The sequence below is a fragment of the Coregonus clupeaformis genome, chromosome 12 (genome assembly GCF_020615455.1).
Source record: "Coregonus clupeaformis isolate EN_2021a chromosome 12, ASM2061545v1, whole genome shotgun sequence".
Taxonomy (NCBI): domain Eukaryota; kingdom Metazoa; phylum Chordata; class Actinopteri; order Salmoniformes; family Salmonidae; genus Coregonus; species Coregonus clupeaformis.
In genome coordinates, this window is record NC_059203.1 from 32,877,499 (window position 1) to 33,021,677 (window position 144,179).

At 42.9% G+C, this 144,179-nt stretch overlaps 3 protein-coding genes, 1 non-coding gene and 2 pseudogenes across 5 annotated transcripts in view; 3 read left to right on the top strand and 3 right to left on the bottom strand.

Moving 5' to 3' along the window:
- The first annotated feature begins 11,649 nt into the window (after positions 1-11,649).
- On the top strand, positions 11,650-23,832 carry LOC123492115 (annotated as a pseudogene).
- A 734-nt stretch (positions 23,833-24,566) lies between these two features.
- On the bottom strand, positions 24,567-32,307 carry LOC121578443 (annotated as a pseudogene).
- Positions 32,308-46,117: 13,810 nt separating this feature from the next.
- LOC121578029 (limbin) lies at positions 46,118-111,467 on the top strand. Of its 2 annotated transcripts, none has more exons than XM_041892080.2 (23): positions 46,118-46,613; positions 46,739-46,808; positions 47,019-47,212; positions 47,359-47,415; positions 47,652-47,838; positions 55,475-55,575; positions 55,895-55,960; positions 56,114-56,248; positions 56,667-56,806; positions 57,444-57,768; positions 58,373-58,612; positions 82,226-82,401; positions 82,619-82,778; positions 84,897-85,085; positions 85,731-86,023; positions 86,225-86,420; positions 88,437-88,580; positions 94,542-94,778; positions 99,777-100,021; positions 106,025-106,112; positions 106,259-106,434; positions 107,794-107,892; positions 110,555-111,467. In XM_041892080.2, the coding sequence occupies exons 1-23, from the start codon at positions 46,353-46,355 to the stop codon at positions 111,009-111,011; spliced, it is 4,236 nt and encodes a 1,411-aa protein (XP_041748014.2). In that variant the 5' UTR covers positions 46,118-46,352; the 3' UTR covers positions 111,012-111,467. The 2 variants fall into 2 exon arrangements, with proteins under 2 accessions (XP_041748014.2, XP_045079741.1); XM_045223806.1 differs by having other exon boundaries at positions 94,542-94,769.
- Positions 111,468-113,319: 1,852 nt separating this feature from the next.
- LOC121578627 (cytokine-like protein 1) lies at positions 113,320-115,161 on the top strand. The gene is made up of 4 exons (XM_041892997.2): positions 113,320-113,986; positions 114,080-114,124; positions 114,499-114,645; positions 114,944-115,161. The coding sequence occupies exons 1-4, from the start codon at positions 113,846-113,848 to the stop codon at positions 115,046-115,048; spliced, it is 438 nt and encodes a 145-aa protein (XP_041748931.1). The 5' UTR covers positions 113,320-113,845; the 3' UTR covers positions 115,049-115,161.
- Positions 115,162-139,016: 23,855 nt separating this feature from the next.
- Positions 139,017-139,090, bottom strand: trnaa-ugc. The gene has a single exon. It is a non-coding gene; the product is annotated as a tRNA-Ala (tRNA).
- Positions 139,091-142,799: 3,709 nt separating this feature from the next.
- Positions 142,800-144,179, bottom strand: part of LOC121578628 (homeobox protein XHOX-7.1-like) — a 1,871-nt gene continuing 491 nt past the window's right edge. The window contains exons 1-2 of the mRNA XM_041892998.2: positions 144,127-144,179; positions 142,800-143,818 (exon numbers count right to left, since the gene is read on the bottom strand). The exon at positions 144,127-144,179 is cut by the window's right edge and continues 491 nt beyond it. Coding sequence (XP_041748932.2) covers positions 143,400-143,818; positions 144,127-144,179 — 472 coding nt within the window. The 3' untranslated portion in view covers positions 142,800-143,399. The remainder of the gene's footprint in view (positions 143,819-144,126) is intronic.

Sequence of the window (144,179 nt, forward strand, 5' to 3'; positions counted from 1 at the left end):
ATAGTTAATAATCCTCTCTTCATCATACTGTGTAATTAACTTAATAGTTAATAATCCTCTCTCATCATACTGGATAATTACCTTAATAGTTAATAATCCTCTCTTCATCATACTGTGTAATTACCTTAATAGTACAATAATCCTCTCTTCATCATACTGTGTAATTACCTTAATAGTTAATAATCCTCTCTTCATCATATTGGGTAATTACCTTAATAGTTAATAATCCTCTCTTCATCATACTGGGCAATTACCTTAATAGTTAATAATCCTCTCTTCATCATACTGTGTAATTACCTTAATAGTTAATATTCCTCTCTTCATCATACTGTGTAATTACCTTAATAGTTAATAATCCTCTCTTCATCATACTGTGTAATGACCTTAATAGTACAATAATCCTCTCTTCATCATACTGTGTAATTACCTTAATAGTTAATAATCCTCTCTTCATCATACTGTGTAATTACCTTAATAGTTAATAATCCTCTCTTCATCATACTGTGTAATTACCTTAATAGTTAATAATCTTCGTCATCATACTGTGTAATTACCTTAATAGTTAATAATCCTCTCTTCATCATACTGTGTAATTACCTTAATAGTTAATAATCTTCTCGTCATCATCCTGTGTAATTACCTTAATATTACAATAATTCCTCTTCATCATACTGTGTAATTACCTTAATAGTTAATAATCCTCTCTTCATCATCCTGTGTAATTACCTTAATAGTTAATAATCCTCTCTTCATCATACTGTGTAATTACCTTAATAGTTAATAATCCTCTCTTCATCATACTGGGTAATTACCTTAATAGTTAATATCCTCTCTTCATCATACTGTGTAATTAACTTCATTGTTAATAATCCTCTCTTCATCGTCCTGTGTAATTACCTTAATAGCTAATAATCCTCTCTTCATCATACTGTGTAATTACCTTAATAGTTAATAATCCTCTCATCATACTGTGTAATTACCTTAATAGTTAATAATCCTCTCTTCATCATACTTGTAATTACCTTAATAGTTAATAATCCTCTCTTCATCATACTGTGTAATTACCTTAATAGTTAATAATCCTCTCTTCATCATACTGTGTAATTAACTTAATTGTTAATAATCCTCTCTTCATCGTCCTGTGTAATTACCTTAATAGTTAATAATCCTCTCTTCATCATACTGTGTAATTACCTTAATAGTTAATAATCCTCTCTTCATCATACTGTGTAATTACCTTAATAGTTAATAATCCTCTCTTCATCATACTGTGTAATTACCTTAATAGTTAATAATCCTCTCTTCATCATACTGTGTAATTAACTTCATTGTTAATAATCCTCTCTTCATCATACTGTGTAATTACCTTAATAGTTAATAATCCTCTCTTCATCATACTGTAATTACCTTAATAGTTAATAATCCTCTCTTCATCATACTGTGTAATTAACTTAATAGTTAATAATCCTCTCTTCATCATACTGGGTAATTACCTTAATAGTTAATAATCCTCTCTTCATCATACTGTGTAATTACCTTAATAGTTAATAATCCTCTCTCATCATACTGGGTAATTACCTTAATAGTTAATAATCCTCTCTTCATCATACTGTGTAATTACCTTAATAGTTAATAATCTTCTCTTCATCATATTGTGTAATTACCTTAATAGTTAATAATCCTCTCTTCATCATACTGTGTAATTACCTTAATAGTTAATAATCCTCTCTTCATCATACTGTGTAATTACCTTAATAGTTAATAATCTTCTTGTCATCATACTGTGTAATTAGGGAATGGCCGGCAGGGATGTAGCTCAGTTGATAGAGCATGGCGTTTGCAACGCCAGGGTTGTGGGTTCGATTCCCACGGGGGCCAGTATAAAAAAATATGTATTTACTAACTGTAATTCGCTCTGGATAAGAGCGTCTGCTAAATGACTAAAAATGTAAATGTAAATGTAATTACATTAATATTACAATAATCCTCTCTTCATCATACTGTGTAATTACCTTAATAGTTAATAATCCTCTCTTCATCATACTGTGTAATTACCTTAATAGTTAATAATCCTCTCTTCATCATACTGTGTAATTACCTTAATAGTTAATAATCCTCTCTTCATCATACTGTGTAATTACCTTAATAGTTAATAATCTCTCTTCATCATACTGTGTAATTACCTTAATAGTTAATAATCCTCTCTTCATCATACTGTGTAATTAACTTCATTGTTAATAATCCTCTCTTCATCATACTGTGTAATTACCGTAATAGTTAATAATCCTCTCTTCATCATACTGTGTAATTACCTTAATAGTTAATAATCCTCTCTTCATCATACTGTGTAATTAACTTAATAGTTAATAATCCTCTCTCATCATACTGGATAATTACCTTAATAGTTAATAATCCTCTCTTCATCATACTGTGTAATTACCTTAATAGTACAATAATCCTCTCTTCATCATACTGTGTAATTACCTTAATAGTTAATAATCCTCTCTTCATCATACTGGGTAATTACCTTAATAGTTAATAATCCTCTCTTCATCATACTGGGCAATTACCTTAATAGTTAATAATCCTCTCTTCATCATACTGTGTAATTACCTTAATAGTTAATAATCCTCTCTTCATCATACTGGGTAATTACCTTAATAGTTAATAATCCTCTCTTCATCATACTGTGTAATGACCTTAATAGTACAATAATCCTCTCTTCATCATACTGTGTAATCACCTTAATAGTTAATAATCCTCTCTTCATCATACTGTGTAATTACCTTAATAGTTAATAATCCTCTCTTCATCATACTGTGTAATTACCTTAATAGTTAATAATCTTCTCGTCATCATACTGTGTAATTACCTTAATAGTTAATAATCCTCTCTTCATCATACTGTGTAATTACCTTAATAGTTAATAATCTTCTCGTCATCATCCTGTGTAATTACCTTAATATTACAATAATTCCCTCTTCATCATACTGTGTAATTACCTTAATAGTTAATAATCCTCTCTTCATCATCCTGTGTAATTACCTTAATAGTTAATAATCCTCTCTTCATCATACTGTGTAATTACCTTAATAGTTAATAATCCTCTCTTCATCATACTGGGTAATTACCTTAATAGTTAATATCCTCTCTTCATCATACTGTGTAATTAACTTCATTGTTAATAATCCTCTCTTCATCGTCCTGTGTAATTACCTTAATAGCTAATAATCCTCTCTTCATCATACTGTGTAATTACCTTAATAGTTAATAATCCTCTCATCATACTGTGTAATTACCTTAATAGTTAATAATCCTCTCTTCATCATACTGTGTAATTACCTTAATAGTTAATAATCCTCTCTTCATCATACTGTGTAATTACCTTAATAGTTAATAATCCTCTCTTCATCATACTGTGTAATTAACTTCATTGTTAATAATCCTCTCTTCATCGTCCTGTGTAATTACCTTAATAGTTAATAATCCTCTCTTCATCATACTGTGTAATTACCTTAATAGTTAATAATCCTCTCTTCATCATACTGTGTAATTACCTTAATAGTTAATAATCCTCTCTTCATCATACTGTGTAATTACCTTAATAGTTAATAATCCTCTCTTCATCATACTGTGTAATTAACTTCATTGTTAATAATCATCTCTTCATCATACTGTGTAATTACCTTAATAGTTAATAATCCTCTCTTCATCATACTGTGTAATTACCTTAATAGTTAATAATCCTCTCTTCATCATACTGTGTAATTAACTTAATAGTTAATAATCCTCTCTTCATCATACTGGGTAATTACCTTAATAGTTAATAATCCTCTCTTCATCATACTGTGTAATTACCTTAATAGTTAATAATCCTCTCTCATCATACTGGGTAATTACCTTAATAGTTAATAATCCTCTCTTCATCATACTGTGTAATACCTTAATAGTACAATAATCCTCTCTTCATCATACTGTGTAATTACCTAAATAGTTAATAATCCTCTCTTCATCATACTGGGTAATTACCTTAATAGTTAATAATCCTCTCTTCATCATACTGGGCAATTACCTTAATAGTTAATAATCCTCTCTTCATCATACTGTGTAATTACCTTAAAAGTTAATAATCCTCTCTTCATCATACTGGGTAATTACCTTAATAGTTAATAATCCTCTCTTCATCATACTGTGTAATTACCTTAATAGTTAATAATCCTCTCTTCATCATACTGTGTAATTAACTTCATTGTTAATAATCCTCTCTTCATCGTCCTGTGTAATTACCTTAATAGTTAATAATCCTCTCTTCATCATACTGTGTAATTACCTTAATAGTTAATAATCCTCTCTTCATCATACTGTGTAATTACCTTAATAGTTAATAATCCTCTCTTCATCATACTGTGTAATTACCTTAATAGTTAATAATCCTCTCTTCATCATACTGTGTAATTAACTTCATTGTTAATAATCATCTCTTCATCATACTGTGTAATTACCTTAATAGTTAATAATCCTCTCTTCATCATACTGTGTAATTACCTTAATAGTTAATAATCCTCTCTTCATCATACTGTGTAATTAACTTAATAGTTAATAATCCTCTCTTCATCATACTGGGTAATTACCTTAATAGTTAATAATCCTCTCTTCATCATACTGTGTAATTACCTTAATAGTTAATAATCCTCTCTCATCATACTGGGTAATTACCTTAATAGTTAATAATCCTCTCTTCATCATACTGTGTAATACCTTAATAGTACAATAATCCTCTCTTCATCATACTGTGTAATTACCTAAATAGTTAATAATCCTCTCTTCATCATACTGGGTAATTACCTTAATAGTTAATAATCCTCTCTTCATCATACTGGGCAATTACCTTAATAGTTAATAATCCTCTCTTCATCATACTGTGTAATTACCTTAAAAGTTAATAATCCTCTCTTCATCATACTGGGTAATTACCTTAATAGTTAATAATCCTCTCTTCATCATACTGTGTAATTACCTTAATAGTACAATAATCCTCTCTTCATCATACTGTGTAATTACCTTAATAGTTAATAATCCTCTCTTCATCATACTGTGTAATTACCTTAATAGTTAATAATCCTCTCTTCATCATACTGTGTAATTACCTTAATAGTTAATAATCTTCTCGTCATCATACTGTGTAATTACCTTAATAGTTAATAATCCTCTCTTCATCATACTGTGTAATTACCTTAATAGTTAATAATCTTCTCGTCATCATCCTGTGTAATTACCTTAATATTACAATAATTCCCTCTTCATCATACTGTGTAATTACCTTAATAGTTAATAATCCTCTCTTCATCATCCTGTGTAATTACCTTAATAGTTAATAATCCTCTCTTCATCATACTGTGTAATTACCTTAATAGTTAATAATCCTCTCTTCATCATACTGGGTAATTACCTTAATAGTTAATATCCTCTCTTCATCATACTGTGTAATTAACTTCATTGTTAATAATCCTCTCTTCATCGTCCTGTGTAATTACCTTAATAGCTAATAATCCTCTCTTCATCATACTGTGTAATTACCTTAATAGTTAATAATCCTCTCATCATACTGTGTAATTACCTTAATAGTTAATAATCCTCTCTTCATCATACTGTGTAATTACCTTAATAGTTAATAATCCTCTCTTCATCATACTGTGTAATTACCTTAATAGTTAATAATCCTCTCTTCATCATACTGTGTAATTAACTTCATTGTTAATAATCCTCTCTTCATCGTCCTGTGTAATTACCTTAATAGTTAATAATCCTCTCTTCATCATACTGTGTAATTACCTTAATAGTTAATAATCCTCTCTTCATCATACTGTGTAATTACCTTAATAGGTAATAATCCTCTCTTCATCATACCGTGTAATTAACTTCATAGTTAATAATCCTCTCTTAATCTCTTTTGGGACACAAGGCCACAATGAGCTCCATCCACTTATTTCTGTCCTTGGCAACATGTGCATCTACTTTGTGCATGACACAAGTAATTTTTCCAACAATTGATTACAGAAAGATTATTTCACTTATAATTCACTGTATCACAATTCCAGTGGGTCAGAAGTTTACATACACTAAGTTGACTGTGCCTTTAAACAGCTTGGAAAATTGCAGAAAATGATGTCATGGCTTTAGAAGCTTCTGATAGGCTAATTGACATCATTTGAGTCAATTGGAAGTGGACCTGTGGATGTATTTCAAGGCCTACCTTCAAACTCAGTGCCTCTTTGCTTGACATCATGGGAAAATCAAAAGAAATCAGCCAAGACCTCAGAAAGACAATTGTAGACCTCCACAAGTCTGGTTCATCCTTGGGAGCAATTTACAAACACCTGAAGGTACCACGTTCATCTGTACAAACAATAGTACACAAGTATAAATACCATGGGACCACGCAGCCGTCATACCGCTCAGGAAGGAGACGCGTTCTGTCTCCTAGAGATGAACGTACTTTGGTGCGAAAAGTGCAAATCAATCACAGAACAACAGCAAAGGACCTTGTGAAGATGCTGGAGGAAACAGGTACAAAAGTATCTATATCCACAGTAAAACGAGTCCTATATCGACATAACCTGAAAGGCCGCTCAGCAAGAAAGAAGCCACTGCTTCAAAACCGCCATAAAAAAGCCAGACTACGGTTTGCAACTGCACATGGGGACAAAGATTGTACGTTTTGGAGAAATGTCCTCTGGTCTGATGAAACAAAAATAGAACTGTTTGTCCATAATGACCATTGTTATGTTTGGAGGAAAAAGGGGGTTACTTGCAAGCTGAAGAACACCATCCCAACCATGACGCACGGGGGTGGCAGCATCATGCTGTGGGGGTGCTTTGCTGCAGGAGGGACTGGTGCACTTCACAAAATAGATGGCATCATGAGGAAGGAAAATTATGTGGATAAATTGAAGCAACATCTCAAGACATCAGTCAGGAAGCTAAAGCTTGGTCGCAAATGGGTCTTCCAAATGGACAATGACCCCAAGCATACTTCCAAAGTTGTGGCAAAATGGCTTAAGGACAACAAAGTCAAGATATTGGAGTGGCCAACTGATCTAAGAGAGGGAATTTTTACTAGGATTAAATGTCAGGAATTGTGAAAAACTGAGTTTAAATGTATTTGACTAAGGTGTATGTAGACTTACTCCGGTCAGGTTAGCCACCAACTGCTTTATTAGACGTCAGTCCTAGTGAGTTGCACATTGTGAGCCGACATGGCCATTCATCTACCAGAATCAGCTAAATGCCTTTACAGTTTGCCCAGATTTCCTTGCAATGACGGTTTGGTGGTGGATGGCGGGCAATACAGAGTTAGAGTTAGAAACATGTGCCACTCCACTCTCTCTCTCTCTCTCTCTCTCTCTCGATCTCTCTCAGAACCAGGAAGTTCCCCTTGGGGTCTGATTTGAAGAGAGTGAAAAAAAAAAAAGTAGTTGAGAGGTGTGGTAAAGCTATTAATATCATGCGCTGCCTGACCGGGTGCTAATGGTGAGCAGACAGAAGCACCATGCAAATGATATACCAAGCAATGATCCGCTATTTGGTGGACTATGGGGAGCAGGGCATTTGGATCTACAGCAGCCACAACGCTGCGAATGTTGGATGCGTTACAGGCAAGGGTGCTGATGTTGTGTTGTGGGGCATTTCAAACTACCCTTATCCCTGCGTTGTTGGTTGAATTGGTTTTTAAAGGAGGTAGCTATGTTGAAGCAAATGCAGGAATGGGGGGCCTGGAAGTGGGGGATGTTGACTTGATGGCTGTTGAGATGACAACTTTGGATGAAATGCAGGCTGAGGACTTTGGAGACCCTTCTGTGGTGGTTGTGGCTCATTTACAGCGGGCATGGGGTCCCTACTTGTGGATTTTCACAGATGGGTCAAGGGACCCGGGTAGTGGGAGAGCAGGGTTTGGTATACATGTTCCCCAGTTTCAGATACACCAGGGTAAGCAGCTGTCTGATGGAGTTTCAGTATTTTCTGATTAAATGCTATCACTAATGTGGGCTCTGCGGTGGGTGGAAGAAGTGGGGCCTGACAGGGTAATTTTGTGTTCAGAGTCTGCCACTGCCCTGGTCGTGCTGTGTAAATGGAAGTCTAGGGCACGTCCAAAGATTTGTTAATCGAGCTACTGATGGCGTTTTATATACGGTGAGCCAGAAAGGGTGTGAAAGGTATGTTTTCTGTGAGTCCCAGCCCATGTAGGGGTTAGGTGGAAATAAGGCAGCAGATAAAGAAGCTAAGGCAGCTCTGAAGAGTTAGGAGGTAGATGCGGTGGTCCCGTTAGGGAGGATGGAATGTAGAAGCAGCATAGCAGAGGGTATGACTCAGAAGTGGCAATGTGAGTGGGAGAGAAAGGAGTGGGGAGGATAGTTTTTCTCTATCCAGAACTCTGTGAGGAAGTTCAGTAGGTACTTGGGGAGTGAAAGGAGATGGGGTTTCTGTTAACAAGGCTGAGGTTAGGTCATTGTGGATTGGGAAGTGGGTTAGCTTTAGTAGGGAAACATCCTGATGAGAAGTGTGAGAAATGTGGGGCGGTGGAGTCTGTACAGCATGTCCTGCTATATTGCAGGCGGTATTAAGAGAAAAGGAGGGAATTGTACTGTGAGCTGGCTTAGATGGGTGTAACCACCATTTCACTAGAAACTCTCTTGGGTTCTCAAGATGGCGCCTAAAGACATGGCAGCTCTGCTTCTAGCTCCTAAGCAACTTTGCAGTATTTTGTTTTTTTGTATTTCTTACATTATTAGCCCAGAATGATTTTTGTGTTATTACATACAGCCGGAAATAACTTTTGGATATTAGAGCGGCGGTAACTCACCAGCATTACGACCAGGAATACGACTTTCCGAATTGGATGCTTTGTTCGTACCCCCCAGGGCAATTGAACTTAACCCAGAGGCTGCTCCAAGACGCCGGCGGCGGAGAAGAGGTATTCAGAGTGGACTATTAGTCAGTGGGCTTTCGTTCTCTGTGGCCGACGTAAGACATTTAAGCGTAATTATCCCTCACAAGGCTGCCGGACCAGACGGCATCCCTAGCTGCGTCCTCAGAGCATACGCAGACCATCTGGCTGGATTGTTTACGGACATATTCAATCTCTCCATATCCCAGTCTGCTTTCCCCACTTGCTTCAAGATGTCCACCATTGTGCATGTACCCAAAAAAGCAAAGGTAACTGAACCGTAACACTCACTCTGTCATCATGAAGTGCTTTGAGAGGCTAGTTAAGGATCATATCACCTCTACCTTACCTGACAGCCTAGACCCACTTCAATAGATCCACAGACAATGCAATCGCCATCGCACTGCACACTGCCCTATACCATCTGGACAAGAGGAATACCTATGTAAGAATGCTGTTAATTGACTATAGCTCAGCCTACAACACCATAGTTCCCTCCAAGCTCATCATTAAGCTCGGGGCCCTGGGTCTGAACCCCGCCCTGTGCAACTGGGTCCTGGACTTCCTGACGGGCCACCCCCAGGTGGTGAAGGTAGGAAACAACACCTCCACTTCTCTGATCCTCAACACAGGGGCCCCACAAGGGTGCGTGTTCAGCCCCCTTCTGTACTCCCTGTTCACCCATGACTGCGTGGTCACGCACACCCCCAACTCAATCTTCAAGTTTGCAGACGACAAAACAATAGTAGGTCTGATTACCAACAATGACGAGACAGCCTACAGGGAGGAGGTGAGGGCCCTGGCAGAGTGGTGCCAGGAAATAACCTCTCCCTCAACAAATGAAGGAGCTGATCGTGGACTTCAGGAAATAGCAGAGGGAGCACATCCCCTATCCACATCGACGGGGCCGCAGTGAAGAAGGTGAAAAGCTTAAAGTTCCTCGGCGTACACATCACTGACAATCTGAAATGGTCAACCCACACAGACAGCCCGCTTGGAGTTTGCCAAAACTCACCTAAAGGACTCTCAGACCATGAGAAACAAGATTCTCTGGTCTGATGAAACCAATGTTGAACTCTTTGGTCTGAATGCCAAGCATCACGTCTGGAGGAAACCTGGCACCATCCCTATGGTGAAGCATGGTGGTGGCAACATCATGCTGTGGAGATGTTTTTCAGTGGCAGTGACTGGGAGACTAGTCAGGATCGAGGGAAAGATGAATGGAGCAAAGTACAGAGAGATCCTTGATGAAAACCTGCTCCAGAGTGCTCAGGACCTCAGACTGTGTCATGCCCTGACTTATGGGACTCTAGTATGTTGAGTCAGGGTGTGGAGTTCTATGTTGTATTTTCTATGTTTACGTTCTAGGTGTTGTAGTTCTATGTTTGGCCGGGTGTGATTCCCAATCAGAGACAGCTGTCGCTCGTTGTCTCTGATTGGGGATCATACTTAGGCAGCCTATTGGCAATCATTAGTTGTGGGATCTTGTTCCGTGTGAAGGCGTGTTTTGTGCTTAGCCTGACTTCAAGTTACATTGGTTTGTTGTTTTGTTCGTGTGTTTATCGTTGAAATAAACATGTATGCATTTCACGCTGTGCCTTGGTCTGACCCGTCTCTCAGCGATCGTGACAGACTGGGGTGAAGGTTCACCTTCCAGCAGGACAACGACCCTAAGCAGACAGCCAAGACAACGCAGGAGTGGCTTCGTGACATGTCTCTGAATGTCGTTGAGTGGCCCAGCCAGAGCCCAGAGTTGAACCCGATCGAACATCTCTGGAGAAACCTGAAAATAGCTGTGCAGCAACGCTCCCCATTGTATACATTTGTAAACATTTCTAAAAACATGTTTTTGCTTCGTCATTATGGGGTATTGTGTGTAGATTGATGAGGAAAAATAATGATTTAATCAATTTTAGAATAAGGCTGTAATGTAACAAAATGTGGAAAAAGTCAAGGAGTCTGAATACTTTCCGAATGCACTGTATATATACAGTGGGGAGAACAAGTATTTGATACACTGCCGATTTTGCAGGTTTTCCTACTTACAAAGCATGTAGAGGTCTGTAATTTTTATCATAGGTACACTTCAACTGTGAGAGACAGAATCTAAAACAAAAATCCAGAAAATCACATTGTATGATTTTTAAGTAATTAATTTGCATTTTATTGCATGACATAAGTATTTGATCACCTACCAACCAGTAAGATTTCCGGCTCTCACAGACCTGTTAGTTTTTCTTTAAGAAGCCCTCCTGTTCTCCACTCATTACCTATATTAACTGCACCTGTTTGAACTCGTTAACTGTATAAAAGACACCTGTCCACACACTCAATCAAACAGACTCCAACCTCTCCACAATGGCCAAGACCAGAGAGCTGTGTAAGGACATCAGGGATACAATTGTAGACCTGCACAAGGCTGGGATGGGCTACAGGACAATAGGCAAGCAGCTTGGTGAGAAGGCAACAAAAAAATATTTGTAAGTAGGAAAACCTGCAAAATCGGCAGTGTATCAAATACTTGTTCTCCCCACTGTATGTGTAATACCTACGCCAACCTGTGAAAGGCAGCAATACATCGGAAAGTTACAAGAAGAAGAGGACCAGAAAGTCCCTCCCACAAACTTTTTCAGTTTCTGAGAAAACAAAACTGATCTGAGTCTCTGTGTCATCTGTCTGTGTGAGAGTGAACAACAATAGTCCAAATGGCACAACAGGGAGTTCTGCTGGACCAGGACCAGTTCTGTTGTTCTGTCTGTCTGGATCTACTGAAGGAGCTGGCTACTATTTACCGTGGACACAGTTACTGTAGGATCTGTATTTAAGGCTGCTGGGATCAGGATGATGACAAAGGGATCTACAGCTGCCCCCAGTGCAGACAGACCTTCACCCCAAGGCCTGCTCTGAGGAAAAATAACTTGTTGGCTGAGGTGGTGGAAAAACTGAAGAAGACAGGACTCCAGGCTGCTCCCCCTCCTGCTCTGTGCTATGCTGGACTTGGAGATGTGGCGTGTGATTTCTGTACTGGGACCAGAAAGCAGAAAGCCTGCATGTCCTGTCTGGTGTGTCTGACCCGTGAGACTCATCTCCAGCCTCACTATGAAGTTCCTGCCTTTAAGAAGCACAATCTGGTCAAAGCCACCGCACAACTACAGGAGAAGATCTGCTCTCGTCATGACAAACTGCTGGATATTTACTGCCGTACCGATCAGCAGTGTGTTTGTTATATCTGTACAATGGATGAACACAAAGGCCATGATGCAGTGTCAGCTGCAGTAGAGAGGACTGAAAAACAGGTAAGGTCATGAGAAATGTGTTGGTGACTCTGATAAACATACTATTTAAAGATACAGTAGGATAGCTGTTTGAATGTGAGTGAAACATTCATAGTTATTCACATGAAATACAGTGGGGAAAAAAAGTATTTAGTCAGCCACCAATTGTGCAAGTTCTCCCACTTAAAAAGATGAGAGAGGCCTGTAATTTTCATCATAGGTACACGTCAACTATGACAGACAAATTGAATTTTTTTTCTCCAGAAAATCACATTGTAGGATTTTTAATGAATTTATTTGCAAATTATGGTGGAAAATAAGTATTTGGTCACCTACAAACAAGCAAGATTTCTGGCTCTCACAGACCTGTAACTTCTTCTTTAAGAGGCTCCTCTGTCCTCCACTCGTTACCTGTATTAATGGCACCTGTTTGAACTTGTTATCAGTATAAAAGACACCTGTCCACAACCTCAAACAGTCACACTCCAAACTCCACTATGGCCAAGACCAAAGAGCTGTCAAAGGACACCAGAAACAAAATTGTAGACCTGCACCAGGCTGGGAAGACTGAATCTGCAATAGGTAAGCAGCTTGGTTTGAAGAAATCAACAGGGGGAGCAATTATTAGGAAATGGAAGACATACAAGACCACTGATAATCTCCCTCGATCCTGTGGGGTCAAAATGATCACAAGAACGGTGAGTAAAAATCGCAGAACCACACGGGGGGACCTAGTGAATGACCTGCAGAGAGCTGGGACCAAAGTAACAAAGCCTACCATCAGTAACACACTACGCCGCCAGGGACTCAAATCCTGCAGTGCCAGACGTGTCCCCCTGCTTAAGCCAGTACATGTCCAGGCCCATCTGAAGTTTGCTAGAGTGCATTTGGATGATCCAGAAGAGGATTGGGAGAATGTCAGATGAAACCAAAATAGAACTTTTTGGTAAAAACTCAACTCGTCGTGTTTGGAGGACAAAGAATGCTGAGTTGCATCCAAAGAACACATTTACATTACATTTACATTTACGTCATTTAGCAGACACTCTTATCCAGAGCGACTTACAAATTGGTGCATTCACCTTATAGCCAGTGGGACAACCACTTTAAAATGTGTATTTTTTTTTTTTTTTTGGGGGGTTGGGAACACCATACCTACTGTGAAGCATGGGGGTGGAAATATCATGCTTTGGGGCTGTTTTTCTGCAAAGGGACCAGGACGACTGATCCGTGTAAAGAAAAGAATGAATGGGACCATGTATCGTGAGATTTTGAGTGAAAACCTCCTTCCATCAGCAAGGGCATTGAAGATGAAACGTGGCTGGGTCTTTCAGCATGACAATGATCCCAAACACACCGCCCGGGCAACGAAGGAGTGGCTTCGTAAGAAGCATTTCAAGGTCCTGGAGTGGCCTAGCCAGTCTCCAGATCTCAACCCCATAGAAAATCTTTGGAGGGAGTTGAAAGTCCGTGTTGCCCAGCGACAGCCCCAAAACATCACTGCTCTAGAGGAGATCTGCATGGAGGAATGGGCCAAAATACCAGCAACAGTGTGTGAAAACCTTGTGAAGACCTACAGAAAACGTTTGACCTGTGTCAATGCCAACAAAGGGTATATAACAAAGTATTGAGAAACTTTTGTTATTGACCAAATACTTATTTTCCACCATAATTTGCAAATAAAATAATTAAAAATCCTACAATGTGATTTTCTGGATTTTTTTCTTCTCATTTTGTCTGTCATTGTTGACGTGTACCTATGATGAAAATTACAGGCCTCTCTCAACTTTTTAAGTGGGAGAAGTTGCACAATTGGTGGCTGACTAAATACTTTTTTTCCCCACTGTACACGTCAAATCCTGAAATCCTGCAGCGCCCGCAAGATCCCCCTGCTCAAGAAAGCACATATACAGGCCTGTCTGAAGTTTGCCAATGAACATCTGAATGATTCAGAGGAGAACTGGGTGAAAGTGTTGTGGTCACATGAGACCAAAATCGAGCTCTTTGCCATCAACTCAACTCGCCGTGTTTGGAGGAGGAGGAATGCTGCCTATGACCCCAAGAACACCATCCCCACCGTCAAACATGGCGGTGGAAACATTATGCTTTGGGGTGTTTTTCTGCTAAGGGGACAGGACAACTTCACCGCATCAAAGGGACGATGGACGGGGCCATGTACCGTCAAATCTTGGGTGAGAACCTCCTTCCCTCAGCCAGGGCATTGAAAATTGTTTGTGGATGGGTATTCCAGCATGACAATGACCCAAAACACACGGCCAAGGCAACAAAGGAGTGGCTCAAGAAGAAGCACATTAAGGTCCTGGAGTGGCCTAGCCAGTCTCCAGACCTTAATCCCATAGAAAATCTGTGGAGGGATCTGAAGGTTCGAGTTGCCAAACGTCAGCCTCAAAACCTTAATGACTTGGAGAAGATCTGCAAAGAGGAGTGGGACAAAATCCCTCCTGAGATGTGTGCAAACCTGGTGGCCAACTACAAGAAACGTCTGACCTCTGTGATTGCCAACAAGGGTTTTTCCACCAAGTACTAACTCATGTTTTGCAGAGGGGTCAAATACTTATTTCTCTCATTAAAATGCAAATCAATTTATAACATTTTTGACATGCGTTTTTCTGGATATTTTTGTTGTTATTCTGTCTCTCACTGTTCAAATAAACCTACCATTAAAATTATAGACTGATCATGTCTTTGTCAGTGGGCAAACGTACAAAATCAGCAGGGGATCAAATACTTTTTTCCCCTCACTGTATATATCATTCTTCAAATAAAATGTTTGCCAACTCTCATGAACGTTCTCTTATTTCACATCTAAATGATCACAATGATGAACCACAATGTCATTCTGGTTGTATAGAGTGGTTCTTACCTGTAACTGTCCTTTTCATCTCTCCATGCTATGTTGCTGGGGTAACTTCCTTCTTCTCAGAGTTTCACACGCAACTTCCTGCTCCAAGTCGTACTGTTCCAACATTCTCTTCTTCTGCAGTTCAACTCTATATAAGTATGGTTTGTAGTGTACAATGAAAAATAATGAGCCTTTCTCTGTATAATACACTGCTCAAAAAAATTAAGGGAACACTTAAACAACAAAATGTAACTCCAAGTCAATCACACTTCTGTGAAATCAAACTGTCCACTTAGGAAGCAACACTGATTGACAATAAACGTCACATGCTGTTGTGAAAATGGAATAGACAACAGGTGGAAATGATAGGCAATTAGCAAGACACCCCCAATAAAGGACTGGTTTTGCAGGTGGTGACCACAGACCACTTCTCAGCTCCTATGCTTCCTGGCTGATGTTTTGGTCACTTTTGAATGCTGGCGGTGCTTTCACTCTAGTGGTAGCATGAGACGGAGTCTACAACCCACACAAGTGGCTCAGGTAGTGCAGCTCATCCAGGATGGCACATCAATGCGAGCTGTGGCAAGAAGGTTTGCTGTGTCTGTCAGCGTAGTGTCCAGGTCATGGAGGCGCTACAAGGAGACAGGTCAGTACATCAGGAGACGTGGAGGAGGCCGTAGAAGGGCAACAACCCAGCAGCAGGACTGCTACCTCCACCTTTGTGCAAGGAGGAGCAGGAGGAGCACTGCCAGAGCCCTGCAAAATGACCTCCAGCAGGCCACAAATGTGCATGTGTCTGCTCAAACGGTCAGAAACAGACTCCATGAGGGTGGTATGAGGGCCCGACGTCCACAGGTGGGGGTTGTGCTTACAGCCCAACACCGTGCAGGACGTTTGGCATTTGCCAGAGAACACCAAGATTGGCAAATTCGCCACTGGCGCCCTGTGCTCTTCACAGATGAAAGCAGGTTCACACTGAGCACGTGACAGACGTGACAGAGTCTGGAGACGCCGTGGAGAATGTTCTGCTGCCTGCAACATCCTCCAGCATGACCGGTTTGGCGGTGGGTCAGTCATGGTGTGGGGTGGCATTTCTTTGGGGGGCCGCACAGCCCTCCATGTGCTCGCCAGAGGTAGCCTGACTGCAATTAGGTACCGAGATGAGATCCTCAGACCCCTTGTGAGACCATATGCTGGTGCGGTTGGCCCTGGGTTCCTCCTAATGCAAGACAATGCTAGACCTCATGTGGCTGAAGTGTGTCAGCAGTTCCTGCAAGAGGAAGGCATTGATGCTATGGACTGGCCCACCCGTTCCCCAGACCTGAATCCAATTGAGCACATCTGGGACATCATGTCTCGCTCCATCCACCAACGCCACGTTGCACCACAGACTGTCCAGGAGTTGGCGGATGCTTTAGTCCAGGTCTGGGAGGAGATCCCTCAGGAGACCATCCGCCACCTCATCAGGAGCATGCCCAGGCGTTGTAGGGAGGTCATACAGGCACGTGGAGGCCACACACACTACTGAGCCTCATTTTGACTTGTTTTAAGGACATTACATCAAAGTTGGATCAGCCTGTAGTGTGGTTTTCCACTTTAATTTTGAGGGTGACTCCAAATCCAGACCTCCATGGGTTGATACATTTGATTTCCATTGATCATTTTTGTGTGATTTTGTTGTCAGCACATTCAACTATGTAAAGAAAAAAGTATTTAATAAGATTATTTCATTCATTCAGATCTAGGATGTGTTATTTTAGTGTTCCCTTTATTTTTTTGAGCAGTGTATATTCAGAGCATCAGACCTGGATTAAAGTAATATTTGTTTTCATTAGGTTTTTTGTGTGAACTTTAGCTGCACTTGATTGAGGTTGCCTGGCCGCAATGGAACCAATGGAATAGTCCCAAAAGTGCAAACCATGCCCACCCCAGGCAGGCTCAATCAAACAAACACTCAAGAGTATTTAACAAATACTATTTGAATCCAGATCTGTACATACAGTATTTATCGGCACATGCTTAAAATGTAGCCAGTTCGTGTTTGTTTGTTGGCATGTGTTACGAACCCCGTGGCTCTAAACATCTAGGGTGGATGGACATGAGACCCGTAACATAAATTCATGTAAATTATAAGTGTGACATGGAATAGTGAGAACAAATAAGACACAACTACCATGAACTACCGTCAAACACAAAGTGTTTATTTATGAACACACGGTAAGGGTTTGGGAAAAAGGGCTGAGCAGGACCCAAGAAATGAAACAATAGTGTAAAACCCCTAAACTGATCTAGCCTGCCTAAAGAACCGCTAGGCTACTGCTACCATACAAAAATACAGTGGGTGGTCCGCTCAGGTCTAACTGGTGTTTATAGACAGATTTCGTCCCTACGGGTAATGTACGCCCAAGGGCATCTAGCTTAAACCCCCCTTTCCCAAAAAACACACAAAGCTACTAAACAGGGTAATCATCAACTAGCGAGTACACAACACACAGGACACCACCGTGTCCATACTCACATATGGCAAAAAGTCTCTCTCTCTCAACAAACACAAGTCTAGTTTTTATAAAATGGGATGTGTGATTGAACAAACGAATAACAGGTGGTGCAATTAACAGGAATGTTCACTGATTGGTCCAATCAGCAGACACCTCAACGACCACCAATCAGGAACATACAGGACACCTGTGATTAGGGCAGAAAGAGTAGAAACACACAAAAACACAGGATACCTGTATCCGTAACACTCCCACCCTTAAAAGAGCAAACCAAAATGGTTTGCGACACACGTATTATCACAACACCCAAATTCACAAATCATCCTATCGGGATAACAAAAAAACCTAGATCATTACACACGAGACAAAGCATCTGCCAACACATTATCTAACCCCTTTTTGTGGCGGATCTCCAAATTATAATTTTGCACGACAAGTGCCCAACGCATAAGGCGTTGGTTCTGGTTGTACATCCGGTGGAGAAAAACTAAGGGGTTATGGTCAGTATACACTACCACTGGTAATGCACTGGAACCAACATAAACTTCAAAGTACTGCAGAGCTAACAACAAAGCTAGAGCTTCTTGTTCAATGGTGGAATAGTTTGTCTGACATTTGTTAAATTTCCGTGAAAAATAACAGACAGGATGGTCCACTCCACTCTGGTCTTGCTGCAGTAGAACAGCACCAGCACCTCTGGCACTTGCATCTACCTCCAGTTTAAACGGCCGCTCAAAATCTGGCGCAGCAAGAACAGGAGTACTACACAAGAGTGCTTTAGCAGTGTTGAAAGCAGTACAACAATCTTCAGACCATACAAATTTTCTCGCCGGACTGAGCAAATCCGTTAATGGAGCAACTACCGCAGAGAAATTTTTACAGAAACTACGGTAGTAGCCAACCATCCCTAAAAAACGGCGTAGCTCTCTTCTGGTGGTAGGTGCGGGAAATGCGTTTATAGCTGAGACCTTGGCATCTACAGGGCGCACCTGACCATGGCCGACCTGTTTACCAAGATAAGTAACAGTAGCCTTCCCAAACTCGCACTTTGCTAAGTTCAGGGTTAGAGAAGCAGTTGCTAGACGTTCACACACTACCCTTAGAGTGTTAACATGATCAGACCACTCAGTTGAATAAATGACCAGATCATCAAGGTAAGCACTACAATTAGGAACTCCAGCCAATACTGTGTTAACCAGGCGTTGGAAAGTGGCTGGTGCGTTCCGCATCCCAAATGCCATGACAGCATATTGTAGGAAGTGATCTGGGGTCACAAAAGCAGAGATGTCGGAGGCACGTGGGGTTAACGGCACCTGCCAGTAACCTTTTAGAAGATCTAATTTGGTTACATAGGTAGCAGCACCAACAGTATCAATACAGTCATCCAGTCTGGGTAACGGGAACGAGTCGGGCACTGTGACAGCATTGACTTTCCGATAGTCCGTACATAATCTGGATGTCCCATCAGGTTTAGGAACCAGAATGCACGGAGAACTCCAAGGACTTGAACTTGGCATAGCCAGGTTATTCTCCAGCAAATAACCGACCTCACCCCTCATTATCTTTCTCTTAGCGACGTTGACACGATAAGGATGTTGCTTGATAGGTGCAGCGTTTCCAACATTAATGTCATGTTCTAACACATTTGTACATGTAGGAACATCATTAAAAAGACATGGAAAGCTGTGTAATAGTCTCACAATATCATCTGACTGTCTGTCCGTTAAATGAATCAGGCTTGACGGGAGAGACAGCAGCATCTCTGAATTGGGCAATCTAGCACACTGCTGCTGAGTATTGCGCAACTCCAAACCATCTCCGTCCCCATCATTAACATGACCTCCCACTACAGCCGTAGCAGCAACAGAGACAGCCGACTCGGCCAGTTTCTCTGGACTGTCTACCTGAGTAACGGGTCTGTTGTGGTATGTCTTCAACATGTTAACGTGGCACACACGAGATTGGCGTTTTCTATCAGGAGTCTGTATCACATAGTCAGTTTCAGTTAGTTTCTTTTCAATGACATAAGGACCAGCGAAACGTGCTGACAATGACGCTCCTGGCACAGGCAACAACACAAGAACTCGGTCACCTGGCTGCAGTGAACGAGAAACAGCCTGTGTGTCATAGTGTCGTTTCATCCGTTTCTGTGAGGAAGACAGCGCTTCCTTTGCTAGAGCACAGGCAGCATGTAGGCGCTCACGAAAGCGACTAACGTAGTCCAACACATTTTCTTTCACACACAACTCTTGTGACAAAAACTGATCCTTAAGGACTTTCATAGGTCCTCTCATGGTGTGTCCAAACACCAGTTCAGCTGGGCTGAACCCTAGGGATTCCTGTACTGTCTCACGGACAGCAAACAACACTAGAGGAACTCCCTCATCCCAATCTTTCTCAGATTCCAAACAATATTTACGGAGCATAGACTTCAGGGTCTGATGCCAACGTTCAAGCGCACCCTGAGACTCTGGGTGATATGCGCTGACACACGGTGTGTAACTGACAAGGATTTTAGCACTTGTTTGAAAAGTTTAGAAAGGAAATTCGTACCCTGATCAGTTTGTATCACCTTAGGTAATCCAAAAGTTGAGAAGAATTTGATCAACGCTTTACTCACCACCGGAGCAGTAATCCTTCGCAGAGGAATGGCCTCTGGGTACCTGGTGGCCACACACATAATTGTCAACATAAACTGGTTACCAGATTTTGTTTTTGGTAATGGTCCAACACAATCAACCATCACATGTTCGAATGGTTCACCTATGGCCGGTATGGGACAAAGAGGCGCGGGGGAAATAACCTGGTTCGGTTTCCCAACTACTTGACAGGTGTGGCAAGTCCGACAGAACTGAGCCACATCTTGTTTTAAACCAGGCCAAAAGAAATGTCGCAAAACACGATCATAAGTCTTGGTGACTCTCAGATGTCCGGACCACTGGTGATCATGAGCGAGGGATAAAACATTTTGTCGAAAGGCTGTAGGAATCACTATTTGGTAAACAGCATTCCAATCTCCGCCAGCGTCAACATGGGATGTCCATTTACGCATGAGGAGATTACCATCAATGAAGTATGCCATGTTTTTCTTCTTTAGCTCCGTCTTTTGAGACAACACTAGAAAAACATTTAGCCAGGCTAATGTCAACCTGTTGGTTAGCGATCAGCTGCTCACGAGTAACTGGTAACTGTATTGCTTCAGCAACAAGTTCCACATCCTTCTTCCTTTCTCTGGGCTGTTGGTCAGACTGCACCAGCTTACCAGAGGTAGCACCCGAACTATCCTCTGGGTCACACTCTCTGAATAGAATCGTATCTGACAAATCTACCACTTCACCCACTTGTCGTGCTTGAGCACGTGTGACAGCACAAGCGGGGAACACATCTGGATAACCCTGTGCCAGCTCCTCGGAGAGAGACTGGTCACTTTTATCCAATACCTCCAATATGGGTATTACCTTTCCTCCGGCAATATCGTTGCCCATTATAAATGTCACACCTTTTACTGGCAACATAGGACGTACGCCCACTCTGAACAATCCACTGACTAACTCAGAGTGTACGTTCACAAAGTGCAATGGCACTGGGACGAAACCCATTTCAATTCCTTGTACTAACACACTGGAACCACAATATGTATTATTAGACAAGGGCAACACATCAGCTAGTATGAACGACTGCGCCGCACCAGTATCTCTGAGGATTCTAACTGGACGCTGAGACGCTTCATTATCTGATATAGAAACAAACCCCTCAAAAATGAACGGTTCATAACTGTGATCTGGGACAGGGACTTTCAAACCACATTCACTATGAGGCTTCTGTCTTGATTCCGGCCCTACAACCGCACGAATCAGCCCAACACCCGTTGGCGGCCTGGCGTGCTGAGGCATCCCCGGTTTGCGTTTTAGCAGAAAGCAATCATTAACTATATGTCCCACCTTATGACAATAGAAACAGTGCCGCACATCTTTTGGGCGTGCTGGATGTACTGCTGGTCGACTAGGATTAAAAGTTAGCAACTCCGCAGCCCTGCTCTCCGTACGAGCCGAAAACACGCTCTTATGCGTCAACACAAACTTCGTCTGCCAATACAGACGCTTCCGACAGTGAGGATACTTTCTGTTCGTTCAGATAAACTACAATGCGTCCGGTAAGCAATTTTTAAACTCTTCTAACAAGATTAACTCCCGTAGAGAGTTAAAATCAGTTACCTTACTAGCACTGTGCCATTTGTCAAACAGATTTCCTTTGTCTCTAGCAAACTCCACATAAGTCTGAGTAGGAGACTTTTTATGAGACCTAAATCTCTGTCGATATGCCTCAGGAACAAGCTCATAGGCACGAAGAACAGTAGCTTTGACCACTTCATAATTCAAACTGTCTTCAAGAGGTAGCGCTGCCAGAACCTCTTGGGCTTTACCTGTTAGCTTACACTGAAGTAATAGGCACCATACCTCGTCGGGCCATTTCAATGCTACCGCTATACGCTCAAACACACCGAAATAGGAATCAACCTCTGACTCCCTAAACACAGGTACCAAGGTGATCTGTCTACTAATATCAAATGTAGCAGACGACACCGCTGGTGAGGCTGGCTCACTAGCAGGCATAGTATGAGCAGAGACTAACCTCGCTGTTTCTGCCTCTAGTTCCATTTTACGCATCTCCAGTTCCATCTTACGCGTCTCCAGTTCTTGATCAAGCCTACGCGTCTCCAGTTCCATCTTACGCGTCTCCTGTTCTGCCTCTAGCTTACGCGTCTCCTGTTCTGCCTCTAGCTTACGCGTCTCCTGTTCTGCCTCTAGCTTACGCGTCTCCTGTTCTATCTTACGCGTCTCCTGTTCTGCCTCTAGTTCCATTTTACGCATCTCCAGCTTGTCTTGCCTGATTTGTGCCCGCTCTTCCGCCTCTATTTGGAGCCGTGTCGAGCGGACATCCATCCTGGCATCACTGTCAGTCAGTGGGGAGAGTGGGTCATAACGGGGCAATGTGGCTGGAGCCTTAGCCTCGTCCTCAGACACTGATGGGCTTACAGGAACAGCAACCACATCCCCTACAGGAGCAGCAGACTCAGGCGGCGGTAACTCAAGCACTCGCTCGTTTAACAATATCGCTAACACTACTTCCCTAACTTCTGCTTTCACTAAACCCCTCGGTATGGGTACAGAAAAGTGGTCAGCCAAAGCCTGTAGATCCACTCTACGGCAATTATCAAAAATCTCCCACGTAGGGTTTTCCAAAAATGCTTCCAAATCAAAAGTAGCCATCCTACTAGCAACACGAGCCGTCGACTACTGAACACACAAAAAAAACAGGTAGTTACAGCTGCCAAGCTCAACACTGAACCAGACACTTACTAATTTGCACGAGTAGCATGGGATAGATAGGATCCCGGACGAGCCCCCACTTTATGTTACGAACCCCGTGGCTCTAAACATCTAGGGTGGATGGACATGAGACCCGTAACATAAATTCATGTAAATTATAAGTGTGACATGGAATAGTGAGAACAAATAAGACACAACTACCATGAACTACCGTCAAACACAAAGTGTTTATTTATGAACACACGGTAAGGGTTTGGGAAAAGGGCTGAGCAGGACCCAAGAAATGAAACAATAGTGTAAAACCCCCTAAACTGATCTAGCCTGCCTAAAGAACCGCTAGGCTACTGCTACCATACAAAAATACAGTGGGTGGTCCGCTCAGGTCTAACTGGTGTTTATAGACAGATTTCGTCCTACGGGTAATGTACGCCCAAGGGCATCTAGCTTAAACCCCCTTTCCCAAAAAAACACACAAAGCTACTAAACAGGGTAATCATCAACTAGCGAGTACACAACACACAGGACACCACCGTGTCCATACTCACATATGGCAAAAAGTCTCTCTCTCTCAACAAACACAAGTCTAGTTTTTATAAAATGGGATGTGTGATTGAACAAACGAATAACAGGTGGTGCAATTAACAGGAATGTTCACTGATTGGTCCAATCAGCAGACACCTCAACGACCACCAATCAGGAACATACAGGACACCTGTGATTAGGGCAGAAAGAGTAGAAACACACAAAAACACAGGATACCTGTATCCGTAACAGCATGCCAAGACATAAGAGAGAATATGAAGGAATAAAATATGTTAACAGCAATTGGTTGGTATAGAAACAGTACCTCTGGTGAAACTCAGTGGACATGGGCTTTCTCCCCCAGTTGACCAGCTCCTTCAGCAGGGCCTTGTTCATCTGAGAGCTGCTCTCTCGTCGTTCACATTCCTCTGTGACAGTGACAGCCGTATTAACTTAGGCCCCAATTCAATCAATTGAAGACGCGTGCATTACATGAAAGTTTGAGTTACGCATACAGTGGCCTTTTCTCAATTGCATACTCCTTGTGTCCTCTCTCCTCGTCTCCTTCTCAAAACCCATTGGAGGAGGTCAGAGGGGAGGGACCTCTGGCTTTCTCATCCATTGAGTTTTGAGCAATTGAGAAAAGGCCATAGTATCTCTAGTTTGAATTTAGCCCTAACAGACAAGGTGTACCTGTTCTGTCTGCATGAAATGCCCCCATTCAACTCAAATAGAGTAGAGTAGAATTAAGCAATAAGGCCTGAGGGGGTGTTGTATATGGCCAATATACCACGGCTAAGGGCTGTTCTTACACACGACGCAACGCTGAGTGCCTGGATACAGCCCTTAGCCGTGGTATATTTGCCATATAGCACAAACCCCCGAGATGCCTTATTGCTATTATAAACTGATTACCAACATAATTAGAGCAGTAAAAATAAATGTTTTGTCATACCCGTGGTATACTCTGATATACCATGGCTGTCAGCCAATCAACATTCAGGGCTCGAACCACCCAGTTTATAATAGAATCCTTTTATTTCAGCTCATGAAACATGGGACCAACACTTTACATGTTGAGTTCATATTTTTGTTCAGTATAGTTTATTATTGTTGCAATTGTAAGTGAAAGTGTTACTGGACCTGATGCTGGGCTTTGGTCATTGTTGGGCTGACTGTGGGCTGGGTCTGATTCACTAGAGCCAGCAGGGCGCTGAAGTCACTCTGAGACAGCACCTTGAGCTTGGACAGTCTCATCTCCTTCAGGACCCTCAGACAGAAGTGTCTGGCCACAAAGTGCCTCTGCACCGCTGCCAGCAGTAGGTGCTGTTTTTTCATGATCAACATCCCCACGTGGCTGGGATAGAATAGAACAGAATAGAATCAAATAAAACAGAATAGTGATAGGTCAATATGTCCGAATGCATATCTTGTCATTGATTTCAAACACACTGAATCATATTGTGAACATTAAACCCATTGAAACATACTGTATTAAATCCATTGTTGTCAATGATGAATATTCTATTATACACTTTGGCACATCTGCCAGGCAAAAGCATGGATTGATGTGTCTCCCTTGTTCACCTGTTCAGCACGTAGCTCTGTCTGACCACCATGCCTCTGAGGATCTTTAACTGCTGTTCACCTAGGTGTCTGAGGCAGGCCAGGACCAGGACCGCCTCTTCACACCATACCTAGAGTGGGTCAAACAAACAGAAATACAGTATTAAAAACAGGGGTGTATTCATTAAGGCACACCGTAGCACAACTTTTTATAACGGAAAGCAAAAAACAAGTGGTTCTTATTGGACAAGTCCAGGTAGTCCCGCCCTGTTTCAGTCCATTTTCTTCCATTTGGTAGCTAATGAATATGACCCATGATGAGTGAAACCTGGGGCCTGTTCAGAAGACTGCAACATTACATAATGTCCAGATAGAAATGTATTGATTAGAGATTATGTCTGTCAGGTTAACTAAGAAATCGAGTCAGCTCTATTTCTAAGTATGTATGCCTACCTGTCCATCTTGTTCCAGCTGAGCCCGTAGGCCCTCCAGTTGCCTTTTGGTATTGGCCTCTGCCTGCTGCAGCAGTGCAACCAGTTCACCATCTTGATCCAGCCATAGCCTCTGACTCTGGTCTGTGGACAACTGGGACTGAGCAGGGAGAGCAGTTAGGAAGAGATCTTTGGCTAGCTCTCCCAACCTCTTGGACCAGCTGGCATGATGCCTCTGGAGATACAAAAGCATGGGTGATATACCATGATAAATTAGAAAGACCAGTGCTACAAGGTGAATGCTGATTGCTTAGGGCTATTGGCTAGGATATATCAATAGACAAAAACCAGGGGACTCCTCAGTCTCTTTGACCAGGTAGAATGAAGGAAAGAATACAAAACACATACAATAGGCTCAACTGGTAGAGCACGGCGCTTGTAACGCCAAGGTAGTGGGTTCGATCCCCGGGACCACCCATACACAAAAATGTATGCACGCATGACTGTAAGTCGCTTTGGATAAAAGCGTCTGCTAAATGGCATTTATTTATTTATTTTTTATTTAAATAGGTGGGTGGTACACGAAATACACTATATATACAAAAGTATGTGGACACCCCTTCAAATTAGTAGATTTTGCTATTTCAGCCACACCCGTTGCTGACAGGTGTATAAAATCGAGCACACAGCCATGCAATCTAAATAGACAAACATTGGCAGTAGAATGGCCTTACTGAAGAGCTCAGTGACGTTCAACGAAGCACCGTCATAGGATGCCACCTTTCCAACAAGTCAGTTCCTCAAATTTCTGCCCTGCTAGAGCTGCCCAGGTCAACTGTAATAGCTGTTATTGTGAAGTGGAAACGTCTAGGAGCAACAACGGCTCAGCCGAGAAGTGGTAGGCCACACAAGCTCACAGAACGGGACTGCCGAGTGCTGAAGCGCATAGCGCGTAAAAATCGTCTGTCCTCTGTTGCAACACTCACTACCGAGTTCCAAACTGCCTCTGGAAGCAACGTCAGCACAAGAACTGTTCGTCGGGAGCTTCATGAAATGGGTTTCCATGGCCGAGCAGCCGCACACAAGCCTAAGATCACAATGCGCAATGCCAAGCGTCGGCTGGAGTGGTGTAAAGCTCACCGCCATTGGACTCTGGAGCAGTGGAAATGTATTCTCTGGCGCTTCACCATCTGGCAGTCCGACGGACGAATCTGGGTTTGGCGGATGCCAGGAGAACGCTATCTGCCCCAATGCATAGTGCCAACTGTAAAGTTTGGTGGACGAGGAATAATGGTCTGGGGCTGTTTTTCATGGTTCGGGTTAGGCCCCTTAGTTCCAGTGAAGGGAAATCTTAACGCTACAGCATACAATGACATTCTAGATTATTCTGTGCTTCCAACTTTGTGGCAACAGTTTGGGGAATGTCCTTTCCTGTTTCAGCATGACAATGCCCCCGTGCACAAAGCGAGGTCCATACAGAAATGGTTTGTCGAGATTGGTGTGGAAGAACTTGACCGGCCTGCACAGAGCCCTGACATCAACGCCATCAAACACCTTTGGGATGAATTCGAATGCCAACTGCGAGCCAGGCCTAATCACTAACATCAGTGCCTGACCTCACTAATGCTCTTGTGGCTGAATGGAAGCAAGTCCCAGCAGCAATGTTCCAACATCTAGTGGAAAGCCTTCTCAGAAGAGTGGAGGCTGTTATAGCAGCAAAGGGAGACCAACTCCATATTAATACCCATGATTTTGGAATTAGATGTTCGACGAGCAGGTGTCCACATACCTTTGGTCATGTAGTGTACCATTAATTACAACCTACCCTCCAAAGATCACACACTGCCTCTGCCACTCTACCATCCTGCTGCAGCTCCAAGTCACTGCTCTGCTTCTTCTGTCTAAGAAGAAGCTCTTGATAGAACTGGAGAAGAGAATTGAACTGTTAAACAGGAGCATGCAGTTATCAGGAGCAATTAACAACGCAATGTAATGAGACTGGATAACTATAATAGACTAAAACAGAGTTTGCACTTATCCAAAGTAGACTTTATGTTGAAGTGAGTAAATAGACCAATGTGAGAAGTAGTTTAGCAGTACCGTTACTACTACTATTGTTGTGGCACTGGACACATGACAGGGAACGAATGAGCCTACTAAAAGAGAGATATTGACCTTCACAAATTCCTGTGGGTCATTGTGAGTCTGTGCAGAATCCAGGACACGGCTTCTCTCCTTCGCTTGAGTCCTCAAGAGCTTCTTCTTCTTGGAGTCGATCTTCTTGCACTTTTCATACACAAGCTCCTTGGTCTTTATCCTGCATTCTGTATCCAAAATGAAGTTACATGTAGTTTTGATTACAATGGTACTTCCCTAAGTTCCTGATTTGGCACAGAATATGACCAGTTTAACACAATTCACTTAATTATTCTGTGTATCATTATGCGCTTACCATTTATAGTTAGTAGTAAATTACATTACTACAAATGGAATTATATTAAAACTGGATAACCATACAATTATATTTGATTGTGGTTTGCATTGGTCAATAATAGTGCACTCAAAGACTAATCACTTGAGACTTTTATACATTTATTTGATTCAATCTTTTTAGCAATGGTGAAGGGGTATTTTAAGAAACCAGTTCATTTAAGATGAGAAACTAGGCCACATAATACTGAAAGATTGCCACCATATTCCTCAGGAGGGACGTCCAGCAGGGTATTACAGAATTACACAACTTCCCAGTGGGCATAACTGGTTGCAAAGACGTCATTATGACGCCATATTCCAAATTCTACCCTCTCAGTACTGATTTCACATGAACTAGAATGCTAATCTACTGGCCAATATTTGACCTGATAGTGAATTCAAGGAGGTCACTCTTTTGTTAAAAACACACACCAGTTGGCTATTTGGAGCTGGTGGCCCACGGGAACAATAATATGTGTCAGGAATCCCCCGCTTAGCAGTGCCCTTATAGATTAACTAAGAACATGTGTGTGTGTGTGTGTGTGTGTGTGTGTGTACCTGGGTGCGTGTGTGTGTGTGTATGTGCATTTGCATCTGTGTATGTGCATGCTCCTGCGTGCATGCATCTGTGTCTGTGTCATGAGTCACCTTCACTGCAGTGCTGGAGCCCCTCGGTCAGGGAAGCTTGCAGCTCGACCAGTGTCTTCTCCATGGTGGTGAAGGTCAGGTGTCCGTCACTGGTCAGCTGCTCCAGGACCCGGGCCAATAGGCCCTGTCTGAGGGAAGCCTCCTGCCGGAGCAGGGCCAGCTTGGCCCGCAGCACACCCCTCAGCTCCTCCCACCACAGCAGCTTCTCCTGGGTCCTCTGAGAGAGCCGGTGGGAGATATGGATCTAGAAACAACCCTTACCCCCTTGGCATTGCTTTTGTTTAGCCAAGTCTTTGGGGTCTAGTTCGGGTTACTGTATAAGCACTTTCTGACAACTGCTGATGTAAAAAGGACTTTATGAATACATTTGATTGAATTTGATTTGACTTGTGTAGCTAGATCTGAGAAGCCTAAAATACTGGATAAGTGTATGCCATACCTAGAGCAGGTCAAACAAACAGAAATACAGTATTAAAAACTGTCCAGGGTAGTACCTCCCTGTTTCAGTCCATTTCCTTCCGTTTGGTACCTAATGAATACGACCCATGATGCGTGAAAGCTGGGGCATGTTCAGAAGACTGCAATGTTACAGAACGTCCAGATAGAAATGTATTGAGTAGAGATTATGTTTCTCCCTTATTTTGCCTCATTCTTACAGTATCTCACCTTCATGTCTGTGGCCTGAGTCTCATTCAACTGGTTTTCCACCAATAGGAGACAGTGGATGAGGGTGTGGATAACATCATGGGGAGAATACTGGACCTGCCCAGGAGGCTCTGGCAGAAGGCCTCCACCTGTTTGCTAAAGCCCTTTGTCTATAGAGAGACACATACATTACTTAAAGTTTCCCCACAAACGTCAATATATCTTTATGTTTCCCCATAAACTTAATCCCCCCCCACCCCCCACCTCCCTCAAAATGGCAATTGCATTGTCATTGAAATTATATCTTACTTTGCCTGAGCAGATAATATGGTTCAGATTTGGCGATTCAATTTCTATAATGTGAATGACATACTATGCGGGGTTGAAAGGTTTGATTGTGCTAGTCTACTTGGGTACCATTTGAAGGCCATGCTCCAATAGGTCTTTCTGGGTTCTTTCAGTCTCCTCCAGGGTACAAGCGTCTGAACTTAGATCTGTGTTTCTCTCAAAGGCAAATAGGCTGGCTGACAGTTCTTTCTTCAATGCATCCAGTTCCTACAATGACAAGAGATAGAGAAATATCACTAAAGAGCCAATCCTAACTTCAGAATGTATGCATATATCAGGATTTTGAGAGATTTCTTCCTACCTTTTCCTGCAGGAGAAGAACATTGATGTAAAACTCGGAATCCTTTTTATCCTTGGGAAACCGACCGCTGAGTATAATTCTGAGAATTTGGAAAAGAGCTACAGCAAGGAAACAGGAGAAGTAAGGGAGATATCTTCTTGAGATTTTGACCCACCAACATTTGACACAACATTACATAGCAAACTAGTACTGTCGTCGTATTATCGATAGAAATGCACTTATTTCAAGTCTTATAATGCTATATGGGGAGATAATAGGCACTATAAGTGCATTCATAGTGCATTATGAACATTTGGCTTAGTTTGGTAAAAACAGTAGGATAAATACACATGTAGGTAGTCCATTCACGTTTTTTTTCTCCTTTTCTTTTAAGAGCTTTATCACAACAGACCAGTGGTATTATGAACAGTTGGCATTATGAATGGTTTGCTAGTGTGTGATGAAAGAAAGAGGTCACCCACCACACATTTCTCCTCCAGGACCTGTGAACAGTGTTGCTGCACGTCCTGCAGAGCCAGACAGTACAGGCTGATCCTGCCCTCAAAACTACAATGAGAACAGCTACACTAGAAACACAGCTTGTATTTACAGTAGAATGCATTAAAGGCACTCAGAAATATGACATCATCATACACAGCTACAACTTTGATGATCCAGTCCAAGGGATAGTTTATCTAAATTAAAGTGAGGATTGTCTATACACTCGTATACACCCCAAGGGAGAAACCTTTGTAGAACCCTTTTGGGTTCCAGGTAGAACCCTTTTGGGTTCAATGTAGAACCCTTTCAACAGAGGGATCTACATGGAACCCAAAAGAGTTATCCCATGTGGATAGCCGAATAACCTTTTTGGATCCCTTTTTTCTAAGAGTGTAGACTGATTTCAAGGCAAGGAAACACACATCTTAATATGTAATTTCTCTGAACTATCCCTTTAACTGAATATCTATCCCACATCAGCTCACCCTGTCTGAGAGAGCATGTGCGGGTACTGGGCCACCCGGATGAAACTCTCGTTCTAGAGGCTCTTGGGGACCAGCGAGGAGATGAACTGGCTGCTGTCAGCATTGTCCTGGTCCTGGCTCAGTGACTCTCCGATAGAGTCCGTCGAGGACTCTCCATTGGGGAGGACAGGAAGCTTGTAGTGCTTGTGCAGCGATGGGTTGGAGGCTCCATCCGCTAAGGGCTGTCGTTGGGAATTGACATTAAAGGGACAGTTCACATCAAAGTCAAAGTTTGCCAGATGTTTTCAGTCCTAAAATGTGGTCTTTAAATGGAAAGTTCCGCCATAGACTGCTTTCAAGGGAAGGGAAGAAATATTGAAATATGTATTTGTGCTGAACTATCCCTTTAACCCCATCCCATGCTCTTGGAATGAAGGCAAAATTACATTCCAATTAGGGTTCCAATCTGGATAGATTTGGTTAGAACATTTTAAAGCTTCTGTGGTATGAAGTCTGTAATATAAACAGAAAAAGGATCTTACTCTGTATTTCTGGTTGATGGGCCCGTGATGCAAAAGCAGCCACATTGCTGTTCATGGGTGGCTGCTTCTTTTCCTGGTAAATGAATAAACACAGTGAATTGTTATGGAAAATTGGGTGAATGTTAATGAAAGCCAAATCAGCTTTTATTTACACATACTGTATGTTATGTTTGTTTTTTTAAACAACAACCACTTGTTCTCAGTTGAAGCTGGCGTTTATCTCAACATGCAGCATCACAAAATAGACTGTCCAATCAATGATACGAATCATGGATACTGTACTAGACAATCAGTGATGAACACAACACAACACTGTACCTACCTTGCAATATATCTATCACACTAGAGCACATTTATAGTGCTAAAATATTCTATATCTATAACTAAAATACATAATATTTACTTTTTCATTGGTAGTGGCACTTTGGACGCCCTTCTTTCTGTTGCTGACACAGTCACTTTGGTTATTCTCCCTATCCTGGTCGTCTCCCTCAAACAGTCTTCTGGCATCATAGCCCTTGTGGAAACAAAAGGAAGATAGTTAGGGCTGTTCAACTATCAGTGCATCGGTTATATGAATATGGGGTGTATTCAAAAGGACTACTACAGACTTTAAGTTGTTAAACAGTTACAACGCATTGGTTGAAATAGTGTTAATATTATGTGGATGCTTGCCAAATAGTGCGCTTATATGACTGCACTGTTATTGAATATTGCTGTTATTATTCTCAGTGCAGTCATGCAGTATTTGGCCATTTCAACCACCGTGTTATAACACAAACTAATAATAATCACCTTTACTAACTTACTTGTCGAGTTGGAAGCATAGGCTTCAGGCAAAACACATACAGAAGGGCTGCCGCTATGATTCCAGAAAACCCACCGCATACAGTGGCCACTGTCAATAATCCTGTAAATATGTGCAGATTCGGCAAACTGAACCAAGACATCATTGGAGCATTCAGTAATCGTATCCATTTTTGGATAATTCCCTGGTGCAATGGAAGTGTCGTATATGATGAATGGTGGCAATTATTGCTGTCAACAAAAAGGAGTCTGCTCATACTGAACATTGATCATAAGGTTTATTCAGATCACAAGCTTCAGCAGGGGTGACAGACTCGCGAGGTCTGGAGAGCAGTGTCCCCCAATTATAATGGCTGCTCTGGGGTTTATTGTCTAAAACCCTTCTTATATAGACAATACCAAAATAAGGGTTACCCCCTCTTCTGGCCAATCACCAGTCTCCCCTCGGGCGTCACCCTCCAAGCGGCACATTTCAAATAACATCATAAAACATCCCCCCTCTGGCCTGAACAACCAACATTCTTTCAGTTCCATCTAAAAACCTTTAACACCATCATATTGTCAATACACTACATTCCCCCCTTTCGAGACAACCTAAACGTCTCGAAACCAAACAGAATAAGATTATAACAAGTAACAATTTATCTCATTGAGTATCTTTAACATTAAACCAAAACATTCTTCTCTAGAGCGTAAATTCCTTCTTATGCAATAACTGTTTATGAAGTGGGAATACATTACTATCTTTATGAAGTAATCTCTATGGAGTGTAAATACATTACTATGAAATATAAACAACTGTTTATGAAGTATGAATACATTACTATGACATATGAAGAAATCTCTATGGAGTGTAAGAGCGAAAAACTGTCCAGCAGCCATCCATCCATATCAATCAAGACAGTAAAATTCTCTCACGGTCCCTCTGCCCCAGGCAACCACCGTCGGTACTCCAGATAACCTCATAAACCATGTAAATGCATTTTGAAACTATGATGCAACTAAATACACATGTAAGGCCCTGCAAACAAAATCCTATCCATAAACATCCATTGTACGGCTGGTCAACCCATAGGACCGGACAATGAAACTCTCCCTTCCTAGCCTCTCTGTCCCTAAACATTCACCGAAATAAACAAAAACATCTAAGATCCTTACATGTAGTCAATAACATCAAACATCATTCTACCAAAATCAATACCTAAGAATATGACACAATTATGTATTACACATCAAATATGTCTATATTTCATTGCAGACACTGGAATGTAGTCCACTACACTTCCTCTCCTCCGTAGTCTCGACCTCCGTAGTCTCCTCCGTAGTCTCGACTTCCACTGCATCGTTGATGATGGAATCGGAACCTTTCCACACCCTCCTTGTTTCATCTCCTCCAGTCATATTGTCCCTTCATATTGTCCCTTCATATTTCAATCTCCACATGTTCTCCCAAATGCTTCTGGAAGAAAATAAAAGACCAAACAGTATCTTTTGCAAAACAACATTTTCAAATTAAACCTCAACATCAATTTAAGAATATAAAAATGACATATAAATGATGTATGAATCACATTAACCTATCCCCCCCTTGATTCATAAAATCATTCTAAAATCATACAAAAAAAAAAAAATGTTTTCCTTGAAACAATAAAAATAAAATGATCAAATAATCAAAAAGGATATTTATCCATTCAGTAGTCCATCTAGACCCCCTCGTCCGTCTTCGTCCAGATCCGGAACAGTCAACACCGGCATCATTCTCCAACCTATTTCAATCTCATAGCTTCCTCAAAAGTCAGTAACATATTACACAGTGCTATCAAAGCTGTCATTAACCCATCACTGCCCCTACTGGCCTAATTGATCTTGCAACCAAGTCTTCCAAATGCATCCCTTATAATGCATCTATAACCCCAATATTATCTGAACTATCTGGACTCAAAGTCTAACTAATATTTATCAATATGATCTTCCCAAATGTTACACCATACCATGAATAAAGTCCCCCCTTCTCCCTTAGACTTATTCTTCAATGATAGGCTTGAAGACTATGACATGTCGCCATGTCACCCTTTTAACCCTAGATTTAGCTGTGTCCAATGCTATCCCTCTTATAATGGTAAAACCTCATATGGAAGCTTCAACGTTGACATGTAACCAAATCCTGTCCATCCCTAATATAAGTATATATATGCTTTATCACCCCCAAACCCCTAAATATCTCTAAAATTCCCCATAGTCACATTGTCAGTCAAAAGCTAATCGTTTAACCATCAAAGTCCTACTCTTCTTACTACCTGGTATATTAAAATTACATTATATTTGTCATCTCTAACCTTATGTTCATGCTAATCCAAAGTTATCATATAACATCCCAATCTGATATTCCCATAAACATACCCTTATATCCTATATTTTATAAAACAACTTTTAGCCCTCAATGTTTCACCTGAATACTTCAGGGTTCCGTTGTTACCTGCCTTTCCTTTCCCATTTAACAATTCCCATATTAATTCACTTAACCCAATTCCACCTAACCCTAGGCTTAAACCACTGTTCTGACAACGACATTATTCTATCTGTCAATGACTGTTGCTGATACCACAGTCATGACAAATCATAAGACTGAACCACACCTGATAGAGGCCGCGCGACCGTCTAACATGTCTGGTGCTGGAATCCTCAACAGACATGGACCTTCAAGATTCCTCACTGATCTTACAGAATGAGTTAATCTATCTCTAATTTCCACAACAGAAGAACGAGCGGTACTGATCAGATACCTCTCCCTGTCTGTCATCAAAATCAAAGATCTCATCCTGTCCTTTCATGATGAATCTATATTCTCTCTACTACTCTCTGTTCTCCTATTTTAACCCTATTCGTACTATCATTGACAGCACTCTCCATCCGTAACCTAAACCCCTGAGTCCTTCTTGCTAACCCCCTTTAATTTCAGAACAGTTGTTGTCGATGCCATACTCCCTACATCGTATCATTAATCCCTTCCAAAGTTACCATTAAAGTAGTTGATTTAGTTGCTGTATCAACCCTAATTACTTCTAATGCAAAAGTTCCCATTATCCTCTGTGTATTATCTACTGTTGGAGTGACTGTAATCTACTCTTCCTGACCTCCTTTGGTGACTGTGGAGGCTACAAACCTTAACTCTTCCATTATAAGCGTTACTTTATGAATTACATAGCCCTTTAACCAATAATTCTTAACCGGAACAAATTCTAATGCTTGCACTAGATAAGTACACATATTCTCCCTGACCTTTCTCTGTAACATTACGCAACATAAGTGAACAGTCACTCCTAACCCTCTTCTAAACTATACCTCCTTTTACTCCTGGTCCTGATAACAATACTTATTCTCCATAATTATCTCTCCATATGGGAGAAACGTCCCCATCCTAAACCCTAATAAGTATTTTTCCCCCTAAAATTGGTGCTGTATTGGTTCCCTTATAATCAAATGCGATATATTTATGACTTTAATACCTATCAATGTTGAAAGAGTTAACTTGCTTCTCACTGTTGTTATAATAGACTGAAGTGTGAATGTCCTTAGTTACTCCTAGTTTTTCCCCCAATATAAAAGTTGTCTTTGCTTGTCCTTCCATCTATCACCACTAGTGTCACTTTTTCCCCAAATCTCAGTCCTTTCTCTAAATCCCTGACTTTCAAACTTTTGATTACACAAAATACACCCATAATTACCTTGATCTCCCTGCTGGGAACTGTAAATATAGATACTCAATCACCCTCAATCTTCTCTTATCATTCAGCAACACATACTTTCTCAATGCATCTGCTCCTAACCGATCTAAACTCCTACCCTATCTTCCCACTAAACTTTAAAATGTCCTTCCTCACTGTTCTCTCTCTGTCTTACTACTAACTTTGAAACTTAGCTTACTGTCTCAGAGTTCTTTCAACCCTAATCTACTCCTAACTTATTTTAATCTAATCTTTTCTCTCATAACATTTAAAACCTTTTCCCCTGATTTTCACAAAATCCCTTACCACCAAATTTGTAGAATATGTGATTGGGAAAGTTCCCCACCTGCTTCTGACTCATTACACACAGACTTGGCAAAACGACTAAACACCTTTTAGCCTAGCCTGAAATCTCTTAGTGTAAGAATGTCACCCAGAATAAACAGTCACCCCTTTTAACTTTATTTTCCCAGACAGTGTCTAATAGACAGAACAATAGATTATCATCCTTCCTATGATATTATCTTTTTTTTTTTAAACAAATGATTCCCAAAAACCCAGTCGTCTAGTGTACATCTTATTGTAAACTTCAATTTAAACAATACATCTCTTCCCAACACTGCCATAACAGTATCTTCTAATATTAGTATTTTAAGAGTAAGTAACTGTTTTACTACCTCAAATCCCTATCCTAATTCGTTATCAATTAGTGAGATGTTTAACCTCTTTAGGCTGAACCCAAATAAGTTTTTCCCCTATTCACTATCACTTCTAATGGCCGGTTGTGTAACGATCCCGGCAGTCTGAGTCGGGTCCTGTCTGTGGTCTAGTTGTTCTGCTCGTGATCTCCAGTTTCCCGAGGGTGCTGGAACGCTCCGGGGAGCTCTCTTGATTTCCGCACCTGCATCCCATCAGCAATCTGCACACCTGGTCCTGATCATCACCCTTCTTAGGCTCTGGTCTAACATCCATTCCCTGCCGGATCGTTAGCCATTAACAGTATGTTTTGTCAGCGTATCAGCCTCTTAGTACTAGCGTTAGTTTTGTTGTTTTGCACCTTGTTGACCTGCCTTGTACTTACCTCAGTTTTTTTCTGTCTACAGTCATTCTCCCGGAACCTTCACCCAACCCCTGCCGTGCCATCGTTTAATCTGCCACTTCACCTCCACCTACTCATCTCCGCCACCCGCTCCGTCTCCTGGATTATTCTGCACCTTTTGAATCTGTAATAAACACTCACCTTCGTTCAACTCTCCTTGTCCTGGTCTGCTTCTGGGTTCTGTCTTAGGGAACCGTGACAGAACGATCCGGCCATTAATGAACCCAGCGGATCTGGACTCTGTTCGCCATGCCATTTCCCATCAGGAGAAGATGTTGGGACAACATAGCACGGCACTACAGGAGATCGCGTTGTCAGTTCGGAACCTTTCTACCGGTCTGACGGAGGTCCAGAACCAACGCGAGTTTCGGTGGAGGATCCACTACCGGTTTCACCCATCTCGCCTGCCGCTTCTGGAGCTGTGTCCTTCCGTGAGCCCAAGGTTCCGACGCCGGATAAATATGAGGGGGAGCTGGGAAGATGCCGTTCCTTCCTTATGCAGTGTGGATTAGTGTTCGATCTACAGCCCTACTCTTATGCCACAGACAAGGCTAGGATAGCCTTTGTGATTGAGTTGCTGCGTGGTCGAGCGCTGGAGTGGGCTTCAGCCGTTTGGGAACGACAGGATCCCTGCATGGCTTCATACCAGGGGTTCACGGCCGAGATGAGGAAGCTCTTCGACCATTCCGTCCGAGGGAGGGGACGCAGCTAGGCGCCTGTTTTCGCTTCGCCAAGGAACTCGCAGCGTGGCCGACTTCGTGATCGAGTTCAAGACGTTGGCTGTGGAGAGTGGGTGGAATGAGGAGTCTCTGCAAGCGGCCTTTTACCAGGGTCTGTCGGAGCAGCTCAAGGATGAGTTGATCTCCTATCCGGAGCCTAGTGACCTGGACAGCTTGGTAGCCTTGTCTATTCGGGTGGATAATCGAGTCCGAGAGCGAAGGAGGGAGAAGCAATGGGGTCCGTCCAATCGATCAGCTTCTCAGTTCCCAGTCGGGTCGGGTGGTGGACCAGAACACGTCGATCATTCTCCACCACAAAGGATTAGTGGAGAGGTTCTCTCCCCGATTCTGAACCCATGCAAGTGGGGGCGGCACGGGTTAACCAAGGAGGAGCGTCAACATAGACGTAAGACCAACTGTTGCCTCTACTGTGGTAGCTCGGGACATTACATCTCCACTTGTTCCCGGCGGTCGTCAAACTGCCCGGCTCGCTAAAGTTGGGAGGACTTTTAGCGAGCCAGTTTCAACCTCTCAGTACCTCTGTCAGACCCCGTTTCCCGGCTACCCTTGTGAACAGGAATCAGAGCTTAGCGATTAACGCTTTTGTCGATTCAGGTGCCGATGGAAGCTTTCTTGATGCCGAGTTGGTGGAACAGCTGGGGCTTTCAAGGAGCAATTGCCGGAAGCCATTGAAGCGACCACTCTGAACGGCAGTAGTCTGGCACGTATCACGATGAGGACTGAACCGGTTAAGATGCTGTTGTCGGGGAATCATTCGGAGATGATTTCATTCTTCATTCTGCCGTCTTCCCATGTTCCTCTGGTCCTTGGATACCCCTGGCTGAAGGAACACAATCCCACGTTCGATTGGGTGACGGGCAAGGTAACGAGTTGGAGCCTTGATTGTCATGCTAACTGTCTCAAGACTGCCTGTCCCCATTCGGTTCCCAGTCAGGTGATTGAGGCTAAACCCCCCAGATTTGTCCCTGGTTCCCGAGACATATCACGATTTGGGGGAAGTGTTCAGTAAGCAGAAGGCTCTGTCACTCCCTCCCCACCGACCATATGATTGTGCCATCAACCTGTTCCCTGGAGCTGTCTACCCCAAGGGAAGGTTATACAGTATCTCCCGACCTGAACGTGAGGCTTTGGAGACCTACATCAAGGAGTCCCTAGCGGCTGGTCTCGTTCGTCCCTCGTCATCACCCCCTGGGGGCAGGATTCTTCTTTGTGGGTAAGAAGGATGGCTCTCTTCGACCGTGTATTGATTATCGGGGGTTGAATGACATCACGGTCAAGAACAAGTATCCCCTGCCCTTGATGAGTTCTGCCTTCGACTCCTTACAGGGTGCTACGGTGTTCACCAAGCTAGACCTACGCAATGCGTATCACATGGTCCGGATCAGAGAGGGAGACGAGTGGTTGACGGGTTTCAATACACCGATGGGTCACTTCGAGTATCAGGTGATGCCGTTTGGACTGACCAATGCTCCAGCGGTATTCCAGAGTATGGTGAACGACGTCCTGAGAGATATGATCGGTCTCTTTGTGTTTGTTTATCTGGATGACATTCTGATCTTCTCGAAGGAACCTTCCGACCACGTCCAGCATGTCCGGCAGGTTCTGCAGCGATTGTTGGAGAATCGCCTGTTCGTGAAGGCCGAGAAGTGCGAGTTTCACGCCCACACAACATCCTTTCTCGGGTACATCATCTCCAGGGGAGAGATTAGGATGGACCAGGGAGAAGGTTAGAGCGGTTCTGGAATGGGCCCAGCCCGGTACGAGATTGCAGCTCCAGAGATTTTTGGGGTTTGCGAATTTCTACCGCAGATTCATCCGGGATTACAGCCGTGTGGCCGCTCCGTTAACTGCCTTGACTTCCAGTATCAGGAGCTTCAAGTGGAATCCGGAGGCGGATCGAGCGTTTCTGGATTTGAAGAGGCGATTCACCAATGCACCGATTCTCTCTCAACCGGACACGGCCCGTCAGTTCGTCGTTGAAGTGGACGCGTCTGATGTGGGAGTTGGCGCCATCCTGTCGCAGCGATGCTCCACGGACAGTAAACTCCATCCCTGCGCCTACTACTCTCGTCGCCTTTCGCCTGCGGAGAGGAATTACGATGTGGGTAACCGGGAGCTTCTCGCGGTGAAACTCGCCTTGGAGGAGTGGCGCCACTGGTTGGAGGGGGCGGAGCAACCGTTTATTGTCTGGACTGACCACAAGAATCTTGCTTACGTGCAATCGGCTAGACGTCTCAACTCCCGTCAGGCCAGGTGGTCGTTGTTTTTCGGACGATTCAATTTTTCCATGACGTTCCGACCTGGATCTAAGAACGGCAAGGCGGACGCCTTGTCTCGGATGTTCTCCAAGACGGAGGAGAGTGGGTCCAAGACCGAGACAATTCTCCCCCGGAACTGCGTCGTGGGAGCTGTTAGGTGGAAGATTGAGGAGGAGGTGATGGCGGCCCTTCGGACGCAGCCCGGTCCCGTAACGGTCCACCCGGTCGGTTGTTTGTGCCTGAGTCGGTTCGGCCCTGCGGTCCTCAAATGGTCCCACGCCAGCAAGATGGCTTGTCACCCTGGCGTGGCTCGGACGATGGCGTTTCTTCGCAGACGTTTTTGGTGGCCTGCCATGGCCGAGGATACTCGGGGTTATGTTGCTGCCTGTCCAGTGTGTGCGCAGAATAAGAGTACCAATCGGCCCAGCTCTGGACTACTTCACCCCCTTCCTATTCCCCGGCGACCATGGTCGCATCTGGCCCTGGACTTTGTCACTGGGTTGCCCGGCTTCTGAGGGGAACACGGTCGTTCTGACTATCGTGGACAGATTCAGCAAGTTCGCCCACTTTGTGCCAATTGCCAAGCTTCCCTCTGCCTCGGAGACGTCCGAGATCCTGGTTAGGGAGGTTTTCAGGGTCCACGGTTTGCCCAGTGATATCGTTTCCGACCGTGGCCCTCAGTTTACCTCTGCTGTCTGGAAGTCCTTCTGTTTGGCCATTGGAGCTACAGTCAGTCTCACATCTGGGTTTCACCCCCAATCTAATGGTCAGGCGGAGAGAGCCAACCAGAAGATGGAATCCACGCTACGCTGCCTGGCCTCTTCCAACCCCACCTCCTGGGTCTCTCAGTTGCCTTGGGTTGAGTATGCCCACAATACTCTCCCTACATCTGCCACTGGGATGTCTCCCTTCCAGTGCCTGTATGGCTACCAACCTCCCTTGTTCCCTTCTCAGGAGAAGGAGCTCTCAGTGCCTTCTGTTCAGGCCCATATTCGTCGTTGCCACCGGACCTGGCATCGGGCCAGAAAGGCACTCCTTAGAGTTTCGGACCGGTATCAGCTCCAGGCGAATCGTCGCCGGATCCCCGCTTCCCACCTACACCATCGGAGATAGGGTCTGGTTGGCCACACGGGATCTTCCTTTACGGACTGAGTCTAGGAAGTTGTTACCGCAGTTCATTGGTCCGTTTGTGGTGGAGAAGGTGATCAATCCGGTGGCAGTTCGACTCAAGCTCCCGAGGACGCTCAGAGTCCATCCCACCTTTCATGTCTCCTGCCTCAAGCCTGTTTTCCTCAGTCCTCTGTTGCCTCCTCCGCCTCCTCCTCCTCCTCCTCGGATGATCGGAGGTGGTCCTGCCTACACGGTGCGACGCATCATGGATTCCAGACGGCGGGGCCGGGGTTTCCAGTATCTCGTGGACTGGGAGGGGTATGGTCCTGAAGAGAGGAGTTGGATTCCGCGGCGACAGATCCTAGATGCTGACCTCATCAGTGACTTCTACCGCCTCCATCCTGGCGCTCCGGGAGTCCGCCCGGTGGCGTTGGTCGGAGGGGGGTACTGTAACGATCCCGGCAGTCTGAGTCGGGTCCTGTCTGTGGTCTAGTTGTTCTGCTCGTGATCTCCAGTTTCCCGAGGGTGCTGGAACGCTCCGGGGAGCTCTCTTGATTTCCGCACCTGCATCCCATCAGCAATCTGCACACCTGGTCCTGATCATCACCCTTCTTAGGCTCTGGTCTAACATCCATTCCCTGCCGGATCGTTAGCCATTAACAGTATGTTTTGTCAGCGTATCAGCCTCTTAGTACTAGCGTTAGTTTTGTTGTTTTGCACCTTGTTGACCTGCCTTGTACTTACCTCAGTTTTTTTCTGTCTACAGTCATTCTCCCGGAACCTTCACCCAACCCCTGCCGTGCCATCGTTTAATCTGCCACTTCACCTCCACCTACTCATCTCCGCCACCCGCTCCGTCTCCTGGATTATTCTGCACCTTTTGAATCTGTAATAAACACTCACCTTCGTTCAACTCTCCTTGTCCTGGTCTGCTTCTGGGTTCTGTCTTAGGGAACCGTGACAGGTTGTTTCAACTGTTAGCTATTTTCTCTTCTTCTCTAATCGATGCTCTCAGCGGACACCCCCCTTCGTCTCTTCTAGGCACTAACAGGTGATCTTGAATTGCCCCTGTATCTTCCTTAAAAATGTTCTCTGTTCTTCCTCCTGACTTGTTGCATTAACAGGTAAAGTACCCAATCTGTCCATAATTATACCAATCTTCTGAAAGTTGCTGAAAGTGTAGCTGAAATATTCCTCCTTCTTCTTTGTTCTTCTCCCTCTCCAATTCTGTGTCTGTCCAGAAACTGGCGGTCGATATGGAGCATCTGGTCCCCCCTTGGCTGGTATAATTGCCTCTGATATTGTTCAGTTGAAGCTGTAACAGTGATTGTTGATTTGGTTCACCCTGATTCTTCATCACACAAGCTTCTCTTCTCCACCAGTTGTATGATTGACTTCTCAGAGTTTCTTCGTCCTGTTCTTTGTTGTTGACATATCAGGATTCTTCAAAAGCTTATATTTTAAGTTCTGTCCTCCAAATATCGTCTTCCATCATCTTCTTACTTTTCTTCAGCATCTTTGCCTCAATGTATTCTTCTTCTCCTCCAATTCTTGGGATTAAAAATGTTCTCCGCAGGTTTTCTCCTTGTCTCTTCTGTATCTTCAGCGTCTCGAGCTGTTCCTCTAGCTCCCTTACCTCTCCCAAAGTCGTCTCTTCCTCCAGGCCTAACACGCCTCGGGTCTATATCTCCTATTTCTTCTTTGCCAGTCATTGTAGGATAAAATCCTCTTGAACATAAAGCACCCTTAAATCTCCAAATCTTCATCGCTTTCTTCCTCAGAACTCGAATCTCTTGTCTCCTTCGTTTCTCTCTTGCCAACTTCCTTCTGATCACAGAGTCATATCCACCCATGCATAACCTCTTCATCATCACTCATCTTCATCATCCTCATCTTCTTTAAGTTCCCAGACATCTCGGTTTTCCTTCCTTCTGGAGTTTTGGATTCATCTTTATCGTCGTTTCTGCTTGTATTCGTCTTCATCTCTGATGCCATAATCACCCTCCTAGATGATCACTGAAAGCTTCCTTCTCATAAGGTGGGTGTCTTTTTGCTGAATCCGTATGTGAGAAAGGTGTACTAACTTCTGCCATTAGTTTCTCCTAACACATCAACCCTTTCATATTCCTTTATTGTGAACTATCTTATTTTAGACTGTATAGCCTAAGGCTTCCCCCTTAAATTATTAATATAACCCTAACAACCCCCAAAAAAAAAAAAATTGAATTTTTTTTTTTTTCCTCCCCCAAAAAATAAAATCAAATCAAATATGAATATTAAAAAATTCAATTAAATGCCTTATTCAAAAACCCTTTAATTAAAAATAAAAACCAATTAAAAACTCAATTAAAAATTATGAATAATTTAAAACCAATTTTTTATTCCTATATCACCAATTTATCAATTAGTGTTGGCTATCTAACCACAACCCATCAACTGCAAGTAAATGCAAGTTAGTTATCTTCAGACTAAAATACCCATAAACAAAGCCTGTAACCCCTTGCTCTATCAGCTCTAATTATCTTAAATTTACAGAAGAATGTCAGTCTTCGATTCCCAACACATCTGTAATCAAACCCCAGTGATACACAGAGCTCCCAAAATGCCATTTTTAATGAAATAGTATTTGCCAAGCCTATGTAAAATCGTCATAACATCACATATCTTGTTAGGATGATTTTGTGTACTAGCCTGATCTGATCCTCTCGTCTGCCTCGTCACACCTTGTCACGTGACGCACACGTCAGCCCCTTCTCTCTCTCTCTCCTCTCGTTCCATGTTCCTCTCATATTTCAAAAAACATAGAAACAGACAAGATTTCAACAGTTACTGCAATCACTGAGTATTTCCAACCATTCAATATTCGTTCGTTTCTACATTATTCACTCTAAGACTAAACTCAGAACTAAATAGATCGCTCAAAAACATGTTTATTTTAATCCGTCTTTAATTTAATTCATTATACTTCGCCAACATATATTTAATTTATAAATTCAATAGGTTACAAAACAAGTTTCATCTTTAACCAATCGCAGTTTAAACTAGAATCATCGTGCTAAAATTTCTCCTCTGTCTATTTTCCCTTGCAGGGTAACGCCAAATGGGACCTATGACCTTAAGCCACCATTTTGTTTTGTAGGCTTAGCCCAACCTCATTTCGTAGTTTTTAGCCCCGTAAAATCAACACGTGTCCTAATCTCGTGTCATAAACTCCCCCCTTTCTGTAGGGTAGTATCGCAAAATTAAACGCATGCGCACAACCATTCAAAATCCCTTCTCACCGTGGAAGGAAGATTTTCTATTCTCTCTCCCCAAACAGACAGAATAACAGCCCAGCTGTAACTTCCCTTTTCCCCTTATAGTCAAACAACATTTAACAGCGCTCACAAAACATATAACCTGACTTAAACACAGAGACAAATTTAAGAGACTTTAATCCATCGCAATGGAATCTCTAAGGATACGTTAGCATGTAGCACACAACACAATTAGCCTTAGCCTTAGCCACGATGTACCATGTAGCATGGAACACACTCCCATTTAGCCGACATTAGCCTTAGCCTCTAGCTAACTGCGGCCTACCCAGCCCTAAGTAGCCTGCACTGCCCTATCAATTTTAAACATATTTATCCTACCGTTTTGCTACCGGGACTAACGACCATTACACCGAGAAATCAGACCCAATCAAACACCCCGTCGGACGAGAGTCAAATCATAATTACAATCAGATAAACCCCATGAATCCGAGCTCTCTTTACAAAAAAGAAACCCACCGTCCACCCATTCTATCGTGTAAACGGATTGCCGGCCCGACATCTAAAATGGCCCCCCCTGGAGGTCTTAAATGGTACAGTGCCCTAAAGAATGCGCATATCTAAATTAACCAACCATTGTCACCCGTTACCAATGAAATATAACCTTATCATTGTCCATAGTTACCAATGAAATATAAATGTCTCCTACCGTTTTCCTAAATTTGTCATTGCCCATAGTTACCAATGAAATATAAATGTATGCTCTAAATCCTCATTGCCATCCGTTACCAATGAAATATAAACTTATCACTCTAAATTATCATTGTCTATAGTTACCAATGAAATAACATTTTAGCAGACTCCAGTCGACCAGCAACAACGCCACCGAGGCCAGGTCGAAATGGAACATCTCTTCAGTGTACACAAGTCATATCCAATCTAACAAACTCCGAAGCGGTAAGAACACTCACCCTTTTTTCCGGCCATGCTTCAGAGAGAGTTAGGCCGGCGGTTGACTGAAACAAGGAAGAGACGCAAACCCAGCCCCACGTTGGGCGCCATTATGTCGTATATGATGAATGGTGGCAATTATTGCTGTCAACAAAAAGGAGTCTGCTCATACTGAACATTGATCATAAGGTTTATTCAGATCACAAGCTTCAGCAGGGGTGACAGACTCGCGAGGTCTGGAGAGCAGTGTCCCCCAATTATAATGGCTGCTCTGGGGTTTATTGTCTAAAACCCTTCTTATATAGACAATACCAAAATAAGGGTTACCCCCTCTTCTGGCCAATCACCAGTCTCCCCTCGGGCGTCACCCTCCAAGCGGCACATTTCAAATAACATCATAAAACATCCCCCCTCTGGCCTGAACAACCAACATTCTTTCAGTTCCATCTAAAAACCTTTAACACCATCATATTGTCAATACACTACAGAAGAAAGCCGAAAAACGCGCATTTCTCCAGAAAAAGATTTTAGGCTAGGTCTGAAAGAATGAATCAGGACAACTCAAACTGATGATGAACGAAGACCGCACAGCATTGCGCTACACAAAATAACCCTAAAACGTTCTTCTAGAAAAAAAAGTATGGCAGAGAAAGTAATAACTTGAGCTATGACACAGCAAATAACAAAACAACAATGGACTAAGGTTACAAAGTAACTTTTTTTTACATTAACTGATTCGATGTTTCATAGATGGCGTATTCAACCAATCATTGAACAGATTTGATGATACGCACGTTTAGGGGTGGAGTTGTCCTTTTTTTCATAGTTTTGGGGAAGTCTTCAAGTAAATTTGGATGACCAATTTCCATGACCAGTGTTTTTACAGTGGACAAGCTGTTTAGCCTACTGTTTTTTGTCTATTTCGCATGACACCTTTTTAGATATATTGTAACACAATGTCGTGTTATCAGAGAAGAATTACAATGTTGACATTGTATGTGCGATCTTCGGACACAGTAGCAGGAGGATGCAAGATGTAACGGATTTCGGAAGTAGTGAAAGATTTAGGACACAAACGAATGCTTCAGGTACATTTCTTCGTGGAAGTCACTGTATTCTCTATTTTCCTCTGTTTTACACTAGAATATAGGCCTATATTTCGGATACAACGTCTACAACAGCTCCCTTTAAATTTTTATGGGTTCCACAATGTAACCCATCGTGAAAATCCATGCCATTCCGCTATCCCGGGGGACAGCAACGATATACATCCCGCGTTCTGTAACTCCCTACTCTCATGGGGAACTTTACAGAACGCATTTGGAAATGATCGACCTAGAGTGAGTACAATTCCTTTATTTCTGTGCCTGTCCTATTACATGCCCAACAAAGGGTTTTACATCCGTCTGCCTGCTATGCAGTTGTTGACCGGTTTTTGTTTTTAACTAAGTTTCCCCCTCATCAGGACTCTCCCAGACCATTTCAACACGACCCTGGTGGAAAATCAGCAGAGCCGAGTTTGAAGAAGATGAATGGTTTGTTATTATCTACTCAGCCACATTTGAATCAGGTACATTTGAATGAGGTATTATCCCTAGGGTAGCGATAAGGGCATAACATCCAAAGTGACATACTCAGTTGTAAGTAGCCGATGATTAAGCTGTAACATATGTTCCAACCCACTGTGTCATCAAATGTGTACTGTTACTGTACACTACTATATGTTAACTAATGGTCCTTCATAGGACAACAAGGGCAATGTGGGCCCTTGGCTTTCTGTGCTGAAGAGGGTCCTGTTCGTTCTGTGGCCTCAGCAGCAGGCCCCTGGGGACAGTCCCTCTATGCTTCCATAAGCCACCTGGCTAACATCATGCAGCATAGAGCCCGGAGCCGCAGGAGGAGCCTCACCAGATACATCACTGGTTACACTCTGCCTCAGGTAAGCATGCACGCAGCACAAATACATACAAAGCCCCAGGGGTTGCGGTAAAAAATCCTAATGGAAAATAATGAAGCCATTTTCCATACATGGTTTCGTGAAACAGAAAAAAAGCATGTAGCATCTACTTTTGTATTTTCTTTCAGGTTCAGAGTGCTGCACAGCCATCAGCGTTTGGACTCAAATTTCACAAATGTGCCCAGGTAAGTAATGTTGACTGTGTAGAGGACGGGCTTGCTTTGCTTATTGCTTGTTACCGTTCAGGTAGACCGGATATCTGGTAGTCTATATGTGTGCCCATGTGGCATTTGTAGTCAAAATGTGGAAGGCTTCACAGCTATCATATCATGTCCTCAACGCTATATATATTTTAATCTCGCTCTCTCATGTCCTCATATTTCGCATTGCACTATTATCTATATGATCCTTTGGGACACAGGTGGAGGTGGGGACTGAGTTCCCCCATCTGACATTCTTCCTGCTCATCCACAACATCGGGCCTCCGGGGGGCACCAACCTGTCCCAGCTGGCCATCAGGGACTCCGTATCTGGGATAGCACCCCTTCAGAGTGTGGGGATGGTGGTTGAGAAAGGCTTCCAGACCTTCACCATTGACTCACTTCCAGGTAAAAGTCATGAGAAATCTGTCTCTCCTCAGTCTGTCTGTCTGTCTGTCACCCAGGTCGTGTTAGGTAGCCATAAAAAGGAAGAAGAATACATTTGTATTGTACATTTGATTGAATGGTAGGTACTACCTAAACCTGTCTAATAACAGATTATGAATGGTTAGGTACTACCTGTCTAATAACAGATTATGAATGGTTAGGTACTACCTTAACCTGTCTATTAACAGATTATGAATGGTTAGGTATTACCTGAACCTGTCTAATAACAGTGTAATGAATACTCGGACAGAGTGGTAAGATCCAATCGCAGAATCGCAATGCTTTATTAGAGTACAGACAAGGGAATAGCTTAATCGTGGTCGGGCGGGCTGTGGTCGAAACCGGGCCAGGCATAGACAGGCAGAGGTACCAAGGGAGCGGGCGTAGTCGTAGTCGAGGGCACAGGCACAGGGTCAGAGTACGGTAATCACTGAGATAGACAAGCAGAGGGTTAAGCAATACGGGGAGTCAAACAACAAGGCACTGGTCGGATACACGGGTAATCAAAAAACAACAAACTCTCTCTCTCTCTCGGAACAAAACGTTTAGCAAGTCACAATGGAACAATACCTCGCACCGACTGAACTTCTGAGCACACCTTAAATCCTACACTAATTACTGACAGGTGTGCTCAGAACTCAGGTGAATCAGATCGAGTCTGATGACTCCCCCTCTCTGTAGATCGGGGAAGTGTCAGACTCTGACTAGACCCAGCCAACCCCCGATCCCTTACAGTATCCCCCTCCCCAGGGCCGGCTCCTGACGGCCTTCTACCTCTACCGGGTGGTCTTCCTCTGGGTCGGGGTCCGGGATGATCTGGGTGTTCAGCGTGGAAAGTGGCCTTGAGAGCGGGGTCTAGTATGTCCTTAGCAGGGACCCAGGACCGTTCCTCCGGTCCATATCCCTCCCAGTCCACGAGATATTCGATGCCCCCTCGTCTCCGTCTTGACTCCAGTATCTCGTGGACTGTATAGGTGGTGTCCTGTTCATCCTCCAAAGGTGGTGTAGTAGGTTGTTGAGCGATTGGTGGGTACATTGGGCTATAATGGACAGGTTTCAACAGGGAGACGTGGAATGTAGGGTTTATCCTGTAGTGTCGAGGGAGTAACAGACGGTAGGTGACAGGGTTAATACGTCTCTGTATCTTGAAGGGACCAATGTACCTGGGTTGGAGCTTCTTGCAGCTCCGTCGGAACCGCAGGTCTCGGGTAGACAGCCACACTCGCTGCCCGGGTTGATAAGTGGGAGTAGGTCTCCGGCGTCGGTCGGCGTAGGTCTTTTGCTGTTGTGAGGCTTGACTGAGATGTTGATGGGCCGTCTCCCAGACCTGCGCACTCCGACGGAACCACTCGTCCACCGCTGGTACCATCCCGGGTGCGGTATCCCACGGGAACAGGGGTGGTTGATACCCTAGAACACACTGAAAGGGCGTTAGACGTAGGGAGGTGTGAATGAGAGAGTTCTGAGCATACTCTACCCAAGGAAGGAATAGGCTCCACTCTTGCGGCTGCCGCGAACATTGTTGCCGTAGATACTTCCCAATTTCCTGGTTGAGCCGTTCTGTCTGCCCATTGGCCTGGGGATGATATCCGGAGGTTAGGCTAACCGAGATGCCCAAGCGTTCGCAGAAGGCCTTCCAGACCCGGGATACAAACTGGGGACCCCGGTCGGAAACAATATCCTCCGGGACACCAAACTGCCGGAACACCTGGGTAAACATAGTCTCAGCCATCTGAGTGGCGTTAGGCAAACGGTTCATGGGTACCAACCGGCACATCTTGGAGAAACGATCGATGACCACGAGAATTACAGTATGGCCGTCTGATTCTGGTAGGTCGGTAACAAAGTCCATTGCAATGTGCGACCAGGGTCGTTGAGGAGTTGGCAATGGCATCAGCTTACCCTCCGGTAGTGCACGAGGTACCTTGGACTGAGCACATACTGGACAGGATAAGACAGTCTCTGACATCATCTGTGAGGGAATCCCACCAGTATTTTCGGCTGATGAGTCGTGTAGTTCGAGTGATTCCGGGATGACCAGATCCCAGCGACGTGTGGCACCATTCCATCAGTTGAGGTCGAAGCGGAGCTGGTACAAACACCTTCGACACCGGGGTTTCTGGAGGAGCTGGTTCCGCTTGTAAGCTCTCCTGAATCGTGTCATCGATAGCCCACCTCACAGGACCAGCACGGCAACTCATGGGGAGGATAGGTTCTGGTTCCACCGGTCTTTCAGCGCGCTCGAACCGTCGGGAAAGCGCGTCCGCCTTACAATTCTTGGACCCGGGAATATAAGAGACAGTGAATTGGAAACGGGTGAAGAATAAAGACCACCTTGCCTGTCGGGAGTTCAGTCGCTTAGCACTGTGAAAATACTCCAGATTGCGGTGGTCCGTGAGCACTTGGAACGGATGAGCTGCTCCCTCCAGCCAATGTCTCCACTCCTCCAGTGCTAACTTCACCGCCAGTAATTCCCGATTTCCCACGTCGTAGTTCTGCTCGGCCGGATTCAGCTTCTTAGAAAAAAAGGCACAGGGTCGTGATTTGGGCGGCTCACCTTGGCGCTGGGATAGCACGGCTCCAACTCCAACCTCCGAGGCGTCCACCTCCACGATGAACGGCAAGGTAGGATCCGGCTGACATAAAATGGGAGCGGTGGTAAATCGTTGTTTCAATGTCTCAAAAGCCCGCACTGCCCCCTCCGTCCATTTCAGACCACGACCCTTGTAGCTGGTCATCGCCGACAGGGGAGCTGCGGTTGTGCTGAAATTACGCACGAACCGTCTATAGTAATTGGCAAACCCTAAGAATCTCTGGAGCTCTTTCACCGTCTGTGGTTGAGGCCAGTCTCGTACAGCTTGCACCTTGGATTCATCCAGTTTTACCCCGTCGGGAGTGAGTATGGCCCCAAGGAAGGAAATCGTCGTGACATGGAATTCACTCTTTTCGGCCTTCACGAACAGAGAGTGTTGTCGGATTCGGTCCAGAACCTGTCGTACATGGGACACATGTTCACTCAGAGAGTTAGAGTAGATTAGGATGTCATCAATGTACATTATGACAAAGCGATCAATCAAGTCCCTGAAAATGTCATTCATGAACGCCTGGAACACAGAGGGCGCGTTAGTAAGTCCATAGGGCATGACACAATATTCATAATGTCCTCGATGGGTGATGAAGGTGGTCTTCCATTCATCCCCTCTCTAATGCGCACCAGATTGTACGCACTCCTGAGGTCCAGTTTACTGTAGATGGAGGCCTGCCCCACCTGCTCGAGGGCTGCTGGAATCAAAGGAAGGGTGTAACGATTTTTAATGGTTATATCGTTCAAACCTCGATAGTCTATACAAGGACACAGTCCGCCATCCTTTTTCTTAACAAAAAAAAAACTGGATGCGGCGGGAGACGTAGATGGGCGAATGGCCCCTTGCTGTAGTGCCTCATCAATATACTTGCTCATTGATTCTCGTTCCGGCTGTGACAAAGGGTAGATTCGTCCGCGAGGAGGTGTCGCCCCGGATAGCAGATCAATTGCACAATCCCAGGCCCGATGCGGTGGTAACACGGTAGCCCTCTCCTTGGAGAACACCTGCGTGTAATCCTGGTACTCTGTAGGAACAACAGTAGACACCGCACCCTTCGCATCCTCCACAGTAGACGTTTTGCAAGGTAAAATGAGGCACTCTGCCCTACATACCTCACTCCAAGCCGTGATATCGCCAGATTTCCAGGAGATGACCGGATCATGGGTAACGAGCCAGGGGTGGCCGAGACTAGCGGCTCCCGTGGAGCGGAGATGACGAACAGAATGATGTTCTCATGGTGCAGGGAGCCCACTTGTAATTTGATTTCCTCGGTACGGTGCGTAATGAACCCAGTGCCCATGGGCTCACCGTCTAGCGCGTTGACTCGCAGGGGAGGTTGAATTGGGATAAGTTGAACTCCCAACTCCTCAGCAAGACCCATATCCAGAAAGCTGGCAGCCGCTCCGGAATCAATAAGTCCTTCCAACCTGCGCACTTTCTCTCCGACAGATAAGGTAACTGGCACATACATTTGTTTAGATGTAATGTTCAAAACTGGAGTCTCACTCACCGGTTTGGCAGTTCCGAGGCGATATCCTGGGGTACGGTTTGGTCGTACCGGACATTGACGAACGAAATGACCCAACTGACCACAATACAGGCATAGTCCGTCTTGCCGACGTTGTTGTCTCACCGACCCTTGTAGAGGTGACCGTCCCAGTTGCATAGGTTCCTCCTCAGATTCTCTCCTCCGCTCTGTCGATTGCATAGGACCAGTGATCGAGGGCTCCCGGACTGTGGATGCCTTGTGTTGCACTATAAGATTATCAATAGAGATGGCTATTTTGATCAACTCATGTAGCGCAGTGATATCTCCTCGACAAGCCAACTCAGTCTGTACGTCTTTGCGCAGCCCTCTTCGGAAAACGGTGAGCAAAGCCGTCTCGCTCCATCCGCTACCGGCTGCTATAGTACGGAACTCTAAAGCGTAGTCGGCTACGGTGCGACGGCCCTGCTGAAGTTCGCATAGTTGGTCTCCCACACTACGCCCAGATACTGGGTGGTCGAACACCTCCTGGAACAGTCTCTTGAACTGAACTTCCGCATTCAACTCGGGAACCTCAGCTGCCCAAAGCGCAGTAGCCCAATCCAGTGCTCTTCCCGTTAGTAGAGAAATCATGAAATCCACCCTGCTACGGTCATCGGGAAACATAGTACGATTATACGACATATACAGGGACGTCTGAAGTAGAAACCCCTGACATTTGCCAGGTTCCCCGTTGTACCTAGTCGGTAGAGAAATCGGAGGTGTAGGACGAGGACTGACCGTGCTCGGGGTGGTGCCTTCAGCTGCACCAGCGTTGAGTAGCTGTAGGAGTTCATCCATGCGTTTCTCCTGTATCTCCCATCGCCTCTGTAATTCCGCTGGATCCATGGTAATGGCGAGGTATTCTGTAATGAATACTCGGACAGAGTGGTAAGATCCAATCGCAGAATCGCGATGCTTTATTAGAGTACAGACAAGGGAATAGCTTAATCGTGGTCGGGCGGGCTGTGGTCAAAACCGGGCCAGGCATAGACAGGCAGAGGTACCAAGGGAGCGGGCGTAGTCGTAGTCGAGGGCACAGGCACAGGGTCAGAGTACGGTAATCACTGAGATAGACAAGCAGAGGGTTAAGCGATACGGGGAATCAAACAACAAGGCACTGGTCGGATACACGGGTAATCAAAAAACAACAAACTCTCTCTCTCTCTGTCACGATCGTCAGGAACAGATGAGGACCAAGGCGCAGCGTTGCAGGCAAACATACTCTTTATTTAGCGTCAAATGACCAAAACAACAAAACGATATCGTGACAGTTCACGGTCTAACACAAACCGACTGGAAACAAAATCCCACAAACACGAATGAAAAACAGACTGTTTAAATATGGCTCCCAATCAGAGACAACCCGCAACACCTGACACTCGTTGCCTCTGATTGGGAGCCACTCTGGCCAACATAGAAATAGCACCCATAGAAACAAAACACATTGATCTACACACCCTGGCTCAACATAACAGTGTCCCCAGAGCCAGGGCGTGACACTCTCTCGGAACAAAACGCTTAGCAAGTCACAATGGAACAATACCTCGCACCGACTGAACTTCTGAGCACACCTTAAATCCTACACTAATTACTGACAGGTGTGCTCAGAACTCAGGTGAACCAGATCGAGTCTGATGACTCCCCCTCTCTGTAGATCGGGGAAGTGTCAGACTCTGACTAGACCCAGCCAAGACCCGATCCCTTACAAACAGATTATGAATGGTTAGGTACTACCTGTCTAATAACAGATTATGAATGGTTAGATACTACCTGAACCTGTCTAATAACAGATTATGAATGGTTAGGTACTACCTTAACCTGTCTAATAACAGATTATGAATGGTAAGGTACTGCCTGAACCTGTCTAATAAAAGATTATGAATGGTTAGGTATTACCTGAACCTGTCTAATAACATATTATGTATGGTTAGGTACTACCTTAACCTGTCTAATAACAGATTATGAATGGTTAGGTACTACCTGAACCTGTCTAATAACAGATTATGATTGGTTAGGTACTACCTGAACCTGTCTAATAACAGATTATGAATGGTTAGGTACTACCTGAACCTGTCTAATAACAGATTATGATTGGTTAGGTATTACCTGAACCTGTCTAATAACAGATTATGTATGGTTAGGTACTACCTTAACCTGTCTAATAACAGATTATGAATGGTTAGGTACTACCTTAACCTGTCTAATAACAGATTATGATTGGTTAGGTACTACCTGAACCTGTCTAATAACAGATTATGAATGGTTAGGTACTACCCGAACCTGTCTAATAACAGATTATGATTGGTTAGGTACTACCTGAACCTGTCTAATAACAGATTATGAATGGTTAGGTACTACCTGAACCTGTCTAATAACAGATTATGATTGGTTAGGTACTACCTGAACCTGTCTAATAACAGATTATGAATGGTTAGGTACTACCTGAACCTGTCTAATAACAGATTATGATTGGTTAGGTACTACCTGAACCTGTCTAATAACAGATTATGAATGGTTAGGTACTACTTGAACCTGTCTAATAATAATAATAATAATAATAATAATAATATGCCATTTAGCTGACGCTTTTATCCAAAGCGACTTACAGTCATGCGTGCATATATTTTTGTATATGGGTGGTCCCGGGGATCGAACCCACTACCTTGGCGTTACAAGCGCCGTGCTCTACCAGCTGAGCTACAGATAACAGATTATGAATGGTTAGGTACTACCTGAACCTGTCTAATAACAGATTATGAATGGTTAGGTACTACCTGTCTAATAACAGATTATGAATGGTTAGGTACTACCTGAACCTGTCTAATAACAGATTATGAATGGTTAGGTACTACCTGAACCTGTCTAATAACAGATTATGAATGGTTAGGTACTACCTGAACCTGTCTAATAACAGATTATGAATGGTTAGGTATTACCTGAACCTGTCTAATAACAGATTATGATTGGTTAGGTACTACCTGAACCTGTCTAATAACAGATTATGATTGGTTAGGTACTACCTGAACCTGTCTAATAACAGATTATGAATGGTTAGGTATTACCTGAACCTGTCTAATAACAGATTATGAATGGTTAGGTACTACCTGAACCTGTCTAATAACAGATTATGAATGGTTAGGTACTACCTGAACCTGTCTAATAACAGATTATGAATGGTTAGGTACTACCTGAACCTGTCTAATAACAGATTATGAATGGTTAGGTACTACCTGAACCTGTCTAATAACAGATTATGAATGGTTAGGTACTACCTGAACCTGTCTAATAACAGATTATGAATGGTTAGGTACTACCTGAACCTGTCTAATAACAAGTTATGTTCATTTTTGTTTTCAGTTTCAAAAGGTTCTGCTAGTGTGTCCCGCTGAACAGGACCTCAGGCTCCACCTGAACTATCAATCATAACCATTGTGAGAATGATTTTGATATGGATTCTTACATTGTTTTGGTTGTGTTCCTACAGCTGGGTCTCAGTATGTTGTGACTTATACTGCCCTCATCAAGGGTCACAAGAGTGAAATTCTGGACCTGCCAGCCTTCCTAACATTCTCCAATGCTTCACTGGTACTGTACTCTCACTACTTTTTTCATATTTAACTTGCTTTTTTTGTTTCTCGCCATCAGAAACACTTTACATTACTATACATAGGCATCAGATGAGGCTGGTGTGAGGAGCTATAGGAGGACAGGCTCATTGTAATGGCTGGAATGGAATTAATGGAACAGAGTCAAATGTGGATTCCATATGTTTGGTGCGTTTGATACCATTCCATTAATTCCATTCCAGTCTTTACAATGAACTCATCCTCCTATATAGCTCCACCCACCAGCCTCCTCTGATAGGCATTATTTCATGGTAACTTTAACTGTTCTCGCTCCACAGAATGACGTCAATATGTTTGGTCCAGTGGTGGCTAATTTGACACTGAGGGTGAACTCCACGGACAAGGTAACTTAGTATGGACTTCTTAGTACAGTCGCCTGCCTCACCTTACAGACGTTGTATCACAGTTATCAGGTCACAGGTTTGGCCATGACCATGATACTCATTTCTTTCTCTATACTGAATGTTAAGTAAATATCTAATATGACCTACTTTCAGATTCACCCCAATCACGGGGTCCACTTTGCTGGGTTTGTTGGGGGATTCTTCCTATCCTTGTTGCTGCTGTCCCTAGGATTTCTGGCTATGAACCTGATATGTGCCAGAGCCAGGAAAACCTCTCTGCAGCGAAGGGTAGGCTGTTATGACTATTACCTCACAACAATTAGCTAGCCTGTGTCCCAGATTGTTTTTGCTGTCTTGCCAACTCCATTGCTGCGTGACAGTGCCATGTTGGCTGCGTGACAGTGCCATGTTGGCTGCGTGACAGTGCCATGTTGGCTGCGTGACAGTGCCATGTTGGCTGCGTGACAGTGACAGCAATGGATTTGGGAAGACAGCAGTGGCAGATGTGGAACTTGGGCTACAGCCGGGGAAAAACCCCAATGAAACCGATGAAAAGTTAAACAGATTTTGTCCTTTATTTGAAAGATTTAGAGTGATGTCTTTTTTCCCTCTTGTTGGTTGACTTAAGGATTATTTATTTCTATTTGAAAACAACCCACAGTAGAGAGAGTGTTACTATTTCGCTGTATGTCTGTCTTTTGCATAGAAAAAGCGAGGTGATTCAGACCCTGAGTATGCAGTGTGCAACATGAGCGAGACGGCCAAAGAAGAGGCGGCATTCGAGGACAAGATGGTGGACATTATGGTGCTGGAAGACCCCCAGAACATGTATCAAGCTCTGGAGAAGTATGGCTACACTAGATGAAATAATGCTTTATTACTCATCATAAGCCTATATAAGCCTTTATTGTGTCTTATACTCAAGGCTTATATGATGTATTTCTATTCTGACTAGACTGAAGCAGCTGATATTTAGTCAGGATCATTATGTCAGGATGCTTAGAAGTTTATTAGGCAGTCATACATGTGTATAGTCTCCCGAGTGGCGCAGTGGTCTAAGGCACTGCATCGCAGTGCTAGCTGTGCCACTAGAGATCCTGGTTCGAATCCAGGCTCTGTCGTAGCCGGCCGCGACCGGGAGACCCATGCGACGGCGCACAATTGGCCCAGCAGGGATGTAGGGAATGGCCGGCAGGGATGTAGCTCAGTTGGTAGAGCATGGCGTTTGCAACGCCAGGGTTGTGGGTTTCGAATCCCACGGGGGGCCAGTATGAAAAAAATATATTAAAAAAATAAATGATGAATGCACTCACTAACTGTAAGTCGCTCTGGATAAGAGCGTCTGCTAAATGACTAAAAATGTAAATGTAATGTGTAAAATTACTCGGGCATCATATTGCATTATACCCGTCTGCATTGTGTTACTGAATGATAAAGTGTAAAGTCAGAAAAAGCATTATAATATACATCTGACACCTCACAGCCTGGAGATGTCCAGCCTGCTGCGGGCCACCTCTAGCCTGGAGAGCAGCCGTGTCCAGATGTACAAGGACGTGATCGCCGCCCTGCTGGCCGCGCTGTGCTCCCAGAATCACATGTCCCAGCAGGCCGAGCAGCGCCTCCTGAGCGTGCTCCACGGCCAGCTGATGGGCATGGAGGGCAAGCTGAAGGAGGAGCACGTGGCGCGCATGGCAACCCTGGCGGCCCAGTGTAACCTGGAGACCCGGGAGCAGATGGAGGCCGAGCACCGCAGGGAGGCCCAGGAGAAGGCCCGGGCAGAGGTGCTGTTTCAGCACGCCGGCCAACAGGTACTGTCTGTAGGGGCTATTGTCATTCAAAAAATCACTGGCACAGGTAGAGATCAATGTGACTTGTGCACAAGGAATTGGTTAAACAGGCCAGAAATGGCTCCTACGGGCACAGATGGAGAACCAACCCCCTAGTCCAGGGCTGGCATGACTAACACTCTTCCTGGAGAGTGTGGGTGTGCAGGCTTTTGCACCAGCACTGCACTAACACACCTGATTCAGCTAATTATGCTGAAGTGACTAAAATGTAAATGTTAGGTGATTATTTGAAGCAGGTGTGGGCTGGAGCAAAAGCCTGCACGCTCAGTAGCTCTCCATTTCACTGGACAGGACGGCAGGTAGCCTAGCGGTTAAGAGCGTTGGGACAGTAACCGAAAGGTCAGTGGTTCGAATCCCCGAGCAGACTAGGTAAAAAAATATGTCGATGTGCCCTTGAGCAAGGCACTTAACCCTAATTGCTTATGTAAGTCGTCTGCTAAATGACAAAAATAATCAATTTACATAAAATAAAATAAACACATTTGGACAGGCTAAATAAAGTACACTTCAAGTATATCACACTTATATTTGACCCAGGTCTGGTTCGTTTTGGTTGATTCTCCAGGAGCTCCTCCAATGTGGTGTCCTCCTGGAGAAGCTCCACAAGCTGAATCAGAGTCAGCTCCAGCGCACCCTGCTGGCGAGACATGAGGAGGCATCTGCCAAGGTCCAGAGGCACATAGTGGAGTGGAGGAAAGTAGAGCTGCACCAGATCTTCTCAGAGGAACTGGAGGAAGCCACCAGGATGGGCGAACTGGAGAAGACCGTGGCCAGGAGTCTCCTGCATGACTACTTCACCTACCAGGTAAGCTAGTGAGCCAGAGCCTACACCTGGGTCACGTTCAGTAGGAGCAGTATGAAAAATGTATGCACTCACTAACTGTAAGTCGCTCTGGATAAGAGTGTCTGCTAAATGACTAAAATGTAAATGTAAAATGAACAAACAGACGGAAACACTTTAAAACGGGCAACGGAAAAAGCATTCTTATAGGACATGTTCAGGTAGTAGCTATAGTTTTCATCAAGGTTTTGCTGGGTGCATCCCTGAATGTTGTTTCGGGCTCGGGGATATTATGTGAAAAGGAAAAACTTCATGGCATCTCTTCTCATTTTATTCCATCTCTTCTCATCTCTTCACATTTCAAGGCATCTCTTCACATTTCATGGCATCTTTTCTCATTTCATGGCATCTCTTATCTCTTCACATTTCATGGCATCTCTTCTCATTTCATGACATCTCTTCTCATTTCATGGCATCTCTTCTCATTTTATGGCATCTCTTCTCATCTCTTTACATTTCATGGCATCTCTTCTCATTTCATGGCATCTCTTCCCATTCCATGGCATCTCTTCTCATTTCATGGCATCTCTTCTCATTTCATGGCGTCTCTTCTTATCTCTTCACATTTCATGGCATCTCTTCAAATTTCATGACATCTCTTCTCATTTCATGGCATCTCTTCTCATTTCATGGCATCTCTTCTCATTTCATGGCATGTTTTCTCATATTATGGCATCTCTTCTCATCTCTTTACATTTCATGGCATCTCTTCCCATTTCATGGCATCTCTTCCCATTTCATGGCGTCTCTTCTCATTTCATGGCATCTCTTCTTATCTCTTCACATTTCATGGCATCTCTTCTCATTTCATGGCATCTCTTCTCATTTAATTGTATCTCTTCTCATTTCATGGCATCTCTTCTCATTTCATGGCATCTCTTCTCATTTCATGGCATCTCTTTACATTTCATGGCATGTTTTCTCATTTTATGGCATCTCTTCTCATTTCATGGCATCTCTTCTCATTTCATGGCATCTCTTCTCATTTCATGGCGTCTCTTCTTATCTCTTCACATTTCATGGCATCTCTTCAAATTTCATGACATCTCTTCTCATTTCATGGCATCTCTTCTCATTTCATGGCATCTCTTCTCATTTCATGGCATGTTTTCTCATATTATGGCATCTCTTCTCATCTCTTTACATTTCATGGCATCTCTTCTCATTTCATGGCATCTCTTCCCATTTCATGGCATCTCTTCCCATTTCATGGCATCTCTTCTCATTTCATGGCATCTCTTCTTATCTCTTCACATTTCATGGCATCTCTTCTCATTTCATGGCATCTCTTCTCATTTAATTGTATCTCTTCTCATTTCATGGCATCTCTTCTCATTTCATGGCATCTCTTCTCATTTCATGGCATCTCTTTACATTTCATGGCATGTTTTCTCATTTTATGGCATCTCTTCTCATTTCATGGCATCTCTTCTCATTTCATGGCATCTCTTCTCATTTCATGGCATCTCTTTACATTTCATGGCATGTTTTCTCTTTTTATGGCATCTCTTCTCATCTCTTTACATTTCATGGCATCTCTTCTCAATTCATGGCATCTCTTCTCATTTCATGGCGTCTCTTCTTATCTCTTCACATTTCATGGCATCTCTTCTCATTTCATGGCATCTCTTCTCATTTAATTGCATATCTTCTCATTTCATGGCATCTCTTCTCATTTCATGGCATCTCTTCTCATTTCATGGCATCTCTTCTCATTTTGTGTAATCACTTCTATTTTTTTGGCATCTCTTCTCATCTCTTCACATTTCATGGCATCTCTTCTCATCTCTTAACTTTTCATGGTATCTCTTCTCATTTCACGGCATCTCTTCTCATTTCACGGCATCTCTCATCTCTTCACATTTCATGGCATCTCTTCTCATTTCATGGCATCTCTTCTCATTTAATGGCATCTCTTCTTATCTCTTTACATTTCATAGCATCTCTTCTCATTTCATGGCATCTATTCTCATTTAATTGCATCTCTTCTCATTTCATGGCATCTCTTCTCATTTCATGGCATCTCTTCTCATTTCATGGCATCTCTTCTCATTTTGTGTAATCACTTCTACTTTTATGGCATCTCTTCTCATCTCTTCTCATTTCATGGCATCTCTTCTCATCTCTTCACATTACATGGCATCTCTTCTCATTTCACGGCATCTCTTCTCATTTCACGGCATCTCTTCTCATTTCATGGCATCTCTTATCTCTTCACATTTCATGGCATCTCTTCTCATTTCATGGCGTCTCTTCTTATCTCTTCTCATTTCATGGCGTCTCTTCTTATCTCTTCACATTTCATGGCATCTCTTCTCATTTCATGGCGTCTCTTCTTATCTCTTCACATTTCATGGCATCTCTTCTCATTTCATGGCATCTCTTCTCATTTAATTGCATCTCTTCTAATTTCATGGCATCTCTTCTCATTTCATGGCATCTCTTCTCATTTCATGGCATCTCTTCTCATTTTGTGTAATCACTTCTCATTTTTTGGCATCTCTTCTCATCTCTTCACATTTCATGGCATCTCTTCTCATCTCTTCACATTTTATGGTATCTCTTCTCATTTCACGGCATCTATTCTCATTTCACGGCATCTCTCATCTCTTCCCATTTCATGGCATCTCTTCTCATTTCATGGCATCTCTTCTCATTTCATGGCGTCTCTTCTTATCTCTTCACATTTCATGGCATCTCTTCTCATTTAATTGCATCTCTTCTCATTTCATGGCATCTCTTCTCATTTCACGGCATCTCTTCTCATTTCACGGCATCTCTTATCTCTTCACATTTCATGGCATCTCTTCTCATTTCATGGCGTCTCTTCTTATCTCTTCACATTTCATGGCATCTCTTCTCATTTCATGGCATCTCTTCTCATTTCATGGCATCTCTTCTCATTTTGTGTAATCACTTCTACTTTTATGGCATCTCTTCTCATCTCTTCTCATTTCATGGCATCTCTTCTCAACTCTTCACATTGTATGGCATCTCATCTCTTCACATTACATGGCATCTCTTCTCATTTCACGGCATCTCTTCTCATTTCATGGCATCTCTTATCTCTTCACATTTCATGGCATCTCTTCTCATTTCATGGCGTCTCTTCTTATCTCTTCTCATTTCATGGCGTCTCTTCTTATCTCTTCACATTTCATGGCATCTCTTCTCATTTCATGGCGTCTCTTCTTATCTCTTCACATTTCATGGCATCTCTTCTCATTTCATGGCATCTCTTCTCATTTAATTGCATCTCTTCTAATTTCATGGCATCTCTTCTCATTTCATGGCATCTCTTCTCATTTCATGGCATCTCTTCTCATTTTGTGTAATCACTTCTCATTTATTGGCATCTCTTCTCATCTCTTCACAGTTCATGGCATCTCTTCTCATCTCTTCACATTTTATGGTATCTCTTCTCATTTCACGGCATCTATTCTCATTTCACGGCATCTCTCATCTCTTCCCATTTCATGGCATCTCTTCTCATTTCATGGCATCTCTTCTCATTTCATGGCGTCTCTTCTTATCTCTTCACATTTCATGGCATCTCTTCTCATTTAATTGCATCTCTTCTCATTTCATGGCATCTCTTCTCATTTCACGGCATCTCTTCTCATTTCACGGCATCTCTTATCTCTTCACATTTCATGGCATCTCTTCTCATTTCATGGCGTCTCTTCTTATCTCTTCACATTTCATGGCATCTCTTCTCATTTCATGGCATCTCTTCTCATTTCATGGTATGTCTTCTCATTTTATGGCATCTCTTCTCATCTCTTCCCATTTCATGGCATCTCTTCTCATTTCATGGCATCTCTTCTCATTTCATGGCGTCTCTTCTTATCTCTTCACATTTCATGGCATCTCTTCTCATTTAATTGCATCTCTTCTCATTTCATGGCATCTCTTCTCATTTCATGGCATCTCTTCTCATTTCATGGCATCTCTTCTCATTTTGTGTAATCACTTCTCATTTTATGGCATCTCTTCTCATCTCTTCACATTTCATGGCATCTCTTCTCATCTCTTCACATTTTATGGCATCTCTTCTCATTTCACGGCATCTCTTCTCATTTCACGGCATCTCTCATCTCTTCACATTTCATGGCATCTCTTCTCATTTCATGGCATCTCTTCTCATTTAATGGCATCTCTTCTCATTTCACGGCATCTCTCATCTCTTTACATTTCATGGAATCTCTTCTCATTTCATGGCATCTCTTCCCATTTCATGGCATCTCTTCTCATTTCATGGCATCTCTTCTCATTTCATGGCGTCTCTTCTTATCTCTTCACATTTCATGGCATCTCTTCTCATTTCATGGCATCTCTTCTCATGTCATGGCATCTCTTCTCATTTCATGGCATGCTTTCTCATTTTATTGCATCTCTTCTCATCTCTTTACATTTCATGGCATCTCTTCTCATTTCATGGCATCTCTTCCCATTTCATGGCATCTCTTATCTCTTCACATTTCATGGCATCTCTTCTCATTTTATGGCATCTCTTCTCATTTTATTCCATCTCTTCTCATCTCTTCACATTTCATGGCATCTCTTCTCATTTCATGGCATCTCTTCTCAGTTCATGGCATCTCTTCTCATTTCATGGCATCTCTTCTCATTTTATGGCATCTCTTCTCATCTCTTCACATTTCATGGCATCTCTTCAAATTTCATGACATCTCTTCTCATTTCATGGCATCTCTTCTCATTTCATGGCATCTCTTCTCATTTCATGGCATGTTTTCTCATTTCATGGCGTCTCTTCTTATCTCTTCACATTTCATGGCATCTCTTCTCATTTCATGGCATCTCTTCTCATTTAATTGCATCTCTTCTCATTTCATGACATCTCCTTCTCATTTCATGGCATCTCTTCTCATTTTGTGTAATCACTTCTCATTTTATGGCATCTCTTCTCATCTCTTCACATTTCATGGCATCTCTTCTCATCTCTTCACATTTCATGGCATCTCTTCTCATTTCACGGCATCTCTTCTCATTTCACGGCATCTCTCATCTCTTCACATTTCATGGCATCTCTTCTCATTTCATGGCATCTCTTCCCATTTCATGGCATCTCTTCTCATTTCATGGCATCTCTTCTCATTTCATGGCGTATCTTCTTATCTCTTCTCATTTCATGGCATATCTTCTCATTTCATGGCATCTCTTCTCATTTCATGGCATCTCTTATCTCTTCACATTTCATGGCATCTCTTCTCATCTCTTCACATTTCATGGCATCTCTTCTCATTTCACGGCATCTCTTCTCATTTCACGGCATCTCTTATCTCTTCACATTTCATGGCATCTCTTCTCATTTCATGGCGTCTCTTCTTATCTCTTCACATTTCATGGCATCTCTTCTCATTTCATGGCATCTCTTCTCATTTCATGGTATGTCTTCTCATTTTATGACATCTCTTCTCATCTCTTCCCATTTCATGGCATATCTTCTCATTTCATGGCATCTCTTCTCATTTCATGGCGTCTCTTCTTATCTCTTCTCATTTCATGGCATCTCTTCTCATTTAATTGCATCTCTTTTCATTTCATGGCATCTCTTCTCATTTCATGGCATCTCTTCTCATTTCATGGCATCTCTTCTCATTTTGTGTAATCACTTCTCATTTTTTGGCATCTCTTCTCATCTCTTCACATTTCATGGCATCTCTTCTCATCTCTTCACATTTTATGGTATCTCTTCTCATTTCACGGCATCTATTCTCATTTCACGGCATCTCTCATCTCTTCCCATTTCATAGCATCTCTTCTCATTTCATGGCATCTCTTCTCATTTCATGGCGTCTCTTCTTATCTCTTCACATTTCATGGCATCTCTTCTCATTTAATTGCATCTCTTCTCATTTCATGGCATCTCTTCTCATTTCACGGCATCTCTTCTCATTTCACGGCATCTCTTATCTCTTCACATTTCATGGCATCTCTTCTCATTTCATGGCGTCTCTTCTTATCTCTTCACATTTCATGGCATCTCTTCTCATTTCATGGCATCTCTTCTCATTTCATGGTATGTCTTCTCATTTTATGGCATCTCTTCTCATCTCTTCCCATTTCATGGCATCTCTTCTCATTTCATGGCATCTCTTCTCATTTCATGGCGTCTCTTCTTATCTCTTCACATTTCATGGCATCTCTTCTCATTTAATTGCATCTCTTCTCATTTCATGGCATCTCTTCTCATTTCATGGCATCTCTTCTCATTTCATGGCATCTCTTCTCATTTTGTGTAATCACTTCTCATTTTATGGCATCTCTTCTCATCTCTTCACATTTCATGGCATCTCTTCTCATCTCTTCACATTTTATGGCATCTCTTCTCATTTCACGGCATCTCTTCTCATTTCACGGCATCTCTCATCTCTTCACATTTCATGGCATCTCTTCTCATTTCATGGCATCTCTTCTCATTTAATGGCATCTCTTCTCATTTCACGGCATCTCTCCTCTCTTTACATTTCATGGAATCTCTTCTCATTTCATGGCAGCTCTTCCCATTTCATGGCATCTCTTCTCATTTCATGGCATCTCTTCTCATTTCATGGCGTCTCTTCTTATCTCTTCACATTTCATGGCATCTCTTCTCATTTCATGGCATCTCTTCTCATGTCATGGCATCTCTTCTCATTTCATGGCATGCTTTCTCATTTTATTGCATCTCTTCTCATCTCTTTACATTTCATGGCATCTATTCTCATTTCATGGCATCTCTTCCCATTTCATGGCATCTCTTAACTCTTCACATTTCATGGCATCTCTTCTCATTTTATGGCATCTCTTCTCATTTTATTCCATCTCTTCTCATCTCTTCACATTTCATGGCATCTCTTCTCATTTCATGGCATCTCTTCTCATCTCTTCACATTTCATGGCATCTCTTCAAATTTCATGACATCTCTTCTCATTTCATGGCATCTCTTCTCATTTCATGGCATCTCTTCTCATTTCATGGCATGTTTTCTCATTTCATGGCGTCTCTTCTTATCTCTTCACATTTCATGGCATCTCTTCTCATTTCATGGCATCTCTTCTCATTTAATTGCATCTCTTCTCATTTCATGACATCTCCTTCTCATTTCATGGCATCTCTTCTCATTTTGTGTAATCACTTCTCATTTTATGGCATCTCTTCTCATCTCTTCACATTTCATGGCATCTCTTCTCATCTCTTCACATTTCATGGCATCTCTTCTCATTTCATGGCATCTCTTCTCATTTCACGTCATCTCTCATCTCTTCACATTTCATGGCATCTCTTCTCATTTCATGGCATCTCTTCCCATTTCATGGCATCTCTTCTCATTTCATGGCATCTCTTCTCATTTCATGGCGTATCTTCTTATCTCTTCTCATTTCATGGCATATCTTCTCATTTCATGGCATCTCTTCTCATTTCATGGCATCTCTTATCTCTTCACATTTCATGGCATCTCTTCTCATCTCTTCACATTTCATGGCATCTCTTCTCATTTCACGGCATCTCTTCTTATTTCACGGCATCTCTTATCTCTTCACATTTCATGGCATCTCTTCTCATTTCATGGCGTCTCTTCTTATCTCTTCACATTTCATGGCATCTCTTCTCATTTCATGGCATCTCTTCTCATTTCATGGTATGTCTTCTCATTTTATGACATCTCTTCTCATCTCTTCCCATTTCATGGCATATCTTCTCATTTCATGGCATCTCTTCTCATTTCATGGCGTCTCTTCATATCTCTTCTCATTTCATGGCATCTCTTCTCATTTAATTGCATCTCTTCTCATTTCATGGCATCTCTTCTCATTTCATGGCATCTCTTCTCATTTTGTGTAATCACTTCTCATTTTATGGCATCTCTTCTCATCTCTTCACATTTCATGGCATCTCTTCTCATCTCTTCACATTTCATGACATCTCTTCTCTTTTTCACGGCATCTCTTCTTATTTCACGGCATCTCTCATCTCTTCACATTTCATGGCATCTCTTCTCATTTCATGGGATCTCTTCTCATTTAATGGCATCTCTTCTCATCTCTTTACATTTCATGGCATCTCTTCTCATTTCATGGCATCTCTTCCCATTTCATGGCATCTCTTCTCATTTCATGGCATCTCTTCTCATTTCATGGCATCTCTTCTCATTTCATGGCGTCTCTTCTTATCTCTTCACATTTCATGGCATCTCTTCTCATTTAATTGCATCTCTTCTCATTTCATGGCATCTCTTCTCATTTCATGACATCTCTTCTCATTTCATGGCATCTCTTCTCATTTTGTGTAATCACTTCTCATTTTATGGCATCTCTTCTCATCTCTTCTCATTTCATGGCATCTCTTCTCATTTCATGGCATCTCTTTACATTTCATGGCATGTTTTCTCATTTTATGGCATCTCTTCTCATTTCATGGCATCTCTTCTCATTTCATGGCATCTCTTTACATTTCATGGCATGTTTTCTCATTTTATGGCATCTCTTCTCATCTCTTTACATTTCATGGCATCTCTTCTCATTTCATGGCATCTCTTCCCATTTCATGGCATCTCTTCTCAATTCATGGCATCTCTTCTCATTTCATGGCGTCTCTTCTTATCTCTTCACATTTCATGGCATCTCTTCTCATTTCATGGCATCTCTTCTCATTTAATTGCATATCTTCTCATTTCATGGCATCTCTTCTCATTTCATGGCATCTCTTCTCATTTCATGGCATCTCTTCTCATTTTGTGTAATCACTTCTATTTTTTTGGCATCTCTTCTCATCTCTTCACATTTCATGGCATCTCTTCTCTTCTCTTAACTTTTCATGGTATCTCTTCTCATTTCACGGCATCTCTTCTCATTTCACGGCATCTCTCATCTCTTCACATTTCATGGCATCTCTTCTCATTTCATGGCATCTCTTCTCATTTAATGGCATCTCTTCTCATCTCTTTACATTTCATAGCATCTCTTCTCATTTCATGGCATCTCTTCTCATTTCATGGCATCTCTTCTCATTTCATGGCATCTCTTCTCATTTTGTGTAATCACTTCTACTTTTATGGCATCTCTTCTCATCTCTTCTCATTTCATGGCATCTCTTCTCAACTCTTCACATTGTATGGCATCTCATCTCTTCACATTACATGGCATCTCTTCTCATTTCACGGCATCTCTTCTCATTTCATGGCATCTCTTATCTCTTCACATTTCATGGCATCTCTTCTCATTTCATGGCGTCTCTTCTTATCTCTTCTCATTTCATGGCGTCTCTTCTTATCTCTTCACATTTCATGGCATCTCTTCTCATTTCATGGCGTCTCTTCTTATCTCTTCACATTTCATGGCATCTCTTCTCATTTCATGGCATCTCTTCTCATTTAATTGCATCTCTTCTAATTTCATGGCATCTCTTCTCATTTCATGGCATCTCTTCTCATTTCATGGCATCTCTTCTCATTTTGTGTAATCACTTCTCATTTTTTGGCATCTCTTCTCATCTCTTCACATTTCATGGCATCTCTTCTCATCTCTTCACATTTTATGGTATCTCTTCTCATTTCACGGCATCTATTCTCATTTCACGGCATCTCTCATCTCGTCCCATTTCATGGCATCTCTTCTCATTTCATGGCATCTCTTCTCATTTCATGGCATCTCTTCCCATTTCATGGCATCTCTTCTCATTTCATGGCATCTCTTCTCATTTCATGGCATCTCTTCTCATTTCATGGCGTCTCTTCTTATCTCTTCACATTTCATGGCATCTCTTCTCATTTCATGACATCTCTTCTCATTTCATGGCATCTCTTCTCATTTTGTGTAATCACTTCTCATTTTATGGCATCTCTTCTCATCTCTTCTCATTTCATGGCATCTCTTCTCATTTCATGGCATCTCTTTACATTTCATGGCATGTTTTCTCATTTTATGGCATCTCTTCTCATTTCATGGCATCTCTTCTCATTTCATGGCATCTCTTTACATTTCATGGCATGTTTTCTCATTTTATGGCATCTCTTCTCATCTCTTTACATTTCATGGCATCTCTTCTTATTTCATGGCATCTCTTCCCATTTCATGGCATCTCTTCTCAATTCATGGCATCTCTTCTCATTTCATGGCGTCTCTTCTTATCTCTTCACATTTCATGGCATCTCTTCTCATTTCATGGCATCTCTTCTCATTTAATTGCATATCTTCTCATTTCATGGCATCTCTTCTCATTTCATGGCATCTCTTCTCATTTCACGGCATCTCTTCTCATTTCATGGCATCTCTTATCTCTTCACATTTCATGGCATCTCTTCTCATTTCATGGCGTCTCTTCTTATCTCTTCTCATTTCATGGCGTCTCTTCTTATCTCTTCACATTTCATGGCATCTCTTCTCATTTCATGGCGTCTCTTCTTATCTCTTCACATTTCATGGCATCTCTTCTCATTTCATGGCATCTCTTCTCATTTAATTGCATCTCTTCTAATTTCATGGCATCTCTTCTCATTTCATGGCATCTCTTCTCATTTCATGGCATCTCTTCTCATTTTGTGTAATCACTTCTCATTTTTTGGCATCTCTTCTCATCTCTTCACATTTCATGGCATCTCTTCTCATCTCTTCACATTTTATGGTATCTCTTCTCATTTCACGGCATCTATTCTCATTTCACGGCATCTCTCATCTCTTCCCATTTCATGGCATCTCTTCTCATTTCATGGCATCTCTTCTCATTTCATGGCGTCTCTTCTTATCTCTTCACATTTCATGGCATCTCTTCTCATTTAATTGCATCTCTTCTCATTTCATGGCATCTCTTCTCATTTCACGGCATCTCTTCTCATTTCACGGCATCTCTTATCTCTTCACATTTCATGGCATATCTTCTCATTTCATGGCGTCTCTTCTTATCTCTTCACATTTCATGGCATCTCTTCTCATTTCATGGTATGTCTTCTCATTTTATGGCATCTCTTCTCATCTCTTCCCATTTCATGGCATCTCTTCTCATTTCATGGCATCTCTTCTCATTTCATGGCATCTCTTCTCATTTCATGGCATCTCTTCTCATTTCATGGCATCTCTTCTCATTTTGTGTAATCACTTCTCATTTTATGGCATCTCTTCTCATCTCTTCACATTTCATGACATCTCTTCTCATCTCTTCACATTTTATGGCATCTCTTCTCATTTCACGGCATCTCTTCTCATTTCACGGCATCTCTCATCTCTTCACATTTCATGGCATCTCTTCTCATTTCATGGCATCTCTTCTCATTTAATGGCATCTCTTCTCATTTCACGGCATCTCTCATCTCTTTACATTTCATGGAATCTCTTCTCATTTCATGGCATCTCTTCCCATTTCATGGCATCTCTTCTCATTTCATGACATCTCTTCTCATTTCATGGCGTCTCTTCTTATCTCTTCACATTTCATGGCATCTCTTCTCATTTCATGGCATCTCTTCTCATGTCATGGCATCTCTTCTCATTTCATGGCATGCTTTCTCATTTTATTGCATCTCTTCTCATCTCTTTACATTTCATGGCATCTCTTCTCATTTCATGGCATCTCTTCCCATTTCATGGCATCTCTTATCTCTTCACATTTCATGGCATCTCTTCTCATTTCATGGCATCTCTTCTCATTTTATGGCATCTCTTCTCATTTTATTCCATCTCTTCTCATCTCTTCACATTTCATGGCATCTCTTCTCATTTCATGGCATCTCTTCTCAGTTCATGGCATCTCTTCTCATTTCATAGATCTCTTCTCATTTTATGGCATCTCTTCTCATCTCTTCACATTTCATGGCATCTCTTCAAATTTCATGACATCTCTTCTCATTTCATGGCATCTCTTCTCATTTCATGGCATCTCTTCTCATTTCATGGCATCTCTTCTCATTTCATGGCATATTTTCTCATTTCATGGCGTCTCTTCTTATCTCTTCACATTTCATGGCATCTCTTCTCATTTCATGGCATCTCTTCTCATTTAATGGCATCTCTTCTCATTTCACGGCATCTCTCATCTCTTTACATTTCATGGAATCTCTTCTCATTTCATGGCATCTCTTCCCATTTCATGGCATCTCTTCTCATTTCATGACATCTCTTCTCATTTCATGGCGTCTCTTCTTATCTCTTCACATTTCATGGCATCTCTTCTCATTTCATGGCATCTCTTCTCATGTCATGGCATCTCTTCTCATTTCATGGCATGCTTTCTCATTTTATTGCATCTCTTCTCATCTCTTTACATTTCATGGCATCTCTTCTCATTTCATGGCATCTCTTCCCATTTCATGGCATCTCTTATCTCTTCACATTTCATGGCATCTCTTCTCATTTCATGGCATCTCTTCTCATTTTATGGCATCTCTTCTCATTTTATTCCATCTCTTCTCATCTCTTCACATTTCATGGCATCTCTTCTCATTTCATGGCATCTCTTCTCAGTTCATGGCATCTCTTCTCATTTCATGGCATCTCTTCTCATTTTATGGCATCTCTTCTCATCTCTTCACATTTCATGGCATCTCTTCAAATTTCATGACATCTCTTCTCATTTAATGGCATCTCTTCTCATTTCATGGCATCTCTTCTCATTTCATGGCATGTTTTCTCATTTCATGGCGTCTCTTCTTATCTCTTCACATTTCATGGCATCTCTTCTCATTTCATGGCATCTCTTCTCATTTAATTGCATCTCTTCTCATTTCATGACATCTCCTTCTCATTTCATGGCATCTCTTCTCATTTTGTGTAATCACTTCTCATTTTATTGCATCTCTTCTCATCTCTTCACATTTCATGGCATCTCTTCTCATCTCTTCACATTTCATGGCATCTCTTCTCATTTCACGGCATCTCTTCTCATTTCACGGCATCTCTCATCTCTTCACATTTCATGGCATCTCTTCTCATTTCATGGCATCTCTTCCCATTTCATGGCATCTCTTCTCATTTCATGGCATCTCTTCTCATTTCATGGCGTATCTTCTTATCTCTTCTCATTTCATGGCATATCTTCTCATTTCATGGCATCTCTTCTCATTTCATGGCATCTCTTATCTCTTCACATTTCATGGCATCTCTTCTCATCTCTTCACATTTCATGGCATCTCTTCTCATTTCACGGCATCTCTTCTCATTTCACGGCATCTCTTATCTCTTCACATTTCATGGCATCTCTTCTCATTTCATGGCGTCTCTTCTTATCTCTTCACATTTCATGGCATCTCTTCTCATTTCATGGCATCTCTTCTCATTTCATGGTATGTCTTCTCATTTTATGACATCTCTTCTCATCTCTTCCCATTTCATGGCATATCTTCTCATTTCATGGCATCTCTTCTCATTTCATGGCGTCTCTTCTTATCTCTTCTCATTTCATGGCATCTCTTCTCATTTAATTGCATCTCTTCTCATTTCATGGCATCTCTTCTCATTTCATGGCATCTCTTCTCATTTTGTGTAATTACTTCTCATTTTATGGCATCTCTTCTCATCTCTTCACATTTCATGGCATCTCTTCTCATCTCTTCACATTTCATGACATCTCTTCTTTTTTTCACGGCATCTCTTCTTATTTCACGGCATCTCTCATCTCTTCACATTTCATGGCATCTCTTCTCATTTCATGGGATCTCTTCTCATTTAATGGCATCTCTTCTCATCTCTTTACATTTCATGGCATCTCTTCTCATTTCATGGCATCTCTTCCCATTTCATGGCATCTCTTCTCATTTCATGGCATCTCTTCTCATTTCATGGCATCTCTTCTCATTTCATGGCGTCTCTTCTTATCTCTTCACATTTCATGGCATCTCTTCTCATTTAATTGCATCTCTTCTCATTTCATGGCATCTCTTCTCATTTCATGACATCTCTTCTCATTTCATGGCATCTCTTCTCATTTTGTGTAATCACTTCTCATTTTATGGCATCTCTTCTCATCTCTTCTCATTTCATGGCATCTCTTCTCATTTCATGGCATCTCTTTACATTTCATGGCATGTTTTCTCATTTTATGGCATCTCTTCTCATTTCATGGCATCTCTTCTCATTTCATGGCATCTCTTTACATTTCATGGCATGTTTTCTCATTTTATGGCATCTCTTCTCATCTCTTTACATTTCATGGCATCTCTTCTCATTTCATGGCATCTCTTCCCATTTCATGGCATCTCTTCTCAATTCATGGCATCTCTTCTCATTTCATGGCGTCTCTTCTTATCTCTTCACATTTCATGGCATCTCTTCTCATTTCATGGCATCTCTTCTCATTTAATTGCATATCTTCTCATTTCATGGCATCTCTTCTCATTTCATGGCATCTCTTCTCATTTAATTGCATCTCTTCTCATTTCATGGCATCTCTTCTCATTTCATGGCATCTCTTCTCATTTTGTGTAATCACTTCTCATTTTATGGCATCTCTTCTCATCTCTTCACATTTCATGGCATCTCTTCTCATCTCTTCACATTTCATGACATCTCTTCTCTTTTTCACGGCATCTCTTCTTATTTCACGGCATCTCTCATCTCTTCACATTTCATGGCATCTCTTCTCATTTCATGGGATCTCTTCTCATTTAATGGCATCTCTTCTCATCTCTTTACATTTCATGGCATCTCTTCTCATTTCATGGCATCTCTTCCCATTTCATGGCATCTCTTCTCATTTCATGGCATCTCTTCTCATTTCATGGCATCTCTTCTCATTTCATGGCGTCTCTTCTTATCTCTTCACATTTCATGGCATCTCTTCTCATTTAATTGCATCTCTTCTCATTTCATGGCATCTCTTCTCATTTCATGACATCTCTTCTCATTTCATGGCATCTCTTCTCATTTTGTGTAATCACTTCTCATTTTATGGCATCTCTTCTCATCTCTTCTCATTTCATGGCATCTCTTCTCATTTCATGGCATCTCTTTACATTTCATGGCATGTTTTCTCATTTTATGGCATCTCTTCTCATTTCATGGCATCTCTTCTCATTTCATGGCATCTCTTCTCATTTCATGGCATCTCTTTACATTTCATGGCATGTTTTCTCATTTTATGGCATCTCTTCTCATGTCTTTACATTTAATGGCATCTCTTCTCATTTCATGGCATCTCTTCCCATTTCATGGCATCTCTTCTCAATTCATGGCATCTCTTCTCATTTCATGGCGTCTCTTCTTATCTCTTCACATTTCATGGCATCTCTTCTCATTTCATGGCATCTCTTCTCATTTAATTTCATATCTTCTCATTTCATGGCATCTCTTCTCATTTCACGGCATCTCTAATCTCTTCACATTTCATGGCATCTCTTCTCATTTCATGGCATCTCTTCTCATTTAATGGCATCTCTTCTCATCTCTTTACATTTCATAGCATCTCTTCTCATTTCATGGCATCTCTTCTCATTTAATTGCATCTCTTCTCATTTCATGGCATCTCTTCTCATTTCATGGCATCTCTTCTCATTTCATGGCATCTCTTCTCATTTTGTGTAATCACTTCTACTTTTATGGCATCTCTTCTCATCTCTTCTCATTTCATGGCATCTCTTCTCAACTCTTCACATTGTATGGCATCTCATCTCTTCACATTACATGGCATCTCTTCTCATTTCACGGCATCTCTTCTCATTTCATGGCATCTCTTATCTCTTCACATTTCATGGCATCTCTTCTCATTTCATGGCGTCTCTTCTTATCTCTTCTCATTTCATGGCGTCTCTTCTTATCTCTTCACATTTCATGGCATCTCTTCTCATTTCATGGCGTCTCTTCTTATCTCTTCACATTTCATGGCATCTCTTCTCATTTCATGGCATCTCTTCTCATTTAATTGCATCTCTTCTAATTTCATGGCATCTCTTCTCATTTCATGGCATCTCTTCTCATTTCATGGCATCTCTTCTCATTTTGTGTAATCACTTCTCATTTTTTGGCATCTCTTCTCATCTCTTCACATTTCATGGCATCTCTTCTCATCTCTTCACATTTTATGGTATCTCTTCTCATTTCACGGCATCTATTCTCATTTCACGGCATCTCTCATCTCTTCCCATTTCATGGCATCTCTTCTCATTTCATGGCATCTCTTCTCATTTCATGGCGTCTCTTCTTATCTCTTCACATTTCATGGCATCTCTTCTCATTTAATTGCATCTCTTCTCATTTCATGGCATCTCTTCTCATTTCACGGCATCTCTTCTCATTTCACGGCATCTCTTATCTCTTCACATTTCATGGCATCTCTTCTCATTTCATGGCGTCTCTTCTTATCTCTTCACATTTCATGGCATCTCTTCTCATTTCATGGCATCTCTTCTCATTTCATGGTATGTCTTCTCATTTTATGGCATCTCTTCTCATCTCTTCCCATTTCATGGCATCTCTTCTCATTTCATGGCATCTCTTCTCATTTCATGGCGTCTCTTCTTATCTCTTCACATTTCATGGCATCTCTTCTCATTTAATAGCATCTCTTCTCATTTCATGGCATCTCTTCTCATTTCATGGCATCTCTTCTCATTTCATGGCATCTCTTCTCATTTTGTGTAATCACTTCTCATTTTATGGCATCTCTTCTCATCTCTTCACATTTCATGGCATCTCTTCTCATCTCTTCACATTTTATGGCATCTCTTCTCATTTCACGGCATCTCTTCTCATTTCACGGCATCTCTCATCTCTTCACATTTCATGGCATCTCTTCTCATTTCATGGCATCTCTTCTCATTTAATGGCATCTCTTCTCATTTCACGGCATCTCTCATCTCTTTACATTTCATGGAATCTCTTCTCATTTCATGGCATCTCTTCCCATTTCATGGCATCTCTTCTCATTTCATGACATCTCTTCTCATTTCATGGCGTCTCTTCTTATCTCTTCACATTTCATGGCATCTCTTCTCATTTCATGGCATCTCTTCTCATTTCATGGCATGTTTTCTCATTTTATTGCATCTCTTCTCATCTCTTTACATTTCATGGCATCTCTTCTCATTTCATGGCATCTCTTCCCATTTCATGGCATCTCTTATCTCTTCACATTTCATGGCATCTCTTCTCATTTCATGGCATCTCTTCTCATTTTATGGCATCTCTTCTCATTTTATTCCATCTCTTCTCATCTCTTTACATTTCATGGCATCTCTTCTCATTTCATGGCATCTCTTCTCAGTTCATGGCATCTCTTCTCATTTCATGGCATCTCTTCTCATTTTATGGCATCTCTTCTCATCTCTTCACATTTCATGGCATCTCTTCAAATTTCATGACATCTCTTCTCATTTCATGGCATCTCTTCTCATTTCATGGCATCTCTTCTCATTTCATGGCATGTTTTCTCATTTCATGGCGTCTCTTCTTATCTCTTCACATTTCATGGCATCTCTTCTCATTTCATGGCATCTCTTCTCATTTAATTGCATCTCTTCTTATTTCATGACATCTCCTTCTCATTTCATGGCATCTCTTCTCATTTTGTGTAATCACTTCTCATTTTATGGCATCTCTTCTCATCTCTTCACATTTCATGGCATCTCTTCTATCTCTTCACATTTCATGGCATCTCTTCTCATTTCACGGCATCTCTTCTCATTTCACGGCATCTCTCATCTCTTCACATTTCATGGCATCTCTTCTCATTTCATGGCATCTCTTCCCATTTCATGGCATCTCTTCTCATTTCATGGCATCTCTTCTCATTTCATGGCGTATCTTCTTATCTCTTCTCATTTCATGGCATATCTTCTCATTTCATGTTATCTCTTCTCATTTCATGGCATCTCTTATCTCTTCACATTTCATGGCATCTCTTCTCATCTCTTCACATTTCATGGCATCTCTTCTCATTTCACGGCATCTCTTCTCATTTCACGGCATCTCTTATCTCTTCACATTTCATAGCATCTCTTCTCATTTCATGGCATCTCTTCTCATTTCATGGTATGTCTTCTCATTTTATGACATGTCTTCTCATCTCTTCCCATTTCATGGCATATCTTCTCATTTCATGGCATCTCTTCTCATTTCATGGCGTCTCTTCTTATCTCTTCTCATTTCATGGCATCTCTTCTCATTTAATTGCATCTCTTCTCATTTCATGGCATCTCTTCTCATTTCATGGCATCTCTTCTCATTTTGTGTAATCACTTCTCATTTTATGGCATCTCTTCTCATCTCTTCACATTTCATGGCATCTCTTCTCATCTCTTCACATTTCATGACATTTCTTCTCATTTCACGGCATCTCTTCTCATTTCACGGCATCTCTTATCTCTTCACATTTCATGGCATCTATTCTCATTTCATGGCGTCTCTTCTTATCTCTTCACATTTCATGGCATCTCTTCTCATTTCATGGCATCTCTTCTCATTTCATGGTATGTCTTCTCATTTTATGACATCTCTTCTCATCTCTTCCCATTTCATGGCATATCTTCTCATTTCATGGCATCTCTTCTCATTTCATGGCGTCTCTTCTTATCTCTTCTCATTTCATGGCATCTCTTCTCATTTAATTGCATCTCTTCTCATTTCATGGCATCTCTTCTCATTTCATGGCATCTCTTCTCATTTTGTGTAATCACTTCTCATTTTATGGCATCTCTTCTCATCTCTTCACATTTCATGGCATCTCTTCTCATCTCTTCACATTTCATGACATCTCTTCTCTTTTTCACGGCATCTCTTCTTATTTCACGGCATCTCTCATCTCTTCACATTTCATGGCATCTCTTCTCATTTCATGGGATCTCTTCTCATTTAATGGCATCTCTTCTCATCTCTTTACATTTCATGGCATCTCTTCTCATTTCATGGCATCTCTTCCCATTTCATGGCATCTCTTCTCATTTCATGGCATCTCTTCTCATTTCATGGCATCTCTTCTCATTTCATGGCGTCTCTTCTTATCTCTTCACATTTCATGGCATCTCTTCTCATTTAATTGCATCTCTTCTCATTTCATGGCATCTCTTCTCATTTCATGACATCTCTTCTCATTTCATGGCATCTCTTCTCATTTTGTGTAATCACTTCTCATTTTATGGCATCTCTTCTCATCTCTTCTCATTTCATGGCATCTCTTCTCATTTCATGGCATCTCTTTACATTTCATGGCATGTTTTCTCATTTTATGGCATCTCTTCTCATTTCATGGCATCTCTTCTCATTTCATGGCATCTCTTTACATTTCATGGCATGTTTTCTCATTTTATGGCATCTCTTCTCATCTCTTTACATTTCATGGCATCTCTTCTCATTTCATGGCATCTCTTCTCATTTTATGGCATCTCTTCTCATCTCTTTACATTTCATGGCATCTCTTCTCATTTCATGGCATCTCTTCCCATTTCATGGCATCTCTTCTCAATTCATGGCATCTCTTCTCATTTCATGGCGTCTCTTCTTATCTCTTCACATTTCATGGCATCTCTTCTCATTTCATGGCATCTCTTCTCATTTAATTGCATATCTTCTCATTTCATGGCATCTCTTCTCATTTCATGGCATCTCTTCTCATTTCATGGCATCTCTTCTCATTTTGTGTAATCACTTCTATTTTTTTGGCATCTCTTCTCATCTCTTCACATTTCATGGCATCTCTTCTCATCTCTTAACTTTTCATGGTATCTCTTCTCATTTCACGGCATCTCTTCTCATTTCACGGCATCTCTAATCTCTTCACATTTCATGGCATCTCTTCTCATTTCATGGCATCTCTTCTCATTTAATGGCATCTCTTCTCATCTCTTTACATTTCATAGCATCTCTTCTCATTTCATGGCATCTCTTCTCATTTAATTGCATCTCTTCTCATTTCATGGCATCTCTTCTCATTTCATGGCATCTCTTCTCATTTCATGGCATCTCTTCTCATTTTGTGTAATCACTTCTACTTTTATGGCATCTCTTCTCATCTCTTCTCATTTCATGGCATCTCTTCTCAACTCTTCACATTGTATGGCATCTCATCTCTTCACATTACATGGCATCTCTTCTCATTTCACGGCATCTCTTCTCATTTCATGGCATCTCTTATCTCTTCACATTTCATGGCATCTCTTCTCATTTCATGGCGTCTCTTCTTATCTCTTCTCATTTCATGGCGTCTCTTCTTATCTCTTCACATTTCATGGCATCTCTTCTCATTTCATGGCGTCTCTTCTTATCTCTTCACATTTCATGGCATCTCTTCTCATTTCATGGCATCTCTTCTCATTTAATTGCATCTCTTCTAATTTCATGGCATCTCTTCTCATTTCATGGCATCTCTTCTCATTTCATGGCATCTCTTCTCATTTTGTGTAATCACTTCTCATTTTTGGCATCTCTTCTCATCTCTTCACATTTCATGGCATCTCTTCTCATCTCTTCACATTTTATGGTATCTCTTCTCATTTCACGGCATCTATTCTCATTTCACGGCGTCTCTCATCTCTTCCCATTTCATGGCATCTCTTCTCATTTCATGGCATCTCTTCTCATTTCATGGCGTCTCTTCTTATCTCTTCACATTTCATGGCATCTCTTCTCATTTAATTGCATCTCTTCTCATTTCATGGAATCTCTTCTCATTTCACGGCATCTCTTCTCATTTCACGGCATCTCTTATCTCTTCACATTTCATGGCATCTCTTCTCATTTCATGGCGTCTCTTCTTATCTCTTCACATTTCATGGCATCTCTTCTCATTTCATGGCATCTCTTCTCATTTCATGGTATGTCTTCTCATTTTATGGCATCTCTTCTCATCTCTTCCCATTTCATGGCATCTCTTCTCATTTCATGGCATCTCTTCTCATTTCATGGCGTCTCTTCTTATCTCTTCACATTTCATGGCATCTCTTCTCATTTAATTGCATCTCTTCTCATTTCATGGCATCTCTTCTCATTTCATGGCATCTCTTCTCATTTCATGGCATCTCTTCTCATTTTGTGTAATCACTTCTCATTTTATGGCATCTCTTCTCATCTCTTCACATTTCATGGCATCTCTTCTCATCTCTTCACATTTTATGGCATCTCTTCTCATTTCACGGCATCTCTTCTCATTTCACGGCATCTCTCATCTCTTCACATTTCATGGCATCTCTTCTCATTTCATGGCATCTCTTCTCATTTAATGGCATCTCTTCTCATTTCACGGCATCTCTCATCTCTTTACATTTCATGGAATCTCTTCTCATTTCATGGCATCTCTTCCCATTTCATGGCATCTCTTCTCATTTCATGACATCTCTTCTCATTTCATGGCGTCTCTTCTTATCTCTTCACATTTCATGGCATCTCTTCTCATTTCATGGCATCTCTTCTCATTTCATGGCATGTTTTCTCATTTTATTGCATCTCTTCTCATCTCTTTACATTTCATGGCATCTCTTCTCATTTCATGGCATCTCTTCCCATTTCATGGCATCTCTTATCTCTTCACATTTCATGGCATCTCTTCTCATTTCATGGCATCTCTTCTCATTTTATGGCATCTCTTCTCATTTTATTCCATCTCTTCTCATCTCTTTACATTTCATGGCATCTCTTCTCATTTCATGGCATCTCTTCTCAGTTCATGGCATCTCTTCTCATTTCATGGCATCTCTTCTCATTTTATGGCATCTCTTCTCATCTCTTCACATTTCATGGCATCTCTTCAAATTTCATGACATCTCTTCTCATTTCATGGCATCTCTTCTCATTTCATGGCATCTCTTCTCATTTCATGGCATGTTTTCTCATTTCATGGCGTCTCTTCTTATCTCTTCACATTTCATGGCATCTCTTCTCATTTCATGGCATCTCTTCTCATTTAATTGCATCTCTTCTCATTTCATGACATCTCCTTCTCATTTCATGGCATCTCTTCTCATTTTGTGTAATCACTTCTCATTTTATGGCATCTCTTCTCATCTCTTCACATTTCATGGCATCTCTTCTATCTCTTCACATTTCATGGCATCTCTTCTCATTTCACGGCATCTCTTCTCATTTCATGGCATCTCTTCCCATTTCATGGCATCTCTTCTCATTTCATGGCATCTCTTCTCATTTCATGGCGTATCTTCTTATCTCTTCTCATTTCATGGCATATCTTCTCATTTCATGGCATCTCTTCTCATTTCATGGCATCTCTTATCTCTTCACATTTCATGGCATCTCTTCTCATCTCTTCACATTTCATGGCATCTCTTCTCATTTCACGGCATCTCTTCTCATTTCACGGCATCTCTTATCTCTTCACATTTCATAGCATCTCTTCTCATTTCATGGCATCTCTTCTCATTTCATGGTATGTCTTCTCATTTTATGACAACTCTTCTCATCTCTTCCCATTTCATGGCATATCTTCTCATTTCATGGCATCTCTTCTCATTTCATGGCGTCTCTTCTTATCTCTTCTCATTTCATGGCATCTCTTCTCATTTAATTGCATCTCTTCTCATTTCATGGCATCTCTTCTCATTTCATGGCATCTCTTCTCATTTTGTGTAATCACTTCTCATTTTATGGCATCTCTTCTCATCTCTTCACATTTCATGGCATCTCTTCTCATCTCTTCACATTTCATGACATCTCTTCTCTTTTTCACGGCATCTCTTCTTATTTCACGGCATCTCTCATCTCTTCACATTTCATGGCATCTCTTCTCATTTCATGGGATCTCTTCTCATTTAATGGCATCTCTTCTCATCTCTTTAAATTTCATGGCATCTCTTCTCATTTCATGGCATCTCTTCCCATTTCATGGCATCTCTTCTCATTTCATGGTATCTCTTCTCATTTCATGGCATCTCTTCTCATTTCATGGCGTCTCTTCTTATCTCTTCACATTTCATGGCATCTTCTTCTCATTTAATTGCATCTCTTCTCATTTCATGGCATCTCTTCTCATTTCATGACATCTCTTCTCATTTCATGGCATCTCTTCTCATTTTGTGTAATCACTTCTCATTTTATGGCATTTCTTCTCATCTCTTCTCATTTCATGGCATCTCTTCTCATTTCATGGCATCTCTTCTCATCTCTTCACATTCTATGGCATCTCTTCTCATCTCTTCACATTTCATGGCATCTCTTCTCATTTCACGGCATCTCTTCTCATTTCACGGCATCTCTTATCTCTTCACATTTCATGGCATCTCTTCTCATTTCATGGCGTCTCTTATCTCTTCACATTTCATGGCATCTCTTCTCATTTCATGGCATCTCTTCTCATTTCATGGTATGTCTTCTCATTTTATGGCATCTCTTCTCATCTCTTCTAATTTCATGGCATCTCTTCTCATTTCTTCGCATCTCTTCTCATTTCATGGCGTCTCTTCTCATTTCATGGCATCTCTTCTCATCTCTTCACATTTCATGGCATCTCTTCTCATTTCATGGCGTCTCTTCTCATCTCTTCTTATTTCATGGCATCTCTTCTCATTTCATGGCATCTCTTCTCATCTCTTCACATATCTTATCTCATTCTTTCCCATCTAATTTATTCTCATCTCTTACGATCTCATCTTATCTCTTCTCTTCTCAACTCATCTTCTCTCATCTCAATTAATCTTATCTCTCCAGAATCAACTGGAGGAGGTGCTGGACGTGGTCCTGGCCAACCAGCGTTGCATGCTGGGAGAGCGCCATGCCCAGAGGAGGTTCCTGGTGCACAGCCTCCACAGCCTGAAGGGCCTCATCTCTGAGACCTTCTCCAAGACCTCTAGCCAGATAGAGAGCTGCTTCAACCAACACAGGAGGTTGGTTTATGCTATGACCCTATACATGTCTTATATTGTATGTCAGATTTTATAGCACCTGTTGTCTTCTACCTACCTCTCCTAAAGCATTTGTAGGCTACTAAGGGGTTCGGAAAATTCTGCAGGCCTCTAGATGTGTAGTTAGCTGTATCCCTAAATCTTTATTTCTAGATGTAGCCTAGATTCCGACAATGCACCCTCTCCTGTGCTCCACCAGGGGGAGCGATGTGTCTGGGGAGCAGGTGGAGCTGCTGCTAGACAAGGCCCAGAAGCAGCTGGTGCTGGTGAAGCAGGGGCTTGACGAGGCTCTCAACCGGGAGAGGAGGGCCATGCACTGTGGCCTGGTCAAGAAGAGGAGAGACCTCATCTCTGACATGGTGAGATGATTGAAAGTGCGTCGATTAAGTGTAATTGCACAGTGTTGCTAGCCGGGTCCCAGATCTGTTTCTGCTATATCTGGGACCAAGGTACAGTTTTGCCCTCAGGCGACAAGCCTATAAAGTAGGGAGGGACTAAGGGGTAGGGGGGGACTAAGGAGTAGGGAGGGACTAAGGGGTAGGGAGGGACTAGGGGGATAGGGAGGGACTAAGGGGTAGGGAGGGACTAGGGGGATAGGGAGGGACTAAGGGGTAGGGGGGGACTAAGGAGTAGGGAGGGACTATGGGGTAGGGAGGGACTAGGGGGATAGGGAGGGACTAGGGGGATAGGGAGGGACTAAGGGGGTAGGGGGGGACTAAGGGGTGGGGGGACTAAGGAGTAGGGAGGGACTAAGGGGTAGGGGGGACTAAGGGGTAGGGGGGACTAAGGGGTAGGGAGGGACTAAGGAGTAGGGAGGGACTAGGGGGTAGGGAGGGACTAAGGGGTAGGGGGGGACTAGGGGGATAGGGAGGGACTAAGGGGTAGGGGAGGGACTAAGGGGTAGGGAGGGACTAAGGGGTAGGGAGGGACTAAGGGGTAGGGGGGACTAAGGAGTAGGGAGGGACTAAGGGGTAGGGAGGGACTAAGGGGTAGGGGGGGACTAAGGGGTAGGGAGGGACTAAGGAGTAGGGAGGGACTAGGGGGTAGGGAGGGACTAAGGGGTAGGGAGGGACTAGGGGGATAGGGAGGGACTAAGGGGTAGGGGGGACTAAGGGGTAGGGGGGACTAAGGGGTAGGGGGGACTAAGGGATAGGGAGGGACTAGGGGGGATAGGGAGGGACTAAGGGGTAGGGAGGGACTAGGGGGATAGGGAGGGACTAAGGAGTAGGGAGGGACTAGGGGGATAGGGAGGGACTAGGGGGATAGGGAGGGACTAAGGGGGTAGGGGGGACTAAGGGGTAGGGGGACTAAGGGGTAGGGAGGGACTAAGGAGTAGGGGGGACTAAGGAGTAGGGAGGGACTAAGGGGTAGGGAGGGACTAAGGGGTAGGGGGGACCAAGGCGTAGGGAGGGACTAAGGGGTAGGGGGACTAAGGGGTAGGGAGGGACTAAGGGGTAGGGGAGGACTAAGGGGTAGGGGGGACTAAGGGGTAGGGAGGGACTAGGGGGGATAGGAAGGGACTAAGGGGGTAGGGAGGGACTAGGGGGGATAGGGGAGGGACTAAGGGGTAGGGGAGGGACTAGGGGGGATAGGGAGGGACTAAGGGGTAGGGGGGACTAAGGGGTAGGGAGGGACTAAGGGGTAGGGGGGACTACGGTGATAGGGAGGGACTAAGGGGTAGGGAGAGACTAAGGGGGTAGGGGGACTAGGGGGATAGGGAGGGACTAGGGGGATAGGGAGGGACTAAGGGGTAGGGAGGGACTAGGGGGATAGGGAGGGACTAAGGGGTAGGGAGGGACTAGGGGGATAGGGAGGGACTAGGGAGTAGGGAGGGACTAGGGGGATAGGGAGGGACTAGGGGGATAGGGAGGGACTAAGGGGTAGGGGGGGACTAAGGGGTAGGGAGGGACTAAGGGGTAGGGAGGGACTAAGGGGTAGGGAGGGACTAAGGGGTAGGGAGGGACTAAGGGGTAGGGAGGGACTAAGGGTGTCACGATCGAGGTAAGGAGTAGACCAAGGCGCAGCGTGATGAACAAACATACTTTAATTAGTTAAAGCATCAAAATACAAAACAAAACACGACTCGTGACGTCCACGGTATCAATGACCGAACACGGAACAAAAACCCACAACCACAAAGGGAAAACATACAGTTAAATATGGCTCCCAATCAGAGACAACCAGCCAACAGCTGACACTCGTTGCCTCTGATTGGGAGTCACTCAGGCAAACATAGAATACAACAAACTAGAATGAACACCAACACAGAAATACACACATAGAAATGAACACACCCTGGCTCAACATAATGAGTCCCAGAGCCAGGGTGTGACAAAGGGGTAGGGAGGGACTTTGGGGTTCAGTCTTGGGTCATGTTCATGAGGCACCTCACGTAAGAGAATGGACTGAAACAGGGAACAGAATCTTTTCCAATGTGTGCCCAAATGAAAACGACTTTGGTGTGTGTCTATGTCCAGCTCCAGGGCCACAAGCAGCGTCAGAAGGAGCTGTCGTCCCTGTCCCGGGGGGGTCTAGAGGAGGACAGGGTGGAGGTGAAGCCGTCCCAGCATCTCCACTGCTGGCAGAACTTGCTGACCTCCCAGTGCCTGGAGCTGGGTGAGCTCATCAACAACCTGGATGAAGAGGCTGCCGCCGACATCCGCAAGGTAACTCAAAATTACACAACACCTTGTAGCCTTTCTGTATGTAATGGTAAGATACCTGGAAGAGGAGGCAGCAGATATCTGCAGGGTAACCCAAGATGACACCCGCTTGTTTCTCTATATACAACTGTAAGGTTAGGTAGTTGGTAGATATAAATTGCACAGTAACATATGTAGCCAACGTGATCGCTCGCTAGTTAGCGATGCGCTAGTAGTGTCCATCGTGCTAGTGACAGCACTCACCCAAAGACCTAAAGTAGTTCTGTCTCTACAAGTGCCATGGCTTTGTGGAGCAATATGTAACACTGCTTTGTGGAGCAATAGGTAACACTGCTTTGTGGAGCAATAGGTAACACTGCTTTGTGGAGCAATAGGTAACACTGCTTTGTGGAGCAATAGGTAACACTGCTTTATGAGTGCAAAGTCTGGGTCTGCCGAAGGTCCCCAGTTTGAGCGCACAGGTACCTACCCTGTTACAAGTACACAAAACAGCTGTTTTTAAAAAGGTCATTGTTAGACAGCAAATTAACATCATACATAATCATACAAACATATTTACATGAAATGTTAACTAACCAAAGAGACACTTTCCCTGACTTTCTATTGACTAGAGACTAATCTTTGACCATCCCCCTTTCTCCTCCCTAGGTCACCATGCGTGTGATCCACAGCCCCATGGCGGAGGTGAAGGCCATCCAGCCTGCTGCTGCCCAGGCTCTGCTGGCCCTGGGTACCCCCCGTGGCCCCTTCCAGCAGCCAGAGCAGGGTGCCCACACAGGGGCCAGCAGCAGCAACCTGTCCCAGGCCCAGGAGAGGCTTCATCTGGATGGCAAGGCGGCAGTGAGGACCCTCCAGGCCTCCAGGGACTCCCTGCACCAGGGCATGGGGAGGGAGCTACAGGAGCAGCAAGAACTGAGGGCTAAGGGTCGGGCCTTCTATAGGTGAGCAAATATATAGATTTTCCTATCACTTTTTCAGGCCAGTCCCTTGTTCTACAGATTTTCAGATTGTGAAAGGGGAAGCAAATAAACTTCTGGGGTATCTTATTGCAAATATTAGCTCTTTGAATTAATTGTGTGTATGTGTGTGTGCGCAAGCGTACTTGCATTTGTTTGCGGTTGCGCGTATTTGTATACCTGCAGGTCTCTGTGTTCGTCCCAGCTCACCTTATCAGATGAAGAGTTACTGCGTATGAAGCTGGAGTTCCAGAACTGTCTGTTCAGGATGGACCACTGTCTGGTGCTGCCTCACGCCCTCTCCCGCTCCAAACTGCAGACCGCCCTGTCCACCTGGAGGAAGGAGATGGGGGAGCAGGCTGAGCATCCACAGCCCACGGAGGTAATGGCAGATTTCAAAACATACAGCAGGGTTATTCAACTCTTACCCTACGAGGTCCAGAGCCTGCTGGTTTTCTGTTCTACCTGATAATGAATTACACCCACCTGGTGACCCAGGTCTAAGTCAGTCCCTGATTCGAGATCAACAATGGAAAAAAAACGCAGTGGAACTGGCTTTGAGGTCCAGAGTTGACTTTGAGGAACATACAGTATCAGACCTACAGTGAGGGAAAAAAGTATTTGATCCCCTGCTGATTTTGTACGTTTGCCCACTGACAAAGACATGATCAGTCTATTATTTTAATGGTACGTTCATTTGAACAGTGAGAGACAGAATAACAACAACAAAATCCAGAAAAAAACGCATGTCAAAAATGTTATAAATTGATTTGCATTTTAATGAGGGAAATAAGTATTTGACCCCTCTGCAAAACATGACTTAGTACTTGGTGGCAAAACCCTTGTTGGCAATCACAGAGGTCAGACGTTTCTTGTAGTTGGCCACCAGGTTTGCATACATCTCAGGAGGGATTTTGTCCCACTCCTCTTTGCAGATCTTCTCCAAGTCATTAAGGTTTCAAGGCTGACGTTTGGCAACTCGAACCTTCAGCTCCCTACACAGATTTTCTACGGGATTAAGGACCTTAATGTGCTTCTTTTTGAGCCACTCCTTTGTTGCCTTGGCTGTGTGTTTTGGGTCATTGTCATGCTGGAATACCCATCCACAACCCATTTTCAATGCCCTGGCTGAGGGAAGGAGGATCTCACCCAAGATTTGACGGTACATTGCGCCGTCCATCGTCCCTTTGATGCGGTGAAGTTGTCCTGTCCCCTTAGCAGAAAAACACCCCCAAAGCATAATGTTTCCACCTCCATGTTTGACGGTGGGGATGGTGTTCTTGGGGTCATAGGCGGCATTCCTCCTCCTCCAAACACGGCGAGTTGAGTTTATGCCAAAGAGCTCCATTTTGGTCTCATCTGACCACAACACTTTCACCCAGTTCTCCTCTGAATCATTCAGATGTTCATTGGCAAACTTCAGACGGCCCTGTATATGTGCTTTCTTGAGCAGGGGGACCTTGCGGGCGCTGCAGGATTTCAGTCCTTCACGGCGTAGTGTGTTACCAATTGTTTTCTTGGTGACTATGGTCCCAGCTGCCTTGAGATCATTGACAAGATCCTCTCGTGTAGTTCTGGGCTGATTCCACGAGGTGAGATCTTGCAAGGAGCCCCAGGCCGAGGGAGATTGACAGTTATTTTGTGTTTCTTCCATTTGCGAATAATCGCACCAACTGTTGTCACCTTCTCACCAAGCACTTCGCGATGATCTTGTAGCCCATTCCAGCCTTGTGTAGGTCCCTTTAAGAGTGTGCTCCTAATCTCAGCTCGTTACCTGTATAAAAGACACCTGGGAGCCAGAAATCTTTCTGATTGAGAGGGGGTCAAATACTTATTTCCCTCATTAAAATGCAAATCATTTTATAACATTTTTGACATGTGTTTTTCTGGATTTTTTTTGTTTTTATTCTGTCTCTCACTGTTCAAATAAACCTACCATTAAAATTATAGACTGATCATTTGTTTGTCAGTGGGCAAACATACAAAATCAGCAGGGGATCAAATACTTTTTTCCCTCACTGTAGTTCAAATAGTCAAGTATTTAAAAGTATTTGAGCTGAGCTTGTGTTAGCTTGCAGGTTTAACTTTTGAGATTGATTATCCTATGGAGAAATGTCATATTCAATTGCCAGATATTAAAATGAAATTAACCCTAACTCTACATACCGTATTTGTTGATAAGGTTGAGTATTTCAAAACAGGAGGAAAATCCAGTCACTGAAAAGAAAATACATGCCAACGGACTGTTTTTTGTCCACTCTTTTATCTTGTTAATGAAGGTATGAAGTATCCTCCAAAATGACAGCGTTGAAAGCAGCATAAAAGAAAAGCTACGCCCTTTGACAACCACATCATGATTGTTTTCCTCACCATCTCCCCATCTTGTGTGTTTCCACAGAAGAAGACGAGGACTAAAGGGAAATTCACTGAGGCCAGACAGAGAGCAGACCCCTCAGAGCTGCTGCTCTTCCAGAAGAAGATGGAAGACAGGATCCAGCTGTTTGAGAAAGAAAAGGAAAAGGAGAGCACAGCCATGGAGAAGGTTAGGGGAATTCCATTCAATTCAAACTTTTTTTCATTCCGAGGGGCAGTTATAAAATGGAGGAGAAGGCTTCCATAGTGCATACAGTGCCTCCGGAAAGTATTCAGACCCCTTGACTTTTCCCACATTTTGTTACGTCAAAGCCTTATTCTAAAATTGATTAAATACAGTTGAAGTCGGAAGTTTACATACACTTAGGTTGGAGTCATTAAAACTCGTTTTTCAACCACTCCACAAATTTCTTGTTAACACACTATAGTTTTGGCAAGTCGGTTAGGACATCTACTTTGTGCATGACACAAGTAATTTTTCCAACAATTGTTTACAGACAGATTATTTCACTTATAATTCACTGTATCACAATTCCAGTGGGTCAGAAGTTTACATACACTAAGTTGACTGTGCCTTTAAAAAACTTGGAAAATTACAGAAAATGATGTCATGGCTTTAGAAGCTTCTGATAGGCTAATTGACATAATTTAAGTCAATTGGAGGTGTACCTGTGCATGTATTTCAAGGCCTACCTTCAAACTCAGTGCCTCTTTGCTTGAAAATCAAAATAAATCAGCCAAGACCTCAGAAAAAAATTTGTAGACCTCCACAAGTCTGGTTCATCCTTGGAGCAATTTCCAAACGCCTGAAGGTACCACGTTCATCTGTACAAACAATAGTACGCAAGTATAAACACCATGGGACCACGCAGCCATCATACCACTCAGGAAGGAGACGTGTTCTGTCTCCTAGAGATGAATGTACTTTGGTGCAAAAAGTGCAAATCAATCCCAGAACAACAGCAAAGGACCTTGTGAAGATGCTGGAGGAAACAGGTACAAAAGTATCTATATCCACAGTAAAACGAGTACTATATCGACATAAACTGAAAGGCCGCTCAGCAAGGAAGAAGCCACTGCTCCAAAACCGCCATAAAAAAGACAGACTACGGTTTGCAACTGCACATGGGGACAAAGATCGTACTTTTTGGAGAAATGTCCTCTGGTCTGATGAAACAAAAATAGAACTGTTTGGCCATAATGACCATCGTTATGTTTGGAGGAAAAAGGGGGTACCTTGCAAGCCGAAGAACACCATCCCAACTGTGAAGCAAGGGGGTGGCAGCATCATGCTGTGGGGGTGCTTTGCTGCAGGAGGGACTGGTGCACTTCAAAAAATAGATGGCATCATGAGGAAGGAAAATTATGTGGATATATTGAAGCAACATCTCAAGACATCAGTCAGGAAGTTAAAGCTTGGTCGCAAATGAGTCTTCCAAATGGACAATGCATACTTCCAAAGTTGTGGCAAAATGGCTTAAGGACAACAAAGTCAAGGTATGTATTGGAGTGGCCATCACAAAGCCCTGACCTCAATCCTATAGAAAATTTGTGGGCAGAACTGAAAAAGCGTGTGCGAGCAAGGAGGCCTACAAACCTGACTCAGTTACACCTGCTCTGTCATGAGGAATGGGCCAAAATTCACCCAACTTATTGTGGGAAGCTTGTGGAAGGCTACCTGAAACGTTTGACCCAAGTTAAACAATTTAAAGGCAATGCTACCAAATACTAATTGAGTGTATGTAAACTTCTGGCCCACTGGTAATGTGATGAAAGAAATAAAAGCTGAAATAAATCATTATCTCTACTATTATTCTGACATTTCACATTCTTAAAATAAAGTGGTGATCCTAACTGACCTAAGACAGGGAAGTTGTACTATGTCAGGAATTGTGAAAAACTTGAGTTTAAATGTATTTTTTATTTTTATTTTATTTCACCTTTATTTAACCAGGTAAGCCAGTTGAGAACAGGTTCTCATTTACAACTGCGACCTGGCCAAGATAAAGCAAAGCAGTGCAATAAAAACAACACAGAGTTACATATGGGGTAAAAAACATAAAGTCAAAAATACAACAGAAAATATATATACAGTGTGTGCAAATGTAGCAAGTTATGGAGGTAAGGCAATAAATAGGCTATAGTGCAAAATAATTACAATAGTATTAACACTGGAATGCTAGATGTGCAAGAGATTATGTGCAAATAGAGATACTGGGGTGCAAAAGAGCAAAATAAATAACAATATAGGGATGAGGTAGTTGGGTGGGCTAATTTCAGATGGGCTGTGTACAGGTGCAGTGATCGGTAAGGTGCTCTGACAACTGATGCTTAAAGTTATTGAGGGAGATAAGAGTCTCCAGCTTCAGAGATTTTTGCAATTCGTTCCAGTCATTGGCAGCAGAGAACTGGAAGGAATGGCGGCCAAAGGAGGTGTTGGCTTTGGGAATGACCAGTGAGATATACCTGCTGGAGCGCAGACTACGGGTGGGTGCTGCTATGGTGACCAATGAGCTAATATAAGGCGGGGATTTGCCTAGCAGTGATTTATAGATGGCCTGGAGCCAGTGGGTTTGACGACGAACATGTAGTGAGGACCAGCCAACAAGAGCGTACAGGTCACAGTGGTGGGTAGTGTATGGGGCTTTGGAGACAAAACGGATGGCACTGTGATAGACTGCATCCAATTTGCTGAGTAGAGTGTTGGAGGCTATTTTGTAAATGACATCGCCGAAGTCAAGGATCGGTAGGATAGTCAGTTTTACGAGGGCATGTTTGGCAGCATGAGTGAAGGAGGCTTTGTTGCGAAATAGGAAGCCGATTCTAGATTTAACTTTGGATTGGAGATTCTTTATGTGAGTCTGGAAGGAGAGTTTACAGTCTAACCAGACACCTAGGTATTTGTAGTTGTCCACATACTCTAGGTCAGACCCGTCAAGAGTGGTGATTCTAGTCGGGTGGGCGGGTGCCAGCAGCGTTCGATTGAAAAGCATGCATTTAGTTTTACTAGTGTTTAAGAGCAGTTGGAGGCTACTGAAGGAGTGTTGTATGGCATTGAAGCTCGTTTGGAGGTTTGTTAACACAGTGTCCAATGAAGGGCCAGATGTATACAAAATGGTGTCGTCGCGAGAGGTGGATCTGAGAGTCACCAGCAGCAAGAGCGACATCATTGATATACACGGAGAAAAGTGTCGGCCCAAGAATTGAACCCCTGTGGCACCCCCATAGAGACTGCCATAGGTCCAGACAACAGGCCCTCCGATTTGACACACTGAACTCTATCTGAGAAGTAGTTGGTGAACCAGGCGAGGCAGTCATTTGAGAAACCAAGGCTATTTAGTCTGCCAATAAGAATGCGGTGGTTGACAGAGTCGAAAGCCTTGGCCAGGTCAATGAAGACGGCTGCACAGTACTGTCTATTATCAATCGCGGTTATAATATCGTTTAGGACCTTGAGCGTGGCTGAAGTGCACCCATGACCAGCTCGAAACCGGATTGCATAGCGGAGAAGGTACGGTGGTATTCGAAATGGTCGGTGATCTGTTTGTTAACTTGGCTTTCAAATACTTTCGAAAGGCAGGGCAGGATGGATATAGGTCTGTAGCAGTTTGGATCTAGAGTGTCACCCCCTTTGAAGAGGGGGATGACCGCGGCAGCTTTCCAATCTCTGGGGATCTCAGACTTTATGAAAGAGAGGTTGAACAGACTAGTAATAGGGGTTGCGACAATTTCGGCGGCTAGTTTTAGAAAGAAAGGGCCCAGATTGTCTAGCCCAGCTGATTTGTAGGGGTCCATATTTTGCAGCGCTTTCAAAACATCAGCTGTCTGAATTTGTGTGAAGGAGAAGCGGGGGGGGGCATGGGCAAGTTGCAGCAGAGGGTGCAGAGTTGGTGGCCGGGGGGTAGTGGTAGCCAGATGGAAAGCATGGCCAGCTGTAGCAAAATGCTTGTTGAAATTCTCGATTATTGTAGATTTATCGGTGGTGATAGTGTTTCCTAGCCTCAGTGCAGTGGGCAGCTGGGAGGAAGTGCTCTTATTCTCCATGGACTTTACAGTGTCCCAAAACTTTTTGGAGTTAGTATTTGGCTAAGGTGTATGTAAACCTCCGACTTCAACTGTAAATAAAAATCCTCAGCAATCTACACACAATACCCCATAATGACAAAGTGTAAACAGGTTTTTAGAAAACAGAAATACCTTATTTACATAAGTATTAAGACCCTTTGCTATGAGACTCGAAATTGAGCTCAGATGCATCCTGTTTCCATTGATCATCCTTGAGATGTTTCTACAACTTGATTGGAGTCCACCTGTGGTAAATTCAATTGATTGAACATGATTTGGAAAGGCACACACCTGTTTATATAAAGTCCCACAGTTGACAGTGCATGTCAGAGCAAAAACCAAGCCATGAGGTTGAAGGAATTGTCCGTAGAGCTCCGAGACAGGATTGTGTCAAGGCACAGATCTGGGGAAGGGTACAAAAAAAAATTCTGCAGCATTGAAGGTCCCCAAGAACACAGTTGCCTCCATCATTCTTAAATGGAAGAAGTTTGGAACCACCAAGACTCTTCCTAGAGCTGGCCGCCCGGCTAAACTGAGCAATCATGGGAGAAGGGCCATGGTCAGGGAGTTGACCAAGAACCCAATGGTCACTGACAGAGCTCTAGAGTTCCTCTGTGGAGATGGGAGAACCTTCCAGAAGTACAACCATCTCTTCAGCACTCCACCAATCAGGCCTTTATGGTAGGGTGGCTAGACGGAAGCCACTCCTCAGTAAAAGGCACATGACAGCCCGCTTGGAGTTTGCCAAAAGTCACCTAAAGACTCTCAGACCATGAGAAACAAGATTCTCTGGTCTGATGAAACCAAGATTGAACTCTTTGGCCTGAATGCCAAGCGTCACGTCTGAAGGAAACCTGGCACCATCCCTACGGTGAAGCATGGTGGTGGCAGCATCATGCTGTGGGGATGTTTTTCAGCGGCAGGGACTGGGAGACTAGTCAGGATCGAGGCAAAGATAAACGGAGCAAAGTACATAGAGATCCTTGATGAAAACCTGCTCCAGAGCGCTCAGGACCTCAGACTGGGGCGAAGGTTCACCTTCCACAGGACAATGACCCTAAGCACACAGCCAAGACAATGCAGGAGTGGCTTCGGGATAAGTCTCTGAATGTCCTTGAGTGGCCCAGCCAGAGCCTGGACTTGAACCCGATCTAACATCTCTGGAGAGACCTGAAAACAGATGTGTAGCAACGCTCCCCATCCAACCTGACAGAGCTTGACAGGATTTGCAGAGAAGAATGGGAGAAACTCTCCCAATACAGGTGTGTCAATGTTGTAGCGTAATACCCAAGGAGACTCGATGCTGTAATCGCTGCAAAAGGTGCTTCAACAAAGTACTGAGTAAAGGGTCTGAATACTTATGTAAATGTCATATTTCATTTATTTTTTGTCTAAATGTCTAAAAACCTGTTTTTGCTTTGTCATTATGTGGTATTGTGTTTAGATTGATGAGGGGGGAAAAACTATTTAATCAATTTTAGAATAAGGCTGTAACGTAACAAAATGTGGAAAAGGTCAAGGGGTCTGAATACTTTCCGAAGGCACTTTTGTTTCCTCTTGTTGCATTCATTCACTTTTTGCTACTTTCAAAGTGAACAAAAGTTTTTTGACACTTTCTCACACTCACACACAGCTGGAACAGATGGGAATATGGCGGAGGCGGGTAAGGGGATATTCCCGGACGGACTCTGAAACCTTTAGGGTTTCTTGGACCCAGATTACTTCTGGACTGAAAACCACACTCAGTAGATGATTTCCATTTAACATTATTTTTAATCCAGGAGTTGTTTTATAATGTCATTCCCGAAAAACTGTCCATTAGGGTTTGTTGCTAATTTTACGAAACCTGTTAGTCAGCCTACTGATAAACCTCCTCTCGCTATGTCTAGGGGTCCTAGGCCTGCTGAACTGGGCCATAACCGGATAAAAATGTACACATTTACACTAAAGTAAGACATGGTGTTGGGTTCAGAGGGGTCTCAGTGGAGTAGCTGTGGCCTAATCACTTAACCTAACTAATTTCCTAACACTAGCTAAACCCCTTCTCCAACATCTCTCGCTCTAGGTCCTGGAGGAGATGCGTAGTGAGCGGGAGGTAGAGCTCCAGCACCAGGCAGACGGCCTGGCCGTGCAGATGGCTGCCCTCCACTATCAGAAGGTTGAGAGGAGGACCAGGGTCCTGGAGTCCTCCAGAGCTCTGCTTAGCATCCAGAGCCTGCTCACTGAGGAGCTGCGTGCCAGCAGGAGCCTGGGGGCAGCCCCCATAGCCCAGAGCATCCAGAACCACTGTCTGGTACGTACAGTGAGGGAAAAAGGTATTTGATCCCCTGCTGATTTTGTACATCTGCCCACTGACAAAGACATGATCAGTCTATAATTTCAATGGTAGGTTTATTTGAACAGTGAGAGACAGAATAACAACAAAGAAATCCAGAAAAACGCATGTCAAAAATGTTATAAATTGATTAGCATTTTAATGAGGGAAATAAGTATTTGACCCCTCAGCAAAACATGACTTAGTACTTGGTGGCAAAACCCTTGGTGGCAAAACACTTTTCCAACTTAATCGAGGAAAATAAGAACAATCCAAAATTTCTTTTTGATACTGTTGCAAAGCTAACTAAAAAGCAGCATTCCCCAAGAGAGGATGGCTTTCACTTCAGCAGTAGTAAATTCATGAACTTCTTTGAGGAAAAGATCATGACCATTAGAAAGCAAATTACGGACTCCTCTTTGAATCTGCGTATTCCTCCAGGGCTTAGCTGTCCTGGATCTGCACAGCTCTGCGAGGGCCTGGGATTGGGAGAGACACTTAAGTGTTTTAGTACTATATCTCTTGACACAATGATGAAAATAATCATGGCCTCTAAACCTTCAAGCTGCATACTGGATCCTATTCCTACTAAACTGCTGAAGGAGCTGCTTCCTGTGCTTGGCCCTCCTATGTTGAACATAATAAACAGCTCTCTATCCACCGGATGTGTACCAAACTCACTAAAAGTGGCAGTGATAAAGCCTCTTGAAAAAGCCAAACCTTGACCCGGAAAATATAAAAAACTATCGGCCTATATCGAATCTTCCATTCCTCTCAAAAATTTTTGAAAAAGCTGTTGCGCAGCAACTCACTGCCTTTCTGAAGACAAACAATGTATACGAAATGCTTCAGTCTGGTTTTAGACCCCATCATAGCACTGAGACTGCACTTGTGAAGGTGGTAAATGACCTTTTAATGGCGTCAGACCGAGGCTCTGCATCTGTCCTCGTGCTACTAGACCTTAGTGCTGCCTTTGACACCATCGATCACCACATTCTTTTGGAGAGACTGGAAACCCAAATTGGTCTACACGGACAAGTTCTGGCCTGGTTTAGATCTTACCTGTCGGAAAGATATCAGTTTGTCTCTGTGAATGGTCTGTCCTCCGACAAATCAACTGTACATTTCGGTGTTCCTCAAGGTTCCGTTTTAGGACCACTATTGTTTTCACTATATATTTTACCTCTTGGGGATGTTATTCGAAAACATAATGTTAACTTTCACTGCTATGCGGATGACACACAGCTGTACATTTCAATGAAACATGGTGAAGCCCCAAAATTGCCCTCGCTAGAAGCCTGTGTTTCAGACATAAGGAAGTGGATGGCTGAAAACTTTCTACTTTTAAACTCGGACAAAACAGAGATGCTTGTTCTAGGTCCCAAGAAACAAAGAGATCTTCTGTTAAATCTGACAATTCATCTTGATGGTTGTAAAGTCGTCTCAAATAAAACTGTGAAGGACCTCAGCGTTACTCTTGACCCTGATCTCTCTTTTGACGAACATATCAAGACTGTTTCAAGGACAGCTTTTTTCCATCTACGTAACATTGCAAAAATCAGAAATTTTCTGTCCAAAAATGATGCAGAAAAAATTAATCCATGCATTTGTTACTTCTAGGTTAGACTACTGCAATGCTCTACTTTCCGGCTACCCGGATAAAGCACTAAATAAACTTCAGTTAGTGCTAAATACGGCTGCTAGAATCCTGACTAGAACCAAGAAATTTGATCATATTACTCCAGTGCTAGCTTCCCTACACTGGCTTCCTGTTAAGGCAAGGGCTGATTTCAAGGTTTTACTGTTAACCTATAAAGCGTTACATGGGCTTGCTCCTACCTATCTTTCCGAGTTGGTCCTGCCGTACATACCAATACGTACGCTACGGTCACAAGACGCAGGCCTCCTAATTGTCCCTAGAATTTCTAAGCAAACAGCGGGAGGCAGGGCTTTCTCCTATAGATCTCCATTTTTATGGAACAGTCTGCCTACCCATGTGAGAGACGCAGACTCGGTCTCAACCTTTTAAGTCTTTACTGAAGACTTATCTCTTCAGTAGGTCATATGATTGAGTGTAGTCTGGCCCAGGAGTGTGAAGGTGAACGGAAAGGCTCTGGAGCAACGAACAGCCCTTGCTGTCTCTGCCAGGCCGGTTCCCCTCTCTCCACTGGGGTTCTCTGCCTCTAACCCTGTTACAGGGGCTGAGTCACTGGCTTGCTGGTGCTCTTTCATGCCGTCCCTAGGAGGGGTGCGTCACTTGAGTGGGTTGAGTTACTGACGTGATCTTCCTGTCTGGAGTTGGCGCCCCCCTTGGTTTGTGCTGTGGTGGAGACCTCTGTGGGCTATACTCGGCCTTGTCTCAGGATTGTAAGTTGGTGGTTGAGGATATCCCTCTAGTGGTGCGGGGGCTGTGCTTTGGCAGAGTGGGTGGGGTTATATCCTTCCTGTTTGGCCCTGTCCGGGGGTTTCTTCGGATGGGGCCACAGTGTCTCAGCCTCCAGTATTTATGCTGCAGTAGTTTATGTGTCGGGGGGCTGGGGTTAGTTGGTTATACCTGGAGTACTTCTCCTGTCTTATCCAGTGTCCTGTGTGAATTTAAGTATGCTCTCTCTAATTCTCTCGTTCTCTCTTCTCTCTGAGAACCTGAGCCCTAGGACCATACGTCAGGACTACCGGGCATGCTGACACCTTGCTGTCCCCAGTCCGCCTGGCCTTGCTGCTATTCCAGTTTCAACTGTTCTGCCTGCGGTTACGAAACCCCTACCTGTCCCAGACCTGCTGTTTTCAACTCTTAATGATCGGCTATGAAAGGCCAACTGAGAGACCTGAGCCCTAGGACCATACGGCCGGGACTACCGGCCGTGGTGACTCCCTTGCTGTCCCCAGTCCGCCTGGCCTTGCTGCTATTCCAGTTTCAACTGTTCTGCCTGCGGTTATGGAACCCCTACCTGTCCCAGACCTGCTGTTTTCAACTCTTAATGATCGGCTATGAAAAGCCAACTGAGATTTATTCCTGATTATTATTTGACCATGCTTGTCACTTATGAACATTTTTTAACATCTTGGCATGGTTCTGTTATAATCTCCACCCGGCACAGCCAGAAGAGGACTGGCCACCCCTCATAGCCTGGTTCCTCTCTAGGTTTCTTCCTAGGTTTTGGCTTTTCTAGGGAGTTTTTCCTAGCCACCGTGCTTCTACACCTGCATTACTAGCTGTTTGGGGTTTTAGGCTGGGTTTCTGTACAGCACTTCGAGATATTAGCTGATGTACGAAGGGCTATATAAAATAAAATTGATAAAATTGATTGTTGGCAATCACAGAGGTCAGACGTTTCTTGTAGTTGGCCACCAGGTTTGCACACATCTCAGGAGGGATTTTGTTCTACTCCTCTTTGCAGATCTTCTCCAAGTCATTAAGGTTTTGAGGCTGACGTTTGGCAACTCGAACCTTCAGCTCCCTCCACAGATTTTCTATGGGATTAAGGTCTGGAGACTGGCTAGGCCACTCCAGGACCTTAATGTGCTTCTTCTTGAGCCACTCCTTTGTTGCCTTGGCCGTGTGTTTTGGGTCATTGTCATGCTGGAATACCCATCCACGACCCATTTTCAATGCCCTGGCTGAGGGAAGGAGGTTCTCACCCAAGATTTGACGGTACATGGCCCCGTCCATCGTCCCTTTGATGCGGTGAAGTTCTCCTGTCCCCTTAGCAGAAAAACACCCCCAAAGCATAATGTTTCCACCTCCATGTTTGACGGTGGGGATGGTGTTCTTGGGGTCAAAGGGCAGCATTCCTCCTCCTCCAAACACGGCGAGTTGAGTTGATGGCAAAGAGCTCGATTTTGGTCTCATCTGACCACAACACTTTCACCCAGTTCTCCTCTGAATCATTCAGATGTTCATTGGCAAACTTCAGACGGGCCTGTATATGTGCTTTCTTGAGCAGGGGGACCTTGCGGGCGCTGCAGGATTTCAGTCCTTCACAGCTTAGTGTGTTACCAATTGTTTTCTTGGTAACTATGGTCCCAGCTGCCTTGAGATCATTGACAAGATCCTCCCGTGTAGTTCTGGGTTGATTCCTCACCGTTCTCATGATCATTGCAACTCCACGAGGTGAGATCTTGCATGGAGCCCCAGGCCGAGGGAGATTGACAGTTATTTTGTGTTTCTTCCATTTGCGAATAATCGCACCAACTGTTGTCACCTTCTCACCAAGCTGCTTGGCGATGGTCTTGGCCATGCTGGAGAGTTTGGAATCTGATTGATTGATTGCTTCTGTGGACAGGTGTCTTTTATACAGGTAACAAGCTGAGATTAGGAGCACTCCCTTTAAGAGTGTGCACCTAATCTCAGCTCGTTACCTGTATAAAAGACACCTGGGAGCCAGAAATCGTTCTGATTGAGAGGGGGTCAAATACTTATTTCTCTCATTAAAATGCAAATCAATTTATAACATTTTTGACATGCGTTTTTCTGGATATTTTTGTTGTTATTCTGTCTCTCACTGTTCAAATAAACTTACCATTAAAATTATAGACTGATCATTTCTTTGTCAGTGGGCAAACGTGCAAAATCAGCATGGGATGAAATACTTTTTTCCCTCACTGTAGGACACTGCTGGGGCATATAGGATGCTTTGGCATGCACTGTAGCCCAATTCACACTTTAGTGATGAAAGATTACATCAATGGCTAAATTTGATCAAACCCGCCTGAGCAATTTGGTCACACGACACAGACAGACACACACACACACACACACACGATACATAAGATATCCTCAATGAATGAAGTTGTTATGAATCCATTGACCCATTTGGCTATAGGGTGAACGCACCAATTTGTGAGTCGCTCTGGCTAGGAGCGTCTGCTAAATGACGTTAATGTGCCCTTGAGCAAGGCACTTAACCCTAATTGCTCCTGTAAGTCGCTCTGGATAAGAGCGTCTGCTAAATGACTAAAATGTAAATGTAAATGCTATGACTACAGGGTTTGGAAGAAGCCGAGCTCCAGCTCCAGAGAGAACATGCAGAGTTGGAGAGTCTGGAGACTGGACCAACCAGACTGACCCAAAACAGACCACCCAAAGACCCAGACCACTCTGATCATGAAGAGGAGGAGGGAGACGAAGAGGAAGGGAGGCTGTTTCACATAGAGTGTGACAGTCGCATGGCCACTATCCTTCACGAGGCGCTATACAAGTGTGATCAGGTCACCGGTCTGCAGACAGAGAGGTGAGCTTTACTCACCGTGGACCAACGACGTATACAAAATAGCACCCTGTTCCCTACATAGTACCCTACGAGGCGCCGGACAAAAATTGTGCACTATATAGGAAATAGAGTGCCATTACAGACCAAGTATGGCTTACGTCTGATCTGAACACAGGGCTTTACAAAAACTTGATCACTTTGTTTGCGTTCAAATGTGGCTTTGATAATATAATAATATAATATAATAATATGCCATTTAGCAGACGCTTTTATCCAAAGCGACTTACAGTCATGTGTGCATACATTTTTTATTTTGTGTATGGGTGGTCCCAGGGATCAAACCCACTACCTTGGTGTTACAAGCACCGTGCTCTACCAGCTGAGCTACAGAGGACCACCATAATCTGTGGCTCTACTGTAATAGTAACACAAGACAGTAGCTTTTTCTATGTACATTTTGTTATTATGTTATTTTGACCTAGTGCTTTGACAGGCTCTGAGCTGTCATCAATACACACCTTCCTCTAAAAGGATTGTGCAGTTATCCACATATCCACATCTCTCCCTGTAACGATCCCGGCTGTCTGAGTCGGGTCCTGGCTGGTGACTAGTGTTCCTGTTCGTAATCTCCAGTTTCCCGAGGGTTCGGGAACGCTCCGGGGAGCGCTCTTGTTTTCCGCACCTGCATCCCATCAGCAATCTGCACACCTGGTCCTGATCATCACCCTTCTTAGGCTCTGGCCTAACATCCAGTTCCTGCCGGATCGTTAGCCATGAACAGTATGTTTGTCAGCGTATCAGCCTTGAGTTCTAGCGTTAGTTTTTGTTGTTTTGCACCTTGTTGATTTGCTGTGTACTCACCTCCGTTTTGTTCTGTCTGCAGTCTCTCACCCGGAACCTTCACCCAACCTCTGCCTGATGGTCGGCGGCTGCCGAGCCATGTCTGGACCTACCACTGCACCCTCAACAACCCATCCACGCCACCCGCTCTGTCCCTGGATTATTCAGCCTCACTCGGGAGTCAATTAATAAACACTCACCTTTTTCTCTAAGTACCTTGTCCTGGTCTGCTTCTGGGTTCTGGCGTAGTAAACCGTGACAGAACGATCCGGCCAGTAATGAACCCAGCGGACCTGGACTCTGTTCGCCATGCCATTACCCATCAGGAGAAGATGTTGGGCTATCATAGCACGGTACTACAGGAGATCGCGTTGTCAGTTCGGAACCTTTCTACCGGTCTGACGGAGGTCCAGAACCAACGCAAGTTTCCGGTGGAGGATCCACTACCGGTTTCACCCATCTCGCCTGCCGCTTCGGGAGCTGTGTCCTTCCGTGAGCCCGAGGTTCCGACGCCGGATAGATATGAGGGGGGAGCTGGGAAGATGCCGTTCCTTCCTTATGCAGTGTGGATTAGTGTTCGATCTACAGCCCTACTCTTATGCCACAGACAAGGCTAGGATAGCCTTTGTGATTGCGTTGCTGCGTGGTCGAGCGCTGGAGTGGGCTTCAGCCGTTTGGGAACGACAAGACCCCTGCATGGCTTCATACCAGGGGTTCACGGCCGAGATGAGGAAGCTCTTCGACCATTCCGTCCGAGGGAGGGACGCAGCTAGGCGCCTGTTTTCGCTTCACGAAGGAACTCGCAGCGTGGCCGACTTCGTGATCGAGTTCAAGACGTTGGCTGTGGAGAGTGGGTGGAACGAGGAGTCTCTGCAAGCGGCCTTTTACCAGGGTCTGTCGGAGCAGCTCAAGGATGAGTTGATCTCCTATCCGGAGCCTAGTGACCTGGACAGCTTGGTAGCCTTGTCTATTCGGGTGGATAATCGAGTCCGAGAGCGAAGGAGGGAGAAGCAATGGGGTCCGTCCAATCGATCAGCTTCTCAGTTCCCAGTCGGGTCGGGTGGTGGACCAGAACACGTCGATCATTCTCCACCACAATGGATTAGTGGAGAGGTCCTCTCTCCCGATTCTGAACCCATGCAAGTGGGGCGGCACGGGTTAACCAAGGAGGAGCGTCAACATAGACGTCAGACCAACTGCTGCCTCTACTGTGGTAGCTCGGGACATTACATCTCCACCTGTTCCCGGCGGTCGTCAAACTGCCCGGCTCGCTAAAGTTGGGAGGACTTTTAGCGAGCCAGTTTCAACCTCTCAGTACATCTGTCAGACCCCGTTTCCGGCTACCCTTGTGAACAGGAATCAGAGCTTAGCGCTTAACGCTTTTATCGATTCAGGTGCCGATGGAAGCTTTCTTGATGCCGAGTTGGTGGAACAGCTGGGGCTTTCCAAGGAGCAATTGCCGGAAGCCATTGAAGCGACCACTCTGAACGGCAGTAGTCTGGCACGTATCACGATGAGGACTGAACCGGTTAAGATGCGGTTGTCGGGGAATCATTCTGAGATGATTTCATTCTTCATTCTGCCGTCTTCCCATGTTCCTCTGGTCCTTGGATACCCCTGGCTGAAGGAACACAATCCCACGTTCGATTGGGTGACGGGCAAGGTAACGAGTTGGAGCCTTGATTGTCATGCTAACTGTCTCAAGACTGCCTGCCCCCATTCGGTTCCCAGTCAGGTGATTGAGGCTAAACCCCCAGATTTGTCCCTGGTTCCCGAGACATATCACGATTTGGGGGAAGTTTTCAGTAAGCAGAAGGCTCTGTCACTCCCTCCCCACCGACCATATGATTGTGCCATCAACCTGGTCCCTGGAGCTGTCTACCCCAAGGGAAGGTTATACAGTATCTCCCGACCTGAACGTGAGGCGTTGGAGACCTACATCAAGGAGTCCCTAGCTGCTGGTCTCGTTCGCCCTCGTCATCACCCCTGGGGGCAGGATTCTTCTTTGTGGGTAAGAAGGATGGCTCTCTTCGACCGTGTATTGATTATCGGGGGTTGAATGACATCACGGTCAAGAACAAGTATCCCCTGCCCTTGATGAGTTCTGCCTTCGACTCCTTACAGGGTGCTACGGTGTTCACCAAGCTAGACCTACGCAATGCGTATCACCTGGTCCGGATCAGAGAGGGGGACGAGTGGTTGACGGGTTTCAATACACCGATGGGTCACTTCGAGTATCAGGTGATGCCGTTTGGACTGACCAATGCTCCAGCGGTATTCCAGAGTATGGTGAACGACGTCCTGAGAGATATGATCGGTCTCTTTGTGTTTGTTTACCTGGATGACATTCTGATCTTCTCGAAGGAACCTTCCGACCACGTCCAGCATGTCCGGCAGGTTCTGCAGCGATTGTTGGAGAATCGCCTGTTCGTGAAGGCCGAGAAGTGCGAGTTTCACGCCCACACGACATCCTTTCTCGGGTACATCATCTCCAGGGGAGAGATTAGGATGGACCAGGAGAAGGTTAGAGCGGTTCTGGAATGGGTCCAGCCCGGTACGAGATTGCAGCTCCAGAGATTTTTGGGGTTTGCGAATTTCTACCGCAGATTCATCCGGGATTACAGCCGTGTGGCCGCTCCGTTAACGGCCTTGACTTCCAGTATCAGGACCTTCAAGTGGAATCCGGAGGCGGATCGAGCGTTTCTGGATTTGAAGAGGCGATTCACCAACGCACCGATTCTCTCTCAACCGGACACGGCCCGTCAGTTCGTCGTTGAAGTGGACGCGTCTGATGTGGGAGTTGGCGCCATCCTGTCGCAGCGATGCTCCACGGACAGTAAACTCCATCCCTGCGCCTACTACTCGCCGCCTTTCGCCTGCGGAGAGGAATTACGATGTGGGTAACCGGGAGCTTCTCGCGGTGAAACTTGCCTTGGAGGAGTGGCGCCACTGGTTGGAGGGGGCGGAGCAACCGTTTATTGTCTGGACTGACCACAAGAATCTTGCTTACGTGCAATCGGCTAAACGCCTCAACTCCCGTCAGGCCAGGTGGGCGTTGTTTTTCGGACGATTCAAGTTTGCCCTGACGTTCCGACCTGGATCTAAGAACGGCAAGGCGGACGCCTTGTCCCGGATGTTCTCCAAGACGGAGGAGAGTGGGTCCAAGACCGAGACAATCCTCCCCCGGAACTGCGTCGTGGGAGCAGTTATGTGGAAGATTGAGGAGGAGGTGCTGGCGGCCCTTCGGACTCAGCCCGGTCCCGGTAACGGTCCACCCGGTCGGTTGTTTGTGCCTGAGTCGGTTCGTCCTGCTGTCCTCAAATGGTCCCACGCCAGCAAGATGGCTTGTCACCCTGGCGTGGCTCGGACAATGGCGTTTCTTCGCAGACGCTTTTTGGTGGCCTGCCATGGCCGAGGATACTCGGGGTTTTGTTGCTGCCTGTCCAGTGTGTGCGCAGAATAAGAGTACCAATCGGCCCAGCTCTGGACTACTTCACCCCCTTCCTATTCCCCGCGACCATGGTCGCATCTGGCCCTGGACTTCGTCACTGGGTTGCCCGCTTCTGAGGGGAACACGGTCGTTCTGACGATCGTGGACAGATTCAGCAAGTTCGCCCCACTTTGTGCCTATTGCCAAGCTTCCCTCTGCCTCGGAGACGTCCGAGATCCTGGTTAGGGAGGTTTTCAGGGTCCACGGGTTGCCCAGGGATATCGTTTCCGACCGTGGCCCTCAGTTTACCTCTGCTGTCTGGAAGTCCTTCTGTTTGGCCATTGGAGCTACAGTCAGTCTCACATCTGGTTTTCACCCCCAATCCAATGGTCAGGCGGAGAGAGCCAACCAGAAGATGGAATCCACGCTACGCTGTCTGGTCTCTTCCAACCCCACCTCCTGGGTCTCTCAGTTGCCTTGGGTTGAGTATGCCCACAATACTCTTCCTACATCTGCCACTGGGATGTCTCCCTTCCAGTGCCTGTATGGCTACCAACCTCCCCTGTTTCCTTCTCAGGAGAAGGAGCTCTCAGTGCCTTCTGTTCAGGCCCATATTCGCGTTGCCACCGGACCTGGCATCGGGCCAGAAAGGCACTCCTTAGAGTTTCGGACCGGTATCAGCTCCAGGCGAATCGTCGCCGGATCCCCGCTCCCACCTATACCATCGGAGATAGGGTTTGGTTGGCCACACGGGATCTTCCGTTACGGACTGAGTCTAGGAAGTTGTTACCGAAGTTCATTGGTCCGTTTGTGGTGGAGAAGGTGATCAATCCAGTGGCAGTTCGACTCAAACTACCGAGGACGCTCAGAGTCCATCCCACCTTTCATGTCTCCTGCCTCAAGCCTGTCTTCCTCAGTCCTCTGTTGCCTCCTCCGCCTCCTCCTCCTCCTCCTCGGATGATCGGAGGTGGTCCTGCCTACACGGTGCGTCGCATCATGGATTCCAGACGGCGGGGCCGGGGTTTCCAGTATCTCGTGGACTGGGAGGGGTATGGTCCTGAAGAGAGGAGTTGGATTCCGCGGCGACAGGTCCTAGATGCGGATCTCATCAGTGACTTCTACCGCCTCCATCCTGGCGCTCCGGGGAGTCCGCCCGGTGGCGTTCGTCGGAAGGGGGGTACTGTAACGATCCCGGCTGTCTGAGTCGGGTCCTGGCTGGTGACTAGTGTTCCTGTTCGTAATCTCCAGTTTCCCGAGGGTTCGGGAACGCTCCGGGGAGCGCTCTTGTTTTCCGCACCTGCATCCCATCAGCAATCTGCACACCTGGTCCTGATCATCACCCTTCTTAGGCTCTGGCCTAACATCCAGTTCCTGCCGGATCGTTAGCCATGAACAGTATGTTTGTCAGCGTATCAGCCTTGAGTTCTAGCGTTAGTTTTTGTTGTTTTGCACCTTGTTGATTTGCTGTGTACTCACCTCCGTTTTGTTCTGTCTGCAGTCTCTCACCCGGAACCTTCACCCAACCTCTGCCTGATGGTCGGCGGCTGCCGAGCCATGTCTGGACCTACCACTGCACCCTCAACAACCCATCCACGCCACCCGCTCTGTCCCTGGATTATTCAGCCTCACTCGGGAGTCAATTAATAAACACTCACCTTTTTCTCTAAGTACCTTGTCCTGGTCTGCTTCTGGGTTCTGGCGTAGTAAACCGTGACACTCCCACTCCTATCCTCCATCCATCCCATCTCTTCCAGGCTACAAGAGGCCAATGCAAGGAGTCAGGCTATGGAGGATCTCAAGGAGCAGCTGGAGCTGAAGAGACTCTACACAAACTGTGACCAGGTGATCTAGCCATCGTAGAATTGTGATTCTCTGATTGCTTTTTAGTCCAGGAGTAGGCTTAATCTGTGTCTGAGACCCTATTGGTTGACAGTTGTAAAGAGCCAGTCTTTTCCCTTCATCCCTCTTTTCCCTCCATTCCTCCCCAGGATCTGGAGTTTGCAGCCAGGCTAGTGAGGCAGAGCCAGGTCTCCGCTGAGGTTCTCCTAGAGGCTCTCCGTCTCCTCCTCCCAACCCTCCCAGAGTCAGAGCTGCTGTCCCTCATCAACGCCCTCTGCCCCAAGCAACCTGTCCTTCCAGCTTCCGCAGAGCAGGAGAGCATAGGGTAAGAACTAGCAATAGTTGTAGTTTTCTTGGTAGTAGATTGGAATGTTTTTGTTTAAAAGGTAGAGTCCGCAATATTACATCAACAGAGCAGGGCGACTCCCTGCTTACAGACATCAACAGCAACAGACTATTATTGCCTCTTCCCAATTTGCGCCCTCCCTGGGGAACCGCCGATATTGCCAGTGGAAGATTTGAACTTTGTTATTGTTGTTGATGTCTGTGAACAGAAAGTTGCCCTACTTTGTATGATGATGTCATATTGATGATTCTACCTTTAAGCTCTGAGACACAACCTCTCTGCCTGGCCATTGAAAACTCTGGGTAAACTTTAATCAAGTATTAAAAATGGTGTATATGATGCCTTGCAAGTCTTGGGTGTCTAACACCAATTTGAACTCTCCACTTGCATCCAGTAAGTAAGTGAAGTCGTACATAAGCTCACTATTTAGCAAGCTCCAAAATAGCAATCCCACTAGAGAATATAACTCTTGGAGCAGTTTGTGCCGTGCACCATATGTTTAGGCTTGTGTCTGTCAGTGAATCACACCAGCACAATGTGTTACTTTTCAGTAAATGCTGGATGCAGTTTGTTTCACTTCTTAAAGGCTTATAAGACATATTTATCATGTCAGTTGAATCATGTATTTTGGCTCCTATCAACGTAATTTGAATATGGCCCCTTTTCGTCATTGTAACTAGCTACCTGTCACACAAATAGCCTGCCACAAAGGCTAGTATTTGAAAGAAACTACAAAGAAATAGTTAAACATTTCAGCATTCATGTAGGGAACTAGTAGCAAGCTAAGACTTTGGTGATCATACAGGGGGGTGCTGGCATTTCTGTACACATGAGAACGTTTGACTGAACCTATTTACAAAAGGTTGGTTATTCCCCCATTTTTTACAGCACTGTCGAAGTAGTGAGATCAATCAATGTGATCTCACTGAGGAGGAAGGAATACTACTTCTGTGCATCATACGTTCCCATCTGCCTATGATACATTGGCTAGGAGCATGGAACACTTCTGTCAACGTCCTGTCTGGGCTGGCCAACATTCTGTTTGGACTCTGTTGTTTATGTGAATAATGCTCTTTGTTTGAGGACGCCTGGCCTGGGATTTGGCCTGTCTAGCCAGGGAAAGAGGGAGAACATTAACTTAAGTAGAATAATATCCATCTCCATTTGCTTAGTTAGCCTGGCCCTCACGTGAATAATTTATTTAATTTAATTTATTTTTATTACATTTATTTGACAAGGACCATGTACATTAAAAAACGAACATAAATCTACAGAAATGTGATGCATTGTAGATGTATTCTTGTTAATTTCCTTTTCCGTTCTGGGCTGTTTTCTCAGGTGGCCAGGGGGAGCTGGTAAATCTCTGCTTGTCAGACTGAGGGAGGATATGGTGGGGAGGAATTTCTCAGCCCACACGACGGACCAGGACCGAAACCAGTGAGTGCAAGACAAAGAGCCTCTCAACTTTATTCTGGAGCTTTTATTTCCAATATGATCAAAGGCCCCAATTAAATTCCCATCATCTCAGAATGTTGACAATGCAATGTTAAGGACGAGGACAGGTGGGTCTGTGTGAATTTAAAAAGGTTAACACCTCGATAACGATAAAGCATAAACATTGATTATGAGTCGACCTACAGTGGTGTTTTCCTTTATCTGTCATTGAATTTAGGGCCGGGACAATACCAGTATCGCAATACTCGTTAGTATCGTGGCAAGGAAACAAAACACGAAGCAGATTTAATTTCTTTAGGAAAATAGCCAGAATGTTGGAAATAAACATCATTATGTTGTCATCCAGAGTCACATTTATTTATTTTCCAGGCTATAGCACACAATATTTTACATACAGCAGGTTTTTAAAGGACCAAAGAGTTTGGCCTCCTTCGTGTTTCCATTTTTGCCATGGAAAAAATAAATGCGATACTGGTATCAGTAACAGCCCTAATTGAATTGGAATCTATGGTTATGTGTGCTAATTACTTGTCACGATCGTTGAGAGACGGGTCAGACCAAGGTGCAGCGTGACAAGCGTACATGTTTATTTCACTCAATAAACATAAACAAAACAAGAAACAACGTAATGTGAAGTCCTAAGGCTATAGACATACAAGCCTAACACGGAACAAGATCCCACAACTAAGGTAGGCAAACAGGCTACTTAAGTATGATCCCCAATCAGAGACAACAAGCGACAGCTGTCTCTGATTGGGAATCACACCCGGCCAAACATAGACACACAACCTAGAACTGAAACATAGAAATAGACTAACTAGAACGTAAACATAGAATATATAACATAGAAACTCACGCCCTGACCAAACCAACTAAAGACAACAGGCCTCTCACGGCCAGGGCGTGACATTACTAGGAAATAACTTGGTAGAGACAATTGGCACCTAGCGACAGAGTGGTACATACATTTTGGTCCCACAAAAAAACTTTTAAAAAACGTAATGAACCCAAAATTAAGCGTGTATACAGTGCATTGTGAAAGTATTTCCGACCCCTTCACTTTTTTCACATTTTGTTACGTTACAGCCTTATTCTAAAATTGAATAAATAGTTTATTTTCCTCATCAGTCTAACCACAATACCCCATAATGACAAAGCAAAAACAGGATTTTAGAAATTCTTGCAAAATATCACATTTACGTAAGTATTCAGACCCTTTACTCAGTACTTTGTTGAAGCACCTTTGGCAGCGATTACAGCCTCGAGTCTTTTTGGGTATGACACTACAAGCTTGACACACCTGTATTTGGGGAGTTTCTCCCATTCTTCTCTGCAGATCCTCTCAAGCTGTCAGCTTGGATGGGGAGCATCGCTGCACAGCTATTTTCAGGTCTCTCCAGAGGTGTTAGATCGGGTTCAAGTCCGGGCTCTGGCTGGGCCACTCAAGGACATTCAGACACTTGTCCCGAAGCCACTCCTGCGTTGTTTTGGCTGTGTGCTTAGGGTCGTTGTCCTGTTGGAAGCTGAACCTTTGCCCCAGTCTGAGCGCTCTGAAGCAGGTTTTCATCAAGGATCTCTCTGTACTTTGCTCCGATCATCTTTCGCTCGATCTTGACTAGTCTCCCAGTCCCTGCCGCTGAAAACCATCCCCACAGCATGAGGCTGCCACCACCATGCTTCACCGTAGGGATTGTATTGTCCAGGTGATGAGCCCTGCCTGGTTTCCGCCAGACGTGATGCTTAGCAATCAGGCCAAAGAGTTCAATCTTGATTTCATCAGACCAGAGAATCGGTGCCTTTTGGAAACTCCAAGCGGGCTGTCATGTGCCTTTTACTGAGGAGTGCCTTCCATCTGGCTACTCTACCATAAAGGCCTGATTGGTGGAGTGCTGCAGAGATAGTTGTCCTTCTGGAAGGTTCTCCCATCTCCACAGAGGAACTCTGGAGCTCTGTCTGAGTGACCATCGGGTTCTTGGTCACCTCCCTGACCAAGGCCCTTCTCCCCCAATTGTTTGCCTGGGTGGCCAGCTCTAGGAAGAGTATTGGTGGTTCCAAACTTCTTCCATTTAAGAATGATGAAGGGCACTGTGTTCTTGGGGACCTACAATGCTGCAGACAGTTTTTGGTTCCCTTCCCCAGATCTGTGCCTCGACACAATCTTGTCTCAGAGCTCTACGGACAATTCCTTCGACCTCATGGCTTGGTTTTTGCTGTGACATGCGCTGTCAACTGTGGGACCTTTTATAGACAGGTGTGTGCCTTTCCAAATCATGTACAATCAATTGAATTTACCACAGGTGGACTCCAATCAAGTTGTAGAAAAATCTCAAGGATGATCAATGGAAACAGGATGCACCTGAGCTCAATTTCGAGTCTCATAGCAAAGGGTCTGAATAGTTATGTAAATAAGGTATTTCTGTTTTTTATTTTTAATAAATTAGCAAACATTTCAAAACTGTTTTTGGCTTTGTAATTATGGGGTATTGTGTGTAGATTCCTGATGATTGTTAATTTATTTAATCCATTTTAGAATATGGCTGTAACGTAACAAAATGTGGAAAAAGTGAAGGGGTCTGAATACTTTCCGAATGCACTGTATGTGCTTCAGAAATCCTCAGGAAATGTCATGCTCTTCATTTTCCAGGTTCCAGGAGAAGAGGCAGAGCCTGCTGGAGAGGCTGTTCCTCAATCCCAGACCCGAGGCTCCCAGGGACGTGATGCAAGTGTTGGTCCAGGAAAAGGGGAGGGAGGGAGTTCTTCGACCCACTCCACAACAACCCACTCCCAAACCAGTCGCGACTGGAACGAGCCAAACCACAACCTCGGAGCAGCTCCAAGACTCTGTTCTGATTTCAGTGGGAGGAGGAGTAGAGGTGGACAGTGAAACTGTGTTTGACTCTACTACTGTAACAAAAACCTCCACCTCTTGCCCGGCCAACGATGCAGTAGTACAGGACATCCCTACTACGGGAGAGAGGGTGTTTGTGTTCCGTGCCCCGCTGGAGCCCCAGAACACCACGGCGGCCACCAACAGGAAGAGGAAGAAGAGGAACTTCCTTAATCTGAAGAAGGGATCGGTGGCCCCCACGGACCAACCCTGAGTTTGTTGGTGGTTTCAGAGGACCAACCCTGAGTTTGTTGGTGGTTTCAGAGGACCAATTCTGGGCACAGAAGATTCCTACTGATCATATACTGTACCCCTAGCCTGGTCCCAGATCTGTTTGGTGTGACAAGAAACAAATAAGTCATTACAGATGACAATGGCCAAAACAGCATAAAAAGATCTGGGACCAGGCTAGGGGAACCCTGTTAGATTCTGCTATGTGGTCTTAAATGTCCCACCAGTATGTTACTCACTGATGGTATGAAAAAAATGAACAGAATGATTGATAATAATTTTGTCTAAATAGTCGGCAGGTAGTCTTTAGGCAGCTAGTTTTTATTAGAACTGATGAGTTGCACGTCTTGTTAAATACATATGTCTTCACCATTAGCAATATTTTAACAAATTATATGAATACAATTATGATAAATGAATACAAATGTTATCAACAACATTATTTTAGTGTTCTTGTCCATTGTATGTTAAACATCTGCAACAGTGCAGTCATCTTATACAGTGAGGGAAAAAAGTATTTGATCCCCTGCTGATTTTGTACGTTTGCCCACTGATAAAGACATGATCAGTCTATAATTTTAATGGTAGGTTTATTTGAACAGTGTGAGACAGAATAACAACAAAATAATCCAGAAAAATGCATGTCAAAAATGTTATAAATTGATTTGCATTTTAATGAGGGAAATAAGTATTTGACCCCTCTGCAAAAAAATACTTAGTACTTGGTGGCAAAAACCTTGTTGGCAATCACAATGGTCAGATATTTCTTGTAGTTGGCCACCAGGTTTGCACACATCTCAGGAGGGATTTTGTCCCACTCCTCTTTGCAGATCTTCTCCAAGTCATTAAAGGTTTTGAGGCTGACGTTTGGCAACTCGAACCTTCAGCTCCCTCCACAGATTTTATATGGGATTAAGGTCTGGAGACTGGCTAGGCCACTCCAGGACCTTAATGTGCTTCTTCTTGAGCCACTCCTTTGTTGCCTTGGCCGTGTGTTTTGGGTCATTGTCATGCTGGAATACCCATCCACGACCCATTTTCAATGCCCTGGCGTAGGGAAGGAGGTTCTCACCCAAGATTTGATGGTACATGGCCCTGTCCATCGTCCCTTTGATGCGGTGAAGTTGTCCTGTCCCCTTAGCAGAAAAACACCCCCAAAGCATAATGTTTCCACCTCCATGTTTGACGGTGGGGATGGTGTTCTTGGGGTCATAGGCAGCATTCCTCCTCCTCCAAACACGGCGAGTTGAGTTGATGGCAAAGTGCTCGATTTTGGTCTCATCTGACCACAACACCTTCACCCAGTTCTCCTCTGAATCATTCAGATGTTCATTGGCAAACTTCAGACGGGCCTGTATATGTGCTTTCTTGAGCAGGGGGACCTTGCGGGCGCTGCAGGATTTCAGTCCTTCACAGCGTAGTGTGTTACCAATTGTTTTCTTGGTGACTATGGTCCCAGCTGCCTTGAGATCATTGACAAGATCCCCCCCATGTAGTTCTGGGCTGATTCCTCACCGTTCTCATGATCATTGCAACTCCACGAGGTGAGATCTTGCATGGAGCCCCAGGCCGAGGGAGCTTGACAGTTATTTTGTGTTTCTTCCATTTGCGAATAATCGCACCAACTGTTGTCACCTTCTCACCAATCTGCTTGGCGATGGTCTTGTAGCCCATTCCAGCCTTGTGTAGGTCTACAATCTTGTCCCTGACATCCTTGGAGAGCTCTTTGGTCTTGGCCATGGTGGAGAGTTTGGAATCTGATTGATTGATTGCTTCTGTGGACAGGTGTCTTTTATACAGGTAACAAGCTGAGATTAGGAGCACTCCCTTTAAGAGTGTGCTCCTAATTTACATTTTAGTCATTTAGCAGACGCTCTTATCCAGAGCAACTTACAGTTAGTGAATGCATACATGTATTTTTTTATTTAAAACATTTTTTGTGCGCCGCCCATGTGTCTCCCGGTCGCGGCCGGCTGCGACAGAGCCTCTACTCGAACCAGGATCTCTAGTGGCACAGCTAGCACTGCGATGCAGTGCCTTAGACCACTGCGCCACTCGGGAGTCGATCTCAGTTCGTTACCTGTATAAAAGACACCTGGGAGCCAGAAATCTTTCTGATTGAGAGGGGATCAAATACTTATTTCCCTCATTAAAATGCAAATCAATTTATAACATTTTTGACATGCGTTTTTCTGGATTTTTTTGTTGTTATTCTGTCTCTCACTGTTCAAATAAACCTACCATTTAAAATTATAGACTGATCATGTCTTTGTCAGTGGGCAAACGTACAAAATCAGCAGGGGATCAAATACTTTTTTCCCTCACTGTAGCTCAGTTTTTGGCCAGCTCCAAAATAACAATCCCACAATTTCAACCAGTGTTATAACTGTTTATTACAGATTCATAAACTATCAGTACATTAATAATGAACAGTTTATAAACTCAGTTTATGAACTACTTAACTATTTGTAAATCCTTTTCATTAACAGCTATACAAACGTTATCAAAATATGCTTTAATACATTTTGATTGTGAAGTGTGGATTGTTACAAAATGGGATGATACACTTTGTTGTCATTCTGTATGATGTTGATAGCTGAAAGACCACGTGTTTCCAAAATGCATAGGAGCGTGAAATATTTTTCATTTCGCGTCATGTTGCGCTTACTGGATCTTCGACGTCATAATCGCTTCTTTTTTTTTCAGTCCAACTATAAACTGCAAAGTTGCTGGACGAGCACACTCGTGTTGTAAAGCTCTTGCCTAGCTGCCTAAACACAAGAAGCCTGTTTTGACCGACGCAACAACGGTTGAAAGATGAGACTCGCACCTTTGTTGTGTCTTTTCAGTTTTATTTGGTTGGCTGACTGTGCACCACCGACATGCTATTCCCGAGTGCTCGGCTTGAGCAAGGAAATAATGGAACTTTTGGAAAAAGTACACAATTATCATCGCACGGTGAGCTATTTCAAAAGCATTATTGATTTGATAAAACCGTTATATTTTCTAATGTATCCAAGTGATTTCTAATTTTAACTTTTTCTGTTGCAGAAAACATGCGTTGAGATTCTGCCCAAGATGTTTCTGGATGTGCACGTGAGTTGGTATAGTACAACACCATCCCATTGATGTGAACTAAAGGTTGATTCTCAAACGTCAGTATTTAACAAAAGGTTGACAGAGTGAACCTGAATCTGATTTGATGTCGCATTGGGTTATGTTGCATAAACAGTAATGAGTTGGTAATGCAATACGCACGTTTGATGTAGATTAGAAGATGCACGCATTCTATAATGTGATTGGATGCCAATATCAAAGCTTAAAAATATAACTTGCCACTCGATTTAAATTCATATAAAAACATTGTTGTACCCCAGTAACTGAACCTGTTTATGTGAAACCTTTGATTCAAAATATTATAATATTCATTGAGCTATAGGTTTTACAATGCCATTATTATTTCCCTATAGAATTCGTGCATCATTACCAAGCTCCGTGACTTTCTTTATGTCATGGAGAACCTGCCTACGCACTACTGCAGAGAGCGACCCAGGATCATGTTGTTGAAGCGCAAAGTCACCAACCTGTACACAATCATCAACAGAATCTGTTATCGGGTATGTCTGCTAAGCTCTGCAGAGGAATGAACCATACTGTCTCTCTCATAGCCAGAATTTTATTTTTTCAAATAAAAAAAGTATGTCATAGCCTACTCTGGATGTGGTGCAGGGAATTACTAGCCTGGTTCCAGATCAGTTTGTGCTGTCTTGCCAACCCTTACAATGACAATGACCATTTCTGGTGATTGCTTCTATAGTTTATTATCTGTCGACATTTCAGTCAGCTTTGCTCAGCCACATTCTGCAGTTGGAGATGTTGTGTATGCCTAAGTGTGACTGTTTGACCTCCCCACAGGACCTAGTGTATTTTACAGATGACTGTGAGGCCATTGAGACTGGCCAGAGTACCCCTCACTACAGAGAGGACAGGCTCCAGCTGCTGGTGGAAGAGAAGAGATGAGCCCATCCAGAGACAAACACACATGCACGCTTGCACGTGCACACACAGCACACACACAGGAATAGAATTGTGAGGGCATGTAAACTCTGTTTAACTCACAAACACACACATACATACAGTGGGGAAAAAAAGTATTTAGTCAGCCACCAATTGTGCAAGTTCTCCCACTTAAAAAGATGAGAGAGGCCTGTAATTTTCATCATAGGTACACGTCAACTATGACAGACAAATTGAGGAAAAAAAATCCTGAAAATCCCATTGTAGGATTTTTAATGAATTTATTTGCAAATTATGGTGGAAAATAAGTATTTGGTCACCTACAAACAAGCAAGATTTCTGGCTCTCACAGACCTGTAACTTCTTCTTTAAGAGGCTCCTCTGTCCTCCACTCGTTACCTGTATTAATGGCACCTGTTTGAACTTGTTATTAGTATAAAATACACCTGTCCACAACCTCAAACAGTCACACTCCAAACTTCACTATGGCCAAGACCAAAGAGCTGTCAAAGGACACCAAAAACAAAATTGTAGACCTGCACCAGGCTGGGAAGACTGAATCTGCAATAGGTAAGAAGCTTGGTTTGAAGAAATCAACTGTGGGAGCAATTATTAGGAAATGGAAGACATACAAGACCACTGATAATCTCCCTCGATCTGGGGCTCCACGCAAGATCTCACCCCGTGGGGTCAAAATGATCACAAGAACGGTGAGCAAAAATCCCAGAACCACACGGGGGACCTAGTGAATGACCTGCAGAGAGCTGGGACCAAAGTAACAAAGCCTACCATCAGTAACACACTACGCCGTCAGGGACTCAAATCCTGCAGTGCGAGACGTGTCCCCCTGCTTAAGCCAGTACATGTCCAGGCCCGTCTGAAGTGCATTTGGATGATCCAGAAGAGGATTGGGAGAATGTCATATGGTCAGATGAAACCAAAATATAACTTTTTGGTAAAAACTCAACTCGTCATGTTTGGAGGACAAAGAATGCTGAGTTGCATCCAAAGAACACCATACCTACTGTGAAGCATGGGGTTGGAAACATCATGCTTTGGGGCTGTTTTTCTGCAAAGGGACCAGGACGACTGATCCGTGTAAAGGAAAGAATGAATGGGGCCATGTATCGTGAGATTTTGAGTGAAACCCTCCTTCCATCAGCAAGGGCATTGAAGATGAAACGTGGCTGGGTCTTTCAGCATGACAATGATCCCAAACACACTGCCCGGGCAACGAAGGAGTGGCTTCGTAAGAAGCATTTCAAGGTCCTGGAGTGGCCTAGCCAGTCTCCAGATCTCAACCCCATAGAAAATCTTTGGAGGGAGTTGAAAGTCCGTGTTGCCCAGCGACAGCCCCAAAACATCACTGCTGTAGAGGAGATCTGCATGGAGGAATGGGGCAAAATACCAGCAACGGTGTGTGAAAACCTTGTGAAGACTTACAGAAAACGTTTGACCTGTGTCATTGCCAACAAATGGTATATAACAAAGTATTGAGAAACTTTTGTTATTGACCAAATACTTATTTTCCACCATCATATGCCAATAAATTCATTAAAAATCCTACAATGTGATTTTCTGGATTTTTTTTTCTCATTTTGTCTGTCATAGTTGACGTGTACCTATGATGAAAATTACAGGCCTCTCTCATCTTTTTAAGTGGGAGAACTTGCACAATTGGTGGCTGACTAAATACTTTTTTTCCCCACTGTACATAGCATCATACACAACTGTAGCTAAAAAACATGTCAACTCTGTTTTAATTTCTAACCTGTAGGCCTAAAGATTTAATGTTTTTGTCCAAGTGAGGTCTCATGTTAGATGGCATGTGTCTATGGTTACATTCCACCAAACGGTGGAGAACTTTCCACAGGAAATGTGCTGAATACCAGCCATTCCAATGAAAACGTTTTACCAGAATAAACCAAAATGTTTGTGAGCCTCGCTTACCGCTTCTTATCTACCACACCGCTCGAAAAGGCATGCCTTATTTATCCAAATATGTTGTATGTTTCCATAACCCTTCATACTACTAAGCTGACTTAAAGCTCACACATACTGAGTTCCCAGCCCATACACCCCTGAGAAAAGATTGATTACCTCATGCTTGTTGTTTGATTGTATGAATAGGCCTAGTCTTTAACCTAAACTCTAGTAATGTATCTTGTTCTGATGTAGGCTATGCTTAGTCATGATTGCGTTTTCTATGCAATTTGTACAGTAGGCTATATAGTGCCTTGCAAAAGTATTCATCCCCCTTGGCGTTTTTCCTATTTTGTTGCATTACAACCTGTAATTTAAATACATTTTAATTCCAGGTTGTAAGGCAACAAAATAGGAAAAATGCCAATGGGGGTGAATACTTTCGCAAGCCACTGTACGCATGTGTATTAGTTATATGTATGTAATAAAACTAAAACATGTTGGTGCGTGTGAGCTTTCAAATGTGTTGTGTGAGTAGCAAGCACAATTGCAATTGATAGCAACCATTCGCTAGCATGTCTCAACTTTACCTGTTGTGCTTGCCTGTAAATATTGGTTGTTTTGCCAATCGGACAATGTTTCTCTGACTGTTAGGATTCAGACAAACTTAATGTTTCTCGCAGAGATGAAGTCAAGACTCTAGAGGCCCAGACCCATGCTATAGATGAGACCAAGACAGTTGTCACGCCTAGTTAGTTACAATAATCTTGATAAGAGATGGTACTCAGTGGTGTATCTTGACCACATGGGTTGAGAGACTACAAAAACAATGCTCTTGTCCATGACTAAGGCTCAGACCGAGACATTGTGTTCCAAGATCCTTACCCTGTGTATCGAAACGAGGTCCCAGACCCTTACCCTGTGTATCGAAACGAGGTCCCAGACCCTTACCCTGTGTATCGAAATGATGTCTAAGACTAGACATTGTGTGCCAAGAACACGAGATCAAGACTTCACTTCTGTTTTCTCTTGCAAAACTTTGTCAAGAGAAACCAGTCTGATAAACTTTGATATTCTTGTGATACTAACCCCTTAAACACCCAAAATGTGTTGAACAGAAACCACCAAATGATGAACTCTATCTAATAAGCTATTATACTGCTTTACTGCAATACTGGTGCAGGATTTTGCCACTCTATTTGTGACATACAAACCATATTCTCTTGGTCATCCTCTGTCTTGCTAGCCCCTTAATCTAGGTGATTGTGTTTCCACACCTCCTTGAGATCTGCTGTAGAGTCTTTATTATCCCCGGGGGGCTATTCATTTAGCAGCACGTAGTAAAAACACATTGAACACATGACAATAAATACACACCAAAACAATACATACAGAGCTTACTAGAGCTTATTGAGAAAGCTGATAGCAGCTGGCATGAAGGAGAGTTTAGCCTGTGTCTACGCTCTGAGGGAAGCAATATACTGTATGTTCATCAAACAAGGGATGCTGGGAGTCCATCAGAATGGATCACGCCTTACATATGACTTGTGTCTGACACAGTTGAGAAAGGTCAATTAAGTAACATTTACAACACCTACAGTGAGGGAAAAAGGTATTTGATCCCCTGCTGATTTTGTACGTTTGCCCACTGACAAAGACATGATCAGTCTATATTTTTAATGGTAGGTTTATTTGAACAGTGAGAGACAGAATAACAACAAAAAAATCCAGAAAACGCATGTCAAAAATGTTATAAATTGATTTGCATTTTAATGAAGGAAATAAGTATTTGACCCCTCTGCAAAACATGACTTAGTACTTGGTGGCAAAACCCTTGTTGGCAATCACAGAGGTCAGACGTTTCTTGTAGTTGGCCGCCAGGTTTGCACACATCTCAGGAGGGATTTTGTCCCACTTCTCTTTGCAGATCTTCTCCAAGTCATTATGGTTTCGAGGCTGACATTTGGCAACTCGAACCTTCAGCTCCCTCCACAGATTTTCTATGGGATTAAGGTCTGGAGACTGGCTAGGCCACTCCAGGACCTTAATGTGCTTCTTCTTGAGCCACTCCTTTGTTGCCTTGGCCGTGTGTTTTGGGTCATTGTCATGCTGGAATACCCATCCACGACCCATCTTCAATGCCCTGGCTGAGGGAAGGAGGTTCTCACCCAAGATTTGACGGTACATGACCCCGTCCATCGTCCCTTTGATGCAGTGAAGTTGTCCTGTCCCCTTAGCAGAAAACCCCCCCAAAGCATTATGTTTCCACCTCCATGTTTGACGGTGGGGATGGTGTTCTTGGGGTCATAGGCAGCATTCCTCCTTCTCCAAACACGGCGAGTTGAGTTGATGGCAAAGAGCTCGATTTTGGTCTCATCTGACCACAACACTTTCACCCAGTGAGATTAGGAGCACTCCCTTTAAGAGTGTGCTGCTAATCTCAGCTCGTTACCTGTATAAAAGACACCAGGGAGACAGAAATCTTTCTGATTGAGAGGGGGTCAAATACTTATTTCCCTCATTAAAATGTAAATCAATTTATAACATTTTTGACATGCGTTTTTCTGGATTTTGTTGTTTTTCTGTCTCTCACTGTTCAATTAAACCTACCATTAAAATTATAGACTGATAATTTCTTTGTCAGTGGGCAAACGTACAAAATCCGCAGGGGATCAAATACTTTTTCCCTCACTGTATATGACTTTCTCATAGGGTCCTTACTTACGAAAACCTATACATTTTTTGATAAATGGGTAACATAAATGAATAGGTTTAGTGTAGGAGCACACTGTTAGATAGTACTTATTATAACCACTATGAGTGAACTGATATTGCTTGTCAGCTGTTTCCAATTTCCACTGTATCATATGGACCAGTTTTGTATTACATGTGTTCCAAAGGGAAACTGGGAAAATGTGTGATACTTTTTGACTTGATACTTTAGAAGACGTACATCTGCACATCACTAGGTTTTGAATCCACCAGATATATTTTCAAACAGCTGTGGGATTTGGCAGGGGGCCTCCCCTAAGATACAGTATGTGTCATGGATCCTCCATCTAGTGCAGCTGTAGAAATCAGAAACCATTAAAGGTAGACTCAGCAAAATGACGTTGCCACGAGCAGCACAGCAGATATTGACATGAGCGAGATGCAGGACTTCGCTCTCACACAGTCACACACAGTATCTGTGCATGTATATAGGTTTGCTTTTGGTAGCCAGGGCACCAACATAGTGGAGAAGTTGAGCCTGGCGCTTCAACGCTCTTAGTTGTTTTTTGTGGAAATTGACCCACTATGCTGTCTACTTTCTGCATCTACGTCATATCGCTGAGTCTACCTTTAATTATAAATTTGGTGTTTGCTGGGTGAGGGGGAGTCAAATAACAAGTATTGAGGAAGACTCAAGCTGCACTGTTAAAATTGACGATGGGGAGCTATAGATAATATTATAATTCACACAAAGAGAAATGTATACTTCAAATACAAGGCACCTACTGTTATACAAATGCAATGACTTTCCCAGATCTACAACATATTTTGATTATGCGGCCCCACCCTCTGCTGGGAAGCTGAAGTATTACAGTATTTGACAATGTAATTACAGCGTTACTTGTACTAAACAGAAATAAGAACAACTTAAGTAAAGTCTAACCACAAATCCCTTTGCAGATTAGGTATTTACCTAAATTACTGTTCCCCTAATGATGGGGACCCAAAGTTGGGTCTTGGGATAGGGCTGTTGGACTAGGTTGTGTCAAGATAGATGGCCTTTTTGTTTATCTAGTCTGGGTTACAACATTTGAAAGGTTTGCCGCCTTTTCCTCTTCTCATTTGTACATCATCAGCCTCTCATTCACTATGACTTTCTGTTTCATCTATGTGACAACCAAATTGTTGGCCAGTGTTTCTCAAGGGACCCTAATCAGGGTGGGACAGGTAGAAATGTATAGAAACACCCCCTGACCTATTCAGCTGAGTCTGAATGTCCTGTGTAGTGTATGCTGTGTTGTTGCTGCACAAGTGTAGGAGGGCAACCATTTTCTGACCATGCTGTTTGAGAAGAAATGTATGTGTTGAGTTTGGTTATCAGTGTTTATGTTTGACAACAATGTTTGCAAATGTTTTTGTATGCCACTACAGTAATTCCTTTTTGTTTCCAGTTTTTTCAGATGGTTTGTGTTTGGAGAGGCTTTGACAGTCCAAGGTGACCATCACGTATTTCACTGTTTATGTTTAAATGCAGTGGCTATATTCCAGTCTGCTTTTAAGGGGCACTCTGCGATTGCTATATCAATTTTATTTTACTTTTACATTCATGATTTATACCCATTGATTCTTGAAGAATATAACTTATAAATGACCAATGAGCTTAGTTCAATTGTCTTTCCTCATCAGAACCCAAAACAAAGTAATTGTAAACCAATACTGTATAGCCTCAAAACATGGTTGCTTAGTCCTTGCATTATAGCTCTTTCTATGAATTTGAGAGTGGTATAACATTTATCCAGTTCCACCCCTTAGCTTTTTACTAAGTCAGGGGTGAGGTTTCCTGCTTTGTTATTGTTTGAATTGCAGATTGCCCCTTTAAAGGAAGAAACCTTAAACCAGAGACAATGTAGTTGAAGTAGTGTGTTACAGTAATGTAAAAGATGCAATGTAGAAAAAAAAACTGGCCGAAAATGTTAGGTTTCTAAAATGCATTGTAATAGAATGAAATTAAGTTTAATTAGGGAAACATGCAACCTTGTTAAAAAATATAATTCCTCTTTAACCGTCCGCATGTGGCTTGTTTGGAGGTCCAATGCCCTCCTATTAATATAGCATAATTGCAATGCTGATTGATAATCATTACAGGGTAACATATTTGCCTTATCCAACTTTTGTGTGTCTTTATGCCAAAAAGCAAACAAACACTCACGCATCAGGAGGTCAGGGGGTCAAATTATGTTCTGTGACATTGCACTAAAACAATGCAAAGTGCCACGTTGTAAAGCTCAGTAATTTTGCCAAAGGGTGGCAGAAATCATTCTCTGGTTTGCTGAATTAAATTGGCCTGTAAAGGAAAGATCAGACACTTGTTTGTTTATATTAAGGGCTTGCTGAAGCAGTATTTATGTGTGTTTTAATGGTTTTATTTATGAGGGTTTCAGGCAATTTTCCATCACATTTACAATGCTAGTGTCTTAAAACAAACACTGCCTCATTAGTTCACATAAGAAAATATTTCCCTTTATATTTTCTAACTGACTGGCAAGCAATCGTAATTATACCTCTGACAAATTTGGCCTCAAAACAGATTTGTATTTAATTGTATTCCACCCTCTTCGAGTTGAGCAGAATGCCTAATTACATTCAATGTCTGATAAAGGCTTTGCCCCTCTTGTCATTGGCATTACGTAGTTTGCACACTTTGCAACATTTTTATGCAGCTTTTAACACGAGTTAAAACCATGATTTAACAAAATGCCATTTGAGGAGGTGTGGTTTCCCATTCTCTTCACCATTCCAAATGGGGGACGGAACATCTGTGATGTGGAACTCAGACAAGTCAGACCTAAACTGTTCTAACCACCAAACTGTTATTCTTCTTCTTCTTCTTCGGGATTGGGTTGGCGGATCGCATCCAACTTAAAGGTGCATACACAACCTAATGTACTGACGTGTGAAGCCAGGCACGGCCTACCTACATTAAATTATCTTCATTGTTCCTAAAATAAATGAAAAGAAATTGCACCACCAACTAACCCTACACCGATATACCACAATTTCATAGACAATATAAATCACCACCCAATTAACTATTCTGCGGTTAAATCTCATACATCTCATAGTTCTCTGCAGTTGCCACCAACACTCATTAAAAACCCACTACCCCATTCCACTACTTTGACCCTATTTGCTCCTTCCCATGCCAACAGCCTGGGAGGACGGACACCACCCCTCAACACACCCTGTAACTCTTCTGAAGTCAAATCTCATATACACTTCTCTGCAGCTGCCACCACAACGATGCAAGCAGTAGAATCAGATTTTTTTTTTAAACAGATACAAATATACCTTATGGAACAGCGGGGACTGTGAAGAGACACACACACAGGAACAGACACACTGATATGCACACAAGCGCTAGCACATGCACTCTACACACACGTACATTGTAATATTGTTATATGGTGGTATTATACTATTTGTATTGTAGATATGTAGTGGTGTAATAATGTTAAATTATGTCCTGTTTTATCTTTTGATTGATATGTAATGTATGTGCCTTAATGCGTTTGGACCACAGGAAGAGTAGCTGCTGCAGCTAAAGGGGATCCCTAATAAATACAAATACAAATATCTATTTTCTGTGATTTACTTTCCATTTCTGCGGTACAGTTGATAACCATTGCTATGAACGCTAAGAAGCCAACCTTACAAAAGCATAACTCACTCATTACCCTATCCCCCTGTCCTGGCACAAATCTACTCCTCACTGGGAACCTCTCAGGATCCCTCACCCTTGACCCATCCTCCTCCACTTTCTTCACTGCCTCAGCATATGACACCCTCTGTACTACTCTGACTGGCCACTTCTGTCTCTCTCGGACCGGACACTTCAGATCCCCAGCAACATGAGCACCCCTACAATTGATACACAGAACTTTATCCACCGAAACTACACAATTCTTTGTCCCATGCCCTCCTGCACACTTCCCAAATCTTGGAATCTTCCTCCTACACACTGCTGCAACATGACCATAAACGTTGCACCTGAAACAGCGTAGTGGATTCTGCACAAAAGCGTTAACAGGATAACTGATATATCCTAACATGACTTTGTCTGGTAGAGACTGACTCAAAACTCAAATGGACTGACAATGACTCCTCTGTTTCACCATGCTGCCCGTCGCACCAAACGGCGGGCATCAGAAACACCAGGAATTTTCTACTTCAGTTGTTCCACCTCCACACTTAATGGTACCCCAGAAATCACCCCTTTCAATGGTGCCCTATTCCTAAGAGCAAAGCAAGAAACAGATCTTGACCCAAGTTGCGTGACACGGAGCAGCTTCTCCCTCTGGTCAGAAGTAACGCAAACAAATATCACAAGTCTACTACAGGTTACCTTCACTGATTCAACTACACCCAACTCCTTTCTCACCCACCCTGAAACCACCAAATGGATCCGCCAAAAGGCAAGGGGTTCTAACCACTTCTTCTTCTTTGAGGTTTATTGGCAGACTACAGTCGTGGTCAAACGTTTTGAGAATGACACAAGTATTGGTCTTGACAAAGTTTGCTGCTTCAGTGTTATGAGATATTTTTGTCAGATGTTACTATGGTATACTGAAGTATAATTACAAGCATTCCATAAGTGTCAAAGGCTTTTATTGACAATTACATTAAGTTTATGCAAAGAGTCAATATTTGCAGTGTTGACCCTTCTTTTTCAAGACCTCTGCAATCCGCCCTGGCATGCTGTCAATTAACTTCTGGGCCACATCCTGACTGATGGCAGCCCATTCTTGCATAATCAATGCTTGGAGTTTGTCAGAATTTGTGGGTTTTTGTTTGTCCACCCGCCTCTTGAGGATCGACCACAAGTTCTCAATGGGATTAAGGTCTGGGAAGTTTCCTGGCCATGGACCCAACATTTCGATGTTTTGTTCCCCGAGCCACTTAGTTATCACTTTTGCCTTATGGCAAGGTGCTCCATCATGCTGGGAAAGGCATTGGTCGTCACCAAACTGTTATTGGATGGTTGGGAGAAGTTGCTCTCGGAGGATGTCTTGGTACCATTCTTTATTCATGGCTGTGTTCTTAGGCAAAATTGTGAGTGAGCCCACTCCGTTGGCTGAGAAGCAACCCCACACATGAATGGTCTCAGGATGCTTTACTGTTGGCATGCCACAGGACTGATGGTAGCGCTCACCTTGTCTTCTCCAGAGAAGGTGTTTTCCGGATGCCCCAAACAATCGGAAAGGGGATTCAGCAGAGAAAATGACTTTACCCCAGTCCTCAGCAGTTCAATCCCTGTAACTTTTGCAGAATATCAGTCCCTGATGTTTTTCCTGGAGAGAAGTGGCTTCTTTGCTGCCCTTCTTGACACCAGGCCATCCTCCAAATGTATTTGCCTCACTGTGCATGCAGATGCACTCACACCTGCCTGCTGCCATCCTGAGCAAGCTCTGCACTGGTGGTGCCCCGATCCCGCAGCTGAATCAACTTTAGGAGACGGTCCTGGCGCTTGCTGGACTTTCTTAGGCGCCCTGACGCCTTCTTCACAACGATTGAACCTCTCTCCTTTAAGTTCTTGATGATCCGATAAATGGTTGATTTAGGTGCAATCTTACTAGCAGCAATATCCTTGCCTGTGAAGCCCTTTTTGTACAAAGCAATGATGACAGCACGTGTTTCCTTGCAGGTAACCATGGTTAACAGAGGAAGAACAATGATTTCAAGCACCACCCTCCTTTTAAAGCTTCCAGTCTGTTATTCTAACTCAATCAGCATGACAGAGTGATCTCCAGCCTTGTCCCCGTCAACACTCTCACCTGTGTTAACGAGAGAATCACTGACATGATGGCAGCTGGTCCTTTTGTGGCAGGGCTGAAATGCAGTGGAAATGTTTTTTTGGGATTAAGTTCATTTTCATGGCAGATGTACTTTGCAATTAATTGCAATTCATTTTTGTTTTTCAGGTGTGCACGGGTACTGGTGTTCTCCGTGCCATCTGTGGACAGAAGTAGTAGACCACTTATTTAGCTTGATTATTTTCTATCAATATTTGTGTTCTTTCCTGGATCAGCTGGTGATGGTCTACAATAGCCTACAGGTAGACACCAATGCACATACAATCCATCCAACAAGTAGGCTATATGTTCATAATACTAGGCCTATAAGGTGACTCCTTCGGACAGAAGAGGTTTAACATTTGGTTAGAACCATTCGATTCTGCAATGGAATAGGCCGACATTGTTTTGGAATTCTGCAATGGAATAGGCCAGCATTATTTTGGATTTGTGTGCCCATGAGAGCTGTTTTCATGGCGAAACAATGAAATGTTACGTATAGGCATAGTTACACTTGCAGTGCATTTTCCGAGATCTCCAAGATCCATGATTTGTACAGGGTTTAAGTTACATTTTCTAATTCAATTGTTAAATGCTTAATAATGACAAATAACACCGTCATAAATGTCAATAATGTAAGGAAAGAAATGTAGTGTTTCATGTCACATGATCTGTGAAGACTCCAAGCATTAACTCATGAATTATGGACAACTCATGAACTATGGTGTAAAACATGTTTTGATTCAACTCATGAATTATATGTGACCGACCGGTTCGATTTGGTCTTATGTAGCAAAATTTGAAATTGTGTTTTTTACATTGGATAAAAGTAGAGACTCAGAACTAGAAAATGGTATATCATACACTACAGTTGAGAAATAATGGGAAAGTAATTCTGCTTTGAAAGTTGATAAACGTGTAACCTCACTTTTAGAAAATGGCCCTTGAATGTTTTGGTACCTGCTGGAGAGCTCTTCTTTGTCTACACCCATTCAGCATCGTTCACACCCTCTTAAGCTTTAGCCCCACCCATCTTTTTAAGGATTCACATGTGAGGTTATGTACTAAACAACCAAAGATTTCAAGACTAAAGGCTGGTTTATACTACGGGTGTGTTCATACATTTAATCTGGAGTGCCAGAGTGTGCTCTGGGCGTTCGTAAACTCAGAGCGTTGTCAGTTTGTCCGTTCGTAAATTGAGAGCGTTTCTCTGTCGGAGTGTTCAGAGCGCACACTGGGTGCTCTGGCCGAGGAGTAGGGTTGAGCCGAGCTTTCTGACCTAACAACAGCAGTCAAGCACCCAAGCTAACTGGCTAACGTTGGCTAGAGAACAGCTCACTGATCATTTTACTCGCCCTAGCAGAGCTGGTTAGGCTATTTGTATGTTATCCAGAGTGTTGTTGACTGCAACTGTGCTGCTTGCAACAATTTAATTACGCTTTTTTGCCAACGTTTACTGACACCGGCCATATTCAACGGGTGTTGAGCGTTGTCGCAGTGACATCATAAATGTTCTATTGAAATAGTTACTTGCATAGTGGAGTCTTTTGTTTAGACATGTAGCTAGCTAGCTACACAATGAACCATAATCCCAACTCATAACGTTACTACCCTGCATGAATCTGCAGGTAGCTAACAAACAAGTTTCAATGTTAGCTAGCTAACATTAGGCTAAAACTAGCAATGCAAATGGCTCTGAGATACTAATAATATTTCTAAACAGATCATACACGTAACATTAGCTAGCTAGCCAGCCAGCTAACGTTAGCTAGCTAGCTAACAGTACACTTTAACTTGAAATGAAAACGACGTTCTGACAAAATTAGAAAGGTGTAATATCTGAAATTGTAGCTAGCTAGACTATCTTACCCATATACATTGATGGACACTTCTCCCTCTCTGTCACGGATGCCATGGTTGCCCTTAGTTTGAAGATGTAATCTGGAGACAGGTGTTTTATATAACAACCTTCTATATTCTCTTTTCGACTCTGTCTGCATATTTTTCAATCAAACGCCATAATCTTCTCCATCTCCTTAGCTATCATATTCTAATTCCACGGATTTCAAAACTCGGTCATCCAGAAAGTGGAGAGCAACACTTATGCAGTTCTACTAGGTGATATCTTTCAAAAAAGCTGCGTTAGAAAGCATTACCTATGCATACTGACCAGCTCATGCCATAGACAGAAGCGTGCTACATGGCAGACCAATCCGAACTCATCTCTCGGCATGTCCAGCCCACTCATTATCTCAGCCAATCATTGCCAGCGGGAAGGTTGCTGTCTTTTTCCGTGGCTAAACCAACTAGGATCCTAATTTAACAATTGTATTCGTATTTATAGATGGCATACAAGTTTGTTAATAGGGCACATGAAAGTTCACATGTTCCAGAAGGCATTTCTGCCAAAATAACGCATTTTGATTTTAAAAGAAGTTTACGTTCAAATGGCGCTCCTGTGAAGTAGTGATGCGCGACATACACCTAGTTTCCTGAAACAAGTCACATATTGAATGTAGGCTACCTGTTCTGCGTGTGTTCATGTGTGTAAAATTGCATCAGCTGAGAGGGTAGACTACCGGCAGTGGTGTAGGCCTAGTGAAGGTTAAACGGAAGTAAACGCTGTTTTCCCACCATTTCAGAAAAATGCATTGAAAGTATAGGTAAAGTTGTTGTTTTTTATAACGCGACCAGCAATCCAAGTTTACAAGTGGTGTAGTGGTGCCTGGAGAAGTGGCTATACTCCATTTTTGCCACATCTTTTCCAAACGGACCTCCCTGCGAAGGAAAGGCGCCCTGTGTGAAAAGTTCTATGAGAAACAGTGACATATACCCACCTAAAATAATAAATCCCATATTGGTCTTTCACAGTCAGACCAACCCAAGCTGTACTGTGCAGTAGCCTAATAGTAGTCCTACTATTGAAACAGATAAACTGAGTCAGAAATTCACATTTTTCAAGGTTTTCGTTTTCAAAATCAAACTTTTTTTTAAACAGAAAAACAACAAAATTGTATGTCCATACAATGCTTAAACCACATCAGGAGGCTACATTTGTTTGCGGTCTGGGAAAAAGCTAAAACATTTTATTTTGATAGTAGTTACCCTTTAATTCAAGTGTGCAGGCACCTAGCACTATTGCTTGATTAGCATTGTTTCTGTAGCACATGAGATGGAGTTTGCAACAGAAATGGCCACTGGATTGATGCAAATAATAATGATATCATTCTGACAGGTAGGCATAGGCTACTTTAGTTAACATTTAATAGAGAAGGTTTTTGGGAAAGCCTTTCCATCTATCAGAAGACTGTTAGGTCTATCATTAGCATCACTATGTTTTTTCTGTTCCTTAATAGTTTGAAACCTGGACGTTTTACTTAATATTATGAAGGCATGTCTTACAGACCCATATCCATCCTGCCCTGCCTTTCAAAAGTTTTTGAAAGCCAAGTTAACAAACAGATCACCGACCATTTCGAATCCCACCGTACCTTCTCCGCTATGCAATCTGGTTTCCGAGCTGGTCATGGGTGCACTTCAGCCACGCTCAAGGTCCTAAACGATATCATAACCGCGATCGATAATAGACAGTACTGTGCAGCCGTTTTCATTGACCTGGCCAAGGCTTTCGACTCTGTCAACCACCGCATTCTTATTGGCAGACTAAATAGCCTTGGTTTCTCAAATGACTGCCTCGCCTGGTTCACCAACTACTTCTCTGATAGAGAAATCGGAGGGCCTGTTGTCTGGACCTATGGCAGTCTCTATGGGGGTGCCACAGGGTTCAATTCTTGGGCCGACTCTTTTCTCGGTGTATATCAATGACGTCGCTCTTGCTGCTGGTGACTCTCAGATCCACCTCTACGCAGACGACACCATTTTGTATACATCTGGCCCTTCATTGGACACTGTGTTAACAAACCTCCAAACGAGCTTCAATGCCATACAACACTCCTTCAGTAGCCTCCAACTGCTCTTAAACACTAGTAAAACTAAATGCATGCTCTTCAACCGAACGCTGCTTGCACCCGCCCACCCGACTAGAATCACTACTCTCGACGGGTCTGACCTAGAGTATGTGGACAACTACAAATACCTAGGTGTCTGGTTAGACTGTAAACTCTCCTTCCAGACTCACATTAAGAATCTCCAATCCAAAGTTAAATCTAGAATCGGTTTCCTATTTCGCAACAAAGCCTCCTTCACTCATGCTGCCAAACATGCCCTCGTAAAACTGACTATCCTACCGATCCTTGACTTCGGCGATGTCATTTACAAAATAGCCTCCAACACTCTACTCAGCAAATTGGATGTAGTCTATCACAGTGCCATCCGTTTTGTCTCCAAAGCCCCATATACTACCCACCACTGTGACCTGTACGCTCTTGTTGGCTGGTCCTCACTACATATTCGTCGCCAAACCCACTGGCTCCAGGCCATCTATAAATCACTGCTAGGCAAATCCCTGCCTTATCTTAGCTCATTGGTCACCATAGCAACACCCACCCGTAGTATGCGCTCCAGCAGGTATATCTCACTGGTCATCCCCAAAGCCAACACCTCCTTTGGCCGCCATTCCTTCCAGTTCTCTGCTGCCAATGACTGGAAGAAATTGCAAAAATCTGGAGACACTTATCTCCCTCACTAACTTTAAGCATCAGTTGTCAGAGCACCTTACCGATCACTGCACCTGTACACAGCCCATCTGAAATTAGCCCGCCCAACTACCTCATCCCTATATTGTTATTTATTTGTACCCCAGTATCTCTATTTGCACATCATCTCTTGCACATCTATCATTCCAGTGTTAATACTAATTGTAATTATTTTGCACTATAGCCTATTTATTGCCTTACCTCCATAACTTGCTACATTTGCACACACTGTATATATATTTATTTCTGTTGTATTTTTTACTTTGTTTTGTTTTACCCCATATGTAACTCTGTGTTGTTGTTTTTATCGCACTGCTTTGCTTTATCTTGGCCAGGTCGCAGTTGTAAATGAAAACTTGTTCTCAACTGGCTTACCTGGTTAAATAAAGGTGAAAAAGTAGCCTACAGCCAAAATCCCACCATAGAAACCTGGAGGCGTTCTCCTGTTCTATTGGGTTTCTTTCAACTTTTTTTCATTGTCTAGCAGCCAAAGGAATTATTGTCATTTGTAATAATATTAGCAACCCATGATAATTGTTGCATCTTTAATTGAGCATGTGTGTTTGGGTGACCATCACGTTTTTCCCGGGACAGTTTCGGTCCCATTTCAGGTGTCCCGACTTTTCAGGCTACAAAGAATTGCAATTTGTCAGGGAGACGCATCAATTCATGTAGGCCTAATCAATAGCAATCGCTGAATGTCATTAGGCATTAGGTTTTTGCTGTTTTGTAACATATGTCTATTTCCATTCAACAAATGGCAAAAGTATACATGCAGTTTGGATGCTGGAATTATTTTGGAGTGGACAAACTTTTTTAAGTGATTTGTTTAACAATCAGATGAAAATATCTTGACTGGTTGAGTTCATGCCACATTTAAAGGTAATACATTTTTACCGTTTAAATTATGTCTTTATTATTAGGCCCATAAAAAAAATCAATAGAGACCCCCGAATGTCATGGTGTAATTCGCACTCTGGCAAGAACCACTGACTCGCTGCATTTTTCTATTATCAAGACACCTGCTGGTTAGGACAGCTCATGAGATGTCCTAAATAAATACCTGTCAAGTTGGTGTGTATCTTATGACTAAAGAGGCTTCATGCATAGCTTTTATTTTTACCCATAAGAGGAGGAGTAAAATGTCTCTATTCTTAGCACTTAACAACCAATGTTCTACTCTGAGAAGCTTTGTGGATATGGGCCCAGAATTCAATCAATCCTGCCATAGTGAATTCCGGTCAGCACTTTCAGAAGTACATTTGATCTGCACAGAAGAATGTCCAGGATGGTGAGAGTTGACACTTGATTAAGAAATAGTCTATCCAGAGCGACTTACAGTTAATGAGTGCATACATTTTTATTTATTTTTTCATACTGGCCCCCCGTGACACAAAGGACACTCCTGACGCCTAGTGGATCCCAGAAGTCATCTCCCAAGAAAACATAGTGTAAAGTATGCACTACTCTAATCTAGTAATCTAGTAATGCTAATGCTGCCTCAGAAAACACCATCAATCTGAACCTCTTCTCACCCGAGTGTTATTTTTTTCTATTTAATCTGAAGACACTTTTGTCTGATGCATAATGTTTGGAAGTGCATATCTAGGCGTGATCTTGACTGAAGGTCCATTACAAGACATGTTCGTGGCTATGGGCAAACTTCGCTATACAGTACAATAACTGTAACCTATAAAACAGTTTTTTATATAAATGCATAAACATGGAGGGAATTTCATTTTCAAATTCCGTTACTTTATGGCTATAATATTTTGACTGTACTTAGGGAAGTGTCTTGAAGGTGTATTCAGTCTGAGTTCTGCGCAACAGACATCATATTTCCATCTGGGAAGGGGACATTTCATGTCATTGCATGTGGCCCTATTCAAATCATATCAAATTGTATTTGTCAAATGCGCCAACTACAACAGATGTAGACTTTACCGTGAAATGCTTACTTACGAGCCCTTCCCAACAATGCAGAGTTAAAAATATGAAAAATAAATGAATACAAAATAGGAATAAAATACACAAGAAGTTACTGCTGCAACTGTTTACTTCTCCCTGCTTGCTTCCAAGTGCACTTCTGCTGTCTGTCTGCGCTCCCAGCGCTGGGCAATCGTTTTTGTGAGCACCGAGGAAGGCATATATCGATGTTCTGGAGACCCGTTCAAACGTCCAAAATCGCCATCTATTTCTAGGGATCAGTCTGAATGTGCTACCAGTTGATTCATTGTTCTCAACAATGAAAATGAAATTCAATGTATTGTAGTAGTAGGTAAGTTATTACCTGTAGACTATATTTACATAGTAGGCCTAATTATGCAGGTACAGTCTACACAATCCATACATTTTACTACACGGTTAGGCAACAAGACCATTTTAAAGATGTTCAAATAAACTAAACTTAACGGGAGGTGTAAACACAATTTTAAAAAATGTACTTGAAAATCCTATGCCCGGAAAAATGGCTTTGGTTTGCACAAACTTCACACAGGTAACAAGAGCATACTGTGCTTTAAAATGCGCTAAAATGTTTGTTTATTAGATGTAGGCTTATTGTCCTTATATTTAAAATATTGTCTAATACCACGTTAAGTTACGATTTAAATCATGACTAAATGATACAGTGCCTTGCAAAAGTATTTATCCCCCTTGGCATTTTTACTATTTTTTTGCATTAAAACCTGTAATTTAAATGGATTTTCATTTGGATTTCATGTAATGGACATACACAAAATAGTCCAAATTGGTGAAGTGAAATGAAAGAAATTACTTGTTTCAAAAAATTCTTTAAAAATAAATTACGGAAAAGTGGTGCATGCATATGTGTTCACCCCCTTTGCTATGAAGCCCCTAAATAAGATCTGGTGCAACCAATTACCATCAGAAGTCACATAATTAGTTAAATAAAGTCCACCTGTGTGTAATCTAAGTGTCACATGATATGTCACATGATCTCAGTATATATGCACCTGTTCTGAAAGGCCCCAGCGTCTGCAAAACCACTAAGCAAGGGGCACCACCAAGCAAGCGGCACCATGAAGACCAAGGAGCTCTCCAAACAGGTCAGGGACAAACTTGTGGAGAAGTACAGATCAGGGTTGGGTTATTTAAAAATATCAGAAACTTTGAACATCCCACGGAGCACCATTAAATACATTATAAAAAAATTGAAAGAATATGGCACCACAACAAACCTGCCAAGAGAGGGCCGCCCACTAATACGGACCAGGCAAGGAGGTCATTAATCAGAGAGGCAACAAAGAGACCAAAGATAACCCTGTAGGAGCTGCAAAGCTCCACAGCGGCGATTGGAGTATTTGTCCATAGGACCACTTTAAGCCGTGCATTCCACAGAGCAGGGCTTTACGGAAGAGTGGCCAGAAAAAAGCAATTGCTTAAAGAAAAAAATAAGCAAACACGTTTGGTGTTCGCCAAAAGGCATGTGGGAGACTCCCCAAACATATGAAAGAATGTACTCTGGTCAGATGAGTCTAAAATTGAGCTTTTTGGCCATCAAAGAAAACGCTATGTCTGGCGCAAACCCAACACCACTCATCACCCCGAGAAAACCATCATCATGCTGTGGGGATGTTTTTCATCGGCAGGGACTGGGAAACTGGTCAGAATTGAAGGAATGATGGAGGATGCTAAATACAGGGAAATTCTTGAGGGAAACCTGTTTCAATCTTCCAGAGATTTGAGACTGGGACGGAGATTCACCTTCCAGCAGGACAATGACCCTAAGCATACTGCTAAAGCAACACTCGAGTGGTTTAAGGGGAAACATTTAAATGTCTTGGAATGGCCTAGTCAAAGCCCAGACCTCAATCCAATTGAGAATCTGTGGTATGACTTAACGATTGCTGTACACCAGCGGAACCCATCCAACTTGAAGGAGCTGGAGCAGTTATGCCTTGAAGAATGGGCAAAAATCCCAGTGGCTAGATGTGCCAAGCTTATAGAGCGATACCCCAAGAGACTTGGGGGGGGGTGAATAGTTATGCACGCTCAAGTTTTCTTTTTTTTTTTTGTCTTATTTCTTGTTTGTTTCACCCCAAAAAATATTTTGCATCTTCAAAGTGGTAGGCATGTTGGGTAAATCAAATGATACAAACCCCCCAAAAAATCAATTTTAATTCCAGGTTGTAAGGCAATAAAATTGGAAAAATGCCAAGGGAGTGAATACTTTCGCAAGCCACTCTATATCTATAGAACAATATTATAATATCTTTCTCAATGGGCATACGCACTACACATACATCCTAAAAATTAGGGGTTCAACAAGGGTTCTTCTAAGATCCTCAAAGTTCTTTGAAGAACCTTAACGTTCTTGGCACTGAAATTTGCCCCCAAAAGGTTCTTCCAATAACCCCATAGGCGGTGGGGTTCATCGAGGAACCTAACTGCCCAACTGAAACATTTCCATTTTAATTTGAAAGGACAGTAGGTGCAGGCACTTAACTGAACAATGTAAAGATCTCCTCAACTTAACGTAAGGTTTGTCCCTTATATGATCTAAATTGATTTTTTTTTTAATGATGATACCATATATCTTTTCATATTTGTGCAAATCTTTCTAAAACAGAAAATTGACAATTCAATTGATATCAAATCAACAAAGAGGTAAGAATATGTAGGCTATAAGAATATGTTGAAGGCTAGCTGAATTGGGTGCAGATGACTGAACTGTTCACTTTTGTGTCTGTGTCTGCAGGTTTACAGAGGAGGAGGCATGCAAAGGTATGTCAATTGGTATAGGTTTGTTATGCAGATCACATTTACCATCCTCCTCCCTTAACTCTTCAATGAATATTCCATAGGCCTCTACATTATGGACAAGGTATGTGTATGAAAACCATTATCAAAACAGTTTTTTTCATTCACATTTACCACAAAAACTAAGGTATGTGTGCTTGTTTTGTTAATAGTATAATTACTATTTTTTTGGATTCACAGACTTCATCCTCCCTACACCTCTGATGAATAAAACAGGAAACCTGTTGGATCACCATACACTGCAAAATCATTCTGGCTATGGATACAGAGAACATCAACACATTAACATCAACAGGCCAGAGGATATACCCATAGGACTTGAGGCTCTGCTGGGAGTTTACCTCATATTTAGATTTTTTTATTCTGCTTTGCCACTAAAATCATAATAAACACTGAGAACTAAAATATTGTGTTATTGTTCTTATTTTTATGCGTATTATTAATAATAATAAAATAATAGGGGAGGGGGGGTAGTTCAAAAATGAACCCCAAAAGGTTCTTCAAAGGGTTGTTCGAGGATCCATTAAAAGGAGTCCTTTGAATAACCCTTTAAAACGTATAGGGGTTCCCCCACAGTTTCAATTTGAAGAACCCCTATAGGTAATCCAGGTACAGTGGGGGGAAAAAAGTATTTAGTCAGCCACCAATTGTGCAAGTTCTCCCACTTAAAAAGATGAGAGAGGCCTGTAATTTTCATCATAGGTACAAGTCAACTATGACAGACAAAATGTGGGGAAAAAATCCAGAAAATCACATCGTAGGATTTTTAATGAATTTATTTGCAAATTATGGTGGAAAATAAGTATTTGGTCAATAACAAAAGTTTCTCTATACTTTGTTATATACCCTTTGTTGGCAATGACACAGGTCAAACGTTTTCTGTAAGTCTTCACAAGGTTTTCACACACTGTTGCTGGTATTTTGGCCCATTCCTCCATGCAGATCTCCTCTAGAGCAGTGATGTTTTGGGGCTGTCGCTGGGCAACACGGACTTTCAACTCCCTCCAAAGATTTTCTATGGGGTTGAGATCTGGAGACTGGCCAGGCCACTCCAGGACCTTGAAATGCTTCTTACGAAGCCACTCCTTCGTTGCCCGGGCGGTGTGTTTGGGATCATTGTCATGCTGAAAGACCCAGCCACGTTTCATCTTCAATGCCCTTGCTGATGGAAGGAGGTTTTCACTCAAAATCTCACGATACATGGCCCCATTCATTCTTTCCTTTACACGGATCAGTCATCCTGGTCCCTTTGCAGAAAAACAGCCCCAAAGCATGATGTTTCCACCCCCATGCTTCACAGTAGGTATGGTGTTCTTTGGATGCAACTCAGCATTCTTTGTCCTCCAAACACGACGAGTTGAGTTTTTACCAAAAAGTTGTATTTTGGTTTCATCTGACCATATGACATTCTCCCAATCCTCTTCTGGATCATCCAAATGCACTCTAGCAAACTTCAGATGGGCCTGGACATGTACTGGCTTAAGCAGGGGGACACGTCTTGCACTGCAGGATTTGAGTCCCTGGCGGCGTAGTGTGTTACTGATGGTAGGCTTTGTTACTTTGGTCCCAGCTCTCTGCAGGTCATTCACTAGGTCCCCCCGTGTGGTTCTGGGATTTTTGCTCACCGTTCTTGTGATCATTTTGACCCCACGGGGTGAGATCTTGCGTGGAGCCCCAGATCGAGGGAGATTATCAGTGGTCTTGTATGTCTTCCATTTCCTAATAATTGCTCCCACAGTTGATTTCTTCAAACCAAGCTGCTTACCTATTGCAGATTCAGTCTTCCCAGCCTGGTGCAGGTCTACAATTTTGTTTCTGGTGTCCTTTGACAGCTCTTTGGTCTTGGCCATAGTGGAGTTTGGAGTGTGACTGTTTGAGGTTGTGGACAGGTGTCTTTTATACTGATAACAAGTTCAAACAGGTGCCATTAATACAGGTAACGAGTGGAGGACAGAGGAGCCTCTTAAAGAAGAAGTTACAGGTCTGTGAGAGCCAGAAATCTTGCTTGTTTGTAGGTGACCAAATACTTATTTTCCACCATAATTTGCAAATAAAAAAATCCTACAATGTGATTTTCTGGAAAAAATAATCTCAATTTGTCTGTCATAGTTGACGTGTACCTATGATGAAAATTACAGGCCTCTCTCATCTTTTTAAGTGAGAGAACTTGCACAATTGGTGGCTGACTAAATACTTTTTTTCCCCACTGTACCTTTAATTTTTAGAGTGTAGGGCTACGTCGGTGAACATGCACATTTCATAAATTCTGTGAAGTGGCCTGAGAGAGCAAAAAATTACCATGCACACATTGCTGCTTTATGAATAGGACTATTGAAGTTTACAATAACAACCTTTGTAAAATACAAGATATGTTCCTAAGAGCATGCCATAAATTATGCATGCCGATAGAACTCTTGTGCACTCTAAAAATAAAAGGTTCCTGGAGTATCCTTTAGGGGTTCTTCAAATTGAAATTGTGGGCGAACCCCTATAAGTTATTGGAAGAACCCTTTAAAGGGTTCTTCAAAGAACCCCTTTCAATGGATCCTCGAAGAACCTTTTGAATTACCTTTTGGGGTACATTTTTTAACTACCCCCCTTATTATTAATAATAATAATACGCATAACAATAACAACAATAACACAATATTTTAGTTGTCAGTGTTTATTATGATTTTAGTGGCAAAGCAGAATAAAAAAATCTAAATATGAGGTAAACTCCCAGCAGAGCCCCAAGTCCAATATATCCTCTGGTGTGTTGATGTTCTCCGTATCCATAGCCAGAATGATTTTGCAGTGCATGGTGATCGAACAGGTTTCCTGTTATATTCATCAGAGGTGTAGGGAGGGTGAAGTCTCTGAATCCAAAAAATAATAGTTATACAGATGATTAACAAAACATGCACATGACAGTATTCATACCTTAGTTTTTGTGGTAAATGTGAATGAAAAAAACTGTTTTGATAATAGTTTTCATACACATACCTTGTCCATTATGTAGAGGCCTATGGGATTTTCATTGAAGAGTTAAGGGAGGAGGATGGTACATGTGATCTGCATAACATACCAATACTAATTGACATACCTTTGTATGCCTCCTCGTCTGTATACCTGCAGACACAGACACAAAAGTGAGCAGTTCAGTCATCTGCACCCAATACAGCTAGCCTTCAACATATTCTTATAACCTACAGTACATATTCTTACCACTTTGTTGATTGATATCCATTGAATTGTGTCCATTTTCTGTTTTAGAAAGATTTGCACAAATATGTCATCAGAAAACAATATCAATTTAGATCATACAAGGGAAAATCCTTACCTTAAATTGAAGAGATCTTTACATTTTTCAGTTCAGTGCCTGCACCTGCTGTCCTTTCAAATTCAAATCCAAATGTTTCAGTTGGGCAGTTAGGTTCCTGCAAGAACATCCACCTCCTATGGGGTTCTTGTAAAAACCTTTTGGGTGCCATTTTCAGTGCCAAGAACCCTAAGGTTCTTCGAAGAACTTTGAGGATCTTAGAAGAACCCTTGTTGAACCCTTACTTTTTAGAGTGTGTGGGGACTCATGGGCCTGCACACTTTTTTTTCCACTTATCCAGGCCAGATCTAACCTGATTCAACTAATCAAAGGCTATAGGTGATTAGTTGATTTGTTAAATCAGGAATAGCCTATAGTGCTGGGCTAGAACAGTGGTCCCACTCCCCAAACGGTCCTTTTTCGAACAGGCATGCGGGGTACAGGCTGCTCTCGCGCGCTTCCAACACAAGGTGGTGTTGTGGTATTTGAAACGACATGAGGAGAAACTATTGACGCCCGCGACTGCCTGTGTCATGGCTTTGAAAAATACGAATTATTAGCAACACTTTATATGAAGTGTCCTTTAGCCATGTATAGGTTATTGACTTCTAAAATATGTGTAATCAGAATATAATTAGGCCTATGTGTGCGTGACTCCAGATAAGCGATCCTACATTACATTTACGTCATTTAGCAGAAGCTCTTATCGAGAGCGACTTACAGTTAGTGAGTGCATACATTTTTCATATTGCCCCCCGTGGGAATCGAACCCACAACCCTGGCGTTGCAAGCGCCATGCTCTACCAACTGAGCTACAGGAGGCCTACATAAAATATTGATTTAATCAAACTGTCCAAATTCTGTTTCAATGTCTCAATTGATGGTTCTGTGACTGATATTGTATAGCCTAGTAGGCTAGGTAAACCATAAGAAAAAGAAAGTAATGGCATTAGTGCAACTTCTAAAATGTTGAGTGTAACCCAGTTATAAACTAATTCAAACGAGCGTCAGAGTAGGCCGCCTGCAATAATAATAGGCTTTACAAATTGAGTATGTTCAATTAATGGCTATAGCTTAACATATACTGGAATATTGATTCATTAGAAAAACAATTATAGTATGCCTAACATTGACGATGATAATATGAATAGGCCCAGTTATTAACATTATTATTCTAATATAATTATTTTATGATGTATACATAAGTAGGTCTATGCAATAAGGGTAATTGTAAGAGAACTAAGTGTGATGGAAAATTGGAACATTTAATATTGCGATATGCGGCATTGTATCAACATACCATCACGAATAGCCACCAAAACTACAATAGAACTAATGCAAACGTAACGCAAGCAGAATTGCTTAAAGAAATTATGCTCGCATTGCTTTATAAAGGCTATGTATCCAATTTCCATTAAGATGGACCATGCTATAGCCCATGGTCATGCAGTCTATTTTTGTATTGTGCCACTAAAAGGAATGCTCAACTTTGAGCCAATAGGTAAACTGTAGTAAATTGAACAATCATTTTCGGATTTTTTTTCCAGACATAGACACACGTTTCACATTGCCTGTAGATAATAGGCCAGACTTTGATGCGCTGCCACTCAAGTAGTCAGTCGCATAAATAAGGGTATAACCTATGGCCCATATGTTGATAAAGAATTGGAAATATGTAATTATAGTTTAAGTTTGCAGTTGTCTAAAAAACACTATTTTGCTCAAAACATGTTTGTTTACACTTTAGTGTGTGTATGCCTACTTTACTGTATTTATCCTTGGGATATCGCTTTTCAACAGTAAAAGTTCAAAAATCGCTGGAGGACTTCTTTAATGCTTGTAATCGAATGGTTTTACGTTCTCACAAAATCAGGATGTTCATTTGCTTATTGCCTATGCATTTGCCTATGCGTTAATGGCATTACCAGGACAGACATGTTCATACCAAACAGCGTACATTCTGAAACATTAGACTGCAAAAAACATGGCATCGTGAATATTTTTACGAATATAATATTCTGATTACCCACCACGGTGTAGTGATCCGCTTAATATTTTAAGAGGAAATAAGTATACTCTACAATAGACTATAGGCCTACCTCTTTTTGAAGATAAGAAACTAGTATAATATATTATCATTATTTTAAATACATTCAGATGAGTAGAGGAAGCATCCTAAACGTGTCTGCCTCGATACCGTTGAATAACTTCTTATTAATTGTACTTGTTTATTTATCGATGTATTTGTGTTTATATTACCACAATCCCAGACAGGCACTAAAATAATTGCCATCCTTCTCCCTTGACAGTGGGATCTGGCGCCTATGAGGGGCAAGAAACGAAATAGTGTTTCTGACCTCGCTACCCGTTGTGAGCCTTTGGAAGATATAGACAAGCGAGTTTTGTTTTCTTTTTGGCTCCAGGCAAGATAGAGAGGGGGAACCGAAAGAAAGACAGTCTTCTTGAAAGAACCGACAGATCCCCTTTGGCTCTTTTGTGTGAAGTTTTTCACCTTTCAGACGGAGCGTTCATCCGTGTGATTCTCAACTTATTGTCATCACTTATTTATTAATTGATGCCTCCTGGGTGAAATAGAGGGGTGAGTGACTCGCCCCGAGGCACTTTACAGGCCTATAGCAAAAAATGGCAGGACAGTGTAGTCCTATAACCTAATATCTTCGAGCGAATCTCGGGCCAATTCAACTTCACAATAACATAAAAGCTATAGCCTATACATCTATTGTAGTTTATCCGGTAAAATAAGCGTTTTTTCTTCGCCCACAGAAACGAGTGGCCTTGTTTACAATAACTTCGTGTGAATGCTGAAGGAGTGAAGGAACGGAAACACAAGCAAGGAAGAACTGTTATACGTCACCCTCATTGACATTTTAGGAATAAAAGTTCTGCCTTGCCTGCAGCTATAGTCTCGCTGGAGCCGGTGTTCCTCTGCTGCAGATTGCCTTTGTTCATTATAGCAATTATTTTACTCCAATTTAAACCCTGCCTGAATGGTATGACCGGTTAAAGCCGCCTCTCAACTTTGGAGCGGGCTGTAATTCGCCCACATTAGTTTCCTATTTTGCTAAAAGTCTTCGTGATTGCAGCAATTGACATGGGCATTTATTAGGTTTTGAAAAATCTTTCCTCTCTGCCCAATTGAGGAATGTCAAGTAGCCTGTATTTATGTGTCGAATGACACACGTCTGCCTAACACCGTAAAGTGGCTTCTCCATAACGTAGGTGTCACCTAATTATAGTCGATAATGACATTCCACCAAATCGTTTACAGGCAATTTAGCCCTAGACTCAATCTCTAATGTGTGTTTTGAAGTCCGCACAACTGATGGTTGTAGATGTTGGTCCCCCCTGTGCTTTCCTGGCGCCAACAAAATCTGGGTGATTTATTTCAAAGCAATGGGCAACAGCTGTAGAAATACATTCTGCGTTTTGCTCATTGAAATGACATTTGACAGGTCTAATTCATAGCTGTAACACTTACACTGCAATGTTCAAGAAACTGCTGCTCTTTCACAATTACAAAAATGTGGGTGAAAGACATTATAAGCAGGCTACCCCATAGTGTTTACCCAGAGAAAGCATGCATTACATTTGCTTATATTCAGTCTTTGCATAAACGTCTGTGTGTGTGTGAAGGTTAAAAAGTGTGTGTTGAAAAGGTTTCTGCCTTTTTAACTTAAAAAAGCTATACTTTCAATTAGGCTATTTTGCCAAAATGATAGTGGAAATATCAGGCTTAAGTCCTACTTCGATTGTTTTTACGTACAATAAACCATATCATTCAGAACCCACATTTTGAAGAAACCTACGTTTTGTTGATGAAGTTCATGGATAGAAAAATTAAATAACATTTAAGAGTAGATTGGTCTGAAATATAGCCCACTGGGCACAGACTTCAATTCAACGTATATTCCACGTTGGTTCAACTTTCGTTGAAATTACTTGGAAACAATGTTAATTCAACCAGTATGTGCCCAGTGGGAGACTACTCTTCCTCACATTTCCCCGAATGATAGTTATTTTCCCAACATATAACTAATTTTCCCTGCATGTTTGTTATTTCTCTACATATATGTAATGGTCCCTGCATGTTAGTTATTTTCCCTACATAAATGTAATTGTCCCTGCATGTTAGTTATTTTCCCTACATAAATGTAATTTTCCCTGCATGTTAGTTATTTTCCATACATATAACTCATTTTCCCTGCATGTTAGTTATTTTCCATACATATAACTCATTTTCCCTGTATTTTTATTATTTTCCCTATTACAAATAGTCTTCCAGTAGCCTGTAGTTTTCCAACCACTGTCTACACTCATTGAACATTGAACTCGATATTTTCTGACTTGGAAACCAAATCATTATGGTTACTAAACTTTCAGAAGTGTAAGAAAACCCTGGTGCAATGTATTAAATACTCAATAACTGCTGGCACGTTCGAGTTTCAATTAGGCCTACATAGCAGAATATGCTAATCTAGTAATTTGTACTGTCAGTCAACACGAACAACTGCTCAATGAAAAGAATAAACAATTTATTGTTAATTTATGTCACAAATATATTCAATATAAATGAGGATATTTTTCAAATATACAGTATTTTACAGTACACAAATCCCTTCTGAAGGGAATCATTCAAACAACAGACAGTGCTGTTATAAAAAATGCTGGGGTTCTTCTAATTTAACAAAGAGCGTTCATTGACTTTGGATTCAGTAACCCACTATTTTTCGCATTGACAAAAATGCAAGTGAAAAGTATAGCTTCTTAGTTATCCTTAGTCTGTAGTGACAACAGTCCACATTAGTGATGAAAGCCCAACCTACCTTTGGGTATTATGTGTGTTGGTGCAAAACCCCATGCTGGTGCGAAGAACTTTGGGATGGTTCTAACTTTTGAGTGGACTCGGGTAGCCAGTGAGAGCTTTAGTGACCCAATAATCAACCGTGGCATCAAACTAATGGCAAAGTAGATGTATATACTTGACATACCGAGGAAAACATAGCACTACTTACTACAAGGCAGTCCTTACTTATGACTATCCAGTCGAAATATGCAACACCAGATAGTATTTTGGCGAAGTAGGTCTACACAAAATATGTCCTTCCTTCACGTCAGGCGAGGTGATACATGCTGTATCCGACATGAGCAGCGTACAGTCCCATGGGAGACACCGGCAGGGAGTGCCTCTGAAAGTGGTGCGACCCTCCATAAGACGAGGGGACGTGCGCACCGAACGGAAATGAAATCCCGAACGCTGGAGGCAGCATTGGCTTGGCTGCCATTTTCAGTTTTTCCAGTTCTGCCTCCTGGAGCCTCTTGGCTTTGGCTCTTCTGTTCTGAAACCATATTTTCACCTGCGTCTCCGTCAGGTTGAGCGAGCTGGAGAACTCTGCGCGCTCGGCGATGGAGAGGTACTGCTTCTGTCGAAACTTCCTCTCCAAAGCCAGGAGCTGGGACGTGGTGAAAGGGGTCCGGGGCTTTCTGTTGGTCTTGTGCTTTCTCAGTGGACAGGAGGGGGGACTTAGCCTTCCTGCAATAACCACGACAGAAAACATCGTTAAAACCCATGCTTTCAAGGTGACGGACATGGACGAATTGTGTTGTTTTTATGTACAGAATTAATAATAAACAGCATGATTTTAACATATTAATTCGTTAAAGCAGATACGTGCTTAAACTGCAATGATATAGGACAAACTAAAACTACCACACTCAATACAACGTTGCTATAAATCATGCAACACTTTTCACCTAATTGCATCCTGTACAGGTCTATGCGCTATCGCAGTTGATTTTACCCACACATTATGGAAGGATAAATAGAAAGAAAAAGCTTACGTGGAGGAGTAGGCGAAAAGCGAGGGCTCTGTATCCACGAATTTCGGTCTTGA

Excerpts from the sequence above, each read along its gene's own strand:
- LOC121578627 (XM_041892997.2), top strand. The coding sequence starts at position 113,846 with ATGAGACTCGCACCTTTGTTGTGTCTTTTCAGTTTTATTTGGTTGGCT. Across the intron at positions 114,125-114,498 it reads AGATGTTTCTGGATGTGCAC|AATTCGTGCATCATTACCAA; the intron begins GTGAGTTGGTAT and ends ATTTCCCTATAG. Across the intron at positions 114,646-114,943 it reads TCAACAGAATCTGTTATCGG|GACCTAGTGTATTTTACAGA; the intron begins GTATGTCTGCTA and ends ACCTCCCCACAG.
- LOC121578029 (XM_041892080.2), top strand. The coding sequence starts at position 46,353 with ATGCTTCAGGTACATTTCTTCGTGGAAGTCACTGTATTCTCTATTTTC. Across the intron at positions 86,024-86,224 it reads AAGGGTCGGGCCTTCTATAG|GTCTCTGTGTTCGTCCCAGC; the intron begins GTGAGCAAATAT and ends GTATACCTGCAG. Across the intron at positions 106,435-107,793 it reads GCAGAGCAGGAGAGCATAGG|GTGGCCAGGGGGAGCTGGTA; the intron begins GTAAGAACTAGC and ends CTGTTTTCTCAG.